At 40.7% G+C, this 136,089-nt stretch overlaps 1 long non-coding RNA gene across 1 annotated transcript; it reads right to left on the reverse strand.

Annotated features, from left to right (window-relative positions):
- Positions 1-61,990: 61,990 nt before the first annotated feature.
- LOC145395724 (uncharacterized) lies at positions 61,991-117,510 on the reverse strand. The gene is made up of 3 exons (XR_013896662.1): positions 117,426-117,510; positions 98,454-98,533; positions 61,991-62,755 (listed from the first exon to the last, which is right to left on the reverse strand). It is a non-coding gene; the product is annotated as an uncharacterized LOC145395724 (long non-coding RNA).
- Between the last annotated feature and the right edge of the window lie 18,579 nt (positions 117,511-136,089).

A 136,089-nucleotide genomic window follows, 5' to 3' on the forward strand; every position in this document is an offset into this window, starting at 1 on the left:
GGATACAGAATAGATAGCAGATATTAATCACTGATTATGGTCATAATTAAGAGAAAAGTTTACCCAAGCTAAAGTGTATTATGGTGTTGTTTTTTTTTTATACTGGCATTACTTCTTTGACGTTTTTCCCACTGTTTCTATCTTCAGAGCCCGAGAAGTTTATTACATTTTATTTTTCGTATATTTTTAAAACGGACTGCGGGATCATGTTTGAAATCGCATTCTTATAAATTATAATTGTTCTGGACGCTTTACGTTTGGTTTAAAACACTTTGTATAATATTTATGTAATAATGGCGTCGTTAATAAACTATTTGTCGATCGATCTACCCATTTGACCGGTACAGTAAACAGGCAGGGCTCATCTAAGAGGTCTTGTTACGTCATATAACTGAGTGAGTTGTTGTACAGTAAAATCGTAACAACTTTCCCGTTGGCGTAATGGGTTAATCATCACCCCTCTCGTGATTCACTAGAGTATAAGGTCATATATCTCTGCACTTCTTTAGCTGAACTCCCTCTATATGAGCCATTTTACTGATAAACTGGACATGTACAAGTCTGCTACTGACTGTCCTTGATCAATGGAGGCAACTGATGTTCCTGAGTTAAACATGACATTTTTTTTTTTATGTGTCCGACTCTGGGCAAAGGCTTCAGGGCCTATATCTCGGGGGCAGTGGTCTATCCCAAGGCCCAGTAGTCCTCCTACACCTCCACATGTCACCACTTCGGCGCTAACACCCACAGTCCATATTGAATACATGCTAGGGCTGTCTCATACAGGACTGGTGTATTGGTATTAGCGGGGGTATTTTTACGACATCTCGGCGGGTCATCTGACAGATCAGGAAAGTCTACTTTTTTATGAAATTCAAATCCTTAAGCTGTCCCCTGCCCCAGCCAGAATTCGAATCTGGGTGCATCAGGACTGGAAGCCGCCTCTCTACCGATTCAGCCACCGCCTCCCTAGTCTATCTATTCCAAGACGCTTTAATCTCGTAAGGGGTTGCCATAAACAAATCGCCTCCATGCCGCCCTGTTCCCCGCCATTACATTGCCCTGTTCCCTGCTCACACCCCATCTCTCATACACCTCTCCACTCCATCCCTCCATCTCTTCATTGGCCTCCCCTTCCCTCTCCCCCTCTCCACCTCACTCACATACACTCTCCTAGTCAGTCTCTCGCTCTCCATCCTCTCTCATGTCCAAACCACCTCGGTGTGTTTCTTCTAACAATTTCCTATCACATCCCCATCCACACAACAACGCTCCTTCACTTCCTAATTTGTCAGTCTGTCTTAACTAGTGTTAAGAGTTATTATCCTATTATGTATATTAAAAATACACTGAAAACGTTAGTCGTACAATGCTACCTCAGTTGGTGTGCTTTACCTCATTTTCTGTTTTTCGGTGACTGATAACTAACATAGCACTAGTGAGTAGTCTCTGGAACCACAGATCTCATGGTTCAACATGGAAGGTTGTTCATAATGCAAACCTGACCCTGGTTGTAATCTACTGTAATTCATCTGCCCCTGGTTTAGTATAATCTTCACAAACCAGGTTGTGATGAAACTACATCATCTCTAGTATAACATTGAAAGCTGAAGAATTATTTCCTGTGATGAGAAGAAGGGAAACAGAAAAGACATATGAATAAACAGCATTTACTGTTGTCATTGTTTATGCTCATGTTCAATCCTTACTAAAGCACAATAACTTTGATTTTTTGTCTTACTGAGAAAAAAAAATCACTTTTTTTGGTTAAATTATATATATATATATATATATATATATATATATATATATATATATATATATATATATATATATATATATATATATATATATATATATATATATCTTGGAAGCAGATTTTACGAGAGATGCAAATTATGATCTTTCCAAGATAAGCACCGTGTGAATGAAACCCCAAGCATATTCAAGGATGATGCTTGATTGCACTGGATATTATTACACATTGGTGGGTACTCATGTGGAAGATTCTAACGGGTTGATAGATGTAAAAGATCCACCATTGACATATTCAATCTCCAAACTCATAATATCCATCAATCAATTGATCCACATGGAGAAACTCATGCAGTGCCTCTTGATATTTCTAAATCTTTCGACAGAGTATGGCACCGTTCCCTGCTGTCCAAACTCCCTTGCTATGGACTAATGTCTTTGGTTCCTTTGATTTCTTCATATCATAGTGACAGGAAAATAAGAGTAAAAGTAAATGATGTATATTCCAATTTCCACTCAATTAACGCCAGCGTGCAGCAGCGGTCAGTTCTGGCGCCAACCCTATTCTTGGTTCATATTAATGATCTCTTTATCTGTCACCCACAATCTCATCCACTTATACGCAGATGACTCAACGCTACATAGTTCATTCACACTCAGACACCCATTTACAAAGTCTAATATCTCTACCTCTCAACTCAGTACAGCCATCTCCATACATCAAGACCTATCTACAATCAGTGAATGGGGACAAAACAACCTTGTCTCTTTTAATTCTGGTAAAACTAAATATATATAATTTGTTAATAGACAGATGTTGCCAGATTCGTACATTACCTTCAGTGCTACTAATATTCCCATCTCCAAAAGTATTGAAATTCTTGGTGTCTCACTTAACAATGCCCACAGCTGGACCTCTCATGACAGATCATTGGCTAAAACCGCCTCAAAGGAACTTGGATTATTGTACAGAGTCCATAACTTCTTTGCTGATGAGCAGTTAGCTATAATTTATAAGAGTCATGTGCGCTCTCAGCTTGAATACTGTTCACCCTTGTGGAATGGATGTGGAGAGGTTGCATTAAAACAACTAGACAAAATTCAGTACAAAGCTGTTAATAATATTAACAACCCTGCCATTACAAATAAACTACCTCCCATGCAAGTAAGAAGGAATGTTGCCTCCCTTGCATTATTTTACAGATATTTTTTGGGCAAATGCTCAGACGAAGTTGCACCCATGGTGCCACCTCTCCATGCCTTCCCTCGTGCTACACGGGCATCTGGTAGCGCTCATGACTGGCATGTCACTCAGCCATATTGCAGAATTTCTGCCGATCAGAATTCTTTCATTCCCCGAACTGCATCTCTCTGGAACTCGCTTCCCCAGAGTTGTTTTCCTCCAAATTTCAATGCACAGCTGTTCAAGTCTAACTGGTACTGATATTTTATGAACAGAGATCACCAATAAACTGGTGTACGGATTATATATTTTTATTCATTTGCTTTTCCTTCCTCCGTTCTGTTATTTAAAAAAACATAAAAACAAGAATAATAATTTTACCCCAGTCAGAGATACAAGCCAAGTCAGACATTAGGTGTGCCATAGCCTCATCCCTTGTTTGTTGATGTAACTGCTGAGATGGAAATTGTGGGAACCGAATGGAAAGGTGAAGGGTCGAATCTTCAGCGTACGAGTGGATAAGGTTAGATGTACAGCTTAGAAGATCATTGATTAATAAAAGGAAGAGTTCGTGATAGCACAGAGCCCTGAGGAACACCACTGTTAATAGATCTAGGAGAAAAGCGATGGCCGTCTACAACAGCAGCTATAGAATGACCGGAAAGGAAACTATAGATGAAGGCACAGATAGAAGGATAGAAACAGTAAGAGGGCAGTTTGGAAATTAAAGATTTATGCCAGACTCGATCGAAAGCCTTTGAGATGTCCAGTGCAATGGCAAAGCTTTCGCCAAAGTCCCGAAAGGAGGAAGACGAGGAATCTGAAAGGTAGGTGAGAAGATCGTCAGTGCAGCGTCCCTGACGGAACCAAAACTGGAGATCAGAAAGAAGGTTGTAATAAGAAAGATGCTTTAAAATTTTTCTGTTAAAAATGGACTCAAAAACTTTTGAAACACAGGATGTTAAAGCAATTGGATGATAGTTAGAGGGCTGGGAACGGTCACTCTTCTTTGGAACCGGTTGAATGAGAGCAAACTTCCAGCAAGATGGAAATGTACAAGTTGAAAGACAAAGGCGAAAGGTTACCTAGGCAGGGTGTAAGCGCAGAAGCACAGTTTTTGAGGACAACAGGAGGGACTCCATCAGGTCCATATGCTGTGTTAGTATTGAGGCCAGTGATGGCAGAAAATACATCAGCTGAAGAAATTTTAATGTCAGTCATGAGGAAGTTAGAGGGGGGGAAGTGATGGAGGAACAGCACCGGAATCGTCTAAGGTGGAATTGGAGGAGAAAGTCTGAGCAAAGAGACCTGCTCTATCAGTAGAAGAAATAGCTAGAGCCATCAGAGTAGAAAAGAGGAGGGAAGGTTGATGAGGTAAAGTTGTTAGAAAGGTTTTTGGCAAGGTGCCAGAAAGAGCAGGAAGAATTCGAGTTGGAGAGTTGAGAGCATTTAGTACGGATGAAATTATTTTTAGCAGAGTGAAGAACAGACTTAGCATGATTCTGGGCAAAAACATAAGAAAGATGTGATTCAGGGAAGGGTTGGCTTCGGTACCTTTTATAGGCCCTCTCCTTATTGTGGACAGAATTGGAACAAGTGTGTTTAAACCAAGGCTTTCTTGCATTAGTCAAAGGATATGAGAAAGGAATGTATGCTTCCATACCCGAGAGAATAACCTCCGTAATGTGCAAGGCACTCTCAGATGGCTCCCGGTCATGGAAGCAATAATCATTCCAGGGAAAGTCAAAGAAGTACTGCCTGAGGGCTTCCCAATCCGCAACTCCAAAGTGCCACAGACGACGTTTCTTTGAAGGGTCCACAGGCCGTATTGGAGTGATAGAACTAACAAGGTTATGATCGGAGAAGGCCAATGGAGAGAAAAGATTAACAGTGTAAGGAGAAGGATTAATTGTAAGGAAGAGGCCAAGTATGTTGGAGCTCTCTCCAAGGTGGTCAGGGATATGGGTAGGGTGCTGTACAAGCTGCTCTAGGTCATTTAGGAAAGAAAAGATGAAGGCTTGTTCATCAGTGGATCAGTGAAAGGAGAGGAGAGCCAAAGGTTGTGGTGAACATTGAAATCTCCTAGAAAGGAGATTAAAGAGAAAGGAGAAATGAATAGAATGTGTTCTGTCATAGAAGTAAGACAGTCTAAGAATTTTTGATAGTAGAATTAGGAGATAAGTAAACAGCACAGATGTATTTAGTCAGAGAATGACAGGGGAGCCGAAACCACAGAGTAGAGAATTCAGAAGAATGAAGTTGAGGAACATGAGAGCAAGACAGGTCTTTGCGTACATATACGCAACATCCACCTTTGGCTTTGAAATGAGTATAGAGAAAGTAGTAGGATACAGAGAAGGGTTTGCTGTCAGTTACCTCAGACAGCTGAGTCTCAGTAAGGAAGAGAAGGTGAGGTTTAGAGGAGGAGAGGTGTTGTTCAACAGACAGAAAGTTAGAGGAAAGGCCGTGAATGTTGCAGAAATGAAGAAGGGAGTCAGACAGTGGATCCAGGCAGCTCAAAGAGTCGTCACTGGGAGAGGGGCGGATGGTGGGGGCATTTGTGGTCCCCCCCTGGGGGGAATCAAGTTATTCAATTATATATACAGAATATAATGTTTGGTCTTTGAGAGAAATTATCTCTCAAAGACCAAACATTATATTCTGTATATATAATTGAATAACTTGATCCCCCCCAGGGGGGAACCACAAAGCTTGGACCTTGTTGGAAGGACACAAGTCAAGTCAAGAGAGAGAACAGGGTGACATGGAGGAGATTTGTTTGTGTCCATCCCTTGTGGGTGCTACACTGGCATCTGGTAGTGTTCATGAGTGGAATGTCACACAGCCATATTCCAGAACTTCTGCTTACCAGAATTCTTTTATTTCCCAAACTGCATCTCTCTGGAAGTCGCTTCCCCGGAGTTGTTTCCCCCCAAAAATTTCAACCTACAACTGTTCAAGTCCAGCTGTTACAGATATTTTATGACTGGAGGACACCAGGAATTTGGTATATATATATATATATATATATATTTATATGTATACAGTAGACCCTAATTATCCGCGGAATTTATATCCGCGGATTTAAGTTTCCACGGATCAAACTCATTTTAATAGTGGACTATACACTGTATATTAATTTGAAATTGTTGCTCAATGCACACTTCTTTTGTCGCTACAGTTAGTAGTTGGCATAACCGTTGCCATACCCACAGGCATTCCCGCCACTCTGCCAGTCTTATTGTAAACACCAGTCGTCGTCGCCCTTCTCGTGTTTACAACTCTACTGTACTTTCACTGTGTAAGAGAAAAATGGCTCCCAAGAAACAAGTAAAGGATAAGAGCATTCGTTCTACAGTGAGCCAGAGACAGAGTGTAAGGTGTTATTATTGGCAGAGAAAAGGGTCAGACTAGATTCACAGCTTACCAACAGTGCCTCCACACATCTTGTCACCTCACCATATTGGCACTGTAGGAACTGCACTACAATCATCATCGTCATCATACAGCAATCATCGTCAACTATACAGCAATCATCATCGTCATACAGCAATCGTCATAATTGTACGAAGTTTATGAAGAGAACACACAGTCGTTTGGTGAGTGCTAAAATGTATTTGTAATATTTTAAAGTATGTTTTTATTTTTTCAGGGATGTGCTTAGCTTATGTGGAAATAATATGCCATTTTGTGATCATAACTTGAGTATCCATGAAATTTGCCTTCCGCGGGGGTCTCTGGAAGCTAACCCCCGTGGATAACTAGAGTCTTCTATATATATATATATATATATATATATATATATATATATATATATATATATATATATACTGAGTTTGAACACCCGACTGTCTGTCACACTCAATCTGTCTGTCAACTACCCCCTCAACTTGTTTGTCTCTGACTGCTTGTCAGTCACTAAGCCTGTCTGTCCACTCTCCACTCTGTTTGTCAGCAGAATAGAAGATCTGGAGAGAATGGTAGCACTTAGCTTGCTTATGTCACCTGCCCTCAGGTGAGCGACCACTGGGGGATTTACCCCAGTGGTTCCTGATGGAAACCTCCATTGCTTCATCTATTAACCCCTTAACCGCGGGGCGTCACTTTCATGACGCTTGGGAGCAAGGGCTCATACCGCGGGGTGTCACTTTTGTGATTCTGTGCTATTTTGAATTCACCTGGGCTTTCAAGTGGTGGCTTGTATCATCTATCAGTACTGCCAATGTCCAACATTAGTCAGCACTCCTAATCTTATCTGTACTCCCATCCATTGTTGACAATTTAGCCATTTCCCCCTGTTCTTGACTCCCCTCCCTAACCCCCCTCCATTACCCTATCCTCTCGCCTGCCCGGCCGTGCTACGCTAAGTAAATCTTCCCTGGAATTTTTCACTGATTTCATCCATTGAAATAAGCCCTATGCCCTATTCTTATACCAAATAATATATACAAGAAAGAAATAAGGTAAGTGAGAGTGCCATACACCTGGAATTGGCTAATTATCACCTGACAGCACCTCACGTGCACTCGTTCGCTAATTTTCTCTGTTTATTTCCCCTTGAAATATGCCGTATAATCTATTTTTGTAATAAATATACATATAAGGAGGGAAGGGAGAAGCCTAAGTGATATTTACATTCACCTGGAACTACCTAATTTATAATGTGTTGTCTAGATTTCCTGCCAGTCATTTCACTGCTATATATTAGCTGCTGTCAAGAGGCTAACGTTGGCAGTAATGCATTTCCCTAGGTAGGCCACCACCTCGGCCCACCCTTATCAGTTCACTCTCATCTTCCAATGTGAAGGTACGTCTGTTTGCTCCTGCTAACTTCAGGCACTTTTCACCCTCACGCAAAGGGCCCTGTGACCTTTTCTCCCTACTAAACCTCTTTTGGAAAGAGGTAAAGGGCTGACAATTGATAAAAGAGTGACTACGATCTTTCTATTGAGTAAAACAGTGCAAGTGGAATTGTAAATAATGTGTAAACACCAAGTGAAAGTAATGAATGTAAATATACGTGAACAGTGGAAAATAGTTTTATAAGTTACTTCAAGGGACAGTGCATAACACAGTGTAAATAAAATAGAAATGTAAATAACGTAAATAATTTAGAGAACGTAAATAGAAATGTAAATGAGTAGTATTATAAGAATACGAGTATATACCCTAGGAGTAATGAAAGTGAAAGTTTCACTCTAGCATATATGAATACTATGAGTTATGAGAGTGAAGGTGAAAGTGACATTCACTCTCAATGCTATTATACAGGACGAGAAAGTGAATGCTACGTGTTTTACTGAGAGAAATTGAATCCCTACAGTGACAATAAACTAATACTACTGAAGGAAACTTATGGATAAAGACTGTAGATATATATAAGTGTTATATAGTATTAGAAATAAAAAGTGTGAGGGGTTTTATGAATAATAAATGAGAGAATACCAACAGCGAACTAGCGCAAGTGGGAAGGTCATACGCGCTCGTAATTTTCATTGCTTTCACAGTGTTTTTTTTTTGGAGTATGGATCCCAAACTACTTGATAATCATAGAGTACTGTTTATAGTGTTAATATCTGGCTGTGGTAATCATATTACGGGTTGTCGGTAAGTGTAAAGTGGAGACTTCGTTACCCAACTTCAGAGGTCTCCACAAGTCCTACGGTAATCGACGAAGGCTCAACAAATATCCCAGGAGAAAGCTGAAGGAATGTGCCATAAGCATATTCAATTTTACTATTCTAGGGCTAATAACTGATTTTTGGCAAATATTTTTTGAGAGTCTGTTGGAGCCCGAATAACCCCGCGGGACATGCAAAACATTGGGAAACATGCCCGTTGTGTAAGGGTTAAGAGCTCCTAGACTCCCCTGAGGAAGAGCAGCCTCTTCACTCCCTCGTGGGAGCTGGTAAGACATGATAACGTGACCTGGGGTAAATGGAGGTGAGATTTACTTTACCAGACTTGTCTGGCTTCTGTTTTCACTTAGTGGAAATGTAAGAAGCAAATTTAGGATCGGAAAAATCAGCGAAATAAGAGAGTTGGGTCTCACAGAAGGACACAACTGCTGACAGGACACAACTGCTGATGCATAGGAGACATTAGGCTTGAGAGTATCATGAAGTTCTCACACTTCTTCCTTGCATCAAAATCTGCTCTCCGTTGCCTTCACTGTGCAGACCTCCTTGTCCTCCGTCCACTTCTAGTAGCCCCTCAAGGAAATGGAGTGAGCACCCTTGCAGTGAAAGCAACATTGTGTCTAAGATGTACAGTTGTGTACATCATGACCAACGGCTGCATTCTTCCTGGACACTGAGTTTGTCAGCCCGACACGACTTTTCATTATGCCCATGAAGTTGGCATTTGGAGTAGCAAATTGGGTTGGGGATATAGGGCCTGATGTTAACCCTCTTGCGCACCATATGTTTCCAGTTTTGGTTCCCCACACAGAACCAAAACCCCACTCAGGCTGCCTCCGCTTGCACAGAAAGAAAAAAAAATTCTGTGGCCAAATTTACCCTCAGAAAATGAATATATATTGTTATAAATCACATCCCATCATCTTCGCTGATGATTATACTATCAGATAAGAAAAAAAAACATAAAACAAATAAATAAATGTACAGAAATGAAGTAAGAATAAACCTTATTTAGGTGAAAACTAGCTTTTGATAACTTACCAACACCACTTTGAAAATTTGTTCCCGTGATGCGCAGTTGCAGAGGACATGTCTATATGCAGAATTTCAGAATCTTTCAAATGAGTCCGGTTTTGAGTTGATACGTCCAATAGTTTTCAGGTAAATCGAAAAAAAACTACGAAAATAGTAGTAATTTCGTACGTTATTTGTGACACTGTAACAAACATATATGTAAATTCTATCCAATTTAGTAGCCTAAATTTTAAGGAAGCCCTTGATATAATTCACAGTGTTATAACCCTCATTGTCGCTGAGACAATGCATTTTGAAAAGTTATGATGGGTTGCGCGCGGTGACAGCTCGTACACTCCAGCCCGTAGGCTATGTTCGTCTTTCGGATCTTTTCCCTAAATAACTATTTGCACACATAGGTTACATTGCTTCACAAAAGTATGCATAAGAAATCATCAGCTTGACCATGCTTTCTTCAGATTTTTGGTGCGACCTATACTTTACGAGTAAAATGACAGAAAAGCAATGAAATGCACCACATTTTCCCTATAAGAAGTATATGGTAAACAAACGATTTATACCTTACAATACAAAAATATAATAACTAGACAAATAAGCTGGTTACTCACGTCCTCTAGCAGTGTTGTAGTGTTTCTTGAGAGGAGATGGAGTTGCAGAGAGGAGAACAGGTACGATCACAGCCTGTGTGTGTGTGTGTATGTGGTGTATATGTGTGTGTGTGTGTGTGTGTTCTTACCTAATTGTTCTTACCTAATTGTATCTTAACAGGAATGAGTCAAGCTCGTACTGTCCCGTGTCTTAAACCATATTTATCGTACATATCCTTAAATTTGTGAATTGTTTTGGTACACACAGTTTCATTCGGTAGTGCATTCCATTGATCAATTGCTCTGTTTGGGAAACTGAATTTCCTTACGTCTTTATCACCTCTCTTCTTATGCAGTTTTTTGCAGTGTCCTCTTGCTGATGCTTCTCCATATGTTAAGTAATCATTTATGTCTATTTTCTCCTTCCCTGATATGCACTTATATAGCATTATCATGACACCTCTTTTCCTTCTTTCCTGTAGTGTTGGTAGATTCAGTTTATTTAGTCTTTCTTCGTAGCTTTGGTCCCTTAAGCTTGGTATCCATCTTGTAGTGGCCTTTTGAACTTTTTCAATCTTGTCTATGTGTTTTTTGAGATGAGGACTCCAGATTACCGATACATATTCCAGGGTTGGTCTAATGAATGATGTTATTATTCTCCTTAGCATGTCTTCATTTATGTATGTGAATGCTATTCTCATATTTGCAAGCAGTGTATACATGTTCCGTACCTTCTCGCTGATGTGGTCAGCCGGAGATAGTCTGTTATTGATAATCACACCTAGGTCCTTCTCTATTTCTGATGTGTATAGGGTTTTATTTCCTAACTTATAATCCCAATCAGGTCTTTTTCCACTTTTACCAAACTTGATTACATGACACTTGTCCACATTGAATTCCATTTGCCATGTATTACTCCATTCATGAAGTTTATTTAATTCGTCTTGTAGCTCTTTACAAGAGTCTGTGTTAGTCCTTTGTATTTTTGCATCATCTGCAAACATATTCAGATAGCTCTCATTTCCAGTGTTACTGTTTATATCATTTATATACACAAAAAACATGATTGGTGCCAGCACTGAACCCTGTGGTACTCCACTAGTCACTTCTTTCCATGATGAGTAGTTTCCTCTTAGTACTGTTCTCATTTCTCTTTTTATGAGAAAATCTTGCATCCAACAAAACAGTTTGCCTCGAATTCCTCCTTGATGGTACAGTTTCCATAAAAGTCTTTGGTGTGGTACTGTGTCAAAAGCTTTCTTGAAATCTAAATAGATACTGTCCACCCATCCTTCTCTTTCCTGTATTGTGTTTGTTACTCTGTCATAGTAGCTCAACAGATTAGTAACACATGACTTTCCTTTTCTGAAACCAAACTGTCTTTCTGTAATCATACTGTGTTCTTCTAGATGATTTACCCAAGCTTTTCTAATAAGCTTTTCTAATACCTTGCTTACAACTGGTCAGGGATACTGGTCGGTAGTTGAGTGGATTTTGTCTATTTCCTTTCTTGAATAAGGGGGCAATATTTGCTTTTTTCCAAATATCAGGTAGTTTACCTTGATTCAAGGATTTCTTGAAAATTAAAAATAATGGTTTACTTAACTCCTTTGCACATTCTCGTAGTACCCAACATGAAATTTCATCAGGACCACTTGCTTTTCCTCTGTCTAATTTACTTAACTCCTCCTGTATTACTTTTTCTGCTATGTGTATATCTGGTAGTATGTGTGGACATGCATGTTCCACATAGTCCCTCTCAAAATTTTTTTCTTCTGTAAAAACTAATTGGAAATTCTTATTTAGTGCTTCACAAATATCTTTCTCTTGTGTATAAGTGATTCCCTCGTCCGTAATGGATTGTATTATATCTTTTACTTTGGTTTTGCTTCTGATATAGCTGTAAAACAACTTTGGTTGATCACTACTTTTATTTATTATATCCTCCTCAAAATGTTTTTGGGCTTCCCTCCTTATTCTTGTATAATCGTTTCTTGCCTGTTTGTAATTATTATATGCCCTTTCACTATTGTGTCTTCTGTATTTATTCCACAACAAATCTCTTCTTTCTTTTGACCTTTTACATTCTGTATTGAACCATTTCTGTATTTTCTTATCTGCTTCTTTGTGCTGTGGGATGTACTTCTGGACTCCTATTTCATAAAATTCACAGAATTTTTTATATACAGCATTTAAATCTTGTCCTCTAAGCTCATTTTCCCAATCAACTTCTAAGAAATACTTCTTTAGCTCTTGATAATTTCCCTTTTTATAGTTTAGGCTCTTTTTGTAACTTTCATTGCTGTTAACTATGTCATATGCTATCCTGAAGTTGTAATTTAGTACTGCATGATCGCTTTTGCCGAGTGGAGGGAGATATATTAAACTGTCATTATCATTTTATTGCCTAGTAAATATTAGATCTAGCACTGAAGGTACATCTATCTATCTATCTATCTATTGCCAGACGCCTCAATCCCGTTTGGGGTGGCCACAAACAAGTCGCCTCCAAGTCGCCCTATCCCCCGCCATTTCACTGCCCTGCTCCCAACTCACACCTCCCTCTCTCATATACCTCTCCACCCCATCCCTCTATCTCATCCTCGGCCTCCCCCTCCCTCTTCCCCCCTCCACCTCACTCACATACACTCTCTTCGTCAGTCTTTCACCCTCCATCCTCTCCACATGGCCAAACCACCTCAGTGTGTTCCTCATAACGCTTCCTATCACATCCACATCCACACCACAACGCTCCTTTATATCCTGACTCGTACATCGAGTCCTCTTTTTCTTGTGGTTTCCCTCGCATGTTGCGTTAGGAAAAACTCTTGCACGAGATCCGGGAGCTTTTGGTCCCAACAGCTTTCTTGGCTAATTATATCTAGAGTATTCCTATTTATATTTGTATTAAAATCTCCAGTTAGTATAATTCTTTCCGATTTCTCTTCCATTTTATGTAGTAATGATCTTAAACTCTGAATTGTACTCTCTGCCAGGTCCTCATATTCGTCTCTTTCCCATGTGTTTGATCTGGGTGGCATGTACAAATTGGCTACAATTACTTTCCCTTCAGATGTGTTGATCTCTACTGCAATCATTTCTACTTGTAATGATATATCTAGTTTTATTTCATTGACTTTAAGATTTTTCTTAGTTAATATTATAATTCCTCCTCCTTTTTTTAAATTTCTCTCTCTTCTCCATATATTGTATTCCTCTAAGTTTAGTATGTCATTGGATATCCTTGGTGTTAATTTTGTTTCAGTTAGGCATATTATTTGTGGTTCATTTTCTCTGACATAATCATTCATCTCTAGTAATTTAGATACCATTCCATCCACATTTGAGTACATCAACTTTATCATCTTGTTTATATACTTGTCATGACGTGGTTTTACTATCTTCCTCCTTTTTATTCCATCCTGTTTGTGTACCACTTTCATACCTGCAATCATATTACTTTGTAAAAAAATTTCTTCTTCTCCTCTTCTGATCTTCCCTCATTTTTTTATTTTGCTTCCTCCCTTTTCTCTTTCAGTAATTCCAGTTCTTCTTGTGGTAGGCATCTTTTTATCCATACATTTTTGAACTCCTCTTTTTCCATAAGATTCTTTGCATTTTTTAGTATCTCCTCCACAGTGTTTACACTCTGGAAAGTCACCTTTTGAGGTCTTGTCCTGCTTTTCTCGTATTTCCCTAACCTTTTGTGTTCCTCTATGTCTTTACTACAGATTTCCTCTGATACTTCTTTCAGTAAGCTCATTACATTTGCCATCTCCTTTTTGTCTCTTGTGATCTTGTTTTTTACTTCTTCCTCTTCTATACCAGTGATTACTATAGATTTGTTTATATCTACTGAATTTCTGACTAACTTTGGATTGTTTTGGATTATTCTTTTCACCTCCTGTTTAATGCTTTTTTCCTCCACCCTTGTTTCTAAGTCTTTCTTTACTTTCACCATTTCAGCATACGTGGTTTCCACATCACTTTTGTAGCTTTGCACAGCTTCATTCACCTGTGTTATCTTCTCCTCAATATCACTGCTCTGGTCTATAAGACTGCTTACTTGCCTAATTGTCTCTGTGTCATTTTTGAACTCTTCCATAACACTCTCGTGATTGACTACTGTACTTGCCATTTCACTCATTTTCTTCCTAAGTGTACTCAATTCCACTGTTAGTTCACTGATGGTTGTGTCTTTCTTGTTGGCCTCCCTTCCTAGTTTTTCTATTTCTTCCTTTTGCAAGTGCATCTGCTTCTTTATTTCATCAATTTCATTTTTGAAAGCCATTTCTAGTTTGTGTACACGTTCAACCAGTTTATTGTGAGTCTCTACTTCAACCAGTTCTTGGTAGAAATCATCGTTTTGCTTTCTACCTTTATCCCTTTTCTTTCCCAAATTTGCTTTACTGAAGTATGTATCCATTTTGCAATACTAAAAGTACAGAGTATGTACTTACATTCCCCGTGCTGCTGTAAACAAACCTCAGCTGACTGAGATCATTCTTTCGTCTTGGTTCTCTTTTCTGTTTGAACAAGTCTTGTTTAACCTTCTTCTTCTTATTTTTTTCTTTTAATAATGAAAAATCATTTAGTTTAACCTGGTACAGAGCTTGACTCATACAGAGATACTAATTTAGGTAATGCCACTGGCCATGTTGGTTCGGTATGGAGCGCCGATGTCGCACATCTGCCTCCTTTGACTGCCTCTGCGTGTGTGTGTGTGTGTGTGTGTGTGTGTGTGTGTGTTTGCAATGTGATTTACTGCTGTATGCTTTCATCAGTATGATACTGATGAAACTACAGTCCTGTGCAAAGCAGCACATTGGAAACGGGACATACAGTACATAGCTGGTGTTCCTCCTCCTTTTGTGCAAATAGAATTACACTTGGTTTCCATACGTCCACAGTCTCCACGACCAGGTATCTGAAGTATGACTTCAATATGTATTACATAGAGGTTAGGGTGATGCGAACACCACATTTTTATGCAGAATGAGGCTTTAACCCGTCACGTCCTGAGGTTTTCCGCACCTCCGACATCCCCCAGTCCCGAGGTATTTTTGAAAAAATTTTTTTTGGATAAAACCTTCGCTTTTGGTGAGAAACATCGAAAATTCATAGAGAAATCACTCACCTGAGGTTTAAAGTACCCAATCCAGGTAGGAGTTCCTCCTTACCTGACTGGGTTTTCCAACATGCTGGCACCAAAGAAAACGAGTTCTATGGGAGGGTAACTATTTTATCCACTCATAAACGGTATTTATTTATTTACTTGGTACGAATGTATATGTAGTATGAGAGTATATTGGTTTTCAAGCAGTAATAAAGGCATTATAAGCATTGTTTCACTCACTAACTAATCACCATACCTGACTTTTTTTGCCACATTACCTGATCATTATTTCTGGCTGTTTCTTCTTCTAATGCTATGTAAACATTGTCCTCCACATTGTCATCGATTGGGGAATCACTCTGGCCCTGAATATCTTTACTAGCCAGGTCACTGGTAACAGGTCCTTTGCCAAGACAATGGCATGAGGGGGGGAGGGGGGAGGTTATGCGGTGTAAGGCATTGTCCCTGCTTGGCATCTTGTAGAAGAGGAAGGTGTCCCGTGTATACATACGAAAAATCACGCGCGAAAATTGAAAATTGTGCAAATTAGGGACCTTGCAATTGCACGACGTACTGGTACGTCGCTGGGACTGGCAAATGCAAATCGTTGCAACGTATCCATACGTCAACGGGATGGGGCGGATTAAAAGCTGTTTCCAGGAATTAAATGAGATGAGTCACCAACAAGTTTCATACAGCTGGATTAAGTTATTTTACAGTTTGGTGACTAAAACATCGTGATTCATAAAGCTGGGTCTGTACAAAGTGTGTAATGGAGACCTGAGTAATGCAAATGAGTAACAATGTGCTACATTGATCTGGCTGAGTAACAAGATGGACCATACAGGCTAGTTTTTTTTTTTTGTGTGTGCGAGGAAGAAGGAACCAAAGGCCATGAGCCCGCAGTAACAGTTCCCTCCAAGAGAAAAACAAAATACAATAGAGAGCCAAAATCAAGATCCGATCATTTTGAGATGCCTGGACACACTGCGTCTGAAAGACTGGAGATCATAGGCAGCAGGAAATACAGACAGAGGGAGACAGTTCCAGAGCTGACCTGTTGTATAAATGAAAGACTGGGAGTAACGGTTAACTCTTGCATTAGAGAGTTGGACAGAAAAGGGATGAGAGTTTGCTGCCAGACGGGTGCTAGCGCCCGTCGTAGAGGTGGAGGAATGCACGTAGACAGTTCAGAGGAGCAGTGACCATTAAAGTAGCGATAGAAAAGAGATAAAGATGCAACAGTGCGGCGAAGAGACAGAGGTTGAAGTGAGTCAGTAAGAGGAGGAGAGTTAATGCGACGAATAGCCTTTGACTCCACCCTATTGAGAAGAGCTGTATGTGGGGAGCCTCCCCACACATGAGAGTTGTACTCCACACAGGGGCGGATAAAACCCCTGTATAGAGTCAACAATTGTGCAGGGGTAAAGAAAGAGCGGAGTCGACTTAGCACACCCAATCTCTTGGAAGCAGATTTTATAAGAGATGTAATATGATCTTTCCAAGATAAGTCCCAAGTAAATGAAACCCAAGCATGTTCAAGGATGATGCAGGATTAAGCTGAATATTATTAAACATTAGCGGGTATACCTGTGGAAGATTTTGTTGGGTTGATAGGTGTAAGAACTGAGTCTTAGATGCATTAAAGACGACCATATTATTTTTACCCCAGTCAGAGATACGAGCCAAGTCAGACATTAGGTGTGCCATAGCCTCATCCCTTGTTTGTTGAAGTAACTGTTGAGATGGGCGTTGTGGGAACCGAATGGAAAGGTGAAGGGTGGAGTCATCAGCGTATGAGTGGATAGGGTTAGATGTACAGCTTAGAAGGTCATTGATGAATAAAAGGAAGAGAGTTGGTGATAGGACAGAGCCCTGAGGAACACCAATGTTGATAGATCTAGGAGAAGAACGATGGCCGTCTACAACAGCGGCTATAGAACGACCAGAAAGGAAGCTAGCGATGAAGGCACAGAAAGAAGGATAGAAACCGTAGGAGGGCAGTTTGGAAATTAAAGATTTATGCCAGACTCGATCGAAAGCCTTTGACATGTCAAGTGCAATGGCAAAGCTTTCGCCAAAGTCCCGAAAGGAGGATGACCAGGAGTCTGAAAGGTAGGTGAGAAGATCGCCAGTGGAGCGTCCCTGACGGAACCCATACTGACGATCGGAAAGAAGGTTGTGATAGGAAAGATGCCTTAAAATTTTTCTATTAAGAATTGACTCGAAAACTTTTGAAATACAGGACGTTAAAGCAATTGGACGATAGTTGGAGGGTTGGGAGTGGTCACCCTTCTTTGGGACTGGCTGAATGAGAGCAAACTTCCAGCAAGAAGGAAAGGTACAAGTTGACAGACAAAGGCGAAAGAGTTTGCCTAGGCAGGGTGTAAGCACAGAAGCACAGTTCTTGAGGACAACAAGAGGGACTCCATCAGGCCCATATGCTTTGTTAGTACTGAGGCCAGTGATGGCAGAAAATACATCCAATGAAGAAATTTTAATGTCAGCCATGAGGAAGTCAGAGGGGGGAAGTGATGGAGGAACAGCACCGGAATCGTCTAAGGTGGAATTGGAGGAGAAAGTCTGTGCGAAGAGATCTGCTTTATCAGTAGAAGAAATAGCTACAGAACCATCAGAGTAGAAAAGAGGAGGGAAGGATGATGAGGTAAAGTTGTTAGAAAGATTTTTGGCAAGGTGCCAGAAGGAGCGGGAAGAATTCGAGTTGGAGAGTTGAGAGCATTTAGAATGGATGAAATTATTTTTAGTAGAGCGAAGAACAGACAGCACGATTCCGGGCAGAAACGTAAAGATGATGTGATTCAGGGGTGGGTTGGCTCCGGTACCTTTTGTAGGCCTTCTCCTTGTTGCGGACAGCATTAGAACAAGCGTGATTAAACCAAGGCTTTCTTGCATTAGTCAAAGGATATGAGAAAGGAATGTATGCTTCCATGCCCGAGAGAATAACCTCCGTAATGCGCAAGGCACATTCAGATGGCTCACGGCCATGGAAGCAATAATCATTCCATGGAAAATCAAAGAAGTACTGCCTGAGGGCCTCCCAGTCCGCGGCTCCAAAATGCCACAGGTGACGTTTCCCTGGAGGGTCCACAGGCCGTACCGGAGTGATAGGACAGGTTAAGGTAATAAGGTTGTGATCGGAGGAGCCCAACGGAGAGAAAAGATTAACAGAGTAAGTAGAAGGATTAGTTGTGAGGAAGAGGTCAAGTATGTTGGAGCTCTCTCCAAGGCGGTCAGGGATACGGGTAGGGTGCTGTACAAGCTGCTCTAGGTCATTAAGGATAGAAAAGATGTAGGCTTGTTCACCAAGTGGATCCGTGAAAGGAGAGGAGAGCCAAAGGTGGTGGTGAACATTGAAATCTCCAAGAATGGAGATTTCAGAGAAAGGAGAAATGGACAGAATGTGTTCTATTGTAGAAGTAAGATAGTCGAAGAATTTTTGATAGTCAGTAGAATTAGGGGATAAGTAAACAGCACAGATATATTTAGTCAGGGAATGACAGGAAAGCCGAAGCCAGAGTGTGGAGAATTCAGAAGAATCAAGTTCAGGAACACGAGAGCAAGATAAGTCGTTGCGTATGTATACACAACAGCCACCTTTGGCTTTGAAATGAGTATAGAGAAAGTAGGAGGATACAGAAAAGGGTTTGCTGTCAGTTGCCTCAGACAGCTGAGTCTCCGTTAGAAAAAGAAGGTGAGGTTTCGAGGAGGAGAGGTGGTGCTCAACAGAGCGAAAGTTAGAGGAAAGGCCGCAAATGTTGCAGAAATGAAGAAGAAGAGAGTCAGACAGTGGTTCCAGGCACCTCGAGTCGTCACCGGGAGAGGGGCGGACGGTGGGGGCATTTATGGTCCCACCCCTCTGGGGACTCCGAGGCTAGATTAAAAGACGCCATTTTTGTTGAATTTAGAATAGGAAGTGTAGTGTGTACTGTGCATGTAGTTTGGTGTAGATAGTTAGAGAAATTTGTACTGGAGAGCATGCTGGCCTACTCTCTGTGTAACTGAGACACTGAAAATGTTCAGCAAAGGGGGATGGTCAGGAACTAGTCCTGAGGGCTGATGAAACGGGAACTCCAGCACTCCCTGTCATCAGCTTTCCATCCACCTCGGGAGTACTGCCCTGCTCGACTGGTGCTACAGTCTACTCCTCACCAGCATACTGTATAATACAGAGATGAGTCAGTATTAGGCAGATCCGAATCACTTGATTGAAAATAAATTTTGTAGCATACAGTTGGGTCAGTAACAGATTGTTGGAAATAATTGGACAAACAGCAGAATATTAAAAAGATATGGGTGATGAGCAGTGTGCTATGGAGAGATGGATATAAGTTTATCAGAGAGTTAGGTTAGTAACAGCGATTCAACAAAGGTGGGTCAGTATCAGTATGTCAGTAAAGGTGGATCAGTAATTGTTACACAGAGCATGATACCTGACAGCCTAAAATAAAGCTTTATCATTAACAGAGTTTAACACAGACTCTGTTCATTGTGTTAGAATGTGATACACAGATTCTTTAGAAGTAGTGTATTACACAGATGTGGGTCAGGATCAGAGAGTGTTATACATAGGTAGTTTAGTAAGACTATGTTACATAGAGCTGGGTCAGTAAGACAGTTTGGTACACAGAGATGAGTCACTGACACTGTTGCCGAGAGGCTGGTCATTAACACAGTGTGTTTCACAGAGGTGGATGAAGCCGGGGGGCAGCTTCTACATCATCGACGAGAACACTTACCACGATGACGAGCCCCCTGGTCAGTACTTTTCTTTATCCAAAGTGTAACCTCGGCTATGTGGTTAGTACTGTGTAATAATGTCAACAGTTTTTCAAAGTGTTCTAACTCTGAACACAGCATACACAGTTTGTCCCATTCACAGAAATTCAAGTGCATAAGCATTTGATTGCCACCAGTGGAGTATTCGGATATCCTGGTTGTTGGCCTCACAGACGAGGACGTAGAGAGGCAGGAAAAGGAGGCGCTGATGGGGAAACAGAAGTGATTATCGACTGGATTGGTACTGGCTCCTGAGAGACACCAGATTCTTCTAGTTTGAACTGTACTGTTGTATAAAGAAGGAACATCATTTTAACGTAAAGAATGGACATCATCTGCGTGCCATAAGTAACTGGAAACGAAGGGTCTATTCTATCTATCTATTGCCAGACGCCTCAATCACGTTCGGGGTGGCCACAAACAAATCTCCTCCACGTCGCCCTGTCCCCCGCCATTTCACTGCCCCGCTCCCAACTCACACCCCCCTCTCTCATATACATCTCTACCCCATCCCTCCATCTCATCCGCGGCCTCCCCCTCCCTCTTCTCCCCTTCACGTCACTCACATACACTCTCTTCATCAGTCTTTCACCCTCCATCCTCTCCACATGGCCAAACCACCTCAGTGTATTCCTCCTAACTCTTCCTATCACATCCACATCCACACCACAATGCTCCTTTATATACAAATTTGCAAGCCTGTCTCTCCATGTGACCCCACAGGGTCCTTTTAAATAACTCATTTCCAATTCTCTCACTCTTGACTTGTGTCCTTCCAACAACGTCCAAGGTTCACTTCCATACGTTAGAGTTGATATCACAATACTGTCATGTAGTAACTTTTTCACTTCCATGCTCACTTCCTTGCTCACTTCCTTGCTTCTTATCACTGCTTTCAAGGAACCAGCAACCTTTCTTCCCTGCTGTATCCTTTCAAGCACGTCACCCTCCACACCTCCATCCTTACTCATCACACTACCGAAGTACTTAAACATACTCACATTTTCCAATTCTTCACCAACCAACCTCGCTGTACATTCACTGACTTCACCTCTCTCAAAGACCATCACTTTACTCTTCCCTACATTCACCTTTAGATTCCGTTTCTTACACACTCTCCCAAACTCATCCACCAAGCCTTGCAGCTCTCCTTCGTCTTCACTCAACAACACAGTATCATCTGCAAACAGCAGTACAGGGAGTTTCCAAACACTATCCTCTCTCACCAGGGCCACTCCAACATCCACTACCCTACCTTGTATTTCTTTTATTACCCCATCCATGTACAGATTGAACAACCATAGAGACATGACACATAACTGTTTCAACCCAACCTTCAAAGAGAAAAATTCACTCAATTCACCATCCACACGCACTGCAGCCTTAGCACCATCATACATACTCTTCACAGAATTCAACAACTTCCCATGTACTCCATATATTCTTAATACTTTCCACAATCCTTGTCTATCCACCGTGTCATATGTTTTCTCCAAATCCATGAAAGCCGCATACAACTTTTTTCCCTACTCCAGAAACTTTTCCACTAAAGATCTAAGAATGAATATCTGATCTACACAACCTCTTCCCTTCCTAAAGCCTCCCTGTTCTTCTTCAGCTAATTCCTCTGTTCTTTCTCTAACTCTGTCAATAAGTATCCTACCATACACTTTTCCTATTATAGTAAGAAGACAGATGCCTCTATGATTACCACACACTTCTTTTTCCCCTTTTCCTTTGTACAAGGGAATAATTGTACCTGACTTTCAATCCTCAGGGACTCTACCTTCCTCCCAGGCCATTCTGCACATTTTCCACATCCATTCTACTATTATCTCTCCCCTATACTTCATCATTTCACCACACACTCCATCAATTCCTGGGGCTTTCCCCAATTTAACTTTCTTCATTGTTTCCACAACTTCTATCCTACTGATTTCTTCCTGTCTTGTCACCTCCCTCCTCCTCGCAGCCATTTCCCCAGCCAGTTATATTCGCATTTCTTCCATCCTTTATTTTCAACAATTCCTTAAAGTGTTCTCTCCATCTGCTCACTTTTTCTCCCTTCTCCACTAGTCATCTACCATTTTTATCTTTCACTCCCCTGCTAACTTCACTTCCACCCTGTCTTACTCTTTTCACCTCTTTCCAGAACATTTTCTTACAGTCTCTCCACTTTACACTCAAGTTCCTTCCAAAATCATCATCTGCTCTCTTCTCATTCTCTCTTACTAACCTTTTCACCTCTCTCTTTCTTTCTACATATAACTCTCTCTTCCCCCTCTCAACTTCTTCCACGCCCCTATTTCTCACCCATTCATTGTATGCTTTCTTCTTTTGTGCCACAGCCTACCTCACCTCTTCATTCCACCACGCTGTTCCTTTCACACCCTTCCGTCTTCTCTTCATCCTACACATGACATCACATGCTGCACATATTTCTTCTGTAAATATCCTGCACACACCTTCCACGTCCCCCATCTGCTCCAATTTATATTTGCCCAATCATTCCACCACTTCTCTCTTATACTCTGCCTTTTTCTCATCCTCTTGTAACCTTTCCACTCTCCTTACAAATACTCCTTCTTCCAGTCCTTCCCTTCTACTATTTCTCCATCCTAATTGGACCTTGACTTTGGCCACCACCAAGTAGTGATTAGAAAGTCCACTCCCCCAACCTCTATAAGCTCTTGCATCTATTACACATCTTCGCATCCTTTCATCCACACACACATAATCAATCATTGCCTTCCTTTCGTTCAGTTCACCACCCACCTTTCTCATCACTCGCCATGTATACCTGTGGATCATTTTGTGCCTGAAGAGGGTATTGGCTATCATCAACCCTCTCGCAGCACAAATGTCCACTAACACACTGCCATTCTCATCTATCTCAGCAGGCACAACCCATTCACCAACTATTCCATCCACCTTCATATTCCCTACTTTACCATTCATATCACCGATCAAAACCACTCTCTCAATCCTTCCAAACTTTTCCATGCACACTTCCACATTTGTCCAGAACACTTCTCTTACTCTGCTTGCACGATCTTGAATTGGCACATACACACACACAATCGCCCACATTTGTATTCCAACTTTCAATCTTCCCCACACAATCCTTGACCCAATTGATCCATACTCTCTTATGCTCTTCTTCCATCTTTTACTCACAACTATACATACTCCTTCTTTTGCCCTCTCATTCTCACCTACTCCTGCACATATACCCCATCCATACTCCCATTCTCTCACACTCTCACCTCCCCATTTCGTTTCAGTTATTCCGCATACATCAACTTTCGCACCCTCAAGTACCTTGACAATCTATCTCTCTTTCACCTCATCATTCGCTCCCCTTACATTCCACATTCCAATTACCATGTCCTTTGTCCGGTCCTTGGTCATCATCTTTTGATCAGTCCTTGTCCGAGGCTTATTGTTTGTCTTTTTAGTTAGTTGTTTTCCGGGAAGGGGCACTAACCCTCTGCCAACCCTTTTAGTCACCTTTTACGACAACCAGGGATACTGGGGGAGTATTCTTGAAAACACCCCCTACCCCCAGAGGTAAACAAAGTGTAATTCTAATTATTCCAAATTTTGACTTCCTCAGTGTGAATGAGTCATTCTGCAAATTCCGTGGCTAATAATGAAGAATATATTAATTTTAACCCGCCCCATCCCGACCACTTTTCCACCACTGACTCGTAAATACCCTGAATCTGCACAAAGTTTGTAGAGAATTCTTTCTGAATTACTTAATGGCACATATACTTATTAAATTTCAGCACTGCATTAACAATATTTCTAATTATATGATCCATTTTATACCAGTAATAGATAGACCCCTGAGTAGCATACGTATAGCCACCAATGGATTTATTTGATATATATCCATATTTATGCTAGTCATTGACTAATCTGTGAGTAGGATACCCATAGGCACCAATGGATGTATTTAGCTTACTCAGTATATGATTCATGGAATTGTATTATTTCCCCCCTCTGTTAACTGCTCAGTGTATAACAGCTTGGACTTTAATAATTTACCATTACTATATTAAATCTGTTATGTATAATAGCTTATGATTTTTTTTTTTTCACTTTATTAGCTAATCAGGTCATGTGCAGGTAAGGGGATGGGTTTATTATGATGTGGCAGGGGTAAACCAGCTCTGCTGTCGGGCCTTGCTGCGGATGTCACTGTTTGCATTGCGCAATTGACCCTCGTGGGGTTTGGTGTAGTGAGGATCTGTCCCTTCTCCCCTTTGGGGCTAAGATGCGAATGAATGTGTTTGAATGGATGAGTAAGTGGGGAGTGTGTCGTCCTGTCTGGGCTACCTCACTTTCCTTGGGGGAAGCAGCCTAGGTTAGATAGATAGATCTCTACTTCTTGCAGAAGGTGTGTGGCACGACCCACCACCTCCTTTTGTTTATATGCATTTTCTTTAATATTATAATAAACATATTCAGTTTGTATATTAGCCTGTAGACTGGAGATACTGAAATATTTTTAATTTCGAAGGTTAAACAAAAGTGAGAACAAACCTTCTGTAATTTGCAAACGATTTTCGAGTAAAGATCTAGTGAAACCTACGTTTTTCATTTGTGTAGCCGTGTAATATATTTCATTACTCTAATAAAGATGCGGATTCACACTTTCTTTTATTGACCCTAAAAATAATGGTCAAATAGCCTAATGCTTCACATATTAAGGCTCTGACATGGCTGCTTGCATCAGCCTTGGTAACGTAATGACGCCTCACCAAGCTGCTTGACCTCTAGCAGCCTGACTGTTCCGTCCCTTAACCCCAAGGTCACATTAATTATCCTCGTCCAAGTATTTCTCGATCTACCTCTAGCAGCTCTACTATCATTGTTCCAAACTTTCACCCTCTGCACTCATTTGTCTTCTTCCAACCTCTTCCCATGCCCAAAACACCTCAATCTTTACCTTCTCATCACAACAATAATGCATTTAAGTCCCATCCTTCCCCTCAACTCTTCATTCGCAGTCCTACCCCGGCCCTCCCAGGCTTGTCATTCAAGGATGCACTACACACCATTCTCATAATTTTCATCTCTGTACGTTTCAGACCAATATCTTCCTTCTTTACTGCCCGAATCTCACCACCTCAGCATTAAATTCCTAACACATGCTGCATACAAGGAACGCATAACACGATGGAAGAGCCCTCTCAGTGTCAAGAGGGGCAACAAGTCCCTAAACTTCTTTCTACCATTTCTTGCCCTTGATGCTGGGGTAGCTCCAATCGTGCCTCCAGCACATATCATATCCTTCATATAACAAATCTCCTGCATACACTCAGGATACTCTTGAGTAAAATTAGTCTCCCCACCTCTCTCATTTTCATACCGCACACTCCACATCAGCAGTATTTCACAGCCTGCCTCTAGTAATGTTACATCTCTTATGCACCACTTATCATGAACACTGCACAATGTGGATTTATATCCACATTCTAGTGGGAAACTGAGCTTAAATTTACTCCTTCTGCTTTGACAGCACCACCACCTGTACAAGATAACATAACTTTTGTTTTATCCATGCTAACTTTCGAACGTTTGTGCCCCATTCCTTTCTCCACCTCTTGAATCTCATCTATCATTCTCTCACTCTCCGTGATCAGCACCTAGTCCTCAGCATACAACACTTATCAAAGGAATCCAGTTTTGTAGTCATGAGCGAGAGAGAGCTTCGTGCACCACGATAAACAATAAGCGGCTTGAAACTGACCACTAATGCACATCAATATTCATGGAAAACTTATCACTCATACCACACTTCTCTCAGCACTCTCGTTCACTGCCTTAACCACTCTAACTGAAAAGCTTTTGAAAACTTCTCACTTCACCACCTCCCTGTGCACTTTTTCAAGAGCATTTTGCAAATCAACAAAAACAAAGTACAACTCCCTCTTCCTTTCTATCAAAATTTTTCCTGAAGGTATTAGACAATGAATATTGCATCACTGGCCCCTATGTCTGACATAAACCCCAACTGCATTTCATGAATATTCACTATTTCCCTTATTATACCTTGAAGGACACTCTTCACTATCTTCATTATCAGGTTCAAATACTTTATCTTCCCATATTTTCCTCATCCCAGGGCATCATCTTCTTTTATATAATTGTTCACTCATGGTCTTCACGCAGTCATCTGCAACAGCACACTCCTGTCTAGTAAGTTTAACCATTTTTTTGTTTATGTTGATTTTTACGCTATTTCTGATCAATGTCAATGCATAGGTTCCGAATATGCTATTTGTTTTTGTGTAAATCTAGAGTTACAGGATTTATGCAACAACATATGAATCATACAAGAACAGGAACTGCAACTTGTTACCATTTCGAGAATGTTGACATTTGAGAATGTCAAAGAATTTACGTATTTCCGGGTGTAAATTAATTATGTAAGTTTTGAAAGCATTTTGGATGTCGACCAGTGATTGCTGAAGGCCTCCAGAGATACAAGAGTGAGTTTAGTAACTGCTTTGATAAATTACCCTGTATAACAAAGAATTTGTTTATTTGATTTTTTTGGTCTTGTTATACTCAGTTTTCCATGCTGATTCCAGTGGTGTATGTTTTGTTTGTTGATCTTTAGGTTTTTGCCGACAATTGACAATAGCTTGTTTCCAGTCATGTTGCCGCAGGCCAGTGTAATGCCCGGCATAACGCTTACCACGTCACACACACACACACACACACACACACACACACACACACACACACACACACACACACACCATCTATGTTCATGCATATTTTCTTATGCAAGAAGGAAGGAACCAAACGCCAGGAGGCCAAAAACAGTTCCAAGAAAAGAAAAAAAATACAAAAGAGCCAAATTCAAGATCTCTTCATTTCGATGCTTGAACACACTGCGTTTGAAAGACTGGAGATCATGAGAAGTAGGAAATACTGACAGTGGGAGATAGTTCCTGAAGTGACCTGTTGCATAAATGAAGGACTGGGAGTAATGGTCTTGCATTAGAGAGTTGAACAGAAAAGGGATGAGAGTTCGTTCTAGACAGATGCTACGCGCCCGTCGTAGAAGTGGAGGAATGCAAGCAGACAGTTCAGAGGAGCAGTGACCATTAAAGGAAAGATAGAAATAAGATAAAGATACAACAGTGCAATGAAGAGACAGAGGTTGAAGGGAGCTAGTAAGCGGTGGAGAGTTAATGAGACAAAAAGTTGTAGTCTACACAGGGGCGAATAAAACCTGTGTATAAAGTCAACAACTGTGCAGGGGTGAAGAAGGTATGGAGTCGGCTTAGCACACCCAATCTCTTGGAAGCAGATTTTTCGAGATGCAATATGATTTTTCCAAGACAGTCAGGAGCCTTCCCACATATGAAAGTTGTAGTCTACACAGGGGTGAATAAAACCCTTGTATAAAGTCAACAACTGTGCAGGGGTAAAGAAGATACGGAGTCGGCTTAGCATACCCAATCTCTTGGAAGCAGATATTACAAGAGATGCAATATGACTTTTCCAAGATAAGTCCCGAGTGAATGAAACCTCAAGCATGTTCATGGATGATGCAGGATTCAGCTGGATATTATGGAACATTAGTGGGTACTCGTGTGGAAGATTGTGTCGGATAGATAGGTGTAAAAACTTAGTCTTTGATGCAATTAAAACAACAAGATTATTTTTATCCCAGTAAGAAATACGAGCCCTATCAGACATTAGGTGTGCCACAGCCTCATCCCTTGTTTGTTGAAGTAACTGCAGACATGATTGTTGTGGGAACCGAACGGAAAGGTGAGGGGTCAAATCATCAGCGTACGAGTGGGTAAAGTAAGTATCAGCCAGAGAAATATCATCTGGCACCCAATTAGTAAGGATATTATCGCTATCAGAACGGAATTTTGCCATCATTTTTTTTTTATGAGTCATACTCTGGGCATAGGCTTCACAGCCTGCTATCAAGGCCCAGCAGTTCTCTCACGTACCATTCACCTGTACATGTCACATGCCGTCATGGCTCTAGTTACAGCACAGGCAGGACACAGTGAAAGGCATTCTACCTCCAGTGCTTTTATCCTCTCCTCGCATATGGGACTTTCTGATACACAGAGAACTGCACTCACTTGTTCTACTAAGTTGTTACCCAAAAGGAAAAGGACCCATTTTAGGGAAACTTTTAACGATAACCACACATACTTGACCTGAAGTTAATTCTAACTGAAGCTCCACTTCAGCCAAGGGACCAGACACATAATAAAGTACTCCCTATAATAAAATACATTCATCAGGCTCAGCAACATTTATTATCCTCTTCAGCCTAAGAGACTGTGAAGCACCTATCTCAGGGAATTGTGACTTTCTTAGTATTTTCATCGTCAATTATTGCTAGTCTTTTAGAAATGAAACTAGCAAACAGGGTTTCTTTGGTGGAGTCACTTTGCTTACTGTTTGAGGAAGGCTCCTAAGTAAATTAAGATTATTATTACTGAGAAGTTTCACTCATAAGACCTGAGTTGTCGGCTTAAGCTCAAATTTAGCAAGATTATCTGCTGCATATTGTCGAGGATCAGTTTGCAAACATGCTCTAACATCACCAAAATTCGTCAACATCATGATAGATAATTACATAATAAGGTTCAGGCCAAAATCATTAGGCTAGCCTGGCAGAGGTCGCCGATTTAATTCTGCCAGGACTGTGCAAGGAGATTTCTGGCTTTGATAGCCAAACCAAGAGCAATTATACTTAAACAAATATACATTACTTTACTTAGAAAACCTCTGTACAACATCAAACAGATTCATTTTCATAATAAAAGGTGCACCGTAGGACACTCTAACTTGATCAGAATCACTTACAAACCTACTCTGGTAAAATCCATCGACATTTCAGCTAAATGGGAACAATTATATTACTAGGCAGCTGTGTACAGGTTAATCACACAATATTACAAAAACTGATGACTTGATGTCTTGGAATACATCTTACACTAAATCATTAACTAAGAGAAGGATTTAGAGGGGGCTGGAATCGAAAGTCAGGGGCTCTCCAGCATCAAGCCACTGTTCATCTATCCCAGTAGCCATGCCTCTTTTCTTTCACTGACCTATCAGAGTAGCAGCATTGTTTCCAATAGTCCTTAAAGAGGGTGGTACCATCAGGTTTTTCAGCTGGAATTGGCTACTGCATTTTAGATAGGCGGTGCAAATCACTTGGGTTCGGCTCCACCTGCTTTCTCTCTCTGTAATTCGACATAAGTTGATCCTTATTATTCCTGTTATGCCGTGTTCCAAACCGGGTTGCAGTTGAGTCATTTGTGAAGGTAACTTGACTATGTCTTCACATGGTAACTTCAGCTGGCCAAACCCCAGACTAGTAGCCTTGCAGTGGCCAGTAACAAACAAAGCATAAGGGAAGTTTTAAACTTAATAAACATTGTCTTCCTTAATGACCCTCGAGGAGTCGGTAGGCATAAATACTAAGTCTTCTTTCCGATTTGATGACGTCGTTTTCTGTTTGCATTATTTATAAGAGCAAATGTATCAACCTTGACTTAGAAGTGGCACCAGGTTCATCTGAAATATGAGCCCAGTGGACTGCAGGCTTAAGATTATGTTTTCCTGCAACTAACCTTCTTCTTTTCAGGGGATGGGGAGGGAGCCGAGAGACGTTGATATAACTGGACAGTGCAGCAGCTCAGTTATACTGATGCCCCTACATGAAGGCCTCCCTCTCCCACTCCTTTGGTTACCTTAAAGAGACCATTCAACTCGGGAAGTTGGACACGGCCCTGACTAACTTGTCCAGTAGAAGGTTCTAAATTGATTGTAATCGTATGGCAGGTGTAAGACCAATAAAATACGAGCATATATAGGGTATATTGGGGGGTGGGCATAAAGTTGGGAAAAAATACGTGAAGTAATTCTAAGTAAAACATAGGTTATACTATGCTTTTGCAACTTCCCGCCTGACAAAGCACATACCCCCCACCTCCTTGCATACCTAACCAAGCACATAACGGCCCTCTCCCCCAAATCTTTTCTTTTAAAGGTGGGCATAAGGAGAACGTCTTGAGAACACACATGGGCCCATCAGATTCTTTGTGTGTGAGCTGCATTGAAATCTATGGAAAAATTAATTTTGTTACTTTTTCATTATTTAAGGCAGTCAGTTATCAAGCCTGAAGGTCAGACTCGTCAGAGGTTCTAGTCCTGACTCCTGGCCCTGCTACCTCTTCTGACGTGGAGTAGGAAACTTGGTTATTTTCTTGCACATTTTGGAACACATAAGCACCTTGTCAGCACAGTTCAAACAGGTTACAGGGGAAATATTTATTGTATTTTTACTCTTTCCAGGACTGTCAGAATGCTTGACTAATGTCTGGCCCAAAAAATATAAACTTTTGGCATAGAAAATGGTATAAGAACAATCAAATATCCGTACCAGGAAATTAGGGAAAAAAACATTAAAAAACAAAAAAAATATATAATTTTTTTTTTGTAAAAAAACATGAACTATTTTTTTTTTTTCATCACTAACAAGAACTATGCCAAAAATCCCTTTCAGCATTTCCCCAAAATTTTTCCAGGGGGACAAAGTGCCCCCCCTGCCCCCCCAGTGGCTACATGTATGAATTTATGTACTACAAGTCTGTAAGTCATTTGTATATTTGCCATACTATTCAATTTCATGTTTTATAATTTTTATTATCAATAGTACTTTCTTTACAGGCCATTCATATCTACCTGTCTATTGTCAGACGCCATAATCCCATAAGGGTTGGCCATTTGACTTTGATTTAGTTGTTTTACGGGGAGGGACACTAATCCATCACCAACCCACTTATTGACACGTAGGGAGAACGTATAGTTTGGTTATATGGTTACCCCCTAGCATTGTAAATGGTTTCTTGGCTTACAGGAAACCATTGGCTTGTCACTCAACGTAAAGACACCTGTAAAAGAAAGATAAGCAATAAGAAGTGACAAGAAACATGGGAGAAATAGGGAGCGAGGAAGGCAGGCAGAGAAAAAGAATGATAAAAGCTAAGTAAGAAGTAGGCTGCACTACATCAAGTGAGTGGATGATGGTCACCACCACCTACCAAATTATATACTACAAGTCTTTAAGTCACTGCTGTGTTTGCCACACTATTCAGTTTTGTTATGTTTTGAAATTCATGTTATCATGCCCCATTTCGTGTTAACCTATTTTCCATAAGTCTGTAAGCCACTTTTGTTTTATTTGGCGTACTGTTCCAATACATGTTATGTTCTGTGTTATATTTTTATTTCGCGATTTACAGCAAACTATTATCCCATGTATAGTTATGTGTCTATATGACTTGACCACAACCCTGTTATCCATATCAATGCTTATTACATTCAGTAATGAACAGTTTCAAATTAATCTGAGATAGGCAGGATAATATACCTGAACCTTGACCCTACTTTATTGAAACCACCCTTATGTAAGCCACCACTGCTGAATGTACGATTGGAAGGAGACATAGATTCAGGAGAAAGAAATGGATGTCAGAGGAAACGTGGGATATAATAAAAAAGAGAGGTGAGGCTAAATTGAGGAGTGAGATGCAATGCGTTGATGAACAAGAGATTGAATTAGCAAGAGCTGCGTACTGGAGTTTGAATTCAGAAGTAAGAAGGTTAGCTAGGAGAGATAAAAGAAGATGTGTGGATGAAAAGGTTGCAGAGACTGAAATCTTAATAAACAAAAATGATGGACAGAGTCAAAGAATAGCATATGAATCGATTAGAGAACTGAGTGGTAATGCAGGTAAACGCAAGGAAATACCAGTTAGAGACATGGAAGGAAATTTATTGACCAAAGATGGAGATATTAAAAATAGATGGAAAGAGCATTTTGAGACAGTTCTTAATAGACCAATACCACCAGAAGAGGATATACCGTCTGCTCAGGAAGATTTAAATATAGAAACAGGAGAGTTGAGGCTTCCAGAAGTGGAGAAAGCATTAAAACATTTAAAGAATAATAAGGCACCAGGGGAGGATGGTTTATTTCCGGAAATGTTTAAAGTGGAGGGGGATAGATTAATAATGATCTTGACCAAGCTATTCAATAAGATATGGGTGACGGGGTTACTACCATCAGTTTGGAAGAATGGTGTAATTGTTAAAGTTCCGAAGAAGGGAGACCTGAGTGAATGTGGTAATTGGAGGGGAATCTCTTTGTCACCGATAGCTTTGAAAGTTTTCAGTAGAGTGTTGTTAAATAGGTTGGAGCCGGTGGTTGAGGGTATTCTGAGGGATGAACAGGCTGGTTTTAGAAAGGGACGTGGTTGCAATGATCATATCTTTATAGTTAGGCATTTGATGCAGCAAGTTAATGAAATGAGAGTACCGTTAAGTCTTTGTTTTGTTGATTTTGAAAAGGCTTTTGATAGTGTTTCGAGAGAGACTATGGGGAAGATCATGAGACATTATGGAATACCAGAGGAGTTTGTGAGGGTCATTATGAACATGCATGAGGATACATTTTGTAAAGTGATGGTTGATGGTTGTTTGAGTGATTCGTTTGAAGTCAAGTCCGGAGTCATTCAAGGTGGTGTTCTATCGCCTTTACTATTTATATTGGTCATTGATTACATTATGAAACGCATTGGAACAGAAACCGGTGCAGGTATACTTTGGGGAGAGAACAGGAAACTTTTGGATTTAGATTATGCAGATGATATAGTTTTGATTTGTGATGGGCCAGAAGAGATGCAGAGAGTGTTGGACTGTTTGGTGGGTGAAGGTCGCAAGGTGGGTTTGGTTATTAATTGTGGAAAAACTGAAATAATCAATATGAATATGGAAAATGCGCAGGAATGTGTAATTGGAGGTATGGTTGTAAAGCAAGTTGATAGGTTTAAATATTTAGGTATTTATTTAGCCAAGGATGGTTCTTTGAACTTTGAATTCGAGGAAAGGTTAAAGAAGGCTAATCAGGCAATGGGAATGCTTAAAAATATTTGGAATAATAACAATTTTTCTGTGCATACAAAAATCAAACTTTATAAGGTAATGGTTAGGAGTATCTTAATTTATGGACACGAGTCTTGGTACAGCACAGTGACTATGGAGAATAAATTCTTGGTGTTTGAAAATAAAGCACTTAGAAGAATATTAGGAGTTAAGTGGTGGGAAAGGATACCAAATAGTAGAATTAGAGAAATAACGGGAGTGCAGCCGGTCGATGAATATGTTAGATTCTCACGATGGAAGTGGCTAGGACATGTGTATAGGAGACAGGGAATAGTACGAGGTACACCAGGGTGGGTGGCACTTGGTAGGAGAGGTAGAGGAAGGCCAAAAGAGACGTGGATGAGGACAATGAGACGGGAAGCTGGAGATGAGTGTTGGGGAGATCTTGAGGAGTTAGCACAAGATAGGATGTGGTGGTGTGAGTTCATCGAGGCCCTATGCATCCCCGAGGGTGCCACAGGAAATGATTGATTGATTGATTGTTATCCCATCCATATGTATGTGTGCCTGTATGACTTGAACATAACTCTTTCATCCATATCCATGTCTTCCGTACTATACAATGTCAAAGGAATGCCAGGAATGCAGGAAATCTGAAACTTAACCCCGCTAAAGTGACAACACCGATATATCACCCACAATATTTGAATATTAGGCTTCCTTGACCTCATCCGACCACAGATGGTTAGTCATCTTCTATAATCACATCTCATGAGTATGGAAATAGATTTATTAGACAAAGGAAATAGGAGCAATTCACTCTGCACACTTGATTTCCGGCAGCCCCGCCTTCGTCCCTTTATCCCTTACCCTCACCTGAGCGAGCCCCGTCTTTGTCTCCTGTCTCCCACCGGTGTTCTCTCTCTCTCTCTCTCTCTCTCTCTCTCTCTCTCTCTCTCTTCATCAGTACACCCCTTTTTTCACACTATGATTTGTTTCCATAATCATATCCACGAATTCTTCTTGTGTGTGTGTGTGTGTGTGTGTGTGTCAGAGCATGGGCGTCTTGCATGAGGGGTGTGGTGTAGCCAGTGGGCTTTTTTCTTGTTTTTCACAGTACACGTGAGGTTTTTCATCAGCACTCCCCTTTTTCCCCCACTGGTTTGTGTTTGCACCGACTTACTTTAGAGGCTGATCAGGACACACACACACACACACACACACACACACACACACACACACACACACACACACACACACACACACGGGGAAAGTGTACATACTCTGTAAGTACATACTCTGTTCTTTTAGTATTGCAAAATGAATACATAATTTAGTAAAGCAAATTTGGAAAAGAAAAGGGATAAAAATAAAAAGCAAAATGATGATTTCTACCAAGAACTGGTTGAAGTGGAGGCTCACGATAGACTGGTTGAACGTGTACACAAACTAGAAATGGCTTTCAAAAATGAAATTGTTGAAACAAAGAGGCAAATGCACTTGCAAAAGGAAGAAATAGAAAAACTAGGAAGGGAGGCCAATAAGAAAGACACAACCATCAGTGAACTAACAGTGGAACTGAGTACGCTTAGGAAGAAAGTGAGTGAAATGGCAAGTACAGTAGTCAATCACGAGAGTGTTATGGAAGAGTTCAAAAATGACACAGAGACAATTAGGCAAGCAAGCAGTCTTATTGACCAGAGCAGTGATATTGAGGAGAAGATAACACAGGTGAATGAAGCTGTGCAAAGCTACAAAAATGATGTAGAAACCACGTATGCTGAAATGGTGAAAGTAAAGAAAGACTTAGAAACAAGGGTGGAGAAAAAAAGCATTAAAAAGGAAGTGAAAAGAATAATCCAAAACAATCCAAACTTAGTCAGAGATTCAGTAGATATCAACAAATCTATAGTAATCACTGGTATAGAAGAGGAAGAAGTAAAAACCAAGATCACAAGAGACAAAAAGGAGATGGCAAATGTAATGAGCTTACTGAAAGAAGTATCAAAGGAAATCTGTAGTAAAGACATAGAGGAACACAACAGGTTAGGGAAATACGAGAAAAGCAAGACAAGACCTCTAAAGGTGACTTTCCAGAGTGTAAACACTGTGGAAGAGATACTAAAAAATGCAAAGAATCTTATGGAAAAAGAGGAGTTCAAAAATGTATGGATAAAAAGATGCCTAACACAAGAGGAACTGGAATTACTGAAAAAGAAAAGGGAGGAAGCAAAAACAAAAAATGAGGGAAGATCAGAAGAGGAGAAGAAGAATTTTTTTTTTTACAAAGTAATAGGATTGCAGGTACGAAAGTGGTACACAAACAGGATGGAAGAAAAAGGAGGAAGGTAGTAGAACCATGTCATGACAAGTATATAAACAAGATGATAAAGTTGATGTACTCAAATGTGGATGGAATGGTATCTAAATTACTAGAGATGAATGATTATGTCAGAGAAAATGAACCACAAATAATATGCCTAACTGAAATAAAATTAACACCAAGGATATCCAATGACATACTAAACTTAGAGGAATACAATATATAGAGAAGAGACAGAAATTAAAAAAAAAAGAAGGAATTATAATATTAACTAAGAAAAATCTAAAAGTCAATGAAATAAAATTAGATATACCATCACAAGTAGAACTGATTGCAGTAGAGATCAACACATCTGAAGGTAAAGTAATTGTAGCCAATTTGTACATACCACCCAGATCAAACACATGGGAAAGAGACGAATATGAGGACCTGGCAGAGAGTACAATTCAGAGTATAAGATCATTATTACATAAAATGGAAGAGAAATCGGAAAGAATCATACTAACTGGGGATTTCAATACAAATATAAATTGGAATACTCTAGATATAATTAGCCAAGAAAGCTGTTGGGACCAAAAGCTCCTGGATCTTGTGCAAGAGTTTTTCCTAACGCAACATGTGAGGGAAACCACCAGAAAAAGAGGACTTGATGTACCTTCAGTGCTAGATCTAATATTTACTAGGCAAGACAATGTTATTGACAGTTTAATATATTACCCTCCACTCGGCAAAAGCGATCAAGCAGTACTAAATTATAACTTCAGGATAGCATATGACATAGTAAACAGCAATGACAGTTACAAAAAGAGCCTAAACTATAAAAAGGGAAATTATCAAGACCTAAAGAAGTATTTCTTAGAAGTTGATTGGGAAAATGAGCTTAGAGGACAAGATTTAAATGCTGTATATAAAAAATTCTGTGAATTTTATGAAATAGGAGTCCAGAAGTACATCCCACAGCACAAAGAAGCAGATAAGAAAATACAGAAATGGTTCAATACAGAATGTAAAAAATCAAAAGAAAGAAGAGATTTGTTGTGGAATAGATACAGAAGACACAATAGTGAAAGGGCGTATAATAATTACAAACAGGCAAGAAACGACTATACAAGAATAAGGAGGGAAGCACAAAAACAGTTTGAGGAGGATATAATAAATAAAAGTAGTGATCAACCAAAGCTGTTTTACAGCTATATCAGAAGCAAAACCAAAGTAAAAGATATAATACAATTCATTACGGACGAGGGACTCACTTATACACAAGAGAAAGATATTTGTGAAGCACTAAATAAGAATTTCCAATTAGTTTTTACAGAAGAAAAAAATTTTGAGAGGGACTATGTGGAACACGCATGTCCACACATACTACCAGATATACAAACAGCAGAAAAAGTAATACAGGAGGAATTAAGTAGATTAGACAGAGGAAAAGCAAGTGGTCCTGATGAAATTTCATGTTGGGTATTACGAGAATGTGCAAAGGAGATAAGTAAACCATTATTTTTAATTTTCAAGAAATCCTTGAGTCAAGGTAAACTACCTGATATTTGGAAAAAAGCAAATATTGCCCCCTTATTCAAGAAAGGAAATAGACAAAATCCACTCAACTACCGACCAGTCTCACTGACCAGTGTTGTAAGCAAGGTATTAGAAAGGCTTATAAGAAAAGCTTGGGTAAATCATCTAGAAGAACACAGTATGATAACAGAAGACAGTTTGGTTTCAGAAAAGGAAAATCATGTGTTACTAACCTGTTGAGCTACTATGACAGAGTAACAAACAGAATACAGGAAAGGGAAGGATGGGTGGACAGGATCTATTTAGATTTCAAGAAAGCTTTTGACACAGTACCACACCAAAGACTTTTATGGAAACTGTACCATCAAGGAGGAATTCGAGGCAAACTGTTTTGTTGGATGCAAGACTTTCTCATAAAAAGAGAAATGAGAACAATACTAAGAGGAAACTACTCATCATGGAAAGAAGTGACTAGTGGAGTACCACAGGGTTCAGTGCTGGCACCAATCATGTTTTTTGTGTATATAAATGATATAAACAGTAACACTGGAAATGAGAGCTATCTGAATATGTTTGCAGATGATGCAAAAATACAAAGGACTAACACAGACTCTTGTAAAGAGCTACAAGACGAATTAAATAAACTTCATGAATGGAGTAATACATGGCAAATGGAATTCAATGTGGACAAGTGTCATGTAATCAAGTTTGGTAAAAGTGGAAAAAGACCTGATTGGGATTATAAGTTAGGAAATAAAACCCTATACACATCAGAAAGAGAGAAAGACCTAGGTGTGATTATCAATAACAGACTATCTCTGGCTGACCACATCAGCGAGAAGGTACGGAAAATGTATACACTGCTTGCAAGTATGAGAATAGCATTCACATACATAAATGAAGACATGCTATGAAGGATAATAACATCATTCATTAGACCAACCCTGGAATATGCATCAGTAGTCTGGAGTCCTCATCTCAAAAAGCATATAGACAAGATTGAAAAAGTTCAAAGGGCCGCTACAAGATGGATACCAAGCTTAAGGGACCTAAGCTACGAAGAAAGACTAAATAAACTGAATCTACCAACACTACAGGAGAGAAGGAAAAGAGGTGACATGATAATGCTATATAAGTGCATATCAGGGAAGGAGAAAATAGACATAAATGATTACTTAACATATGGAGAAGCATCAGCAAGAGGACACTGCAATTTCTTCTTATCTTAGTGACAGGAAAATAAGAGTAAAAGTAGATGATGTATATTCGAATTTCCACTCAATTAACGCCGGCGTGCCGCAGGGATCAGTTCTGGCGCCAACCCTATTTCTGGTTCATATTAATGATCTCTTATCTGTCACTCACAATCCCATTCACTCATATGCAGATGACTCAACACTACATAGTTCATTCACACTCAGACATCCATTTACAAAGTCTAATATCTCTACCTCTCAACTCAATACAGCCATCTCCATAAATGAAGATCTATCTACAATCAGTGAATGGGGACAAAACAACCTTGTCTCTTTTAATGCTAGTAAAACTAAATATATACAGTTTACCAATAGACAGATATTGCCAGACTCGTACATTACCTTCAGTGCTACTAATATTCCCATCTCCAAAAGTATTGAAGTTCTTGGTGTCTCACTTAACAGTGCCCTCAGCTGGACCTCTCATGTCAGATCACTTGCTAAAACCGCCTCAAAGAAACTTGGATTATTGTACAGAGTCCGTAACTTCTTCGCCGATGAGCAGTTAGCTATAATTTATAAGAGTCATGTGCGCTCTCAGCTTGAATATTGCTCACCCTTGTGGAATGGTTGTGGAGAGGTTGCATTAAGGCAACTAGACAAAATTCAGAATAAAGCTGTTAGAATCATTAACAACCCTGCCATTACATATAAACTACCTCCCTGCAAGTAAGAAGGAATGTTGCCTCCCTTGCATTATTTTACAGATATTTTTTTGGCAAATGCTCAGACGAAGTTGCGTCCATGGTGCCACCTCTCCATGCCTTCCCTCGTGCTACACGGGCATCTGGTAGCGCTCATGACTGGAATGTCACTCAACCATATTGCAGAACTTCTGCCTATCAGAATTCTTTCATTCCCCGAACTGCATCTCTCTGGAACTCGCTTCCCCAGAGTTGTTTTCCTCCAAATTTCAACCTACAACTCTTCAAGTCTAACTGTTACAGATATTTTATGAACAGAGGACACCAGTAATCTGGTGTATGGATTATTTTTTTTTCTCCATTTGTCTTTCCTTCCTCCGTTCTGTTATTAAAAAAAAAAAAAAAAAAAAAAAAAAGGTGATAAAGACGTAAGGAAATTCAGTTTCCCAAACAGAGCAATTGATCAATGGAATGCACTACCGAATGAAATAGTGTGTGCCAAAACAATTCACAAATTTAAGGATATGTACGATAAATATGGTTTAAGACACGGGACAGTACGAGCTTGACTCATTCCTGTAAAGATACGATTAGGTAAGAACAATTAGGTAAGGTAAGAACACACACACACACAAACACACACGACAAATTCTTAGTGTCACTAACTAGCTAATTGTGAACATACCAGGGCATTTTAGCGAGCTATTATCAGGTGTACAGGTATGTCGATGTGTCGGTGTGACTTGACCATCACCCTATCACTCATATCCATGTCATATCCATATCGACATATTGTTCTTATATTCCACGGTACACATCAGCCACGTACTTTATCAGTACACCCATTTCCCGATGTGGTTTACATTTGTATCGGTGTATTCAGTTTATTTTAGAGTCCGCTCTGATGCTCTATTTTCTCTCACACTCAGTAAATGTAGGATGCATTATGGCACCAACTTCTCTAACTTCTGTTCACAACTTCGCCATTACCATGGCGTTTTAGAAAAAATAAATGTTTACCAGAAGATACACAGATATATGGCAAATACACTGATATATATTTCATGTTCTTTTGCGAGAGCAGAGTTTTGGGGAGATGGCCACACAGCCAAAGGGTCCCTTTCAACTAAATACCGCAGCCAACGGGTTAAAAGTGAATATAATGTTGGAGCGGCTTTGGATGTGTGTGTAGTCCGTGAACCAACTGCAATCGGCCCACACAAGCTGAGTGGGTGCAAACATACTTTATAGTAATCCGCCCACACAAGCTGAGTGCAAACATACTTTTTAGTATGTGACACTGGCTCAACCACAGCACCCATTATGTCGGCCAAAGCAGTACGTGGCCGGGTGAACACTCGCAAAGTTTATTACCCTGGCGGAGCGCAAACCCTGGTTCTCCCATGTACGAAAACGCACACTGTACCACTGTACCACAGAGGCTACACACACACACACACACACACACACACACACACACACACTCAGCCATATTGCAGAACTTTTGCCAATCAGAATTCTTTCATTCCTCGAACTGCATCTCTCTGGAACTTCCTTCCCCAGTCGTTTTCCTCCAAATTTCAACCCACAACTGTTCAAGTCTAACTGTTACAGATATATTATGAATTGAGGATATCAGTAATCTGATGTATGGATTATTTTTTTTTACTCATTTGTTTTTCCTTCCTCCGTTCTGTTATTTATAACAAATATATATATATATATATATATATATATATATATATATATATATATATATATATATATATATATATATATATATATATATATATATACCGGTATATATTTCTTCCTAATTTCATTTATGCATACATTTAAATAATTATATACATTTATATACATTTTCTTATGCAAGGAGGAAAGATTCAAAAGCTTGAAACCTGCAAGATTGTTGCCTCCAAGAAAAACAAAAAACAAGATAAGAGACTCAAATGCCTGGACACACTACGTTTGAAAGACTGGTGATCCTAGGCAGTAAGAAATGCAAAAGAACGAAGACAGTGCCAGACTTGACATGTTGCATACATGAAGGCCTGGAAGTAACGGTTAGCTCTTGCACTAGAATGTTCAACAGAAAAGGGATGAGAGTTTGTTGCTAGACGGGTGCTACGTGCCCACAGTAGTGGTGAGGGAATGCTAGCAGATAGTTCAGAGGAGCAATGACCATTGAAGTAACGATAGAATAGAGATAAAGATAAATCAGTGCAGCAAAGAGACAGAGGTTGAAGGGAGCCAGTAAGGGGGAGAGTTAATGAGACTAAAAATCTTTGCCAACAGCATATTGAGAAGAGTCCCATGTGGAGAACTAATCCCCAAATGAGATTTATAATCTTCACAGGGGCAATTAAAATCCAAGTATAAAGTCAATAAATGTGCAGGGGTAAAGATGGCACAGAGCCGGCCTAGTACACCCAGTCTCTTGGAAGCAGATTCTGGAAGAGGTAATATGATTTGTTCAAGACAAATCCCGAGAGAATGAAACCCCAAGTATGTTAAAAGATGATTTAGGATCGAGCTGGGTATGGTTAAAAAAAACTAAAGAATACTTCTACGAAATATTTTGATGAGTTGAAAGATTAAGAACTGAGTTTTTGAACCATTTAAAACAATGAGAGTACTTTTACTCCAATTGAGATTTGAGCAAAGTCACATATTAGGTGTGCCATAACCTCATCCCATGTTTGTTGAAGTGATTGTGGAGATGCATGCTGGGAGAAGTGAGTGGAAAGGTGAAGGGTGGAGTCTTCAGTGTATGAGTGGATAGAATTTGATGTAAAGCTTAGGAGGTCACTGATGAATGGAAGGAAGAGAGTTTGTGATAAGACAGAGCCCTGAGGAACGAAGAGAGTTTGTGATAGGGCAGAGCCCTGAGGAACACCATTATTAATACTGTACCTCTAGGAGAAGAATGGTGGCCGTCTACACCAGTGGCTATAGAACGACCAGAAAAGAAGCTAGAGACGAAGACGCACATAGAAGGAGAGGAACAGTAAGAGAAAAGTTTGGAAATCAAAGGTTTATACCAGACTCAATCGAAAATCTTTGATATGTCAAGTGCAATGGCAAAGCTTTCGCCAAAGTCCCGAAAGGAGGATGACCAGGAGTCTGAAAGGTAGGTGAGAAGATCGCCAATGGAGCTTCCCTGGTGGTACCCATACTGACAATTGGAATGAAGGTTGTGACAGGAAAGGTGCTTTGAAAGTTTTTTATTCAGAATAGATGCAAAAACTTTTGAAGTACAGGATGTTGAGGCCACTGGGCTATAGTTAGAATGCTGTTAATGGTCACCCTCTTTTGGACAGGTCGAATGAGAGCAAGCTTCCAGCAAAAAGGAAAGGTACAAGTTGAGAAACAAAGGTGAAAGAGTTTACCTGGGTAGGGTGTAAGCTCAAAGCACAGTCCTTGAGGACAATTGAAGGATCCCATCAGGCCGATATGCCTTGTTACCTCGCCTCGCCCGGACTGAGTCAGGCGAATTTTTTTTTTTCTCTTTGTTTCCTTGATTGTTAGCAATATTATGGAAAAGCGGCTGAATGAAATTACATGAAATTTCCAGAATATGTGGGCACTGGTGTGTGATTAGTGAACTCCTTGTGGTGTAGGTGGCTGAATATATGTTGATGATCTTTTAGTTTCTGTCTCTACATCTAGATTATCTCTGGTGATAGAGAGGAAGTTGCAGCTGGCTCTTAATAGAATTTCTGTGTGGGCTAAGTTTCGTGGTTTCTGTTTTTCTTTAACAAAGACAGTGACTATGCATTTTTGTCGTCTTTGTGCAGTTCACCCAGGCCCTGACTTGTATTTCTATCGTTGGAGAATATCCTGGATGGAATAGATTCAGTTTCTGGGTCTAACTTGGGTTCCTCATATTCGTTCTGTCAAGGCAGCTTTGAGTCTCTCTGAGGGTTTTGGCTCATACCACTTGGAGTGCAGACCGTCATACTGCACCCTCCTCCTCTTGCATAGGTCCCTTATCCTCCCCAAGCTTGAATATGGGTGCGAGATCTACTGTGCAACAGATGCCTGTCTTCGGAAGTAAGATTCAGTGCATCCTGCTGGTGTACATCTGGTAACTGGGGCATTCAGGTCATCCCCGTTTTCAAGTTTGTTGGTGGACGCTGATGTCCTCCCTTTGGATTTATGTCGCCAGTTGTTGATGATGAGACGCCTTCCTGACTCAGTTCCTTGTGCCACGGTCTCCCAGGATTCCTGAGTTTCTGTTTATGACACTCGTCCTTGTTTCCCGAAGCCCATTGGTTACAGGGTCCAGTCACTTATGTTAGCCCTCTCTGTCCAAGACTGACAGATTGTCTACATTGGATCCCGAGAGTGGGTTTTTGGCTACTCCCTCGCTTGACATTTTGTAAGTCTTCTGTTGGTAAAAAGAGCTCACTTCCCTCTCAGGTGTCCCTCCCTCTCCTTTTAGAACATTCCTCAACCACTGAGGGCTCTGTCCCTGTCTATACTGACGGATTTAAGACTGTTACTGGAGTAGGCTTTGGTGTCGTCTTCTCATTCTTCGGTTAGGGCTGTAGTCTTCCTGGTTTTGCTTCAGTATATACGGCGGAACTGACTGCGATTTTTTATGCTCTCCATATCATTTTTTTCTCTACCCCAATCTGTTTTTTCTAAATTTTGGTGACTCCCACAGTCCTCTATCTGCACTCGAGTCTTCTGATTTATCCAACCATTGGTTTTATCAATTTTAGAGTGGCTTTTTCTTCTTGCCCATCGTGCGAGCTTCTGTTAGGTTCGTATGCATGTTGGTGTGGAGGGCAATGAGAGGACGGATACATTAGCTAAAGCTGCATCTTCTCGGCGACCCCCTACCAACTACCTGTTTCCCGCTTGCAATATCACTTTCCTTGAAGTATGCGATTGGAACTTACTGGCAAGGACAATGGGATGCCGTTGTTCATAATGAATCTAAATTTTTTTAGATAATGGTTGTGCTGAGGATCCTCCCCTCAATGCCTCGGCAATTGGGTGTCTCTTGCCCGGCTTTGCATTGGGCTCTCATGGCTTACACATGAGTTCTTGATGTGTGGTGGGACTTAGCCATATTGTGATGGTTGCTTTGCTCCCCTTACTGTCCGTCACTTGCTGGTCGAGTGTCCAAGTTTGGGGACCCAACAACAGGGAGTCTTCCATACGTTCAGGGGGGTGGATGGTGCCTAAAGTCTTTCCTCGATGCTTGAAGAAGCCTGCGGCGATTTCGCTGATGTTTTTAGTTTCCTTCAGGAGGGGGCTTCCTAACACTTTTATGGGTAATTGGTATCACTGTACTGCAATGAAAGAAAAAAAAAACAAAATAGCATTTTTAGGGGTAATTTCATGTGTAGGTCTCAAAAATCACATTCGTTTTACTGTATGACTCACCAATTTCACATAATCATGTTGGTAAGGGTTATTCATTGTAACAGTTTCAAAGCACTGAATAGGATAGGCTTTTTTTTTTTCGTAACAGAGGGAGGAAAAATAAATTAATAACAAAAAATAATCCATACATTATTTTACTGGTGTCCTCCATTCAAAAATAGACCGTAACAGTTGGATCTGAACAACTGTAGGTTGAAGTTTGGGAGGAAACAACTCTGGGGAAGCGAGTTCCAAAGAGATGCAGTTTGAGGAATAAAAGATTTTTGATAGGCGGAGGTTCTGGAATATAGCAGTGTGACATTCCAGTCATGAGCACTACTCGTACCAGTTGCCATGTAGCACAGGGGAAGACATAGAGAGGTGGCACAATGGATGCAACTTCGTCAGAGCATTTACCACAAAAATATGTGTAAAATAATGCAAGGGAGACAACATTCTTTCTTACCTCTAGGGAAGGTAATTTAACTGTAACAGCTGGGTTAATAATAATTTTAACAACTTTATTCTGAATTCTGTTTAGTTGTTTTAGCACAACCTCTCTGCATCCATTCCACAAGGGTGAGCAGCATTCCAGCTGAGAGCGAACTGCTCGTCTGTGAAGAAGCTACGAACTCTATACAAGTCCACGTAAGAAGTATCATTTCATATTCTTATTTGTGTATATGCTACTTTATGTAAATTTGCAAGTCAATTGAAATATTCTATATTATATTTCTCTCTCTTTGCAGGTGTTATTAATTGTACTGAAGCAACTATGCTCAGTAATGTAAAAATTCTCCAGACAGTTTTTGTTATATTTGTGGTTTGTTGATGCTGAAACATTGTAAAAGACGACTGATTTGTCACGTGAAGAAAGTATATCAACTGTATTTTGGTTGCAATGTATGCGATCAAGACAAGCGATGGGCTTCTCATATATGCTGTATCGTGTGTGCTGGTTTACTGTCAGCATGAGTCAGCGACACTGGTCCTGGTCTCAAATTTGAAGTGCCGATAGTTTGGAGGGAGCCAATGGACCATTCAATGGACAGCTACTTCCGTATAACAGATATCACAGGGATGATGATTTCCTCCCTTCAACCTCTCTATCAGTTACAGTTCACAGAAAGGACATATGTTGATAAATTAAAGCATATCAGTCTAATTCAAAATCTATGTTCTAATGAGCATGCCTGTCTTTTTCTTCTACAGGTCGTAACCGGAAGGGTAAAAAGGCTATTGTTTACCCAGGTCTTCAGTCTGCCATTCGTCCTGTTGGACATTCCAGTGATATACCTGTCCCTCAGCCTCCATCCGGAATATCAGGCGATGACACGGACAGCTCAGATGAACCTGAATCACAAGAAGACTCGTATGAGCCAAAACCAGAGTCTTAAAAAAAAAAAAAAAATCTCATCACACGGTTTTAACTATATGACCTGGTTCGTGATCTCTCCATCACTAAACAGCAGAATGAACTACTAGCCTCTCGACTGCAAGAATGGAATTTGTTGGATGAAGATACCTGTATTACATCATTCAGAAAGCGTTCAACAGATCCTGCAACAATACTACCCAATGGAAAATAATAACTGTTTTTGCAATGATATTAGGGGACTTTTGATGCCCTTGGATTGAATTATGAACCCAGTCACTGGAGGTTATTTACTGATGGATCTCCCTACAGCATTAAAGCTGTTCTGCTACACATATACACCATGCCTTCTATTCCAGTTACACGCTCAGTTACTTTAAGAGAGACATATGAAACTCTGTCTTTCATTCTAGACTACATGGAATACATTGAGCATGAATTGCTTGTTTGTGCAGATTTGAAAGTTTGCAAATTTTAAGTACATGTGTTTTCTATTTAAGTGGGACAGTCGAGCAAGATCAGAACACTGCACCCGGTTGGAATGGCCATCACGAGATTCACTGGCACAAGGATCCCACACAGTTATTAATGAACGACTAGTGAAGGAGGAGAAGACCATTTTGCCACCACATCACATAGAACTGGGTTTAATGAAACAGTCTGTCAAAGCGCTGAAGCATGATAAACCTGCATTCCTGTACCTTGAGGAGAAATTTCCCAAAACAAGTGATGCAAAGATCAAAGAAGGCATATTTTTCGGCCCTCAAATTCGTCAGCTCTTATTTTTGACAATGATTTTCAAGCAATGATGGATGAAACTCAGTTAGCATCTTGGTGTGCATTTAAGGGTGTGTGTTGTAGTCTTCTGGGAAAGCTCAGAATCATCATGATGGTTTAGCAGATGAACTGATCAGGAGTTTCCAACCTCTAGGTTGTAACTTGTCATTGCAACTACATTTTCTGCATTCACATCTTTCCTTCTTCCCAGAGAATGTCGGGGCTTTCAGTGATGAACATAGAGGTTCCATCAAGACATAGCAGGAATGGACAGTAGGCGCAAAGGTAAACGGAACCCAGCCATGTTAACCTATTTCTGGTGAATCTGATGTGTGCACAACCAGAGGTATCGCACAGACGAAAAAGAAAATACTAAGTACACTAATTTATCCCAAATTGACTGTCCAGTGTTTATTAGGATTAGCTATTTGAAATTATACAGTCTTCAGATCAATTCCAAGTGAAAAAGAAAATTATGAATGCTCTATTTACTTCTATCTATCTATCTATAGCCCGACGCCCTAATCCCGCAAAGGGTGGCCGCAGACAAAACGCCTCCAAGTCACTCTGTCACCCACCATTTGACTCCCCTCCCCCCAACTCACCCCCCCCTCCCTCACATACCTCTCAACTCCATCCCTCCACCTCATCCTCGGTCTACCCCTCCCTCTCCCTCCCTCCACCTCACCTACATACACCCTCTTAGTCAGTCTTTCATTCTCCATCCTCTCCACATGTCCAAACCACCTCAGTGTATTTCTCCTAATCTTTTCAACCACATCCACATCCACCCCACAACGTTCCTTCACTTCTTCATTCGTCAACCTGTCCCTCCATGTCACTCCACATGCTCCTCTCAAGTAACTCATTTCCACTGCTCTCACTCTTGACTTGTTCCCCTCTTGCAAGGTCCACGCCTCGCTTCCATACGTCAGGGTAGGGATCACAATACCATCATGCAGTGACTTCTTAACTTCCATACTCACCTCCCTATTTCTCATCACTGCTTTCAGTGTGCCAACAGCCTTCCTTCCCTGCTGTACCCTTTCACGTACTTCATCCCCCAAAGTTCCATCCTTACTCATCACACTACCCAAGTACTTGAATGCACTCACATTCTCCATATCCTCACCATCCAACCTCACTGCACACTCTGTGACTTCATTCCTCTCAAACACCATAACTTTACTTTTTGTTTACATTAACTTTCAGCTTCCTCCTCCTACACACTGTCCCAAATTCATTCACCAAACCTTGCAACTCCCATTCATCTTCACTCAACAATACTGTATCATCAGCAAACAGCAACACCGGAAGCTTCCAAATCTCACCCTCATTCATTAGGGCCACCCCCACATCCACTGCCCTACCTTGTACCTCCTTTACGACCCCATCCATATATATATTAAACAGCCATGGAGACATTACACACCCCTGTTTCAGTCCCACATTGAGATCAAAGAACTCACTCAGCTCACCATCCACTCGCACCGTAGCCCTAGCTCCCTCGTACATACTCTTCACAGCACTCAACAATTTCCCCTCCACTCCATATATTCTTAATACCTTCCACATACCTTTCCTATCTATTCTGTCATAAGCTTTCTCCAAGTCCATGAAGGCAGCGTACACTTTCCTTCCCTTCTCTTCTCTATTTACTTACCTCGTAATATTTCAATATTTTTTGCCAAGAAGGTTTATAAAGCCATTCTACAGAACACAGACGTGCTAGAGTTATATGGGTGTCAGATTCAGATTGAATTGACAATTAAAAAGATAAAAAATATTAATTTGATTTTTTTCCTTTTTTACCCCAAAACTTTTTATACAGTGTTCTGAATCAACTACACTATCATCAGTTTAAGTATTTCATGTCTACGAAACAATATTAACTTTGTTTTGATCGTCTTTTACCTTTAGTCCAGTGGCATATGACCTTGGCATTTGCCCTGCCAGATTTTTATTATATTTGATAATCCTTATCATCATTTTGGCAAGGTGCCAGGAGCAGCTGGAAGAATTTGAGCTGGAGAGTTCAGAGCATTTAGTATGAATGAAATAATTTCTAGCTGAACGATGAATAGACTTAACCCCTCCTTGGCCACCGGCGTCGAATGATGTTGTTTAGCCGATAAGTGGCCACCAGCGTCGTTTGAGTGCGGCCTATAAAAAAATGCAAAAATCTTTGGAAAGTGAACGAACGTTCTGAACGTCTTCACACTGACCTACACTACTCTCATACACCTTATCAAACAGTTCAGAGCCTGCTGCTGTGATGAGTGGATTTTCGATTTTTTCGCTCCTGGCCATGCCAAAACAAGCACAATTACACCCATTATCTCAACCCAGGCAGAACATATCATCTTTGTCCTCTGTTGCAAAACACACACAACCACCTGTTTACTATTATGAAGTAATACAGGCACATACAAAAAAGACATGATAAGTGAAAAGTACATTTTTGTCCTGGTATCTTTACCTATTTGCTTAGGTTTGCTGTATTGGTTTGGATCATTTGATGCAGTGCAACTTGTAGAAAACTGTGAAAACCTTCGGGAAGTGAACGAAAATCTGGGACATGAGACTAACCTTGACTTCACCCTCTCACATATCATCTGTCAGTTCACCACCAGCTGTCGTGACGAGGGGATGTAGGCCTACGATTTTTTCGCTCGTGGCCATGGCTAAAAACACATAGTTACACCCATTATCTCGACCCAGACAGAAAATACAATCTTATTCCTCCCTTGCAAAACACACACAACCACCCTGTTTACGAGACAGCAATTTATGTTGCGAAAATAAGAAGGTAAAATGAGAAAGATGAACATGTTACTACGGAAAAAATACGTTTTCCCCCGTCTGTAAACGTATTTATTTCTGCTTGGTATCTGTATTCTTAGTAATTAGACTTATTCTTAGGTCTGAAGCTGCATTATGATTCTATTTATAGCCATGCTCGTGGTGTGGGAGCTCGAAGTTGCGACTCAACTTCCGTATTGCTAATCGGATCTGACCTTCCACTTTATTCTCCTGTGGCAAAATCTAACCTTGGAGGACGTGCAGTTTTCTCATTTAGGACCGAAAATTCAACTCTTTCGCTCCCTTTTCCAAGCATGAGCACAACGATAACCTAAAAAATAACTCGAAACTACCATAAACATATTTTATATCAAAAAGGTGAAAAAGTATTCATAACATTTTTTTTTTTTTTCCAGTCATTCCTAACAGATTATGTACTGAAATCATTCGATATCATCATATCTCATAATATACATAAACATTTCAGCACCATTCGTATTGTTATGGGAGGTAAAAAAAAATAACAACACCTGCTCAGTTGCGTTGCAGCAGCGTCCCTGGGCGGCGATATCGGTTGCCGATATTTCTGCAACTTCCGCGCTCCATTGCCAGCCACAAAATGCGTCTAGGAAGCTGGGATTTGCAGTGTTAGGTGCATCAGAACTTTCTCTTCAATATGGCAAGAAAAAAATATCAATTTTCGAAATTTCTGCCCTGAATCGTGTTAACCCCTCCGTGGCCTTCGGCCACGGAGGGGTTAACACGATTCAGGACAGAAACATGAAAGAGATGAGACTCGGGAGGGGGGGGGAGGGGTGCCTCTGGTACTTGTTGTAGGCCTTGTCCTTGTTGTGGACAGAAATAGAACAAGCGTGAGTAAACCCCGTTTTCTTTTCTTTCTTTTTTTTTTTTGCATTAATCATAGGATATGCTGTCATGCACGAGAGAATAGCCTCCATAATCCGCAAGCCACTCTCAGTGGGCTCTCGGCAATGGAAGTAATAATCATTCCAAGGAAAATCAAATTAGTACCACCTAAAGACATCCCAATCAACAGCTCCAAAGTGCCATATCCACCACTTCATAGGAGGGTCCACAGACCTTACTGGAGTGATTGGACAAGTAAAGGTGATAAAGCTGGGATCAGAGGAGCCCCACGGGGAGAAAAGATTATCAAGCAGAAAATTAGTTGTAAGGATGAGTTCAAGTATGTTTTAACGTTCTCCAAGGCGGTCAGAGATACAGGTAGGGTACCGTATAAGCTGCCCAAGGTCATTAAAAATAAAAAAGATGTAGGTTTCTTCATCAGGTGGATCAGTGAAAGGAGGGGAAAGCCAAAGGTAGTGATGAGCATTGAAATTACCTATAATGTAGGTTTCAGAGACAGAAATATATCAATAGCATGTGTTGCATCTTAGATGTATGATAGTCGAAGAATATCTCATAGTAGATTTAAGGGATAAGTTAGCACATATCTATTTAGTCAGAGCATGACATGACAGCCGAAGCCAGAGAGTTGAAAACTCAGAAGATCCAAGTCCTGGAACAGGAGAGCAAGATATGTTGTTGCATACACATAAAGAACAACCACTCTTAACTCTGATAGGAGTATAGAGAAAGTAGGAGGATACAGAGAAGGATTTGCTAATACAGACATGGTGTCCTATAGATATGTACAATATGATAAAAATTGTAATCGGCAAAAAAATAATAATAATAATAATTGCAGAGGAGGCGTTTTGAGATCTCCAAATGGACAAGAAATGTCGTCCCAGGAAGCTCACTGACACCTCCTTCTTTGGGACTTATTCTACATACCATACACTGGTGTTCACTTGTTTGTTATTCATAGCCTTCTACTATGCACAGAGTTGCTTAGATAAAATAAAAGGTAATAATAAGGAGTTTATCCAGATATAAACAGTTAGGCTAACGAGTACAAAGGAGGGTGAACCTGTTGGTCCTGCCCATGCTGTTTGCCAAAGGGTAGGCAATAACTGAGTCAATAAAACAAAAGACGCTACCAGCGAACTATATACAAAATAAAATGGTCTCATAAGGAATATAAAGGAAACCAATTCTGTTGGCCCTTCCCATGATGTTCTTTTAATGGTTAGACGAAAACTAAGGCAACAAAACAAGAGATATTAGTAATGAGCTATATAAAGAAATAAACTTATAGAGTAAGGAATACAACGGAAAACATACCTGTTGATCCTGTAGAAGCTGTTCGTTATACGGTCGGCGAGAAGTAAGGCATGCATTCTACAAGTCGATGACAAGGACGGCAAATCTGGTAGGCTCCCCACACGCATCAGCTCCCAACTCGAAGCCAAAAGGAAAAAAGATACCATGGAAATTTCGTAGGATAAGATGAACAACAAAATTATGCCACACTGTTTTAACCTATACAGGTAGGCAACATCAAATTAACGTTATAACCTATACAGAAAGGTAATGTCAAATTAACATTATAAGGTGTACAGGAAGATAACATCAAATTAACATTATAACCAGTGCAGAAATGTTAGGTCAGATTAACATTACAAATTGTACAGGAAGGTAACATCTGATGAACACTATAACCTATGCTGAAAGGTACCATAACATCAAATCGGCACTGGATATGCAGCAGTGTTGTTCTGCAAAGTGTTACCACATTTTTTCTCTGCCTAATATTTTACGCCCTTCCTACTAACACTGAACTATTTTTTATTAGTTTTTCCATGGACATAGATTTTGTACCCCATTCCTTGAGGTCCAGTAGTCCTCCCACGTGCCATATAACTTCTCCTCGGTGATATTGAATCTCTATTATTCCCCTTCTACAAAAAATGTAACTGCCTTCTGTTTGCCAAAACATAAATAATTCAGATCAGAACAACGTTTAGAATACTTTTCATAACCCTTCTCATAGGACGACGTCTTGTTATACAGTAGTTTAATTATTCCATCTCTAGACGATTGTATTCAGCTTAGGAAGGACCTGATAGTGAAGGAGCTGATAAAGCTGCACCTAAACCCACATTTAAAGAGTCTGTCCTCAAGCTGAATGAACTCGCCATAAGGCAGCGAGTAAAACTGAAAAATAAATAAATGAATAAATAAATAAACAAATAAACAAAATTATAACGTCCTGGGAATGATGAGTTTAACCCCTTCATTTTAGTGGCTCATACTTTATGAGTGCTACAGTACCTCCAGATCTGTATTTATACATATGTCTATATGCCTATGTATCTATCAATCTGTCAGTCTGTCTATCTGTTGTTTGATGCTTTAATCCCCTATGGAGTAGCCATAAACAGATCTCCTCCTCGTCGCCCTGTCCTCTGCCATTTGGCTGTCCTACCTTCAAATCATACCCCCCTTGCCTCATATATCTCTCCCCACTCCATCCCTCCATCCCATCCTTAGTCTCCCTCTCCCCCACCACCTCACACATATACACTATTCATCAGATGACACTGGCAAAATTTGGGAAAAATAGCAAAGATAGTAATATGTTCTTTTCACTGACTTTCCATTATGAAAGATCTCTGCAAAACTAAATAAAATCGTCCAATGGTGTAACAAATTAAATAATACGTTCAAGTATTGTGGAGCAAAACGCCCTCACTGGACTGACGTAACTTTTCCTGTATTCTTGTTATTTACAGACTATTTCATTCAGCTTACCTGAGACTTTACAACAGCAGGGGTTAGGTGCAGCATTCACTAACCTCATTCATATGAGAGATCTTCCCTAAGGTGAATAAAATCGTCTAGAAATAGCAAAAGTAACGTCGGTAAATTATCATGGCAATGAAGTGGAGATTAGGCAGTGAAATATGTCAGGGATTCACCTTGCCCGTTCGTGCGAGGATATTTGGGTGCGGGAACCGGGTGTTGGCTTAATATAAACAAACAGACAGGCCTGATGGAGCCTGTATTGGTTCCATCTGAGGGTGGTTGGCGTTTCATGCTTAAGTAATGCCGCTTAGGGACTAGTGAGGCTGGCCACCGTTGCCTTGATTATCGGGAGTTGGTGGTTTTTTTTTTTTTTTTTTTTTTTTTCTTTTTTTTTAATGCGAGGAAGAGGGAACCAAAGGCATGAGCCCGCAGTAACAGTTCCCTCCAAGAGAAAAACAAAATACAATAGAGAGCCAAATTCAAGATCCGATCATTTTGAGATGCCTGGACACACTACGTTTGAAAGACTGGAGATCATAGGCAGAAGGAAATACAGACAGAGGGAGACAGTTCCAGAGCTGACCTGTTGCATAAATGAAAGACTGGGAGTAACGGTTAACTCTTGCATTAGAGAGTTGGACAGAAAAGGGATGAGAGTTTGCTGCCAGACGGGTGCTACGTGCCCGTCGTAGAGGTGGAGGAATGCAAGCAGACAGTTCAGAGGAGCAGTGACCATTAAAGAAGCGATAGAAAAGAGATAAAGATGCAACAGTGCGGCGAAGAGACAGAGGTTGAAGGGAGTCAGTAAGAGGAGGAGAGTTAATGAGACGAAAAGCCTTTGACTCCACCCTATTGAGAAGAGCTGTATGTGGGGAGCCTCCCCACACATGAGAGTTGTACTCCACACAGGGGCGGATAAAACCCCTGTATAGAGTCAACAATTGTGCAGGGGTAAAGAAAGAGCGGAGTCGGCTTAGCACACCCAATCTCTTGGAAGCAGATTTTACAAGAGATGTAATATGATCTTTCCAAGATAAGTCCCGAGTAAATGAAACCCCAAGCATGTTCAAGGATGATGCAGGATTAATCTGAATATTATTAAACATTAGTGGGTATACCTGAGGAAGATTTTGTCGGGTTGATAGGTGTAAGAACTGAGTCTTAGATGCATTAAAGACAACCATATTATTTTTACCCCAGTCAGAGATATGAGCCAAGTCAGACATTAGGTGTGCCATAGCCTCATCCCTTGTTTCTTGAAGTAACTGTTGAGATGGGCGTTGTGGGAACTGAATGGAAAGGTGAAGGGTGGAGTCATCAGCGTATGAGTGGATAGGGTTAGATGTACAGCTTAGAAGATCATTGATGAATAAAAGGAAGAGAGTTGGTGATAGGACAGAGCCCTGAGGAACACCACTGTTGATAGATCTAGGAAAAGAACGATGGCCGTCTACGACAGCAGCTATAGAACGACCAGAAAGGAAGCTAGCGATGAAGGCACAGATAGAAGGATAGAAACCGTAGGAGGGCAGTTTGGAAATTAAAGATTTATGCCAGACTCGATCGAAAGCCTTTGAGATGTCAAGTGCAATGACAAAGCTTTCGCCAAAGTCCCGAAAGGAGGATGACCAGGAGTCTGAAAGGTAGGTGAGAAGATCGCCAGTGGAGCGTCCCTGACGGAACCCATACTGACGATCGGAAGGAAGGTTGTGATAGGAAAGATGCCTTAAAATTTTTCTATTAAGAATTGACTCGAAAACTTTTGAAATACAGGACGTTAAAGCAATTGGACGATAGTTGGAGGGTTGGGAGTGGTCACCCTTCTTTGGGACTGGCTGAATGAGAGCAAACTTCCAGCAAGAAGGAAAGGTACAAGTTGACATACAAAGGCGAAATAGTTTGCCTAGGCAGGGTGTAAGCACAGAAGCATAGTTTTTGAGAACAACAGGAGGGACCCCATCAGGCCTATATGCCTTGTTAGTACTGAGGCCAGTAATGGCAGAAAATACATCAACTGAAGAAATTTTAATGTCAGCCATGAGGAAGTCAGAGGGGGGAAGTGATGGAGGAACAGCACCGGAATCGTCTAAGGTGGTGGGGGAGGAGAAAGTCTGTGCGAAGAGATCTGCTTTATCAGTAGAAGAAATAGCTACAGAACCATCAGAGTAGAAAAGAGGAGGGAAGGATGATGAGGTAAAGTTGTTAGAAAGATTTTTGGCAAGGTGCCAGAAGGAGCGGGAAGAATTCGAGTTGGAGAGTTGAGAGCATTTAGTATGGATGAAATTATTTTTAGCAGAGCGAAGAACAGACTTAGCACGATTCCGGGCAGAAACGTAAAGATGATGTGATTCAGGGGTGGGTTGGCTCCGGTACCTTTTGTAGGCCTTCTCCTTGTTGCGGACAGCATTAGAACAAGCGTGATTAAACCAAGGCTTTCTTGCGATAGTCAAAGGATAAGAGAAAGGAATGTATGCTTCCATGCCCGAGAGAATAACCTCTGTAATGCGCAAGGCACACTCAGATGGCTCCCGGCCATGGAAGCAATAATCATTCCAGGGAAAATCAAAGAAGTACTGCCTGAGGGCCTCCCAGTCCGCGGCTCCAAAATGCCAGAGACGACGTTTCCCTGGAGGGTCCGCAGGCCGTACTGGAGCGATAGGACAGGTTAAGGTAATAAGGTTGTGATCGGAGGAGCCCAACGGAGAGAAAAGATTAACAGAGTAAGCAGAAGGATTAGTTGTGAGGAAGAGGTCAAGTATGTTGGAGCTCTCTCCAAGGCGGTCAGGGATACGGGTAGGGTGCTGTACAAGCTGCTCTAGGTCATTAAGGATAGAAAAGATGTAGGCTTGTTCACCAGGTAGATCCGTGAAAGGAGAGGAGAGCCAAAGGTGGTGGTGAACATTGAAATCTCCAAGAATGGAGATTTCAGAGAAAGGAGAAATGGACAGAATGTGTTCCATCGTAGAAGTAAGATAGTCGAAGAATTTTTGATAGTCAGTAGAATTAGGGGATAAGTAAACAGCACAGATATATTTAGTCAGAGAATGACAGGAAAGCCGAAGCCAGAGTGTGGAGAATTCAGAAGAATCAAGTTCAGGAACACGAGAGCAAGATAAGTCGTTGCGTATGTATACACAACAGCCACCTTTGGCTTTGAAATGAGTATAGAGAAAGTAGGAGGATACAGAAAAGGGTTTTCTGTCAGTTGCCTCAGACAGCTGAGTCTCCTTTAGAAAAAGAAGGTGAGGTTTAGAGGAGGAGAGGTGGTGCTCAACAGAGCGAAAGTTAGATGAAAGGCCGCGAATGTTGCAGAAATGAAGAAGAAGAGAGTCAGACAGTGGTTCCAGGCACCTCGAGTCGTCACCGGGAGAGGGGCAGATGGCGGGGGCATTTATGGCCCCCCCCCCTGGGGACTCCGAGGCTGGGTGAATTGATGCCATTTTGGTGAATTTTGAATAGGAAGTGTAGTGTGTACTGTGCATGTAGTTTGGTGAAGATAGATAGAGAAATTTGTACTGGAGAGCATGGTGGCCTACTCTCTGTGTAACTGAGACACTGAAAAAGTTCAGCAAGGGGGATGGTCAGGAACTAGTCCTGAGGGCTGATGAAACGGGAGCTCCAGCACTCCCTGTCATCAGCTTTCCATCCACCTCGGGAGTACTGCCCTGCTCGACTGGTGCTACAGTCTACTCCTTGCTCCATGCTCCTACACTATTGTTTATTTGGGGGAAAGTGGGATTGGAGTTGTTTTTATATAAACATAAATAATTAAATATATAAATAACTGACCAATTTTTTTTTTTAATTCTTGCTGAAATCATAAAATTTTGTTCCTTCGCTTCTGTTTTTTTTTTCTTTTCTGTAGGGAGGTCAATTGCATTGCAGGCTTGTATGAAGGCTATATCTAACCCTTCCACCCCGAAAAATGCATCATAAATTAAGCAAAATTGCTTTGAGTAAAAACAATTGAAAGGAAAAAAGAAAAAAGTGAGAAAAAAGCTATGGTACTGAAGGTGTTAACCACTTCAGAAAAATATTTTCGAACTTGAGGGATTGGACAAAAGCCTTTATTAATTCTCTTACTACATGAGGGTCTCTCGTGAGATGAAAATCGTCTAGAAGTAACGAGAATATAAGGGAAAAAGTACTTGATGCGGGTTATATGCGAACTGAGCTCTTCGTTACTGAAAATCGTTTAGCGAATGACTGACTAACAGCCTGGTTCCTAGAGAGGCTGACACAATTATCAAAAGGCATGATGGTGTAGTAAGGGTTAAGTAGGCATCGAGGGTTGCACTGTTGTTGTCTGCACAGTCTACACATTACTCTGTATTTGTCCTTGTATGCCAGAGTTAGTCCTTGAACACTATTATTAAGATCACATTCTGTGGAATCCTTACTGATATTGTCGATATTATTATTATTATTATTATTATAATTATTTATTTATTTTTGGGGTAGGGGGAAGGAGATCTAGAAGGCTGGCATTTCAAGACCTATCGAGTTAGAGACTTGAAATTTTCGGTTATGATGTATCTTAGTTGCAGGCTTCTTTTAGCACGAAAACTGTACAAAATTTTTTTCTTATCAGTAGCGCTCTCGATGTATTTATTTTTTTTTTCAGTTTTGGCACTCTTGAGTAGCAAAAACTACTCATTTCATTGCTTTGCAAATATTCCATTATGAAGTCTTCAACATACACTAGTGCACCTGGGTATTGATACTAAGATCCAACAAATATTTTTTGAGATATTGAGGGAAATCAAACTGGCCGCCTCATGCCTGACATTAATAAATCGGAAATCATTTGGCCGAATCTGACCGTACTCGGTGGAAATGTAGTGTGTCATGAGTGAACATGATCTGCACAGTATGAATGACCTTGAACTTGATCTCATGGTCAGAGGTCAAAGTCAGTAATAAATTTGAGCCATACCAAAAGTCCTTTAATATTAGGTCTATAATGATAAGAGAAGTATTTTCATCTGGAATGTGGAGTTCTTTGAATACTACATCAGCATTACCAGAATTCTAGTTATTATTAGTATCATTATTATCGTTATTATTATTATTATTATTATTATTATTATTATTATTATTATTACTACTACTACTACTACTACCACCACTACTACTACTACCACTACTACTACTACTGCTACTACTACTACTACTACTACTACTACTACTACTACTAAACCTTCCCACATCTCAGTGCAAAGATTTCTTGTTTTTGTCAATATTTTTATTCTTTCCACTTTTAAAGTAAATGGCCATTACTTGGAGGCTCTTTAACTTTTAGCCTTCAAATTTCGTCAGGTTAATCATCCACTGGGGTCTTCTTCTGGTGAAATATGTTGGCAATTCTTCAACCGAATCGCCGCATATTGCTCAGAATATAAAGAAAATGGATTCCGGGATGTTAGCTTCAGCTCACAAGATTAAATTTTACTGCAATATAGCCTTAAAGCGGCTGCATTGTCCAAAAAGGTAAGTTTCCAATCAGGTGATTATTTTCTGAGATCGCCTGGGTCAAATATCATGACATTTCTGAATATTCACTTAATCTTCCATGAAGGATTAAAGCTAGAGCCACCGAACTTGGTGGACCTTTAGACTGTGATGACCTGAGGCGACATGCACAAGGTCAGTGACCTTGACTACAGGGTCACTTTATAACTCAGCCTCTAGTAGGCAATGGCTGTTGGTATTTTTTCTTTATCAAAATTGTCCTTGGACAGATTTGTGTGGTCCTAGTTACTACTACTACTACTACTACTACTACTACTATTATTATTATTATCATTATTATTATTATTATTAGCTATCCATCCATCTATCATCCAATCCTACGTTGCCCCATGAGGAGCGTAGGAGCCCGGGGCTAGGCAGTTGGTCCTGACATTTAAGATGAGAGTGACCAGCCTCACTCATCCCTGAGTGGCATTACGTGAGCAATAAGCCCCAGCCATCCCTTGGATATAAACCTTCACCGGCTCAATCCGATTGGAGCACGATAATTACCCACTAAACCACCATGCGCCAAAATTTGGTTATATGGTTACCACTCAGCGTAGTAAATGGTTTCCTGGTGTACAGGAAACCATTTGGCTTGTCACTCAGTGTAGAGTCAACCACGGGCAGAAGGAAGAGGAAAGAATGAAGGAATGAAAGAGAGAAGAGGGAGTGCAAAGTCACCCGCAGGCAGAAAGACGAGGAAAGAATGAAGGAAAGAAAGACAGAAGAAGGTGGAAGGAAAGAAGGATGGAGGAGAGGACAGGGCAGACACCCGAGAGCAGCACTACACTGAGTGGATGGTGAGCGCCCCTACCTACCATAAATTATTATTATTATTATTGTTATTATTATTATTATTTACACAAATCAGGTCGAGAGCTGTAAATAAGCATAAGGAGATACATGTATTACTGAAGTGGTTAATCAAAGTAAGACCTAACCTGTTCAGTTGGAAAAGCGTCTGCTTAACTGAATATAGTAGTGGGGATATTGCAAGGGCAATATAACAGTAGTCAGCGTATTCAAAAGGTTAAGAGGCAAAGGCAGCTGGTAAGGCCTACATGATGTGGCTCTGTCTTTTGAGCATGGAGGTAGGTGTGTTATGTGTTGCAAAATTAAACCCTTCATTATGATCACGTATTTTCTACACGGCGTTTCTTCCAACCTGACAAAGTTCCCTAACCTGTTTTAGCTCAGTTGATCGCTAAGTGTAGCCAGAATGGAGGATTGATTTGGCTGGTAACCAAGGAGACTCATTCCTACCTCATAACTAGGACTAAGTAAATAACTTGGAACTATGACTTAGCATTCAAGTAGTTGGAGTGGCCCAGTTCCGACAGATGAAAATAAACCCATGATAATGCATCCTACGTTTTTTTTTTTTTCCTTTTGGCTTTATAGAAACTTTTCGCCTTGAAGGGGTCAGTAACGAGTTCCACTGTGCTCTATCAATTAACTTGGCCTAAAATTGTCAGCTGTCCATCCTGAATGTTGAGCCATAAAAAGAAACTAACACAGAAATATGCCAGTCACGAAGAAGTGCTGAGGAAGGGATGTAAATAATAATATTACTGTGTTTACCTGGTACTTGGCTGAGGAAAACAACCTAGAAAAGTACATGAAAAAAATGATAATAATAAAAGAGAGACAACGCCCGGATAAACGGGATGAAGTTGGCCAATTATGAGCTTGGGACTACTATAGGAATTTGAAAATATATGCAATGGTAATTTTCGTAGTATCAGCATAAGTCGCATATAAATAAAAGAATACCTTTGAATAGCTTTGACACACGATCAAGTAGTAGCTGAGCAATGTTATGTTTCAGTTTAGTCGTAAATAAGTAAGATGATAAGAAATTTTAAAAACATGGTGAAGAGGTGAACGGTCCTCGATACTGTACTTTCCTTATGTGCGGCCAAGTTGAAGCATACAGTTATTCAACAGGTGTTTGATATTATGTTAGAGGTTTTTCACATGGTATTTCTACCATTTTAAACGCGATTTGTGTTAATGCAACCAAAATTACAAGTGCAGATCATTCAAATTTTCTTGTAGCAGAAAACTTGCAAGTGACCATGTCCTCTTCGACCATGAAAGTCTCCATTAAGCTCCTCCTACCCAAGAAAAAGGCACCAAGATCAGTATTAGAAAGACGTCCTGCTGTGGCATTATAATAATATATTCCTTAACGGTGGATAATGAAACAATATATGAATGAATGAGGATATAATACTGAAAAACTTCATAATATGCCATACTGGGTACTGGTCACTACATGAAAGATCCGTAACCATAAAACACTGTAATATCTTCCTTATTTACCTTGTAACCTGATCTTCAAGGATACTTACCGGAACTTCAAATATTATATAATCTAATGCTTTTCCAATCTTTTCATGTTCTAAAAAATTTCCTTATAATCGAGTATTCCGAGAAATATTATATGTTTAGGTTCTTACATATATCCTGACTACATAATATTTCATTACAAACTGTTTTTAATAAAGTTCCAAAGCTTATCTTCTTGCATGTCTTCTAGGTTGTTACCTGTATCCTTAGAATAAAATCTTTCAATAAACATTCTAGTTGCTGAATGTATCAGCACAACATAATATTCCTACATTCCCTGAAGTTTATATGTATACTGTATATCATAGTAACCAAATACTACAGTACATCTTGATTTTAAATATATGTAGTCTTCTATGTTCAGGAGTGTATTATGACGCCTTTCTATTTGGTAGAATTTCCTGGTTCTTGATTATACTGTATAGTATATTGAACCCTAATTTTGTGGGCACTGCTGGTTCTTGAATGATTCACAGGTAACTAATATTCCAATACAGTACTTGCTTTTGTTTTTTGAATATATTCCTCTACAGTAATATAATATTACAGCATATCTTCAAACATGTTGAATATAATCTTAAAACTAGGCCTTCTAAAACATCATTATTGTTTAAAATATTCTTATGTCTTGAAACTATTGCATATTTATATTGCTGAATAATGAATATATCTTTAGACACTAATATTCTAGCATATCATGTAGGTTGGTAGCCATAAGCTCATGCGCTAATATTCTGGTTAGCTCTCGGCCCTGAATATATCTTAATAACAAATTTTACTATAACAACTTGGTTTTCAGATATAACGTATTTTTATAAACAAATCTCTCGTGCAGACTCATCATTCTAGTTCCTGAATATCTCTTTGTAATTTAAAGATCCACTATATCTTCATTGTTCTCTCAGCTCTTCAGAAGAAACTCCTGAACACCAAATCTCCCAGCCCCCCTATCATCTGCAAAAAGGGTCCCATTTTTTAACTTTCACCAAGGTAAAAATTTTGTTTACAGATTTTAATGCTTGAATTTACACACCAGCAAATGTGTGTTTCACTCTCGTATGACGTACGGTTACCGCAATATCGATCGTAAAAAGAATGTCAAAAATAATTGTTACACCTCGTGAATAGAAAGAGAGAAAAAATTGCACTTAAGTAAATTTTGGTCCGATGGATTTGAAGAACCTGATTACACACACCAGAAAAGGTATATTTCACTCCCAAATGTTTAATGGTTACTGCACAATTGACAGTCAAAAAAAAAAAAAAAGTCACTCCTCACTGTGAGCAAGGATGTGATGTCCTTCAGAAATAACGGGGAATAGGGAGGCAGAGGGAATGTGGGGGGCATCAAGAGGGGGGAAAGGAAGGGAATATATCTGCCACACACACCCAATATCGTCTAGACGGGGTATGGTGGGTAGTTTGGATGGGAGGGGACACAGAAAGCAGGATCCAATGAGGTAAAGGGAGATGGAGAGATGGCCTGGGGAGGGAGGTATCCCCACACCCAGGGAGGGGGCCGGATCATGCCTCCCATCACATGATCTCGTAGTTCCCACTGACCAGGTCCCATATACGTCATAAAAGAGGAAGTGCTACTACTGCCAGTTTTTGGTAGCCTCTGTACCATCGACAGCCATAGGAATTCATGCGATATTTTCCGTAAATATCGCTCAACAGCCATAGGTCTTTTGGGCAGATGTGCAGAAACTTAGGTGCTGAAGAGGGATGCCTTCGCGTGGTGACATCGATATGAGCGGGTGATGGAGCTGGCCAGCTATGCAGATATCCCTGACTGTCCTTCCTAACCCCACAAGGAGGATGGTGGAACGTGGAAGAAGGGTAATTTTGGCATGCAGTCTGCCGAGTTCATGTTGAAATGAGCATGAGATTGCAACTACCACTACGACTACTGCTGCGACTAGTACTACTACTACTACAACCAAAACAAATGGAGTTTCATTGAATGTAGGAGCTGAGATGGAGGTTGTATTGGTTGTGGTTGTTGGTGTTCCTGGGTTGGCATCTGTGGGAGGCACTGGCACTAAGGCTGGTCCAGGTCGAGACAGGCCTCAAGCTGTTGGCGGGGAATACACACATTTACAATCATTTTATCTCTTGGTTCTTGGAGTGGAGAACACACATTTGTTATTATTTTAAATCTTTGATCTTGGTGTAGAGAACAGACATATACAATTATTATTTCTTTTGGATCATTGTGTGGAGAACAAACATTTAGTTATTTTAACTCTTTGGTGTGGTGTGGAGAACAGACATTAAAAATAATTTTAAGTCTCTGGTCACTGTGTAGAGTACAGATATATACAATCATTTTTAAATCTGTTATTGTCATGTTTCCCTTAAGTGGACAAGCTCTCTTAAGATAATTGTAATATAGTGAAATTTTCTTGTTTCTCTTCCTCTACTAGAATATTAATCAACGTAGTTATTATTTCTTTCCAAGTAATACAATTTGTGGTAGGTAGGGCTGTCCACCATCCACTCACTCGATATAGTGCTGCTTTGAAGTGGATCTGCTGTGAATGACTAGCCAAATGGTTTCCTGTAAGTCAGGAAGCCACTTATTCCATTGGATCGTAACCATAAATGCACATAACGTCTTGTAGATTAGAGAACTAAGGGGGGGACTGATGGAGTTTATTGCTCATATAATGCCCATAGTGGGACAGGTCATCCTCGCCTTACATATCGGGACATAAGCCAAGCCCCGGACAACTACACTCCTGATGGAACAAGAAAGGGTTGGGAGATGGATGGATGATATATACACTGAATGTCTCGGGATTTTAAGCAATAATTTCAAGGGTGATTCTAGGGTTGACTTGAGTAAAAAATGCTATATCAGCATAAGTCCCATTCTCCACCATTACGGAGGTACATGTACTAATCACCTTAGGCTGAATTATGAAGCTAACCATTTTTGTCTATAATATTATTATTAATAATTGTAACTACGCAATTGCTGAGAACTGATCCTATGTTGACATAGCATTAATAACTCAGATTCAGCATTAGAATCACCTCCTGAATATGCTTCACCAAGTACAAGGAAGTACAGTGACACACACACACACACACACACACACACACACACACACACACACACACACACACACACACACACACATACTTATATATGGTTGGGGCGCTCGCCATCCACTCACTCGATGTAATGCTGCTCTCGGGTGACTGCCCTTTTCTTCCCTCCATTCATCTTTCCTTCCATCCTCTCCTGTCTTTCTCTCCTTCATTCTTTCCTGGTCCTTCTGCCTACGGGTAACTTTACACCCCCTCTTCTGTCTTTGTTCCCTTCATTCTTTCCTCTTCCTTCTGCCTGTGAGTGACTACACTGGGTGACAAGCCAAATGGTTTTCTGTACACCAGGAAACCATTTACTACGTTAGGTGGCAACCATAAACCAAATTTTGGCACCTGGAGGTTTAGTGGGTAATTACGGCACTCCAATCGGATTGAGCCATTGAGGGTTAATGCAAGGGATGGTTGGCGTTTATTACTCACGTAATGCCACTCAAGGATGAGTGAGGCTGGTCACTCTCATCTTAAATGTCAGGACCAACTTGCCTAGCCCTGGGCTCCTACGCTCCTCATGGAACAACGTAGGATTGAATGATTATATATATATATATATATATATATATATATATATATATATATATATATATATATACAAAAGTCCAACCGCAATGCCTCCTGTGATTACAGACAGTGTGCCACCGAGTAGGCACTGTCTCGGCAAATCAGAAACCGGGACATTAAACAAAATGAAATCCATGAATTTCTCTATGTAGAATGTAAGAAGCTTCAGTGAAGATTACAAACTTGATAACTCGATGACTGAATTTGAACACATTATTTGGGATATTGTAGGTCTGAGTGAGATACACAGAAAATATAAAAAAAATAAGTCAGCTCCAAGACAGCGACCACACATTTTACTACAGAGCAAGGCAAAATGAAAGAGTTAGTGCTGTAGGATTTCAAATTAACAGATATCTTGTAGATAACACTGTTAGATCCATCAGCGTATCTGACAGAGTAGGACAGATTGTAATTAGATAATGCAAAAAATACGCCCTGAAAGTAATACAAGTATATGCACTGACTTCTCAAAGCTCAGATAGAGAAACAGAAATATTTTATAATGACATCTCCCAGATTAAGGGAAAAAAAAAAAAGACCACATATACTCTACTGATGGGAGACTACAATGCAAAAGTTGGGAATTCAGAAAATGGAAAAGCATCTATTGGAAAATTCGGAGTTGAAGAAAGGTATGAAAGAGAAGAAATGGTGATAAATTTTCCCGAAATATATAACATGAGAATAATGAACACACTCTTTCCCAAAAGAACTGAGACAAAACTGACCTGGAGAAGTCCAAATGGAGAAACAAAGAATGAAATCGACTTTTATAACAGATAAGAATATGACGATCATAAATGAAACAGTTATCAACAAAGTAAATATAGGAAGCAAACATAGAATGGTGGGTTGCACAGCCAGATTCAAATTTAGAAGTGAAAGATGATCAAAAAATAAAAAGATATGGCCAGTAAAAGTAAACGAAGACAAAGCAGCCTTGCAGATAAATATATGAACATATTTCTGGCTCAAAGTTAAGCTGAATGTCACTTTGATTAGGTGAATGATAGACTAACAAAAGTGCTAAGAGAATAAATGGAGGTAGTAGGGAAAGTTAATGCGATGAAAGCCAACAAGAATGAATAAAAAGTACACTCTTGCTTATAAAATGAAGAAAGGAGATGAAGTGAAAACAGAGATGAAATAGAAAGAGTGGAATTATTATTATTATTATTATTTTTAATAACAGAACAGAGGAAGGAAAAACAAATGAATAAAAAAAATAATCCATACACCAGATTACTGGTGTCCTCTGTTCATAAAATATCTGTAACAGTTAGACTTGAACAGCTGTGGGTTGAAGTTTGGAGGAAAACAACTCTGGGGAGGTGAGTTCCAGAGAGATGCAGTTCGGGGAATGAAAGAATTCTGATAGGCAGACGTTCTGCAATATGGCTGAATGATATTCCAGTCATGAGCGCTACAAGATACCCGTGTAGCACGAGGGAAGGCATGGAGAGGTGACACCATGGACGCAACTTCGTGAGGATTTGCCATAAAAATATCTGTAAAATAATGCAAGGGAGGCAACATTCCTTCTTACTTGCAGGTGAGGTAATTTATTTGTAATGGCAGGGTTGTTAATAATTCTAACAGCTTTGTTCTGATTTTTGTCTAGTTGTTTTAATGCAACCTCGCCACATCCATTAAACAAGGGTGAGCAATATTCAAGCTGAGAGAGCACATGACTCTTAAAAATTATAGCTAACTGCTCGCAGTGAAGAAGTTACGGACTCTGTACAATAATCCAAGTGTCTTTGAGTCAGTTTTTAGCAAGTGATCTAACATAAGAGGTCCAGCTTAGGGCATTGCTAAGTGAGACACCGAGAATTTCGCTATTTTTGGAGATGGGTATATTAGTAGCACTGAAGATAATGCACGAATCTGGCAATATCTGTCTATTAGTATATTGTATATATTTAGTTTTACTAGCATTAAGTGAGACAAGGTTGTTTTGTCCCCATTTCCTGATCGTAGATAGGTCTTGCTTTATGGAGATGGCTGTACTGAGTTGAGAGGTAGAAATATTAGACTTTGTAAATGGGTGTCTGAGTATGAATGAACTATGTAGTGTTGAGTCATCTGCATATGAATGGATGGGATTGTGGGTGACAGATAAGAGATCATTAATATGAACAAGGAATAGGGTTGGCACCAGAACTGATCCCTGCGGCACGCCGGCGTTGAGTGGAAATTGGAATATACATCATCTACTTATACTGTTATTTTCCTGTCACTAAGATATGAGGAAAACAAAGGAACAAAAGACGTTAGTCCATAGCAAGGGAGTTTGGACAGCTTATCAACATGAGACAGAAAGAAGAAAAAAAGGAAGAGAAAATGGATCAGATCAAGGAAACCATCAAAAAAGGAAAAAAAATCTGAAACAGGTCCGAAGTAAAATGGCAATAGGAAAACAACAAATTATATATCTGAAAGAAAAATGGTCAAGTCGTTAAATGCAGAGGTAGGATGGTGAAGAGGATTGAAGAATTTTACAAAGACTTGTATGCATCAAAAACAATAGTACTAATAGCTGACTTTTCAGTGGACATAAGTAAAATACCTGAGATAACACCAGACGAAGTCAACATTTCTCTTAAATGTATGAAAAGGAGGAAGGCTCCATCCGAAGATAGAATTATAGTATATTTAATACAGGATGCAGGAGTAGAAGTACAAAACAGGCTCGCCCACTTGCTTACTGAGTATATAAAACAGAAGAAAATTCCCAAACCATGGTGTAATGGAATAGTTATTTTGCCTCACAAAAAAAGGCGACTCAAAAGCTCTTGGTAACTATCGTCCAATTTGCTCATCATCAGCTATTTACAAACTCTTCACTAATGTCCTTACGAACAGAATGACAACAAATTTGGATGAAAACCAACCCCATGAACAAGTAGGCTCCAAAGCATGTATTACACTACTGATCATCTGCCTACAATGAGTCAGCTAACTGAGAAAACTACAGAATATAATAAACCAATGTGCTTACATATTGTTCTCTCCGACAAGGAGAGTATGTTTTCACCCCAGTTTGTTTGTTTGTCTGTTTGTCTGTTGGCAGGATTACTCGAAAACCAAGCAATTTTTACCAAATTTGATGGGTAGATGGCTCACGTCCCAGGAAATAATCGATTAACTTTTGGGATCGATCTGGATCATATTACATATATCGCCCTTGTTGGAGAGATACGCTAGACTGAATGCCCCTCTAGTTGATTATTGCAAGGTTTTTGGCTCAGTGGAGCACATTGCATTTAAAAGTTCATTGTGAGAACATGAAGTTCTGTAAATGAGAAAATTGTAAAACTGCTCGAAAACATATATAAAGAGGGAACTGCTGGAGTTAAATTACACAAAGACTTGGAAAAAATTAAGTTTGAGAAGGACGTGCATCAGGGATATGCAGTTTCACCAAAATTATTTACAGCATGCTAAGAACGTATTTTGAGAAAGCTAGACTGGGAGAACAAAGAACTAAACATAGACGAAGTAAAGCTAAGCCATTTAAGATTTGCAGATGACACTGTCCTAATTTCAGAAACATTAGAGGCATTAACAAAGAAAGTTAAATGACCTGAACAGAAAACGTCTCAAAGAAGGGTTAACAATGAATCACAGTAAAAGTAATGTTTAATCCAAATACATCATTGACCTGAATAGAAAACATCTCAAAGCAGGGTTAAAGATGAACCACAGTAAAACTAATGTTTAATCGAAATACATCATTTAATCTAAATACAATGAAGATCGTCATCAAAATAAGGGAAGGAATCTTTGAAGAAGTCGAGGAGTACAATTTCTTCAGAAAAATACCAAAACTACCGAAAGACCACGATAGTGAAATAAAGAGCAGCATTACAGTTTGATGGAAAGCTTTCAGTAAACATTCAGACATCATGAAAAGTAGCTTGCAAATACTGTATGTATGAAACGAAAAGTATATAAAGAATGTATATTTCAGCTATGTTGTACGGTTGTGAGACCTGGAAACTAACAAAACTGATTGAAGAATAACTAATCCATTCTCAGTGAGCAAAGGAAAGGTCAATGTTGGATATATCTTTAAGAGACGGGAAAAGATCAACTTGTCTGAAAGAGCAGAGTAAAGTGAAACATACTATAGAAGTTATAAAGGAACAGAAATCGAGTTGGTCAGGTCATATAACAAGAATAAAGGACAGCCGATGGAATAAAAGGCTGATTGACTGGACTCCAAGAGATTGTAAGAGTAGCAGAAAAAAGGCAGACAAGAAGTGAAGAGATGATATGAAGAAGTTTGCAGGCAAAACGTGGCAGAGACTGGCTTAGTCAAGGAATTCATTGAGAAATAATTGGGAGAAGCCTTTTTTCAGCAGTGGACTTGCAATGGCTGATAATATATATATATAGATAGATAGATAGATAGATAGATAGATAGATATAGATAGATAGATAGATAGACAGATAGATAGATATACGAGGTGCTACCTAAAAATTCCAGTAATTTGAACAAAGGGAACCAACCGTTTGCAGTTTTGCCTTTTGTTGCTAGGAGTCAGCAGCACCCCTTGTGCATCAGTGTGGCCCCAGTCGTGTCTGCGAGCGGACGTGTTGCTGAACCACACATACTATTGTAATGTGGTGGTTAGGTGGTTAGGCGGTTTTGCAATGGCGGACCTCACGGAGCAAAGAACCTGCACCAAGTTCTGCTTCAAGATCAACAAGTCCATATCCCCTCTGGCCCTATTTCTCACAGAACCACAAATCTCACCCTTTACTAAAACATCCCCATTTTGTTTACCTGGTGACCATCTCTTGACAAACTTCCATAACAAAGGTGGCACCAGTTGTTATATCAAATTTCAATATGCAGTAGACACCATTTTAAGCTTCACTTCATCTAGTTTTGATTACTCACTCTATAAACTAAATTGTCAAAATAATACCAAATATATCTGTGTAGTCTATCACTCCTCCAAGGCTTCTTCGGAACCCAGTGTATTTGATTCCATTTCCACACAGTTGAGTAACCTTAACGTTGCCTTTAGTATGGAAATTACCATTCTGGGGAATTTTAACATACATAATGTTGAATGGTTATTGCATCATGCCATGACTGACGATGCTGGTCTAGAGTGCGAGCTGTTTGCAGAATCGTTTAATCTCACCCAGCTGGTAAAGTAGCCAACCAGAATACCAGATAATCCTGACCATAATGCCCATCTCTTAGATCTATTCCTGACAAATAATCCTGATCAATACAGGATAGAGGTATTGTCTCACCCTGGATCCTCTGACCACAGTCTCATCAATGCCTCATTAGTTAACCCCCCAAAACCTCCTTGTTCTCAACCTGTCAAGGTGACCTCATGGCACTTTGATTGGGCAAACTGGGATGGATTTAGAAATTACCTTGCTGACATTCCATGGCAGTCTTTCTTCTCTAGTGATGCCAATTCTATCCAGTCCCACATTTGCGACTTAATACTAGCTGGTATGGATTTATTCATACCAAGTCAACAGTTCACTAAAAGATCGAACTCTCCAAAATGGTTTGATAGCACCTGTGCCAGAGTAACAGCCCAAAAGTCATTAGGATATAACTCTTATTTAAAATGAAAAAATCTGAATCACTCTCTCAATATAAAATTGCTAGAAACCATGCAAAAGGTGTAATAGATCTCGCTATTTCAAACTTTCTTCAAAATCAAGCATCAGAACTAATTAACAACCCTAATGACAATAGAATATTCTGTTCAACTCTCAATTTTTTTCAACAATAACTTTAACAAGTCATCATCGTTTCCCCCACTATAATCTTCAGATGGCAACATTACAAATGACCTGCATAGGAAAGCAGATATCTTTGCCAGAACATTTGCCAGAAATTCTACCATAGAGGAAGCCAGCCAGAACATCCCAATACTAGAACTTGACTCTCCCGAAACTGTTCCGCTTAAAATACGGACAAGATATGTTAAATCCATCCTAGACAATTTACCTACCAACAAAGTTCCAGACCCAGATGGAATTCCTCCAATTGTTTTGAAAAAGTGTTGCCCAGATCTTGCCTCTGTTCTTGCTAAATATTCAGACTATGCATACGTACTTCTTCATTCCTAATTCATGGAAAAAAGCCAAGATCCACCCAATACCTATGAAAGGAAGTTCCTCTGACCCCTCTGATTACAGACCAGTAGCTGTCACATCTTCCCTTGGTAAGGTATTTGAAATTATAATTAATAAGCACATAGTCAAACGTCTTGAATCCAACAACCAGTAGTGATAGACAATATGGTTTTCGCCACGAAAGATCCACCATTGACATAGTCTCTTGACTCATACCATCTATCAATCAATTGACCTACATGGAGAATCTCATGCAGTAGCCCTTGATATTTCTAAGGTTTTTGACAGAGTATGGTATCGTTTCCTATTGTCCAAACTCCTTGCTATGGACTAAAAATCATTTGTTCCTTTGATTTCCTCATATCTCGCTGACAGATAAGAGTAAATGTTGGTGATGTACAGTATATTCCAATTTCGACTAAATTGACGCCGGCGTGCTGCAAGGATCAGTTCTGGCGCCAACCCTGTTCCTGGTACATATTAATGATCTCTTATCTGTCACCCACAATCCCATCCATTCACATGCAGATGACTCAACTCTTTATAGTTCATTGACACTCAGACACCCACTTACAAAGTCTGATGTCTCTAATTCTCAACTCAGTACAGCCACCTCCATAAATCAAGATTTATCTACGATCAGTGAATGGGGACAAAACAACCTTGGCCAATCTTCCAAACTGAACACTTATGGTTTCTGTCCTTCTACCTGTGCCTTCATCTCTGGCTTTCTTTCTGGTTGCTCTACAGATGCGGTTGTAGACGGCCACCATTCTTCTACAGCTGTCAGCAGTGGTCCTATCACCAACTCTCTGTCCTATCACCAACTTTCTTCCTTCAATTCTTGAATAACCTTCTGAGTTGTAAATTTAGCCTCTTCCACTCATATGCTGCTCACTCTACCCTTCACCTTTTGCTTATTGCATCGTCCACCTCAGCAATTACTCCAACAGACAAGGGATGAGGCTGTGGCACACCCAATGTCTGACTTGGCTTATATTTCTGGCTGGGGAAAAAGTAATCTTGTTCTTAATACATTTTTTGATCATCTAAAATTCTAAATCATCTGCAGGAGTATCCTTTAAAATTTAACAATATGCACATCAATCCTGCATCATCTTTAAACATACCTGGTGTTTCATTCTCCCAGGATTTATGTTGGAAAGACCATATTACCTCTCTTGTAAATTCTGCTCTGAAGAGATTATCGTGCTATGCCGACTCCACACGTAATTACTCTTTCACAATTGTTGACTTTTTACACGGGTTTTATTCGCCCCTATGTTGCGTACAACTCTCTTGTGTGGGGAGGGTCCCGACCTACAGCTTTTTCCAACAAGGTGGCGTCAAAGACTTATCGTTTCATTAACTCTCCTCCTCTTACTGAATCCCTTCTATTTCTGTCTCGTCACTACTCCGTTGCATCTTTATGCACCTCTTAACTTACTGATACATTCTTCCACCAATATGACAGGTGTGTAGCAGCCGTCTGGCAATGAACTAGCATCGCTTTACTGTCCACTGTCCAGCTTTCTAATGCATGAGTTCACTTTTTCTCCCAGTCACTCATGTATGCAACAAGTCAAATCGAACTGTCTTCCTCATTCTGTATTTCCTACTGAGTATAAACTCCATTCTTTCAAACGCAATGTGTCGAGGCATCTCGAAATGAATGAATCTTGAATTTGGCTCTCTATTATCTTGCTTTTGTTTTTTATTGAGGGAACAGTCATATGGACTCGTGGCCTTTGGTTACTTCGTCTTTGCATTAAAAAAATTCACTGTTTATTATGTTTTTGAGTAGTTTTACAATGTCTGTGATAATTTTTTGTTTATGGAATGTATTTATGATTATTCTTTGCTCCACTGAAATGAAAGCCTTTTCGTATTCATCTATACCCAAGCACAGCGGTATATTATATTCTGTAATTTTCACAAATCGCTGAATTATTGTGTGTAAATGATGAGCAGTCGTATAACCGCATCGGAATCGTGCCAGCTCACGAGGTTAGTTGGCTTCCAAATTTGCCGATATTCGGTCTGTCAGGACTTTAATGAAGAATTTGTAAATAAGTGACAAAAAACTATTAAGTCTAATAGATCCTAAGATATTTTGAGTCGCCTGCCTTGTATACCAAAATAACTATTGCATTACGCCTTGCATTGGGAATTTTCATTTTCTCTATACACTGGGTAACTAAGTGAGCTAGACTGTGTTAACTTTCTACTCCTGCATCGAGATGTAAACGGGCTTCTATTTCATCTTCTCCTGGTGCCCTCCCTCTTTTCATAGCTTTAAATGTTTTACTAGGTCTAATTTTACCTCTGGTATTTCAGTTATATAATCTAGATAGTTACGTGCAGTATCTTTAGCCTACTATTTTCTTTAGTGCATACAGTTTTTTTTTTTTGCAAAATTCATCTGCTCTCATCACCGTCTTCTCTCGTCACTGGTGACTCCAAAATCATTCTCTTTCTGGAATGTAATTTGTTGCATTCCCAGGGTCAGTTTGTTTCTGACATGTTTCAGACTGTATCTTCTTTTGATGGTTTCGTTGACCTGATCCATGATCCTCTCTTGTTTTCTTCTCTTTCTCATGCTGATAATCTTATTTAACCCCTATCCGCTGGGTAACGTTATACATGTCACAATCGGGCTGCTACTGGGCCGTCGGGTAGTGACTATACAGTAAGTGTCTTCCCGCCACCGTTTGAACTGGCCGCCATTTCATCTCGCCACCAAAGGGTAGAGAGGGAGTCCCTCTATACCAGACAGGCAAGAGTCAGATGTACAATACTTTCTTCAGGTTCGTCTTTGTCTGATTCCATCTGCACCACATGTGGCCAATTGCATTATCCACCCCTGCCAAGCCTCTTTCCAAGGACACTGAAAAAGGGCTCAGCATAGTGCCAGAGAGCATTCCTTGGATGCAACAGAGTCTAATTTTTCCAGTAGTGGAGTAAGTTGTCACGTTGAGACCAAAGCCATAGTGGGCCCCACCCACAGATGCATGAACACGTCCTGCTCTCAAGCTGCTCCTGCTGCAAAAAAATTGTTCTATTCCCCACATCATTACTCATAAATGCAAAGACCTAGAGACCTGGAGATGCTTTCATTCGCAAGACGAAGAGATGCTGAGTAAAGTGTTTTTTAATCCTTTCCCCTAAGTGCTACAGTTTCCGAAATATTAAGGTTTAAAAACAAACAGTTTTCTGTTGTTTCTGAAAAATTACCCGTAGTGAGGTTATGACTTTGTTAAATATTGCCTGGCAATTGCGGGTTAATTTTGTTCTTCCCATTTCATCTTTCTTTGTGTTTAGTTTCATCTCCATTCTTCTTTTCAAGAGTTCGGGGGTCATTTTTTAATGCTTCTTAGCTTTGGTTATAAAAGCTTTCTCTACAACCTTCGCTGATGCCCCCATTTAACTCATAAAGTCACACTCGGCATAACTTAGATCATTCCTAACTGAAAGGCTACTTTGTTTTTTCTAACTTTTATTGGGCATAATTTTAATTTTTAATCACCCTCTTTCCACCACTTCTGACTTTGAATCTGGTGGCAAAACCCATTATTCCTTGGTCACATCCTATATTTATTTCTTTGATAGAAGCAGCATTAGTGATTATGTTGTTTTTAATGCTATAATGGAGTCAGCCTCATCCTTTGTTTCTCCATTTGGGCTTTTTGAGGTTCATTATCTCCCTGTTCTTTTGTGAAAGAATGTGATCAGTATTCTCATGTTATACATTGCAGCCAAGTTTACAATTTAACCTCTGAAAATCCTCTCTCCTACTCCGAATTTTCTCATACATGCTGCTTCATTTTTCAGTTTTGTAACTCTTGCATTGAAATCTCCCATACATACAGCATATATATATATATATATATTTTCTTCCATAATCTGTGAGATGTCGTCATAGATTGTTTCTGTTTCTAGACCTAAACTTTGAGAGGTGAGTGCAAATGGCTGTTTTACTTTCGGGGCATATCATTTGTATAGTCCACTTACAACCCATGCTATTCTGTCAGAGATACTGCTGAATTTAACAATGTACTCTGCAAAATTTATATTAATTAGAAGTCCTACACCAGTAAGTCGTGCATTCCGTCCTCCTCTGCAGTAAAATAAGTGGTTTCTGTCTTGGTGCTGAATTATTTTTTTTCTTTTCTGTGGATTTCGCTCAGGCCTATTATATTCTACCTAATATTTTCAAATTCAGTCATTAAGGTATCAAGTTTGAAATCTTCTGTTTCACTCCTTGCATTGTACCTGTATATTTTGCATGAATTTCATTGTATTTATTGTCCTGGTCTCTATTTTGCTGAGACAGCCTACACACCGTTAAACACAAGAGGCAATGTGGTCAGTCTGTAAAATTATTACCAGTAGAATTCATGTTTGGTTTGGGTACTGTGGCATTTATCTTACCACCAGGCCACATAGTGTCTGGTGACATGCATTTTTTTTTTTCCGCCACCTTATCCAGTATATTCAATGGAGTCCTATATATCAGTTGAGGGAATCATGAACTAAGCCGTCTAAGATGATACTGCATATACCTATGAGATGTTCCTTTATCTGCCACGTCAGGTAGCAGAGGATTTATGTCTCTGGAAAATTATATATATATATATATATATATATATATATATATATATATATATATATATATATATATAAAATTATATGAATACAGTAATCCCTCATTTTTCTGGATGTGTAGGACCCAGACGTGTTCATTGTCTAGATACTGGACCTTCGCTCTGTTAAACTATTTTCCGAATTTACTTCTTAATATCTGGACCTAAAAGTCCCTTAGAACTTCGGCCGGCAAACCAACATGTTCAAACATTCGGTATTGTGGCTCGGCCCTAGCCGTGTGCAGGAAATAGGCCGCAACCCACAACCTAAGCTAAAATGTTCATCCACCCTCGTACTGAATGGTCAAAGTAGTGCACTGGTCCGATCACTCCCTGTGAATCTCTAGCACCCTAGTAATACTGACTGTCACCCAGAAACAGTGTCAAAACTTCCCATACACATCCCCACCGAATGTCCAAAGTTGTGCAGCCACCAGGATAAGTCTTTCCAACTACTGCTGTGCGTGTAACACAGACCACAGGCCATGAGTACATTTTTGCTTACAGTGCCTGTCCACCTTTACTGAATGTCCAAAGTCGCCCAGGCACCGGGTGTTGTGTTCCCCAACAGCCACTGTGCATATAACACAGACTACAAGCCACAAGTAAATGTTTGGTAAAGGCACCCGTCTGCCTCTACAACTGAACGGCGGGAGTCCCCAAGCCTCCGGGATAAGTGCAATACCCCCCACCACGCTCGCCTGTCCACTTCCCTACCGAATGGTCAGAGTCTTCTGACAGGCCACATTAATCATATACTGCCTGAGGCAGTGATGTAGCGGTCATCCACTGTTGTTGTCACGTGCGATAATCATTGCCTGGGCAAATGGAAGTGAATGTTGTATGCGGATGTTTGCCTAGTTTTGTTTCATCTGTGCTCAGAGGCAAGAGTAGGGTGCAGTTTGGCACTTCTATACTGCTTGCCTGCCCACAGGCCCACACCTCAGTTCCTGCCTTTGTCTCCACTGTGAGTGGTCATGCTTTTTTTTTTTTAAAGCAAGGAAGAAGGAACCAAAAGCCAGAAGCCCACAAAACAGTTCCTTCCAAGAAAAAATAAAAAACAATACGAAAGAGAACCAATTTCTAGAATCGTTAATTTCAAGATGCCTGGACATTAGAGAGTTGGATAGAAAGGGGATGAGAATTTGTTGCTAGACTGGTGCTACGCACCCATCATACAGGTGGAGGGATGCAAGCAGACAGTTCAGGGGAGCGGTGACCATGGAAGTAGCGATAGAAAAGAGATAAAGAGGCAGTGGTGTTGAGAAGAGACAGAGGTTGAAGGGAGCCTGTAAGAGGAGGAGAGGTAATGAGATGAAAAGCCTTTGACTCCACCCTATTGAGAAGAGCTGTAGGTGGGGAGCCTCCCCACACATAAGAGTTGTACTTCACTCAGGGGCAAATAAAACCCGTGTATAAAGTCAACAACTGTGCAGGGGTAAAGAAGGAATGGAGTCGGCTTAGCACACATAATCTCTTGGAAGCAGATTTTACAAGAGATGTAATATGATCTTTCCAAGATAAATATCGAGTGAATGAAACCCTAGCCATGTTCAAGGATGATGCAGGATTGAGCTGGATATTATTAAACATTAGTGGGTACTCCTGTGGAAGATTTTGTCAGGTTGATAGGTGTAAAAACTGAGTTTTTGATGCATTGAAAACAAGATTATTTTTACCCCAGACAGAGATACGAGCCAACTCAGACATTAGGAGTGCCATTGCGTCATCCCCTTATTTTTCTGAAGTAACTGCTGGGATGGACGTTGCGGGAACAGAATGGAAAGGTGAAGGGTGGAATCATCAGCGTATGAGTGGATAGGGTTAGATGTATAGCTTACAAGATCATTGATGAATAAAAGGAAGAGAGTTGTTGACAGGACAGAGCCTTGAGGAACACCACTGTTGATAGATCTAGGAGAACTATGGCCATCCAGAAAGGAAGCTGCAGATGAAGGCAGAGATAGAAGGATAGAAACCGTAAGAGGGCAGTTTGGAAATTAAAGATGTATGGCAGACTCGATTGAAAGCCTTTGATATGTCAAATGCAATGGCAAAGCTTTCGCCAAAGTCCCGAAAGGAGGATGACCAGGAGTCTGAAAGGTAGTTGAGAAGATCGCCAGTGGAGCGTCCCGGACGGAACTCATACTGGTGATCAGAAAGAGGGTTGTGATAAGAAGGATGCTTTAAAATTTATCTGTTAAAAATAGACTAAAAAACTTTCGAAACACAGGATATTAAAGCAATTGGACGATAGTTGGAGGGTTGGAAATTGTCATCCTTCTTTGGGACTGGCTGAATGAGACCAAACTTCCAGCAAGAAGGAAAGGTTGAAAGACAAAGGCAAAAGACTTTACCTAGGCAGGGTGTAGGCACAGAAGCACAGTTCTTGAGGACAAAAGGAGGGACTCCATCAGGCCCATATGCCTTGTTTGTATTGAGGCCAGTGATGGCAGAAAATACATCAGCTGAAGAAATTTTAATGTCAGGCATGATGAAGTCTGAGGGGGGAAGTAATGGAGGAACAACACCAGAATCGTCTAAGATGGAATTGGAGGAGAAAGTCTAAGCAAAGAGATCTGCTTTATCAATAGAAGAAATAGCTACAGAGCCATCAGAGTAAAAAAGGGGAGGGAAGGATGATGAGGTAAAGTTGTTAGAAAGGTTTTTGGCAAGGTGCCAGAAGGAGCGGGAAGAATTCGAGTTGGGGAGTTGAGAGCATTTAGTATATATGAAATTATTTTTAGCAGACAGAAGAACATACTTTACACAATTCTGGGCAGAAACATAAGAAAAATGTGATTCAGGGGTGGGTTGGCTCTGGTACCTTTTCTTGGCCCTCTCCTTGTTGCAGAGAGCATTAGAACAAATGTGATTAAACCAAGACTTTCTTGCCGTAGTCAAAGGATATGAGAAAAGAATGAATGCTTCCATGCCCGAGAGAATAACCTCTGTAATGTGCAAGGCACGCTCAGATCCGTCCCGGCCATGGAAGCAATTGTCATTCCAGGGAAAACCAAAGAAATACTGCCTGAAGGCCTCCCAATCTGCAGCTCCAAAGTGCCACTGTCGACGTTTCTTTGGAGGGTCCACATGCCTCACTAGAGCAATAGGACAGGTTAAGGTAATAAGGTTTTGATTGGCGGAGCCCAACAGAGAGAAAAAATTAACAGTTTATGCAGATGGATTAGTTGTAAGGATGAGGTTGTATGTTGGAGCTCTTTCCAAGTTGGTCAGGGATAAGGGTATGATGCTGTACAAGTTCCTCTAGGTCATAAAGGATCGAAGAGATTTAGGCTTGTTCACCAGGTGGATTAGTGAAAGGAGAGGAGAGCCAAAGGTGGCGATGAACATTGAAATTTCCTAGAATGGAGATATGGGAGAAAGGAGAAATGGATAGAATGTGTTCCATCATAAAAGTAAAATAGTCGAAGAATTTTTTTTAGTCAGTAGAACAGCTTGCAATCTTTGCTGTGAATGCGGTTGTTTTTGTGGTGGTCCTCTACCTTCTTCAGGTTATGGTCCTCCTCTGTTGTATTCTTGTGTATGTGATGATGGCCCCGCCACTACGTGAGAAGCCAAACAGGACAGTTTTGACTCTGGAGAGGAAGCGTGAGATAATGAGCAAGATTGATGTAGGCTGGACCACAGGACGCATACTGCGGGAATATGATCGAGCCTGTTCAACATTGTTTGATATCAAGAAGTCACAGATCAAGCTTTCACAGTATGGAAAGGACTTCGGTGAAAGCACATGTAAGGGGAGAGGAAGGTCATGGCCCAGGCCTGTCCTACCGTACTCCACTGGTAAACATTGGTTTCACCAGTAATGCACTATTGGTGAGCTTCTGCGTGGGACCAAGGTGAAGGCTACAGCTGAGAAGTTTGCACACCTGCATAATCTGCACAACTTCAGGGCTTCCAAAGGATGGCTCTTTCACATCAATCTTCACCATGGACTTACAGGCTATAAGGCACATGGCAAGGCCTTCGACATGGCAGCAGAGGAGGTAGACCCATTTCACCAGAAAGTGCAGCATCTGATAATGGACGAGGGCCTTGCCCTTGGCCAAGTCTATAATGCTGACGAAACTGGTCTGTTCTATTGCTCATTGTCCACCAACACGCTGGCAAAGGAGGAGAAGACTGCCTCATTTCAAGTTACCCAAAAATTGTATCTCTGTTTTGTGCTGTGCTAATGCTATTGGGATGCACTGCCTCAAACCTGTTACTGTTGGGCGTGCAAAACAACACATTGTCTCCCTGGGTTAATGGATTGCCTGCCTGTTGCGTGGTACCATTCTGTGAAGGCCTGGTTTACTGCTAAGATCTTCAGAGATTGGCTTCACAGACCTTTCATCAAGGAGGTCATCTGTTATCAAACAGTGGTCCTTGGTATAGTTTACATCAAGGTGAAGGCACTCCTGCCCCTGGGCAAAGGCCCTGTGCATCCACTTGAGAAGGATTTGGTTGCTGATGATGGGTGCATTAGGTACAGTCGTCAAACTTTCCACCTGGGCCACCTAGCTGCGAGAGGTGGGTAACGGGTGCTGGCAACTGTGTATCTGTTTGTTCGTTTGTACATGCTCGACGAAAGTTCGGATCATCAACTCTCGTCTTCCGTAGTGAACCTCAGTTAGAGTTCATCGCAATATTCAGTCAACAATTTTTAGCTGATAGGATTTCAAAGGAACTTCTTGAAAGCATTGGATAATGCGAGTATTGGAAACAATAAGTAAAATAATCTAAAAGACCGCATCTTTACATATATTCCATATTTATATACGTATTCTTTTTCATTATCTCATGGTAAACCCATAGCAAAAAATTGTCTACTGAATGATTTGGGGAAGAACCGTCGTATGACCGGCCCTTATGGTAGATAAATAAATACTGGTGTCTGTTCGTTTTGCATTTTGCCAGTCCTGGCCCGGTCGCAATTAAACATACTGAAATACCATTCTTGATCCGAGACATGATTAGATAAGTTAGGTCATTAACTGTTACAGGATTACTCATTGGGCGGATATTAATTTAAACTAAGTAGGAGAGATAGGAACTGTAGATGTTGGAGGTTGAAACTTGTTCATTGAGGCAGAATACTACCTCGAGTCAGCCAGTCATAAGTCGACGGGCGCTAAAGCTCCTAGGTTCGTGGGATAAAAAAAAAAAAAAAAGTGTTCCAGCCTGTAATGTTAATTTCATGTTCGTTATGTTGCATTTACCAATCACATAAGTAATATCACAGGCAATGGGGATATAAATCTGATATAAATATCCCAACAATTCATGAATGAACAGCAAATGTGCTTAATATGACTGAAAGCTTTAGCATACTGTGATGGAGAGGTGGTGTCTTCATCTTGCTGTAATGTGAGATAATGTTGCTCGGTGAAGAATCAATGAGCATGTAAATGTGTGACCTCACACATAAGCGGCACCGCTCACAATCAGTTTTCATTGTAATGTGTAATTTAGTCATTTGTTAGATGAATGAACTATAATGGAGTACTTTAATGACCATAGTCATATGAAATATGATACGGTAAGTCATTATCATACCTGATATAATAGCTACTGTACATTCCACAACACTATGCATAAACTCTTTGCCTGTTGAGATGACAGTATTTTAGCCTCCTACCTCTTTGTGTTGCACGATAGAACACATAAAAACACTTGAAGTACTGCCAGCAAGGATTTAACCCCTTAACCGCGGGCTTGTTTTGCTTTTTCTTGCGGCTCCCATGGGCATATTCGCGATCCGACAGACTCTCTAAAAATATTTGCCAAAAATCAGTTATTAGTCCTAGAAACTTAAATTATATGTGCTTATGGCACATACCTTCAGCTTTCTCCTGGGGTGTTTGTTGAGCCTTCGTTGAGTACCATAGGACTTGTGGAGACCTCTGAAGTTGGGTAACGAAGTCTCCACTTTACACTTCCCGACAACCCGTAATATGATTACCACAGCCAGATATTATCACTAGAAACACTATTCTATGATTCCCAAATAGTTTGGAATCCAAACTCCAAAAAAAAAAAAACCACTGTGAAAGCAATGAAAATTACGAGGGCATATGACTTTCCCACTTCCGATCGTTCGCCGCTGGTGTTTTGTCATTTATTATTCAAAAAAACACTCACAGTTTATATTTCTATTACTATATAACACTTATATATATCTACAGTCTTTATCCATAAGTGTCCTTCAGTAACAGTAGTTTATTGTCACTGTAAGCATTCAATTTCTCTTTCAGTAAAATACGTAGCATTCACTTTCTCGTCCTGTATACTAGCATTGAGAGTGAATGTCACTTTCACCTTCACTCTCATAACTCAGTATTCATACATGCTAGATTGAAACTTTCACTTTCATTACTCCTAGTATATATATATACTCATATTCTTATAATACTACTCATTTACATTTCTATTTATGTTCTCTATAGTATTTACATTATTTACATTTCTATTTAATTTACACTGTTTTATGCACTGTCACATGAAGTAACTTATAAAACTATTTTCCACTGTTCACTTATATTTACGTTCATTGCTTTCACTTGCTGTTTACACATTATTTACAAGTTCACTTGCACTGTTTTAGTCACCAGAAAGATCGTAGTCACTCTCTATCAATTGTCAGCCCTTTACCTCTTTCCACATAAGGTTTAGTAGGGGGTAAAGGTCACAGGGCCCTTTGCATCGGGCTAAAAAGCAGCGGAAGTTAGCAGGAGCGAATCCGATGTACTTTCATCTTGAAAGATGACAGTTAACTGATAGTGGTGGGCCGGGGTGGCCTGCCTAGGGAGAATGCATTACTGCCAACGTCAGCCTCTTGAGAGCTGCTAATATATAGCTGTGAAATGATTGACAGGAAATCTAGACAATACATTATAAATTATGTAGTTCCAGGTGAATGTAAATATCACTTAGGCTTCTCCCTTCCCTCCTTATATATATTTTTATTACGAGAATAGATTATACGGCATATTTCAAGGGGAAATAAACAGCAAAAATTAGTGAGCGAGTGCACATGAGGTGTTGTCAGGTGATAATTAGCCAATTCCAGGTGTATGGCACTCTCACTTACCTTATTTCTTTCTTGTATATATTATTTGGTATAAGAATAGGGCATAGGGCTTATTTCAATGGATGAAATCAGTGGAAAATTCCAGGGAAGATTTACTTGGTGTGGAATACAGTGTGGTGGCCTGCAATAATTAGGTAGTTCCAGGTGAATGTAAATATCACTTAGGCTTCTCCCTTCCTTTGTTATATATATTTTTATTACAAGAATAGAATATACTGCATATTTCAAGGGGAAATAAACCAAAAATCAGCGAACGAGTGCACGTGAGGTGTTGTCAGGTGATAATAAGCCAATTCCAGGTGTATGGCACTCTCACTTACTTTATTTCTTTTTGGTATATATTATTTGGTATAAGAATAGGGCATAGGCCTTATTTCAATGGATGAAATCAGTGGAAAATTCCAGGGAAGATTTACTTAGTGTAGCATGGCCGGGCAGGCAAGATGAGAGGGTAATGGAGGAGAGGTAGGGAGGGGAGTCAAGAACGGGGAGAAATGGCTAAATTGTCAACAATGGATGGGAGTACAGATGAGATTAGGAGTGCTGACTAGTGTTGGACATTGTCAGTACTGATAGATGATACAAGCCACCACTTGAAAGCCCGGGCGAATTCAAAATAACACAGAATCGCAAAAGTGATGCCCCGCGGTATGATCCCTTGCTCCCAAGCATCATGAAAGTGACGCCCCGCGGTTAAGGGGTTAAGCAACCGTTAACAGTGTCTGAACATCATCCTAATGTTTATTGGTCAGTGTCATTCATGATGTGAATATGGCAGGTAATCTTACTTGTAACTGGACGTACATGTTAGGTAAATGCATTCCTCTTAAACCTATATTGATAATGGTATTAAATGATATCCCTGTTATGTGGAATTACTGATATAAGGAGAGAGTAAGAGAGAGAAAGGCTTGGAGCGATTCCAGTATATAGTGCATTAACATGTTATGGTTTGTGTAAAAATAACATAGAAATTATAATGTTAAGTACTGTTAAGAATGCAAATATTTAGCAGAATGCTAACGGATCTCAAAATCTAGTTCGGCAATTATTATCACTGACAGTATGAAAAACGTAACGCCCCCACCCCCACCCTCCGGTGCCTGCCCTGGCCTTCACTATGCCAAGCTCCCCCTTTAAGCAGCTCTCCCACTGGCTCGACCAGTTACAGCAAAGCGTCTCATTGAATTGTTGCATGCCAAAGATTGCATGGACCAAGACCAAATAAGCGCAGTATGATATATATTATTGTATTATGTATAATAGTATATATATATATATATATATATATATATATATATTACCTTATAAAATTAATATAGAAATATTCATTTGGCCTTGGTCAGCGCGACATGCGACACACAATTTTCCGTGCGACCAGTCTCATGCAACTGGCTGAGCCGATGAGAGAGCCGCCTTATTCCTGAGACATTTTTCTCCCCACCCAACTCCATACCCAGCCATCTATGGGGTGAACTGTGACTCTGACGGAGGTTCACTGCAGACAAAGAGTTGATGATTCGAACTTTCGTCGACCATGTACACATGAGCAAACACATACACTGTTGCCAGCACCCGTTATCCACCTCTCACGGCTAGGTGGCCAGGTGGAAAGTTTGGCAACTGTACATACCTCTGCCACCTAATACAACTGCTCTGATTCAACTAGTGGACCAAGAGTGCTGAAGTACATCAAGCACCCTCACTGTGACAGGGAGTTGGCGCCACTGAACCTGGCAATGAAGCTGTGAGCAGTCAGGGACGTTGCCATCCTTCTGCAGAATCGTTGGTCCTATCATCAGACCAGGATCAATTTTCTTCAAACCTGCCACCCCCACAAGTGCCAGCCCATTCTCACCACAACCACCTCATTTCCTGACATCACCATCGGACCCGCAACCCAACGCATTGACAGCCGCTGAGTCTCCGTTTGATGAAAGGTTCTGAGATGGGTAGGCCAACATCACCACATGGCATGTCGCCATGCATCACTTAGGTCCAACAGGTAGAGGAGGAGGAGGAGTTTTTTTACTCTTGCTAAACATGAAAGTTAGCCAATTGACCACATGGGACAACTGTACACCTGCTGGAGATGTGCAGGTTAAGAAGTTTGTCATGCACTGGATGATACGTACCCGAATCGATTTTTTTTTTTTGTGGCCGCGAACTTTAGTTTTTTCGTTGTTTTCTTGGTGTTTAAAATTATTTTGGATATTCCCATGGGTGTTCTGATGTCAAAATATGGCAGATTGACCTGCAAACAGTGTCAATATTAGGAGGGGTACTGCAAGTACACTAGTATATAGATAGTGTGTATTTAATATATATATGGATGGGGTCGTAAAGGAGGTACAAGGTAGGGCAGTGGATGTGGGGGTGGCCCTAATGAATGAGGGTGAGATTTGGAAGCTTCCGGTGTTGCTGTTTGCTGATGATACAGTATTGTTGAGTGAAGATGAATGGGAGTTGCAAGGTTTGGTGAATGAATTTGGGACAGTGTGTAGGAGGAGGAAGCTGAAAGTTAATGTAAACAAAAGTAAAGTTATGGTGTTTGAGAGGAATGAAGTCACAGAGTGTGCAGTGAGGTTGGATGGTGAGGATATGGAGAATGTGAGTGCATTCAAGTACTTGGGTAGTGTGATGAGTAAGGATGGAACTTTGGGGGATGAAGTACGTGAAAGGGTACAGCAGGGAAGGAAGGTTGTTGGCACACTGAAAGCAGTGATGAGAAATAGGGAGGTGAGTATGGAAGTTAAGAAGTCACTGCATGATGGTATTGTGATCCCTACCCTGACGTATGGAAGCGAGGCGTGGACCTTGCAAGAGGGGAACAAGTCAAGAGTGAGAGCAGTGGAAATGAGTTACTTGAGAGGAGCATGTGGAGTGACATGGAGGGACAGGTTGACGAATGAAGAAGTGAAGGAACGTTGTGGGGTAGATGTGGATGTGGTTGAAAAGATTAGGAGAAATACACTGAGGTGGTTTGGACATGTGGAGAGGATGGAGAATGAAACACTGACTAAGAGGGTGTATGTAGGTGAGGTGGAGGGGGGGAGAGGGAGGGGTAGACCGAGGATGAGGTGGAGGGATGGAGTTGAGAGGTATATGAGGGAGAGGGGGTGAGTTGGGGGGAGGGGAGTCAAATGGTGGGTGACAGAGTGACTTGGAGGCGTTTTGTCTGCGGCCACCCTTTGCGGGATTAGGGCGTCGGGCTATAGATAGATAGATAGATAGTGTATTTTTTTAGTTTTTTTTTTTTCATGGTTTTCTTGGTGTTTGAAATTATTTTCGATTTTCCTATGGATGTTTTAATGTGTACCCATACTATGTTGTACCCATACTATGTACACCTAAAACCTATGTATATATGTATATGTGACCAGTACCATTGATGAAATCAGCACACTTCTCTAAACTGCTGACTTAAGCTAAGGTTCCCATGCCCGTTGCTCGCTGTGAGTCAATATGGGGCTAGAACTTCTATATCTGTGCTCTGTTAGAAGTCTAGTCGGCTCAGGAGGCGATGTAATGGTGAACGAGAACGTAGTCTCTTTGCGCTATGATTTAGAGCCACTGGCCGACGTAGCCATAGCCCTTCCGCACTTCGCACGCCAATTGGACAAGATCAGGGCCCAACTGTCAACCATCGTGGGGAAACACAATCCTAATCAACCTTGGTACCCATTGTATCTCCCACTTTCTTGGCAATTGACTTACATCTATGATAGGTTCTCTCAACTAAATAACACGTTCTCCAGTCAGACACCAGTAGGTCGTTCACGCGTAAAACGAGGTCTCTTTGACTTGGGAGGTGAAATTCTTAGTGGCTTATTTGGCGTAGCTACAGCTCGTGACCTTTCAGACTTCAAATCCGACCTAGCTCACTTGGCCAAGGCCCTAGAATCTCAGAGTAGAGTCATTAAAGTCCAACACACTACGTTGCAAAAAATTACAGCCCACCTCAGTGAAGTCACTTACACTCTGAACAACTTCACAGACATTCTCAGACAACAGATTTCTAGGATTAATATTGTTTCTCAGCTCGTCTATCTAAAACTTCACCTGGGCAATCTCCAACTCTCTACTGACTCTCTCCTCTCTCAAGTTTCAACCTTGGTTCGTATTCTAGTTTATGCTGTTGATGGACGTGTCACTGTGGACTTAGTACCTATTTCTGCTCTTCGCTCTGTATTGAAATGGGCTCACTCTACCTTCGACTTGTCTACACTACTTTCTTTTTCCTCTATAGAATTCTACTATCCAGTTCTTGAGGCAACCCTTCTTCCAAACTATGTCATGGTTCATGTTCCTCTTCGCTCTGCCATCACCTTTAACCTCTTCCAACTTATTCCCTTTCCTTTCAGGATTAATAACTCCCTAGTACAAGCCACTGTTCTCTCGGAATATTTCCTCCTATCCCATGATCACCTTTCCATTGCCTTTATCTCCTCAACAGATCTCACCAAATGTTCTTTCCTTACCCCTACGTCACGCCTTTGTGCAGCTTACCTTCTAACTATTTTCCCTTGTAGCGCCGCGCTCTGCGAGTCTGCCTTAGTTCTCAACCATTCTGTACACTCTGCCTGTTCCTTTGCACCGGCTCCAGAACTTCCAGTCCATCATGCTCATCTCAACCACGTCCAGTACTTCTTTTTCACGGTTCCTGTCTCTGTTACCATCATGTTTCCTGGTTCTTCTATTCTTTCATTGCTTGCTAATGGTCTCTATAAGACACCTGACTCTTGTACTGTCAAATCTGAATCTGTAATCACTTATGCCACTCGTTACCACCAAGCTGTCTGCAGTCACACCTATGACATCTTTCAACTACTCAACATGACTTTCACTCTACCATTTGATAATATCTCTATCACCTCTGCAAACTTGCGCATGCTAACCTTCCTAAATGAAAGTGACTTCATTATGGACCAGTTTTCTATGGCCTTCAGCCGTTCATGGGTACATCCAACAATTGTGTTTCCCCCAGTGGCCATCTCTTTGATAGGTTTCATTTTTATGATCTGTGCAATGCACTGTTGTGTACGGAAAATGGAACGCCGCCTTCAAGAAATCAGAATCGCAACAGGAGTTGTACAGCCTCCCCGGGCTGTAGAAAAAGGCAGTGTTTAATCTCCATCCATGGTAACTAAAAGTGCAGAAGCATCCAATTACAAGAAAATCAGAAAATAAATATAATATGTAAGAAATTTGAACAGAAACGCCTTACATTATATTGAAAAGGTGTAACCAAATAGAAAACGAACAGTTCATGAGTAACAGAAAAATGTAGTGGCAGCCAAAATACTATCCATATTTTCTACTAGTAGCATAACTATATAGAATATTTGTGGAACAATCAATCTAGTGTGAAATTACTGAACCAAACATGGATTCATACGACAAAGACAATAGTAATGTGCATCATATAGTCGGATGGGATTCTTATAAATATAGTAACCTCTACACATATGTGCTCCACAAATGATATATTACCCTTCAGTCTATTCTTTTATTATTGTACCTACGTACTGTGCATTTACATCATATGTCTTTTTTTTTTTTTTTTTTGTGTCCGACTCTGGGCATAGGCTTCACAGCCTGCTATCAAGGCCCAGCAGTCCTCCTACATACCATACACCTCTACATGTCACCTCTTCGGCGCTAACACCCCACGTCCATATTGAATACATGCTAGGGCTGTCTCATACAGGACTGGTGTATTGGTATTAGCTGGGGTATTTTTACGACATGTCGGCGGGTCTTCTGGTAGATCAGTAAAGCCTGATTTAATGAAATTCAAATCCTTAAACTGTTCCCTGCCCCAGCCGGGATTCGAACCTGGGTCCGTTAGGACTGCAGGCCACCTCTCTAGCGATTGAGCCACCGCCTCCCCCATTTGTTATATTATTCCTATGTATTTAAATTTTTTTCTTCTTCTTCTTTCACATGGCCATGTATTGTATATACTATATTCCTGCGCCTTGCTACAATTCCTATGGATTGTTTTTATCAACCAATAATAATTAACCCATTTACTTACATACCTACTAAACACCCCCACACTTTTTTTTTTTTTTTTCACAATTATTGAATTTCCACTGCATTCCTACCTTCATTGTGTCAGGAGACACCAATTCCATTTTTACGGGGGGAGTATTGTACCCATACTATGTTGTACCCATACTATGTACACCTAAAACCTATGTATATATGTATATGTGACCAGTACCATTGATGAAATCAGCACACTGCTCTAAACTGCTGACTTAAGCTACGGTTCCTACGCCGGCTGCTCGCTGTGAGTCAGTATGGGGCTAGACTTCTAACAGAGCACAGATATAGAAGTTCTCTCTGGAATAAACCTCCATTATACGTCACCTCAGATCTTTGGAATAAACCTGAGTGAGGAGCACGGGGCTATTAAAACAATATGGCAGAGTGACCGGAAAACACTGCCAAAATTAGGAAGGGTACTGTATATACAGGAGTTTATAGTGTTACATAGCCTATGATTTCATCATCCTTTGTGTAATTTTAACGCACAGTATGCTGCATGTTTGATCACGAGAGTGTTCTGCCTCAGTTCCCCCCTTCTACCGTTATAGTAGAGTAAGTCGACATCTCTGTTATACTTTGCGGGATTTTCAGCTCTCTGTCCCCATGGCTTCATTTGCGCGTCCCTCTTACAAGTTGTGTCAGGCTCTGCCGGCTCCTATATAATGAGCTCAGTCTCTGCATCATTGCCACTTAAATCTGCTCCTCATTTTGTTCACATCTCTGTCCTCCCCTGTACAGATATTATTATTGTGAGTGCTCAAGAAGTCTCCAACCATCTAGCAGCTGTGTGTAATTTGAGTATAACTGTTATTGCATTTTTTCTTGTACTGTATAGCATAAGTTTAATTTGTAGGCCTAGTGAAGTTTTTGTAATTCATGTAGGGTTCTTTCTGTCAGTCATTTTTGATAATAGTTTGTATCTGTAATTATTTATCTGGCATTCACTGAGTATTATCTGGTATCTCATTTTATCAGGGCTGACTTAGATAAATTTACTCTTGCTAATTTCTGTGTTAATAGAGGCTATTGCAGTTAACCATATATTTAACCTGTTTTTTGCCATTACATTATCCTTATGAGTTCTGAATGTTTTGTTGTTAGTTTAAGCATTAAACTTTAACTTGTAATTTTACCTAACTCTTTTGTTTTGAACCTGGAACTTTACGGGACAGTAGTGATTTTTAGCATTCTCACTGAAAGTGTACGTTATCTTTCTCTGTTCCGTAACATAAATTTGGCGACCTCATATCAGGATATTCAGGATATTATCATAAGGATATTGTTTGATATTTTGTGACTGTGATATATTCATGATGGCTACTATTTCTACACTTGATGAAGCCAAAGATTTTTTGTCAAATGTGCAAACAGTGTGTGATATAGAAAACAGAACAAAGAATGAACTTAAGCTTGTTGCTCAACAATTGGGAATTGTTGTTCGCTCTCATCATTCTAAAGATCAAATTGTTGACATGATTAATGAAAGCTTGTTTAATGTAACTCCTCCAAATGAGCAAACGCAGATTGAATTAGCTAAGTTACAGCTAGCCCTGCAGGAGGCCCGTGCTAAGGAGGCTGAGTTTCACGCACAAGTTGAACTTGCTAGGATTCAGGCAGACCATGAGTATCGCATGAAACAATGTGGAACTGGATCATCTAGCTCTGATGATTTTGATGTGGCTAAAAATGTTAAACTTGTCCCTCCTTTTAATGAATCTGATTTAACAAAGTATTTTCAGTTGTTTGAGAGGGTAGCTACAGGTTTTAATTGGCCTAAGGAGTATTGGCCAGTACTCCTTCAAACTGTTCTCACCGGTAAAGCTCAAGTAAATTATGCATCTTTGCCTCAGGATCAGTCTGATAATTATGATGTAGTAAAGAGCTTGATTCTTAAGGCCTATGAGCTTGTTCCTGAAGCTTATAGAGTAAAATTTAGGACAACTTACAAGCAAGATAAGCAATCCCATGTTGAGTATGCAAAAATCAAAGAAGATCTGTTGGAGCAGTGGTTAAATTCTAAGAATGTGGATTCTGATTTTGGTAAATTTAAGCAGATGATTTTGCTGGAGGATTTCAAAAGGTGTATTAGTAAAGATATAAGCCTATATCTTGATGAGAAAAGAATAGATAATTTGTCTGATGCTGCAGTTTTAGCTGATGAGTATGTTCTCACTCACAAGAGATATTCTAGAGAAAAAGGGAAAGCTGAGAGTAAGTACGTTGCCTCTACTCAGAGTACAGGTAACAGGAAAGAGAATAAGGATGATGTTTCTCAGGAAGTAAATACCAGCTTCACCTCTAGATTTCAGAAAAGTAAATGTACTTATTGTAGTAAGCTTGGTCATACTACGGAGAGATGTTTCAGGAGACAGCGTGATGTGAACAAAAAGGAGTCTTTAAATATTCAGTCAATTGGTCTAGTGTCCACTCTTGAGAGTTCCCAGAATTCTTTAACTGAGTTAACTGAACCTGCTTTGAGGGGTAACTGAAATTCTCATGATGGAGCTCCTCTTTTGAGCAGTAACGTGGGTGACACTCTCAAGAGTTCATGTGCTAATTTCCTGTCTGATGGTTTTGTCAGTCCTCTGGACAGCAATGACAGGAAATCAGTTAAAATATATCGTGATACAGGTGCTTGCCAATCCCTTATGCTGACCAGTGTTCTAGGCTCTAATTTTAATTCCTCTGATGAAACTGTAATCTTACAAGGTGTAGGGAATAATTACTTCTCTGTTCCTCTGTGCAGAGTGAATTTAGAGTCTGGTTTTGTTAATGGTTCTGTTATGGTTGGGTTGGTTGAGACACTCCCAATGTCAGGCGTAACTTTCTTACTTGGAAATGATATTGGTGGAAGTCAAGTGTGTCCAGCTCCTCAGTTGTCTAGTGAGCCAGTGGCTGCGTCCCAGGATTGTGATGTCCCTGATGTGTTCCCTGCATGTGCTGTCACTAGGGCTAAGTCTAAAGTTACTGGTGATTTAGAGGATAATGATGATGATGATGTTATCCTAGCTGACACTTTTCTTGCTAATTTGGACCACTCACCAGATGAGGCAGTACCCCGTAGTGTTGATAATTTGTCTCGTCAAGAGTTGGTTGAGTTGCAGGTTGCTGACCCTGAGTTGAAAGGTCTAGCTAACTCTGCTTACAGTGAAGAAGAGTCAGCCGGTGCTTCTACTTGTTATTATGTAAAGTCAGGAGTACTTATGAGGAAGTGGAGACCCCCAACAGCATCAGCCGACTGTGAATGGGAGGTTGTACATCAAGTTGTCATACCTCGTGTTTGTAGGCAGGATATCATTCGAGTGGCTCATGATACCAGTTTGGCAGGACACCTTGGAGCGAGGAAGACTGTGGCACGCATTTTGAAACACTTCTACTGGCCAGGTATCTTCAGGGTATTGTAAGTCTTGTCACACCTGTCAAGTTGGGGGGAAGTGTAATCAGACCGAAAAGGTTGCACCTCTAGTTCCCATTCCTCCTTTTGAGGCACCTTTCACCCGTGTGTTGGTGGATATTGTGGGCCCTCTTCCTAAGACTTCTTCAGGATTTTCTTATGTGTTGACCATGATTGACATGGCTACTCGTTATCCTGAAGCCATTCCACTTAGAAACATCTCAGCAAAGAACGTGGTTAAGGAAATGCTGGGGTTCTTCACAAAGTTTGGTCTGCCTAAGGAGGTACAGTCAGACCGGGGGAGTAATTTCATGTCAAACGTTTTCAAGCAGTCTCTGAAAGAGTTGGGCATCACCCACATCACGTCTTCAGCTTACCATCCCCAGACCCAAGGAGCGTTGGAGAGATATCATCAAACACTCAAATCGATGCTCAAGAAATACTGTTTGGAACATCAGAAAGACTGGGATAAAGGTCTTCCATTCGTTGTGTTTGCTGCAAGAGAATCTCCAAATGAATCACTGGGCTTCTCACCTTTTGAACTACTGTTTGGCCATGAAGTAAGAGGACCCCTTAAGTTACTCAAGGAATGCTGGCTGTCGGAGGAAGATGACGTCAACCTGCTGGAGTATGTGATGAAGTTCAAAGAACGGCTGTCCACTGCTTTACAGCTGGCGAGAGAGAATTTAGGAGCTGCTCAGGAGAAGATGAAGACTTGGTATGATAAGAAGTCCAGGTTACGCCACTTTCAGCCAGGAGATCAGGTTTTGATTCTGCTACCAGTTCATGGGCAACCTCTTCAAGCCAAGTTTAGTGGCCCTTATTTCGTGGAGAAGAAACTCAGTGATGTCAGCTATGTCATCGCCACACCAGATCGTAGAAAGAGCAAGCAACTATGTCACATCAACATGCTAAAGTTATATCACAGGCGGGACGAAAATAATCCAGTCTGCACTGTAGCTGCTCCACCCGAGTCTGCAAGTGAAGCTCTCCCATGCAGTATGAGCCTGAGTGATAGTTTGGGGAAGAATCCTGATATCATGAATGATCTCCAGACTAAGCTTTCTCATCTACCTCCCAAGGAAAGGCAGGAGTTTTCGGCATTACTGCAGGAGTACCTGCAAGTGTTCCGTGCCACTCCAGGAAGAACCACTGTGTTGATGCATGATGTCGATGTTGGAGACGCAAAGCCAATTAAATTGCTTCCTTACCGTGTGAACCCAGTGAAAGTTCCTCTCATCCAGAAGGAGCTTGGCTACCTGTTGGACCACAAGATGATTGAGCCCTGTCAGAGCGAGTGGAGTTCTCCTGTCACTCTAGTCCCTAAGCCAGGTGGGTCACAGCGGCTTTGCATCGACTACAGACGTGTTAATCAGATAACTAAAACAGACACTTACCCTCTCCCTCGTGTGGAAGATTGCATAGACAAGATCGGAAAGGCTAGGTACATAAGTAAGTTTGATTTGTTAAAGGGATACTGGCAAGTACCTATGACTGAATGTGCTAGGGAGATCTCATGTTCTGTAACATTAGGAAAGACATTTGCATGTTCTGTAATGCCATGTACAGATTGTTTTAGAGTAATAAGAAATTTCCTTTGTAAATTTCTTTTTTCTTTGTGGGGAGGTGTTACATAGCCTATGATTTCATCATCCTTTGTGTAATTTTAACGCACAGTATGCTGCATGTTTGATCACGAGAGTGTTCTGCCTCAGTTCCCCCCTTCTACCGTTATAGTAGAGTAAGTCGACATCTCTGTTATACTTTGCGGGATTTTCAGCTCTCTGTCCCCATGGCTTCATTTGCGCGTCCCTCTTACAAGTTGTGTCAGGCTCTGCCGGCTCCTATATAATGAGCTCAGTCTCTGCATCATTGCCACTTAGATCTGCTCCTCATTTTGTTCACATCTCTGTCCTCCCCTGTACAGATATTATTATTGTGAGTGCTCAAGAAGTCTCCAACCATCTAGCAGCTGTGTGTAATTTGAGTATAACTGTTATTGCATTTTTTCTTGTACTGTATAGCATAAGTTTAATTTGTAGGCCTAGTGAAGTTTTTGTAATTCATGTAGGGTTCTTTCTGTCAGTCATTTTTGATAATAGTTTGTATCTGTAATTATTTATCTGGCATTCACTGAGTATTATCTGGTATCTCATTTTATCAGGGCTGACTTAGATAAATTTACTCTTGCTAATTTCGTGTTAATAGAGGCTATTGCAGTTAACCATATATTTAACCTGTTTTTTGCCATTACATTATCCTTATGAGTTCTGAATGTTTTGTTGTTAGTTTAAGCATTAAACTTTAACTTGTAATTTTACCTAACTCTTTTGTTTTGAACCTGGAACTTTACGGGACAGTAGTGATTTTTAGCATTCTCACTGAAAGTGTACGTTATCTTTCTCTGTTCCGTAACAATAGGTAGAATGTTTTTTGGTTTTCATTAAAAAAAAAAATGGTTTTTCTGGTCTAAAAAATTACTTTCGATATTCATATGTGTGTTTCGATGTCTAAATATACCTGAATGACCGGAAAACACTGCCAAAGTAAATAGAGGTACAGTACTAATGGGTTAGGTATAGGTTGGAGGTTGGAGGTTGGATATTGGTAGGGTCTGGGTATAGTAGGGGAGATGCCGTATTGTTCATTATCTGGACATTGCCACTACTCGGATATGCCTTTGGCACCCTTACATTGGATAATTGAGGGACTACTATATATATATATAAGTACGGGGTGCTACCCAAAAGTTCCAGTAATTTGAATATTGTAGGAAAATGTTTTACCTTACCTCCTAGTTCTCACTGTCGCCTGCAAAGCAGTCCCCTTGGGCATGTATTCAGTGGTCCCAGCATTTTTTCCATGAGTCCATGCGTCCCTGGAAGGCTTCAGGCGTGATGGTCTTGAGCACCTCCTGCAATTCTGTCTGGATCTCCTCAATCGAGTCAAGTCAACGACCATTCAGTCGTAATTTCAGCTTAGGAAACAGGAAAAAGATGCAGGGGGCAGGGCAGGCCAATAGGATGGGTGGGGAATGACTACCACGTTAGTGGCAGCCAGGAACTGCCAGACAACAATTGATGTGTGGGCAGGGGCATTGTTGTGAAGCAGGAGCCAGTCCATGTTCTTCTACTGTTCTGGGCGATTGCGGCGGATGTTCTCCCTCAGATGCTGCAAAACTTCACAGTTAAACTTTTCGCTGACAGATTGACCGGGTGGGACGAATTCCCTGTGAACATTCCTTTGGATATCGAAGAAAACAATCAACATTGACTCGACATTGCTGTGCCATTGCAAAACCGCCAAACCACCTACACACTACATTACAATAGTAAGCATAGCTCAACAACAAGTTCGCTCACAGACACAGCCGGGGCACACTGATGCATGAGGGGTGCTGCTGACTCCTCTTAGCGGCAAAAGGCAAAACTGCAAATGGTTGGCTCCCCCTGTTCAAATTACTGGAACTTGTGGGTAGCACTCGTGTGTGTGTGTGTGTGTGTGTGTGTGTGTATATATATATATATATATATATATATAAGAGGTCCCATCCAGGAGGGGCTCAGGAACGGGAAGTTTTCTTTCGGTTTGTCTGTTTGTGTCTGTGTATCCGTCTGTCTTTCTATCTGTCTGTCTGTTAACTTGACACAAAAACTACTAGTGCGATTTTGACTAAATTACAGGGATGATGGGCTATGACCTGATCACTTGATTAAATTTTAGGCCTAACAGAGCCAAGGTCTAGGTTGTAGGGCCAGATAATGTAAAAAGAAAAAAATGGGATGGGTAAAAATCGTTTTTCGCCATAACTCCTTTTATTTTATCATATCAACGTGAAACGAAAACCTAACGGTGCATCTTTCAAATTTGCATCCCATAACATGCCTCAATACTTCATGGGGGTCATCCCCAAGTTAGCGGTATGGGGTCAGTGTCAGGTTGGTCGGGCCTAAAATTTCAAATGGGCATAAAATCGTCAATTTTCACCCGATTTACTCCAAATTTATATGTGACATCATTGACTAGATATCCTAACAGGGACGGGTTTGCTGTGCCTTTGCACCGCTTCTTGTTTCTGTATCTTTTTATGCAACAAGCCACCAAATTAATCACAAAAAATTTGTTGAGTTCTCTTGACTGTGCTAGAGGATCATAAATTTACCCACGTATAATCTTACACTATAATTCATTATGCCTCTACCCAACTATGGTGGAGGAGGCATTACGTGATTGGTCTGTCTGTGTATGCATGCATGGGTGCATGCATGTGTAAATCGTCTGTAACTCTTTTCTGGATGTGATATCTTCAGAACTCTTTGACGGATTCCCACCAAACTTTTGTCATTGATGCAGTGTGAGGAGAGAATGAACTGATTAAGTCAACTAGGTCAAAGGGTCAAAGATCAAGGTCATATGGATTTAACTTAGTTTATCATTGTGAGCACGATATCTCGTGAACCTCTTAACGAATTTCGACCAAACTTTTCTCAGTGATACATTATGAAGGGATGATGAAATGACTACTGTAGGTCTGCAAGGTTAAGGGATCAAAGGCCAAGGTCATATGGGTTTGGGTGCAGTATCTCCTGAACCCCTTAATGGATTCTGACCAAACGTTTATCAGTGATGCATTATGAAGGGACGATTAACTGAACAGGTAAACAAGATTACGTGATCAAAGATCAAGGTCATATGGGTGTGGGCAAGATATATCCTGAATCCTTTGACAGATTTCTACGAAACTTTTTTCACTGATACACTATGAAGGGGTGATGATCTGATTAAGCCAGCAGGATCAAGGGGTCAAAGGTCATGGTCATATGGAGTCAACTTCGTTTATCTTGAGCCTCACTTAAACCCACAATGAAACCTGTAATGGAGGTTGTATGGTGAGTCCGTACCAAAGGCATGGCAGAGGCACATTGGGTAACACCTTGTGTCGACAGCGGGCCCTGTATTTCTAAGATTAAAATACTCATAAACTGTGTTAGAGTTATAATTAGACGACTCTGGATTTGTGACTACTGTGAAATAGATTCGTGATGGTACACAGTCACATATCTTCCAGTGTTTATAATTAATGAAAGAACTTTAATCAATTAAACTGCACTCCACTAAATACTGTTTATTAACTTATAACGTGGATTTTGTAATGCGATCTGTATCATATTTAGGAAAAAAAAAATCCTAATTATTTCAACGATTGTTTTGCGATTTTAACCTTGAGTAGGATAAGATGTGTGTGTGCGTGTGGAGTGTGTGTGTGTGTGTGTGTGTGTGTGTGTGTGTGTGTGTGTACTGTAATTCACCGGGTCGGTCAGGATCACTTGATGGTCGTGATCGTCAGCTTTTACCCTCCTGGAAGGGAGTTGAGAGCTCATATAGTCCGATCTAAGGGCAAGGCTGTGACCTTCACACACGCACACACCCGTCCCCTTGCTCAAGGGGGACAGTAACCACCCACTTCGTCGGTGAAACTTTTCGCAACCTGAGCGAGGCGCGAACTCCCGTCCACCAGTTGGCAAGCGAGAACGTTACCACTGCACCAGCGAGCGGTGTGTGTGTGTGTGTGTGTGTGTGTGTGTGTGTGTGTGTGTGTGTGTGTGTGAAGGTGACAATGATCTTTCTGAAGCAACAATTTCATAAGTGCATATTAACGGTATCCTTTACTACTCCTACAAACCTTCTTATTGAATCTATACTCTTACATTGACTTTCATAGCTTGGACGATGCTGAAAATGTTTAGCATAATAACATTTCATAGTTTTATAACTCTGGTTCTGCGTGACACTTACTTCTGGCATAATAACATTGTACAACTGGAAATTTTTCCTTTGTCGCACCCCAATCCGTCAGTTATTTCAATGTGTTCTATGGCATTATATCCCTGAATAAGTGGGTTTTCTCTACGGCATTTACGTCCCAGTTGAGTCTTTATGGGGGTTTCTATACCGCCCCGTAAGTAATTTCTCCGATCAAGACACACGACCTTAAGCCTGTGATATTTCCAATCGCAACGGTGTCAAGGCAGCTGAAGATGCCTAAACTACACCTTCTCCCTAAGGTAAGCTGCTTTTAGTTGAATTTTTCGTATTTTCAATTTTTATCTTTAAAATAAAGATTTTTTAACTTGATTTCATTAATTATGAAACTTAATCTTGTTGCAAATGACTCTTACCCCCACATGAAGTTAGATAAGGAATAAAATCCAAGTTGATCAAAGTATATTAAAATCCCACCCGATTTTAACTTAACCTTCCATAAACAAGCTAAACCTAACCTTGTTTTAATTGGGGGGCAAAGTCCCCCCAGACACACCGAGAATCATTATTCATTCCAAACTTAACCTAAAAAGCCACTGAAATCTTGAAAAGCAGGTTACCTTAGGGAGAAGGTGTGGTTTAGGCCTCCTTAGCTGCCTTGGCACCATTGGGAATGGGAGCTATCCCAGGCTGAAGATTGCTCATCAAGATTGGAGAAATTACTTACGGGACAATATTGAAACCCCACATAAGACACACTTACGAAGTAAATTTTTAGGGAAGACCTCCCTTATCTGGGGATGTAATGTCATACAGTAGGGCACACTGAAATAACGGACGGAGGTGGGTCCAACCAAGGAAAGCTAAACTTCACAATCTCATATCTCTGGCTTTGCATGGCATTTACCGCGGACATAAACAATTATTATTTCACAGTCTTTTAACTCTGGCTATACGTAACACTTACCCCAAGCAAAATAACATTCATCGTTTTTTAACTGTGACTCTGCATGGCACTCACCTCAGGCATTGTTGTGGCACATTCTTCAATGAATGAGATGCAGTTTTCCTCGCAGGTCTGGGCGGTGTCAAGCATACAGTCTGCAAAGTAGAAGAGTGATAGACTTTGTTTTAACATTCAGGTTCTTCTGAGTCTCAGTAAAAGCGTCTGATGCTACGTGCAAGATAATACTAAAGTTGTCCCGACCATGAGAGGGTTAGTGGTGATAGTGATAATATTCTCAGTGTTGTCTGATTTATTAACAGCTGAATAAAAGGATCTGGTGTTAAGTAAAACACCAGAGCTATCCCGTCCTTGAGAGTTAATGGCATCAGCACTGCTCCAACACCCATATGACTCACCTTCGGCTGAATAAAATGGTCTGGCTTTAGCTGGAATACAATACTAGAGTTGTCCGAACCGTGAGAAGATATGTTGTCCAATATTTATGTTATCTCTCTTAATCCCTCATTTCTCTTCGTTGCAAAACTCCACCAGACAAGCCAGAAGAAGGATCAACAAGACACATTATGATATTTCTAGGATGATAATCGCAAGCAGCTACGGTTAGTGTGAAACATGATGGTTGCACAGGAATGGGTGACAATATTTGGAAGATGGTGTGAAGTTCGTTACAGGTTGTGTATCGTCTGCACCTGTTCATATACTCCTTATGAATTCAGCTTCTTTCAAGCTGAGGCGGTGGCTGAATCGGTAGAGAGGCGGCCTGCAGTCCTAATGGACCCAGGATCGAATCCCGGCTGGGGCAGGGAACAGTTTAAGGATTTGAATTTCATAAAAAGCAGACTTTCCTGATCTGGCAGATGCCCCGCCGACATGTAAAAATACCCCCACTAATACCAATACACCAGTCCTGTATGAGACAGCCCTAGCATGTATTCAATATAGATGGTGGGTGTTAGCGCCGAAATGGTGGCATGTGGAGATGTAGGACTACTGGGCCTTGGGATAGGCCACTGTCCCCGAGAAACAGGCCATGAAGCCTTTGCCCAGAGTCGGACACATAAAAAAAAAAAAAAAGCTATGTATCACTTAGCTACTTGTGCCTCTTGTGCCCCATGCTTCTAATAAACTGAGTGCGAGCAGGCTGGAGTGATCTCCCTCCTCTCCCCCCCCACTTTTTTTTTGGGGGGGGTTATCGACCTTCAAGCCAGAGGCTCAGGTCATTAAGGCAATTATATATATATATATATATATATATATATATATATATATATATATATATATATATATATATATATATATTGTTACATAGCCTATGATTTCATCATCCTTTGTGTAATTCTAACGTACAGTATGCTGCATGTTTGATCACGAGCGTGTTCTACCTCACTCTCCCCCTCCTCCCTTATAGTAAAGTCGTTCTTTCTGTTGTTCAGAGCAGGAGTGTCAACTCTTTGTCCCCTCTGGCTTCATTTGCGCGTCCTTCTTACAAGTTGTATCAAGCTCTGCCGGCACCTGTATAATGAGCTCAGTCTCTACATTACTTGCCACTTAGATCTACTCCTCATTTTGCTCACATCTCTGTCCTCCCCTGTACAGTTCTTATTATTGTGAGTGCTCAGGAAGTCTCCAACCATCTAGCAGCTATGTAATTTGAGTATAAGTGTTATTACATTTTGTTCTTGTACTGTATAGCATAAGGTGTTGATTTGTAGGCCTAGTAAAGTTTTTGTAATTCATATTGTCAGCCAGTGGTAATAATATTTTGTATCTGTAATAATATATCTCGCATTCATTGAGTATTATCTGGTTTTCTCATTTTATCAGGGCTGACTTAGGTAAATTTACTCTTGCTAATTTCGTGTTAATAGAGGCTATTGCGGTTAACCATATATTTAACCTGTTTTTTGCCATTACATTATCCTTATGAGTCCTGAATGTTTTGTTGTTAGTTTGAGCATTAAACTTTAACTTGTAATTTTACCTAACTCTTTTGTTTTGAACCTGGAACTTTACGGGACAGTAGTGATTTTTTAAGTATTCTCACTTAAAGTGTACATTATCTTTCTCTGTTCCGTAACATAAATTTGGCGACCTCTTATCAGGATATTCAGGATATTATTATAAGGATATTGCTTGATATTTTGTGACTGTTACTTATTCATGATGTCTACTATTTCTACGCTTGATGAAGCCAAAGATTTTTTGTCAAATGTGCAAACAGTGTGTGATGTAGAAAACAGAACAAAGAATGAACTTAAGCTTGTTGCTCAACAATTGGGAATTGCTGTTTGCTCTCATCATTCTAAAGATCAAATTGTTGACATGATTAATGAAAGTTTGTTTAATGTAAATCCTCCAAATGAGCAAACGCAGATTGAATTAGCTAAGTTACAGCTAGCCCTACAGGAGGCTCGTGCTAAGGAGGCTGAATTTCAGGCAAATGCTCGTATTCAGGAGGCACAGGTACAGGCTCAGGCACAAATTGAACTTGCTAGGATTCAGGCAGACCATAAGTATCGCATGAAACAAGGTGGAACTGGATCATCTAGCTCTGATGATTTTGATGTGGCTAAAAATGTTAAACTTGTCCCTCCTTTTAATGAATCTGATTTAACAAAGTATTTTCAGTTGTTTGAGAGGGTAGCTACAGGTTTTAATCGGCCCAAAAAGTATTGGCCAGTACTTCTTCAAACTGTTCTCACCGGTAAAGCTCAAGTAACTTATGCATCTTTGCCTCAGGATCAATCTGATAATTATGATGTAGTTAAGAGCTTGATTCTTAAGGCCTATGAGCTTGTTCCTGAAGCCTATAGAGTAAAATTTAGGACAACTTATAAGCAAGATAAGCAATCCCATGTTGAGTATGCAAAAATCAAAGAAGATCTGTTAGAGCAGTGGTTAAATTCTAAGAATGTGGATTCTGATTTTGACAAATTTAAGCAGATGATTTTGCTGAAGGACTTCAAAAGGTGTATTAATAATGATGTAAGCCTATATCTTGATGAGAAAAGAATAGATAATTTGTCTGATGCTGCAGTTTTAGCTGATGAATATGTTCTCACTCACAAGAGATATTCTAAAGAAAAAAGGAAAGCTGAGAGTAAGTACGTTGCCTCTACTCAGAGTACAGGTAACAGGAAAGAGAATAAAGATGATGTTTCTCAGGAAGTAAATACCAGCTTCACCTCTAGGTTTCAGAAAAGTAAATGTACTTATTGTGGTAAGCTTGGTCATACTACAGAGAAATGTTTCAGGAGACAGCGTGATGTGAACAAAAAGGAGTCTTTAAATATTCAGTCAATTGGTCTAGTGTCCACCCTTGAGAGTTCCCAGAATTCTTTAACTGAGTTAACTGAACCTGCTTTGAGGGGTAAATTAAATTCTCATGATGAAGCTCCTCTTTTGAGCAGTAACGTGGGTGACACTCTCAAGAGTTCATGTGCTAATTTCCTGTCAGATGGTTTTGTCAGTCCTCTGGACAGTAATGACAGGAAATCAGTTAAAATATATCGTGATACAGGTGCTTGCCAATCCCTTATGCTGACCAGTGTTCTAGGCTCTAATGTTAATTCCTCTGATGAAACTGTAATCTTACAAGGTGTAATGAATAATTACTTCTCTGTCCCTCTGTGCAGAGTGAATTTAGAGTCTGGTTTTGTTAATGGTTCCGTTATGGTTGGGTTGGTTGAGACACTCCCAATGTCAGGTGTAACTTTCTTACTTGGAAATGATATTGGTCGAAGTCAAGTGTGTCCAGCGCCTCAGTTGTCTAGTGAGCCAGTGGCTGCGACCCTGGATTGTGATGTCCCTGATGTGTTCTCTGCATGTGCTGTCACTAGGGCTAAGTCTAAATTTACTGGTGACTTAGAGGATAATGATGATGATGATGTTATCCTAGCTGACACTTTTCTTGCTAACTTGGACCACTCACCAGATGAGGCAGTACCCCGTAGTGTTGATAATTTGTCTCGTCAAGAGTTGGTTGAATTGCAGGTTGCTGACCCTGAGTTGAAAGGTCTAGCTAACTCTGCTTGCAGTGAGGAAGAGTCAGCCGGTGCTTCTACTTGTTATTATATAAAGTCAGGAGTACTTATGAGAAAGTGGAGACCCCCAACAGCATCAGCCGACTGTGAATGGGAGGTTGTACATCAAGTTGTCATCCCTCGTGTTTGTAGGCATGATATCAATAGAGTGGCTCATGATTCCAGTTTGGCAGGACACCTTGGAGTGAGGAAGACTGTGGCATGCATTTTGAAACACTTTTACTGGCCAGGTATCTTCAGGGATGTTTCCTGGTATTGTAAGTCTTGTCACACCTGTCAAGTTGTGGGGAAGTGTAATCAGACCGAAAAGGTTGCACCTCTAGTTCCCATTCCTCCTTTTGAGGCGCCATTCACCCGTGTGTTGGTGGATATTGTTGGCCCTCTTCCTAAGACTTCTTCAGGATTTTCTTATGTGTTGACCCTGATTGATATGGCTACTCGTTATCCTGAAGCCATTCCACTTAGAAATATCTCAGCAAAGAACGTGGTTAAGGAAATGCTAGGGTTCTTCACAAAGTTTGGTCTACCCAAGGAGGTACAGTCAGACCGGGGAAGTAATTTCATGTCAAATGTTTTCAAGCAGTCTCTGAAAGAGTTGGGCATCTCCCAGATCACGTCTTCAGCTTACCATCCCCAGACCAAAGGAGCGTTGGAGAGATATCATCAAACACTCAAATCGATGCTCAAGAAATACTGTTTGGAACATCAGAAAGACTGGGATAAAGGTCTTCCATTCGTTGTATTTGCTGCAAGAGAATCTCCAAATGAATCACTGGGCTTCTCACCTTTTGAACTACTGTTTGGCCATGAAGTAAGAGGACCCCTTAAGTTACTCAAGGAATGCTGGCTGTCGGAGGAAGATGATGTCAACCTGCTGGAGTATGTGATGAAGTTCAAAGAACGGCTGTCCACTGCTTTACAGCTGGCGAGAGAGAATTTAGGAGCTGCTCAGGAGAAGATGAAGACTTGGTATGATAAGAAGTCCAGGTTACGCCACTTTCAGTCAGGAGATCAGGTTTTGATTCTGCTACCGGTGCATGGGCAACCTCTTCAAGCCAAGTTTAGTGGTCCTTATTTCGTGGAGAAGAAACTCAGTGATGTCAACTATGTCATCGCCACACCAGATTGTAGAAAGAACAAGCAACTTTGTCACATCAACATGCTAAAGTTATATCACAGGCGGGACGAAAATAATCCAGTCTGCACTGTAGCTGTTCCACCCGAGTCTGCAAGTGAAGGTTTCCCATGCAGCATGAGCCTGAGTGATAGTTTGGGGAAGAATTCTGATATCATGAATGATCTCCAGACTAAACTTTCTCATCAAGCTCCCGAGGAAAGGCAGGAGTTTTCGGCATTACTGCAGGAGTACCCGCAAGTGCTCCGTGCCACTCCAGGAAGAACCACTGTGTTGATGCATGATGTCGATGTCGGAGATGCAAAGCCAATTAAACTGCCTCCTTACCGTGTGAACCCAGTGAAAGTTCCTCTCATCCAGAAGGAGCTTGGCTACCTGTTGGACCACAACATGATTGAGCCCTGTCAGAGCGAGTCGAGTTCTCCTATCACTCGAGTCCCTAAGCCAGGTGGGTCACAGCGGCTTTGCATTGACTACAGATGTGTTAATCAGATAACCAAAACAGACACTTACCCTCTCCCTCGCGTGAAAGATTGCACAGACAAGATCGGAAAGGCTAGGTACATAAGTAAGTTTGATTTGTTAAAGGGATACTGGCAAGTACCTATGACTGAACGTGCTAGGGAGATCTCATGTTTTGTAACACTAGGAAAGACTTTTGCATGTTCTGTAATGCCATATGGTATGAAGAATGCACCAGCCACATTTCAGAAGCTCATGAATGTTGTAACAGAGGGTTTGGCAGGGTGTGTTGTTTATATTGATGATGTATTAATCTTCAGTGACAACTGGAAAGATCACCTATGCCATGTCAGTAAATTTCTTGAGCGTTTGGTTCAGGCTAATCTTGTAGCTAATTTATCAAAGTGTGAGTTTGGTCAAGCTAAAGTTCAGTACCTTGGGTATGTAATTGTTGATGGACTTGTTGCACCACCAGGAGCTAAGGTTCAGGTTATAAGTGATCTTCCCAGACCTAAAAGTAGGAAAGAGCTACAAAGATTTTTGGGAATGGTAGGTTATTACAGGAGATTTGTTCTTAACTTTTCAATTCTTGTATCACCACTTACAGACATACTGAAAAAGGGAGTTAAATTTGTCTGGACCAATAGCTGTGAATCCTCTTTCAGCAAACTTAAAGCTATCCTATTAAGTCAGCCAGTGCTCGCTACTCCAAATTTTGCTAAGCCTTTTAAGATGGCTGTTGACGCAAGTGATACAGGAGCTGGGGCTGTTTTGCTGGAAGAGGATGATCAGGGTATTGAACACCCTGTATCTTATTACAGTAAGAAGTTCACTCCACCTCAAAAGAACTACTCAACTATTGAGAAAGAGCTTTTGGCTTTGATTTTGGGTTTACAGCATTTTTCATTTTATTTGTGTTCTGGTTTTGACCCCATAGTTATTTATACCGATCATAACCCACTGAAATTCCTTAGTAAGTTTAAAGATAAAAATCAGAGATTGACAAGATGGAGTCTACTTCTTCAGGAGTATTCATTAGATATACAACATGTCAAGGGGAAAGAAAATGTTATTGCAGATTGCTTATCTAGACTTTAGACAGATTGTTTTAGAGTAATAAGAAATTTCCTTTGTAAATTTCTTTTTCTTTGTGGGGAGGTGTTACATAGCCTATGATTTCGTCATCCTTTGTGTAATTCTAACGTACAGTATGCTGCATGTTTGATCACGAGCGTGTTCTACCTCACTCCCCCCCTCCTCCCTTATAGTAGAGTAAGTCGTTCTTTCTGTTGTTCAGAGCAGGAGTGTCAACTCTTTGTCCCCTCTGGCTTCATTTGCGCGTCCTTCTTACAAGTTGTATCAAGCTCTGCCGGCCCCTATATAATGAGCTCAGTCTCTACATTAATTGCCACTTAGATCTACTCCTCATTTTGCTCACATCTCTGTCCTCCCCTGTACAGTTATTATTGTGAGCGCTCAGGAAGTCTCCAACCATCTAGCAGCTGTGTAATTTGAGCATAAGTGTTATTACATTTTGTTCTTGTACTGTATAGCATAAGGTGTTGATTCGTAGGCCTAGTAAAGTTTTTGTAATTCATATTGTCAGCCAGTGGTAATAATATTTTGTATCTGTAATAATATATTTTGCATTCACTGAGTATTATCTGGTTTTCTCATTTTATCAGGGCTGACTTAGATAAATTTACACTTGCTAATTTCGTGTTAATAGAGGCTATTGCGGTTAACCGTATATTTAACCTGTTGTTTGCCATTACATTATCCTTATGAGTCCTGAATGTTTTGTTGTTAGTTTGAGCATTAAACTTTAACTTGTAATTTTACCTAATTCTTTTGTTTTGAACCTGGAACTTTACGGGACAGTAGTGATTTTTTTTACTATTCTCACTTAAAGTGTACATTATCTTTCTCTGTTCCGTAACAATATATATATATATATATATATATATATATATATATATATATATATATATATATATATACACACACACGCATTCATACAGATAAATAAACACATATTTTTAAATTAATATTTATAGTTTTTTTTAATCAATGATTTTGAGAGAAAAATACTCCTAATTCATGAACCTATAATTAATAAACCTCCCACACCAATAGCTACCCTACACCTTAGCCTAAAATTACAAGTAGCTAAGCGTACCTAAAACATTAATACTAATAAGGAGAGTACTGTACCTCTACCAAGAGAATACCACGGACTGGAAATAGGTATTGCCTTGCTACATTACACATAAGCACCACCACCTGCTGACTGTCAGTCGAAGCACATAAACTAATATTGGGGACATAAATATATGAGATCGAGATCGAGAGAGAGAGAGAGTAGATTGAGCTACAATGAATGCTACATCACCTGCTAAGGCCTGCAACCCGTTGAGGGGGGCAAACAGCAGACCACAGTCGCTGGTAGCCCTGACGAATCAGGAGGACTGTGGTTTGGTGTAATGTGGGGGGTGAGGAACGGCTTCTTCAAGCGCCAGGATACTGGTGTTGATGTTTTCATGCACCACCAGGCCGTCATTAATCCTAATCCATGGCACCTCCAATGATCCCTTGAGGATGGTGGAGTTTAGTCTTTTCGGGACTCCTAAGGGTCCTGAGGCTAGGGACATTACTGTGTCGGGAGGTGTTGGCATGCAGGATTCTGCCCATTCACAGTGATGACTTGCAGCCCGTGGACGCCAGGCCAGGGGTCATGGAAGTCCTCTTGAGATAAGCACCATTGCGGAAATGTGCATTGCGATGGTGGAGGCTTTTTGTGGGGGTGGTAAGGGGGCTTTGCGTGTTCTCCCCAGGATCTTTTAGGAGAGTGGGCTGCCTCATCTTGTCATCCCTGAGTGCTTCCCCCACGATGTACGTTCTGCCCCTCGTCGCCGAGAACATTGGGCCCAGTAGCTGCAACCTACCGACCACCGCACAACACAGAAGAGGATACGGTTCGAGGTTTCCCTCAATAGGACGACTTCCCAATCGATCACTGGCCCAGCTCTGGACATGGCCACAATCAAGATTGCTGCCGATGTGCACCAACCGCCATCAGTGACCAAGGAGGGGTGGGACTATTCTGATTCCTCCTCCAAGGCTGAGGATGCGTTGACCGGCTCCTAGGCTGTGGAGGGGGTTGATGAGTCCTCCCCTCCTCAGGTAGAGAAGGGCAGCCTATCTCGCCCTCCTACCATGAAAACTACAGATCGGCTAGATGTGACCATCTACTGTCACCTCCTGACACTCGACCCCCACACCTGGTCATACCAACTTCTAGCTACGACTTTCTCCACCTTCTACGATCTGCTCTGGGCAGCGAACCTGAGTGAGGGGATTCCACACATTTTGATTGTCAGGGGGGAGGGGTTCTATCTAGCCAATCTACGAGCATTTAATATTATGCTACCTCCACGCCTGGTCTCCAAGCTGACTGTCTTGTGCCCAACGAGTAAGTTGCTGCTGTGTGTTTAGCTTTTAGTAATCTTTGTCCAAATACCCCTCATTGTGGGCGATTTCCACAAAGCCATAATTTATATATATATATATATATATATATATATATATATATATATATATATATCATCATCATTATCCGGACCTCCTTTCCAACCCAAGGGCAGGGTGAGGAGTAGCAATGTCCAGACAGCACAAACTTACCTAATCCAAATAGGCCACGCTTCCATTCACTCATCATTCAACCCCCTGGAATCCTGGCTCTACTGGATATGCCAAAAAACATTCACCACATTCTGCAGCTTCACACAAACATATCCGATTGAGTCAATCCGGATGCTGCCATGCTCACAAGGGGTGCCAAAATCCCTGATCATGCACTTCTCCTCACAACATTCATCCAGCCAGCTCGATCTCTTGTCAGTTCCCTAGCCTCACTGACTTCCAAACCTCTCATCCTCAAACTCTCATCCACCATATCTCTCCACTTTCTCCTTGGCCTACCTCACCTCCTTCCTCCATCAAATTCTCTTAGGTATACCTTTTTCACCACTCTTTTGTTATCCATTCTTTCCACATGACCATATAATCTCAGGACACTCTCTTCGATTCTGGTGTCCACCGACTTCCCCACTCCACACCTTTCGCGAATCACACTATTTAGTATCCTATCCACCCTCTGTACTCCATATATATTCCTCAACAGTCCCATCTACACTGCTCTTACTAATGACTTTTCATTTTCATGCTACACCAGTCTCACATCCATATGTTAGAGTTGGCACTAACACTCCCTCATGTAAGCCTCGTGCAGCTGTAACACTCAAGCCTTCATTGCACCAGCTACTTTTCTTCCTTGTGTCACTCTACGTTCAACTTCTTCTGCACATTTTCCTTTCTTTTCTATCACTGTACCCAAGTATTTGAACTCTCACACCAATTCCAGTCTCTTTTCATTCACTGTGACATCACACTGGGAGTCACCGTCTCTCTCAATAACCATCACTTTACTCCTGTCGACATTTACTCTCAAGGCACGATGCAAACAGATATCAGCAAAACTCTTCACTAGTCTACCAAGTTCCTGTCCGGTACTTGCAAGCAGTACTGTATCATCAGCATACAACATATTTGAGATATTCCATCCATCACCATTCATTACCAACGGCATCCCTCTCTCCATTACTCGTGTTTTCACTTCTCTCATCACTCCATCCATATACTGTATACATTGAACAACCATGGGGACATTACACTACCTTGTCGCACACCCACACCAATCGTGAACCATTCATTTAGATGCCCATTAACCCTTACACAAGTTTCACTACCATGATAAAAACTCTTGACAGCACCTAGCAGCTTGCCATCTACACCACACATGCTCAAAAATTTCCACAATCTCTCTCTGTCTACTTTGTTGTATGCTTTTTTTCAGATCCATGAATGCCATAAATACCTTATGGTCCTTCTCACAAGCCTTCTCTGCTATCTGTCTCACTGCAAATACTTGATCCACACATCCTCTGCTACTCCTAAAGCCACCCTGTTCACCAGTCACTAGGACTTCTGATATCTCTCTTACTTTCTCTATAGTAATTCTTCCATATACCCTCCCTACCACACTCAATAAACTTAAGCCATGATAATTCTTGCACTCACTTCGCTCACCTATATTTTTGTAGAGGGGTACAATCACAGCCTTTTTCCACTATGTAGGCATAGTTTCACTCATCCATGCCTTCTTACATGTCTCCAACATGCACTTCATTCCACTCTGTCCACTACATTTAAGCATCTCTGCATACACCACATCAACCCCAGCTGCTTTCCCATTTTCAGCCGTTTCACAGCGCTCTTCACCTGTGCGAGTGTCACGTCTCTTGGCACTGCATTCCTTCTCTGCACACCCCCAAAATCAATCATGTTTACAGCCGCTCTGCTATCTCTATTCCCATTCATCAGGCTTTCAAAATATTCTTTCCATCTGGTCCTTACTTCGTCTCCATGGGTTAGTAACTTACCACCTGCTTCCGTCACAGTATCACATTTCTTTCCGCTTTCACTTCTACAGTTCCGCACGTCTTTCCAGAATAACTTCCTATTTTCAGAGTAGGTCACATTCATTTTTCTTCCCAGATCATCATTTACCTCCTTCTTTTTCCTGTTCACTGGTCTCTTTACGTGCTTCTTGCTCTAAATATACTCAGTTCTTATTTCACTCAACCCCTATCCTGTAACCACTTTAGCCACTTCTTCCTCTTTTCCTTCACAGCTCTCTTGACTTCCTCATCCCACCATGCTGTACCCTTCTTTTTTGTTGATTCTCTTGCCACACCACACACATCTGTAGCATTCCTAACTAAGCAATCCCTATATGCATTCCACAAGCTTTCCACATCCAATTCTTCTTCTCACCTACCTTTCAGACTCCTGGTCATCCTCCTTTCGGGACTTTGGCGAAAGCTTTGCCATTGCACTTGACATCTCAAAGGCTTTCGATCGAATCTGGCATAAATCTTTAATTTCCAAACTGCCCTCTTACGGTTTCTGTCCTTCTATCTGTGCCTTCATCTCTAGCTTCCTTTCTGGTCGTTCTATAGCCGCTGTTGTAGACGGCTATCGTTCTTCTCCTAGATCTATTAACAGTGGCGTTCCTCAGGGCTCTGTCCTATCACCAACTCTCTTTCTTTTATTCATCAATGACCTTCTAAGCTGTACATCTAACCCTATCCACTCATACGCTGATGACTCCACCCTTCACCTTTCCATTCGATTCCCACAACGTCCATCTCAGCAGTTACTTCAACAGGCAAGGGATGAGGCTATGGAACACCTAATGTCTGACTTGGCTCGTATCTCTGACTGGGGTAAAAATAATCTGGTTGTTTTTAATGCATCAAAGACTCAGTTTTTTCACCTATCAACCCGACAAAATCTTCCACAGGTATACACACTAATGTTTAATAATATTCAGATTAATCCTGCATCATCCTTGAACATGCTTGGGGTTTCATTTACTCGGGACTTATCTTGGAAAGATCATATTATATCTCTTGTAAAATCTGCTTCCAAACGATTGGGTGTGCTAAGCCGACTCTGCTCTTTCTTTACCCTTGCACAATTGTTGACTCTATACAGGAGTTTTATCCGCCCCTGTGTGGAGTACAACTCTCATGTACGGGGGGGCTCCCCACATACGGCTCTTCTCAATGGGGTGGAGTCAAAGGCTTTTCGTCTCGTTTACTCTCCCCCTCCTACTGACTCCTTTCAACATCTGTCTCTTAGCCGCAGTGTTGCATCTTTATCTCTTTTCTATCGCTGCTTCAATGGTCACTGTTCCTCTGAACTGTCTGCATGCATTCCTCCACTTCTACGACGGGCGTGTAGCACCCGTCTAGCAGCAAACTCTCACCCCTTTTCTGTCCAACTTTCTAATACAAGAGTCAACCGTTACTCCCAGTCCTTCATTTATGCAACAGGTCAACTCTGGAACTGTCTCCCTTTGTCTGTATTTCCTGCTTGCTATGATCTCCGGTCTTTCAAACGCAGTGTGTACAGGCATCTCGAAATGAATGGATCTTGAATTTGGCTCTCTCTTATATTTTGTTTTTCTCTTGGAGGGAACAGTATTGCGGGCTCATTGCCTTTGGTTCCTTCTTCCTCACATAAAAAAAAAAAAATATAAAAAAAATAAAAATTCATTCCAGTTCGCTGAATCTAACTCGTCCTCTCTCTCTCTATTTTTGTGTGTCCGACTCTGGGCAAAGGCTTCATGGCCTATTTCTCGGGGGCAGTTACCTATCCCAAGGCCCAGTAATCCTCCTACATCTCCACATGCCACCATTTCGGTGCTAACACCCACCATCCATATTGAATACATGCTAAGGCTGTCTCATACAGGACTGGTGTATTGGTATTAGCGGAGGGTATTTATATGACTTGTCGGCGGGTCATCTGGTAGATCATGAAAATCTGCTTTTCATTAAATTCACATCCTTAAACTGTTCCCTGCCCCAGCCGGGATTGGATCCTGGGTCCATTAGGACCACAGGCCGCCTCCCTACCGATTCAGCCACCAGAGGAGTCAGAAACTACTCCTTATACGTCAGCTGTCGACCCTAGTTAAGAGAACTTACGAAAAAGGATAGAAAGCATTTACATATAAACAAAAAGTGAGACACTTCGCCCGACAGAACACTACCAACCAGAAATACCCCAAACTTCTCTATGGAACACTTTCATTTATCATCTGGGCATTGTCAGGCGAGGCACATGGTTTAATATAGGGGACATCAGTGTAAAAAGCAGAACTGTTAGACGCAGGAACTATTCCAAATACGTCAACTGTCAATGCTATTTAATTTATACAATATATACCAATATACAGTGATTAAAAATCCTAACCAAACAATAAAGAAAGTCTCATCATTCTGATCAATCTGGTCTCCCTAAAGAAAACTACCAATTTACTAGTCATAAATACATCCCCATCACCCAGGATGGAGGAAAGGGTGAAGAGAACGCCTTTTGCACTTCAGTAGTTTGTAACTGAAAAACGTTCAGAAATAAATCACCGATAGCGCAGGATGATATAAACGATAGATAACACCGCACTGCAGATGTCACAGTGTGGTGGAGATGGTGTCAGTATATGGCAACTTATAGGTGAGGTGTGTACAGTTTATCCTCAGCCTCGCTAACACTTATTTCAAGCGACTGGGTCGTTTGGCAGAATTCCAGTCGCCCTGGTATGGCTTACAAGTTGGATTATTAAGCCTGGTCCACCTACCTTGCCAAAGAAGACATATTTTATTTTATTTTCGAGGGAGAGACTGGACTGTAAATTACGAGGGACGTTCCAAGTCTCCTCGAGTTCTGCAGCCGATTTTGCAAGTAAGTCAGCCTGCACATTGCCATAAATACGACAATGACCAGTGACTCACTTTAGTTTGAAGGACTTGTTGAACGAATGCAGTGTATTACAGATGCGGCCCTGGATCTCATTAGAGTCAGTAATGAAAGAAGCAATTGCATGAAGGGCTGACTTGGTACAGTATGATCTCTGCCCTGCAGCTGTTTACATACTCTAAATTGGTTCATCACCTCTTTTCAAGCTGTATATCACTTAGCTTTTTGTGTCTCATCTTCCCCGTGCATCTAATACACTGAGTGTGCGTAGGGTGGCGTGATGTCTGCCTGAATGGCTAAAGCTGTGGTTGGGCTAAGCCACTGGTTATCAAACTGGGAACTATGGCATGATGCAGGCCATGGCAAGATGTTAGGGGACCCATAACGGGCTAGTATAAGTAGCAAATCAGTGTGTCTGTGAAATCGCAATTAACATCCACTTGCCATTTTCCACAACATATATATGTGAATCTGTTTTTTCTTCCCTTCTGCACATAAAATGTAAAATCCAATACCGATTGGATGTGGCCCCAGATATGAAATGTGCATTGTCAGTGGCTCAACCTCGAATCAGTCAACTTACTGAAAGCAAACAGTGTCATCCATCCCATCGATATGTAACAAATATGCATTCTGACTGAGAGTTGTAAGCATTAAAATAAATGGAGAGGACCAAAACACTTTTTTTTTTTTCATAATCATTTGTGAGGGGCCTGAGACAAAATTGAAGGGGGGATGTTAAGATCCTCACAAGTGTGGAATGAAATGAAAAGTTTGAGAAACACAGGGCCAAACGATGGAAGTAATACACAAAGTACTTTGGCTAAAGAAGCCTGTGAAATGAGCAAAGTGACCAATTGTGTACCAAAGCATCATCAAGCTGAATTTCAGAATGAGGCACATTAGGATGGAAATGTGGATATCACAAAGGTGTCTGGTCTTATATACAAAAATAACAGAATGACACTCAGTTGGATAGAAATGTGGATATCACAAACTGGTCTGGTATTATTAGCAAAAATTCCAGAATAAAGCACAGCAGGATAAAGCTGTTTCGTTGCTCAGCTAATTACAAATAGATCGACTTCAGTGCACAGTTTTAATAGTTATGTTTTACCGCAAAGTCAATATTTAGCTCACTGAATTCAGGTGACTGTTTTTCAAAACTCTCCCAACCTTGAAATAAATTTATTATACTTAGGAAAGGCCTCTCGTCCTGAATGTCTGCACTGATGCTGTTTCTAACCCCTGCAATGTAAAGAGTCCATCCTGAGCTGACTAAAATAGTCAGGAGTTGGTCAAAATAGAATGAAAAAAGACGTCCAGTGACTGAATGGGAAAAATATAGATAAGAAAAACATATCTGAATCTGAAAATATTTTGAAAATATATTTGCAAATAATTGAAGGTAAGAAAGCTAAACTGACAAAACAATTCTATCTGCAAAAAAAAAAAAAAAAAAAAAAAAATGCATTTTCATACTTTACTATGTTGTTACTGTACCATGTTCCTCTGGCCATAGATGATTCTCGTTCATAGAATATGTCAAAGAAGAAAGTGAAAAACATGCCTTGAGTGTAAAGCTAATGGAGTGAATCCACAAGGCTGAATCTCTAAACTCCGATGACGTATTTTCACTAGGTAAATTACAAATTAGTATTTTTAAAATGGAGAATAGGGATCGCTAAAGACAGTAAACAAACATGGAAGGATCGCTGGAGAGCATGCAAAACCAGCAAGGATTCAAGTAATGTTGACAATGTAAACGCACAATATTCCTTTTGACTGTGGTTTTAACAGATTGTAAAGAGTCAAAAGGGATTTGTGCGTTTACATTGTCAACGTTAATTGAATCCCTGCTGGTTTTGCATTCTCTCCAGCGATCCTTCCTTGTTTGTTTACTATTTTTAGCGTTCCCAATTCCCCATTTTTAAAATACAATTTTTTTTACTTACCTAGTTTGCTTACTTATTTTATAATCCGTTTATGAATTAAACAATCAAAATTCTTGCGTTTCAGTTACCAATAAAGCTTTTATGTTATAGCACTAAACATTTGGCATTTTCTACTAATTTTCATTGTTGTGGTGCTGTGACGTGGCACACAATGATTGTTGGTTGTTATTTCAAATTCTGGTCTTCATTTTGTTTACTATAGTTGTGAGGCCTCTTCGAGTGGACATTGATTGTTTCAGAATCTTACATTTTGCAAAATGATAAAACAAAAATGATTTTTAAGAAGTCGCATTGGGCAAAATCTGGAATGCCATACATTCAAACTGACTACAAGACAAAATCAAAACCCGCTGTTGTGTGCCTTGCACAACTATTTTGCATAATAGTGGGTATTTTTTGTTTTTTTTTGGTCAAATTGAACATGCAACATCACTATATTAGATACCGTAATAATTGATGTAAGGAACGCTTCTTTTGCCTCCCCCATGTTCTCTTCGTCCCTTTTCTCTGTCTCTTCCCTGACCCCCTCCTCCATCTCTTCCTCTTCCCCCTCCTCTGTGCCCCCCTTCAGTTGATTCGTGAGATGGTTACTGTCACGATGAATTCCAATAACGTTGAAAAAACTGATCCAAGTTTGGTGTTAGTCTGCTTTAAGGAATGGTCACGATATCACAACGTAATCACTTCCAGTTAGAATGCAAAGCACAAACCCGAGCTTTTCAGTTGTCTCACTTGACGTCTACACACAAGCCTGCTGGGACTTCAGGGATGAACAAAAAAATAAAAATAAAGCCTTGAGTCAAAAATTAATGTAATTGTGTAAAAGCGCACCGGTGAGTGTTAAATATGCAAAGACCCTTTCCCATAATTATGCTTCTTTGCCCGTGAAAGTAATCTACTAGCTAGGGTTTTTCACTTAGTAATAACGTTGTACAATATAAAATTTAATATAGTAACGCTGCTTGTGATGCACTATTGATACTTGACGGAAATTCCGTACTTGAATGGCTTCTCACGTGATTGAAATGGCGTAGAGAAATCTATGTATCCGGAAGGTGGCTGATCATCTTTCCATTAGGTGTTTTAAAATAGGTCTTGTACACGTGCAGTGACCCATTAAGTACGACTGGCTAGTTTTTATCCAGAAACACCAAACAGATTTTCTTGTAGTCCTGTGAAATAATAATATGATTAATAATAATATGAAGAAACTGGGAAATTTTGAATGTACGGAACTTTCTTATAACACTTTTTTTCCACATTATCAATGCTTGGCTGACCTAAACTATTGAAAAGGAACCCTCTGGATGTTGTTTCAAGAATAGTTTTGCTTTCTAAGTTGGATTTTAAGTGACTGTTCTATTAGGGTTTTCAGCAGATTCCTGGGCGATGTCTATTATGAACCACTGCCATGGTTCATGATATATTCTTGATACTTTCACACGATGTACTCAGTTTAGGAGAGGCTTTTCGAACAGGACAGAATTAGATGTAGCGTTCATTGACCCTTTTGGTACAAGAGGGATCCATATTTTTATGTGTTCAGCTCTGGGCATAGGTTTAAAAGCCCATTTCCTAAGTCCCGGCAGTCCTCTTACGTCTCATGCATCACTGCCTGTCACCGCATCAGCGCTAACACTCACCGTCCATATTTAGTACATACTAGGGCTGTCTCAGACATATCTGCTGAACTAGTATTAACGGGGATGTTTTCCTGACATGTCGGCGAATTTTATGGTAGGATAGTAAAGTATGATTTAACGAAATTCGGATCCGTAAACTGTTCCCAGCCTCAGCCGGGACTAGAACTCTCGTCCGTTGGGGCAGCAGACCCTCCTCTACCGACTCGGCCACCACCTCCCCTCAGGAATAAAATTAGATACGTCATGGAACCGCAAGGCTGAACCGCGTGCATGCTGGGAGAAATAACAGGGTTCTTACACTAGCGAAAGTAAAGGTGGTTCCACTCTTACGGCAATGCCATTCCTATACTCCTTTTACTCTAACCTGGCCTAAAATTACCACTCATCCATCTTGAATATTGAGTTATGTTATACTAATGCTAGAAACTGGAAAGTCATAAAGAAGTGCTGTGAAATGAATGCAGAACCATAATATTGCCTTTTCCTACCTCTGAGCTACCTGAAAGGGGCTTAAAAATAAATTTAAAGTTAAAATAGCATTATAAACATTGCTACTTGGGTAATATTGGTCTCCTCTGTTCCAATTGCCCTTCCATCTATAGGCAATGATAGAATGATGGATGGCATGAGATGCGGGAAGAGGAGAATTGAGAAAGATGATGAGAGGAAGCAAAATCAATAGGGAAGGAGCAATGGACATAACCTGCAATATCAATACTTCATTATATATCAATAGGGAAGGAGCAATGGACATAACCTGCAATATCAATACTTCATTATATATCAATAGGGAAGGAGCAATGGACATAACCTGCAATATCAATACTTCATTATAAATCAATAGGGAAGGAGCAATGGACATAACCTGCAATATCAATACTTCATTATAAATCAATAGGGAAGGAGCAATGGACATAACCTGCAATATCAATACTTCATTATAAATCAATAGGGAAGGAGCAATGGACATAACCTGCAATATCAATACTTCATTATATATCAATAGGGAAGGAGCAATGGACATAACCTGCAATATCAATACTTCATTATAAATCAATAGGGAAGGAGCAATGGACATAACCTGCAATATCAATACTTCATTATAAATCAATAGGGAAAGAGCAATGGACATAACCTGCAATATCAATACTTTATTATACTCGGTCCACTTTGTCTTAGCTTTAACTTACCATCTCCTAACCATTAATGTCGAGCTGTAAAGATAAATTAACACTAGAATATGGTGCTTGTCACAAAGAGGTGTTGTGGATAATGTGTTAGGTCTCGGCACTGTCATATCCTGCCATTCAGCTGCGTTAAGTATGCTATAATTATAAGGAAAATCTGCAGGCAGTTACGTTGGGTAAAGTACAATGTATCGAAGGGTGCGACTGTCTTACCTCTCAGTGCAGTATTGTTTGTGAAGTATAGTGCAGTCAGGTCCATGACACATATCTCACATTCCCGCGTCTCGCATATATTTGCTGTAACAAGAAAATGTATTATTTAATATTACTTAATACGTACTGTTTTCATCTGGCGGAACTAAGCAACTCTCGTACAGATAACTTAGAGTCGTGGTTACATTAAGTGTTATGAGTATTAGTTATGAGGCTGGTGTGGGTTTCTTAGTTTTTGTCAATTCAGCCCTCCATTCCAACTATGTTTGGTCACAGATTGAATTAAATGGGTCAATGATCTTGTAAGGCCAGAATGAACGTGTTGTGGTCAGCTTACGAATAATAAGTTACTCAAGCGAAAAATATAAATTATTTGTTAAATACATCATTGTTATATCCCCGTCCCACACTGCCACAGGCTCCAACAGAAGTAGTACAGTATAGGTAGGACGTTGCCCAATGAGTTGTTCTTCCTAGAGGCAACCTTTCAGTGTGCAACAAGACCAGCTGAGGCGTTGTAAATAAGCACTGGGTTCTTCAATTCACTGCCTTTATTTTCCAAATAATTACACTTAATGCTTTCCTACTTCACTATTTTCAAAAGCACCAAACATACACAAACTGTAATAACACATCACTGTTTGCTAACAAGACTTCACTGCTTTCACAAGTACCGAAAATATACAAACTGCACTGCACTGCACTGACACTGAACTATACTCAACCAGAACTGAAACTGAATGAGCCTGCTCTAGTCTCTTCCCCATCCATATATAAGCTTCCTATATTCTAGAGTGTTCTACACTTCTCCACAGTTCTTGTGTATTCTCGACAGAGCAACGGGTACGACAGTTACCGACTCGGAGACATCCAAAACATGCCAGAGTTTTCTTACATTGCCTAGAACTTTAAATTATTTAGCAAACAAACTTAAACTACATAATTTAACAAAACAACCATGTAAATAAAACATTACTGAGAAAAAAGAACATAAAAATTAATGTACAACTTGCAAATTATCTACAAGTACACTCACAAACAGCAGGCTAACTAGCAACTATGACTTGCAACAAAACTACGAGAAACAGTAAGCAGCTTCTAGAAAATCCTGCTTCTCCCCCCTCCCCTCCCTAGTTCTTTTGTCGTCCCAACAAAACTACACAATGGATACAAACAATCTTTGATTCAAAGTAAACAATTAATTACACACAGAATAATCCTTCAACTTATTAGGTCTTCTCCTATGCCACTTCTGATGACATCCCTGTTCCTCCACAGTCACTCCTGGAAGGTCTTGGTCCCCTTCCTGATGCATTTCTTCCCTGAGGAAACTGTCTCCATCTTCTTGTACTTCAGCTAATTGGTCCTTCTCAACATCTTCAGCTATGGGTAAGCATAATTCCTCAGAGACTTCCCAGCTACTCTGTCCTGGCCCATGGTACTGCCACAGACGATTCTCGTGTACCACATTTGGGCGAGATTTTCTCCCTACCTGAAACCAGTACATTATGTCTGACAGGCGACCTAACACAGTGAAAGGCCCGTCCCATTGGTTTTGCAGCGTCAGTGACTGTCCCTTCTTATGCTGACAATTGTATATCGAAACTTGGTCACCATCCTTCAAGCTCACCTCTTTTGCCTTGGCATTATACTTCCACTTCATCACCTCTCCTGAAAACTTAAGGGCTCCTCACACTACGTGATATACCTCAGCCAGCCTTTCCTGTACATGATTCGCAGAGCTGCAGGTGTCTGTAGGCACCTCCTCACCAGGAGATCTTCCCATTAACAAGTCAATGGGTAAGCGTAACTCATGGCCCAACATCAGTTTTGCATGTGTGTAGCCAGTAGATTCATGGGATACAGACCGATATGCCATTTGCAGCGCAGGTAATTTCTGGTCCCATTCTGTTTGTCCCTCTACACAGTACTTGGCCAGTTCTTGTTGCAGGGTCCAGTTGAATTTCTCCACCATCCCATCTGACTGTGGTCTTAGTGGGGTCATCCTGGTCTTTTTGATTCCCAGTAACTTGCAGCACTCACGAAACACAGCAGACTCGAATTTTCTACCCTGGTCTGAATGTAGCTCTTGTGGCATCACAAAATAATAGAAGTGGTCAACCAACAACTGAGCAACAGTTGCCGCCTCATGGTCAGGGATGGCATAGGCTTTTGGCCACTTTGTGAAGTAGCTCATGGCGACACATATATATCAGTTTCCTCTTTCAGTGAGAGGCAGAGGTCCACCAGTGTTCCCAGTTACTCATTTCATCGATGCACCCACTTGGAACAGCTGGAGAGGGGTATAACCACATTTCATGGGTCACTTCATGGCACAAGATACATCACAGGCCCAACACCACTCTTCAACATCCTGACCCATTCCAGTCCAGTAGAACCTCTGTCGTAGCCGACTTAAGAGTTTCCTTCACTCCTGGTTGCCCATTAGTGATCTGGTTATTCACTCAAGATCCCAGACCTCAGTTTCATTAGAACCACCAGTTGCCAGTTCTTGCTGAGGCCATCGGGTGACTCCCACTGACGCTCCAGTAGTTCATTCTTCAGACGATGAAGGTCCCACTGACTCCAGTAGCTCTTGGTCACAGGGCTGAATCTAGAAATCTCTTTTCAAGATGGTTGCACTGTACTCTGCTGCAGCCACTCTACCGCTGCTTGTAAATCTGCATCCTCCATCTGCATCCTATTCAGGACTTCTACTTCTGACGCTGGCCCTGTCACTGTGGTACGGGTGCATTTCTTCCAATGATCTTTTTTACTACACTGCCGGTACTCTGGGTCACAAGGCTGATGACTCAGGCTGTCAGCATTGCCATGTATCCTCCCAAGACTGTGCTGCAATTCACAATTGTGCTGGTCCAGCATCCCGAGCCAGCATGCCAGTTGTCCTGGATTTTTTAACGTCTTCTGCCACTTGAGTGCCGCATGGCCTGTCCTGATGATGAAGTAGGACCCATACAAGTAGAGATGGAAGAAATCAAGGCTCTTCATCACTGCAGTGAGCTCCTTATGGGTCACACAGTAGTTCCACTCTGGTGGGCTGAGCTTCTTGCTGTAATATGCCACCACATTATGCCTTCTCATTCTTCTTGTGTGACAGGACTCCACCAATACCATCGTCTCGTGTCACAGTCCAAGATAAATGGCGGACTCTGATCAGGGTACGGCAGTACTGAAGAGCTTACCAAATATTGCTTGAGTTTGTCGAAGGCTTTCTGAGTCATTGCAGTCCACATAAACTTCTGCCTCTTTCCCAGCTGTTTGTGCAAAGGTGCAGCTATTGTTGCAAAGTCCTTGACAAAATGCTGATAGTAAGTTCACTAGCCCAGGAAATTTCGTATCTAGTTCACACAAGTTGGAACTGGCAAGTTTTTTACAGCTGCCACCTTCTCTGGATCAATACAGATGCTGCCCTCGCCTACAATGTGTCCCAGATACTTCACTTCCTTCTGGAACAAGTGGCACTTCTTGGGGCTCAGCTTGAGGTGCAGTGCTCGGATCCTGTTGAACACCTCTGACAACCTCTCCAATTCCTGGTCGAAAGTCCGTCCGTACACAATTACATCGTCCAGATGGATGAGGGCCGTCTGACAGTGCAGGTGTTCCAGTACGCAATCCATTAGATGGTCAAAAGTAGCTGGGGTATTGCATAGGCCTAAAGGCATTACCCTAAACTGCATAAACCCAGCCCGTATGAAAAGGCTGTTTTGTACTTGTACGTCTCTGCAACCTTGACCTGATGATATCCTGCCTTCATGTCTAGGATGGAGAACCACTTGACACCTGACAGAGTATCCTAGGTGTAATCAGTTCTTGGCAACTGGTATGCGTCCTTCACTGTCACATCATTCAGGGCTCGATAGTCTACACAGCACCTTACTGAGTCATCCTTTTCCCTTACCAGAATCACTGCTGATACCCAAGGACTGCTGGACTTTTCAATCACTCCTTGACTTTGGAAATTCTCCATCACCTTCTCCCTTTCTTGCTGTTGGGCTGGCGCCATCCTCCATGCTGGTTGTTTAATCAGGTCGTGATGCCTGGTGTCTATATTATGCTCCACCAGATCAGTGCAACCCAGGTCTAGGTCTCTGCTGGAGAAGACATTAGCAAACTTCGTCAGCAGCTGCCTCAACTTCAGCATTTGTGAGCCATCCAGGCATTGGCAACTCCTTGAAAATAGGTCTTGTAAGTGGTCTGGCAGATACTCATCTTCTTTGACAACACTTCTCTTACAGGCCATCCTCTGATGCCATTCAGGGACAACCGCTTGGCACAGTCCCAGATTTTCTTCCTCCTTGATCTTCTGTGGCTCACGGAAGAAATTGGCCACCACAACCAGCACTTCACCTGCACCTGTTTCCACCAAAGTTTTCCCCACCATCACTCGGCCTTTGTCTTGCACTGTATATCAGGCTCTGCTTCCTCAGGACAGCTGTCAAAAGAGCCACTCACCTTACACTGAAGCGGTAGTTCTGACCTTGGAGGTATGACTATGATGTGGAGTGCCCTCACCTCACCACCAGAACTGTTATGTCTTACTGCAGTGACAGGAACCAACATTCCTCGGACTTTCAGCTTCATGAAACAGAAGTCAGCTCACATCCAACGGACACAAGATAGTCCAGACCAAGAAGGCAAGGATCCTCCATCTCGGCTACATAGCCTGGAAGCATGGCCTCTTGCCCAGCCACTTTAATCAGGACGTCCAGGGTTCCCCTCAGTTCAGCACGGTGCCCAGTTATGCCACCCAGTTGTTCTGATGACTCAGACAGATATTGATGATGTAACACATAAGGCCTCACAAAGTCTGCTCTGAGGCCAAAGCAATCACCAGGGAACGCTTCTTTCTGTCTATTCTTCCGTCTATTCGCACACTGTCGATTGCGGTTCTTTTGCATTTTCTCGGCGGTGGGGCTACTTGGAAAAAAACAGCTGGTGGTTGCCCCATAACACCAGCCTCCACTAGTTTTCCACTTTTTTCTGGTCTTCTCCAGCCTTTTTCTTATCCTCCTTTTTCTTCGTCGGACACTCAGAACTGGTGTCCCACCTTACTGCATATCCAACATACTTTTTTACACTTGTAGATTTCTTTGCACTACTCTGTTCTTGCACCTTTTTCCATTTGTAACAATCGTCCTTTCTGTGTCCTGGCTTCCTCCAGAACCAGCAACCTCCTCTGGTCTTCCGTTCCCTCTTCCACTTGTAGCAGTCCTCTGCTTTTTACAGCACCAGCAACTCCCTTCAAAATTTTCCGCTTCTCGTACCTGCCCCTAAAGCCTTGAATCATGCACTACGACTGGCCTGAAAAGTGGATGTACTGGACCTGACATAGGACTCAAATTCTAGTCCCGTGGCTAGTGCTTCTTACGTGCTTCTGGGGTGTGCCTGCGTCACTTGCACTTCCAACTCTGCATAATCAAGAATAGCCAACAGGTTAGGTGCTGCCCCAGGGTACACCTTGCATGCCATACTCTCCAGGTCATGAGCCAGCTGCTAGAGGGATTCGCCTCGAGCCCGTACACGTCTCCGGAATCATGCTCTGTAAATCCTCTCTCTCTCTCTCTCTCTCTCTATACATTTCGAGATGCCTGGAAACACTGCGTTTGAAAGGCTGGAGATCATAGGAAGTAGGAAATACAGACAGAGGGAGACAGCTCCAGAGTTGACCTGTTGCATAAATGAAGGACTGAGGGTAACGGTTAACGCTTGCATTAGAGAGCTGGACAGCAAAGAGATGAGAGTTTGTTTCTCTCTCTCTCTCTGCATTCTTTGTATGTTTGTTTTTATGTTCGTTTGCCCTTCAGTCACGCCCAAACCAAGGGCCAGAGACCCCCAGACCCATATGCATTCTGAATCAGGGTGACCCAAGGATGGTATTAGGGGAGTCAAAATTCAGATCTGGGTAATTTAAGGTCACCGGTAGAGTATTCGCCTTAAGGCCTGGGCAACGCCGGGTACCCCTGTGGCCCAATTTTGGGTATGGAAACTCACGTGGCCTCCATTTCTGCCATAGGCTATGTGAGGTTGACCTCTGAGGTCATCTGAGGTCTCTGGTAATTCACGCTAGAACAACTGGACCCAGCAGCCCAATATTTGACATGAAGACTTACATTACCTGCAGTTCGGACATAGGTTATGTGAGGTTGATCTCCGAGGTCATTTGAGGTCACCAGTCGAGGGTCTTATGAGGTCACTGTTAAAACATGCTCGAACGACTTGACCCAGCAATCCAGTTTTTGTCAAGGAGACTCACATGACCACTAGTTCAGACATAATCTATGTGAGGTTTGACTTCCGAGGTCATTTGAGGTCACTGGTAATAATAAACAAGTGCACACAATTACTGTGCATTTGTCTGCGAAGGCTGAAATAGAAAGTTCCAGGACCACTTACAGTCCCTCTTCCAAAGCATATCAGGTACATGGTCTTTCTGGAGTAGAAAGAAAGATTGAACCAGAACCAACAGGATTAGAGTGTTCGCCTGTTTTGCCCGGCAACGTTGGTTACCCTTGCTAGTATATATATAAATATATATATATATATATATATATATATATATATATATATATATATATATATATATATATATATATATATATATATATATATATATGTATATATATATATATATATATATATATATATATATATATATATATATATATATATATATATATATATATATTTATATATTTATATTTTATATTTTTTTTTTTTATGTGACCGACTCTGGGCATAGGCTTCACAGCCTGCTTTCAAGGCCCAGTAGTCCTCCTACGTACCGCACACCTCTACATGTCACCACTTCGGCGCTAACACCCACCGTCCATATTGAATACATGCTAGGGCTGTCTCATACAGGACTGGTGTATTGGTATTAGCGGGGGTATTTTTACGACATGTCTATCTCTGTCTATCTGTCTATCTATCTATCTATCTGCCTATCTATCTATATCAGTCTATCTGTCTATCAATACAAACAGATGGATAGATAGATAGATAAACAGATAGATGGATAAGTACACAGATACATTTTGACATATGTCGAGAGACATAGATATTCAGACAGATAACATCATCATCAGCCATTACAAGATCATGGCTGAACAAAGGCCTCCCTCAACCTTCTCCACTACTTCGCTGACTGAGCCAGTCTCTGGCAGGTTTTGCCTGCACACTTCTCTGTCTTATCTCGTCACCTTCTGTCCGTCCTTTTTCTGCTACGCTCGCAGTCTCTTGGAGTCCATCCAGTCACCGTATTGCTCCATCTATTATCCCTTATTCTTGCCCATGACCTGCCCACCTCCATTCTGTTATTTTGACTTCAGTAATGTCTTTGGCTTTGGTTGGCTCTCTCGCCCAAGGTGATCTCTTCATGTTGCCCAAAGATGTTTCCACCATTCACCTTTTTATTGCTCTTTGAGAAAGGATTAATTGTTTTTTACTGACTTTGGCACTTTCCAGGCCTTACAACCATACGTCATAACTGAAATTATACATTCGTAATGTCATTCTTGTTCCGTCCTTACTGGCAAACTGTTTCATGATGTCTCTGTGTTTACCGAAAACTTTCCATGCACTTGTAATGCGTCATTATCTTTTCATCATCTTTCATTAGTTTTAGTATTTGCCCCAAATAATTGTACTCCTTAACTTCTTCGTGAGTTTCAGTACTTAATTTGATAACGCTTTAATCTTTGGCCCTACATTCTGACTTTCTCTGTTTATATCACTTAACATTACTTGCAATGTACTCGTATCTGCTGTTTCTGAGATTATGACAATGTAATTTGCAAATCTTAAGTGGCTTAGGTATTCTTCATCTATGTTTACTCCTTTGTTCTTCCATTCTAACTTTCTGAAAATGCTTTCCAGGCACGCTAATAATTTTGGTGAAACTGTATCTCTCTGGTGCACACCTATGTTAGTCTTATTTTTTGAGTGGTTATGTAATTTACTGAAGCAGTTCTCTCTTTGTATTTTGTTTCCAGGAACTTTTACAATGTTGTCATTTACTCCTTCCAACAATGAATTTACAAATCATTTGTGCTACACTGAACCGACGGTCTTCTCGTACTCAACAAAACCTAAGCAAAGAGGTTTACTACATTCTGTAGTTTTCTCATTTACCAAATTCATTATTTATCAATAGTCAGTAATAGAATACTCATTTCGGAATCCTGGCTTCTCACGAGGTTATTTGTTTTTTCTCCCAAATTTGATGTTATTCTGTTCGTAAAGACTTTTGTGAACAGTTTGTAAATAGGTGATAATAAGCTAATATGTCGATAGTTGCTAAGATAGTTTGAGTTCCCTTTCTTGTAAGGCAACGTAACTTGCATTTCACCATTTGGGGGGAATTTTCTTCTTTTTACACTGAGTAAACAACTAAGCGCGCCGATTTTGTGCTTCTGCTCCTGCATCCGACGTTTAAAAATCTGCTGCTGTTCCATCTTCTCCTGGGGCCTTCCCTCTTTTCATACTTTTAAGAGACATGTTTACTTCGTCTGGTGTTAACTCTGGTATTTCCACTTGTGTCAACTGATAAATTATCTATTGGTACCATCGTCTTTGATGCATACAATTCTTTGTAAAATTCGTCGTCTCATTTTCACCATCTTCTCCTTGTATTAAATAACTTTGCCACTTCTGTCGTTTAGTGATATAATTTTTTGCTTTCCTAGTGCAATTTTGCTTTGAACCTGTTTCAGAATTTTTCTGTTTTTGATGGTTTCTTTGATCTGATCCATGTTTTTTTTTTCCCCTTTGCCTCTTGTTCATAAGCTTATTTAATTCTGCTGTTTCTGTTTCATCTTTTTTTTTTTTTTAGTTTCACCTCCTTTCTTCTTTTCATTAGCTTGAGGGTATTTTTTTTTTTTTTTAATGCGAGGAAGAAGGAACCAAAGGCCACGAACCTGCAGTTATTGTACCTTCCAAGAGAGAGAGAGAGAAAAAAAAAGAGACCCAAATTCAAGTTCCGATCATTTTGAGATGCCTGGACACACTGCGTTTGAAAGAATGGAGATCACAGGAAGCAGGAAATACAGACAGAGGGAGAGAGTTCCAGAGCACATAAATGAAGGACTGGGAATAACGGTTAACTCTTGCATTAGAGAATTGGACAGAAAAGGGATGAGAGTTTGCTGCTAGATGGGTGCTACGCACCCGTCGTAAAGGTGGAGGAATGCATGCAGACGGTTCAGAGGAGCAGTGACCATTGAAGTAGCGATAGAAAAGCGATAAAGATGCAACAGTGCGGCGTAGAGGCAGAGGTTGAAGGGAGTCAGTAAGAGGAGGAGAGTTAATGAGACGAAAAGCCTTTGACTCCACCCTATTGAGAAGAGCTGTAGGTGGAGAGCCTCTTGACACATGAGAGATGTACTCCACACAGGGGCGGATAAAACCCGTATATATAGTCAACAGTTGTGCAGGGGTACAGAAGGAATGGAGTCGGTTTAGCACACCCAATCTCTTGGAAGCAGATATTACAAGAGATGTCATATGATCTATCCAAAATAAGTCCTGAGTAAATGAAATCCCAAGCATGTTCAAGGATGATGCGGGATTAAGCTGAATATTATTAAACATTCGTGGGTATACCTGTGGAAGATTTTGTCGGGTTGATAGATGTAAGAACTGAGTCTCTGATGCATTAAAAACAGATTATTTTTACCCCAGTCAGAGATACGAGCCTAGTCAGACATTAGGTGTGCCATAGTCTCATCCCTTGTTTGTTGAAGTAACTGCTGAGATGGGCGTTGCGGGAATCGATTGGAAAGGGGAAGAGTGAAGTCATCAGCGTATGAGTGGATAGGGTTAGATGTATAGTTTAGAAGGTCATTGATGAATAAAAGGAAGAGAGTTGGTGATAGGAAAGAGCCATGAGGAACACCACTTTTGATAGATCTAGGAGAAGAACGATGGCCTTCTGCAACAGCGGCTATAGAACGACCAGAAAGAAAGCTAGCGATGAAGGCACAGATAGAAGGATACAAACCGTAAGAGTACAGTTTAGAAATTAAAGATTTATGCCAGACTCGATCGAAAGCCTTTGAGAGTTCAAGTGAAATAGCAAAGCTTTCTCCAAAGTCCCGAAAGGAGGCTGACCAGGGGTCTGAAAAGTAAGTGAGATCATTAGAGGAGCATTCCTGACGGAACCCATACTGACGATCAGAAAGAAGGTTGTGATAGGACAGATGATTTAAAATTTTTATGTTAAGAATTGACTCGAAAACTTTTGATATACAGGATGTTAAAGAAACTGGACGATAGTTAGAGGATTGGAAATGGTCACCCTTCTTTGGGACTGGCTGAATGAGAGCAAACTTCCAGCAAGAAGGAAAGGTACAAGTTGAAAGACAAAATGTAGTGCCATAATTTTAAGTATTAGTGTTAGTATAAGCTAGTATTGTAAGTGTAATCATAAGTTTAAGTATTATATGTATAGCTCATAACTTAACCGTTAAGGTCAACATTTAATTCTAGTCTTTGTTTATATTATAATCTGAACATGATGATTCTGCTATTGATAATGCTAAGTCGAGTTTTGATGTTAATATGACTAGTGTTTATGCATAGTGAACCAGCCGATTTCAACAAAGACGTATAACCTCAGAAATTTTAGCATAGATTAAAAATCACTCATATCTTCCTTTATATTCTAATCTAGAGATTTACCTGCCGAAGTTAACTGATTTCTCCTTTTGAACTATGCTGTGATGATTAAGAGTTGACTGAAGTAAGAATATTGAAGATCGTCATTTGTGAAGGGCGAAATTCATGTTGAGTCGCGGTTACAGTCACGTAGGCATTTGTAACCGACATGGGTAATAAAACTGTTCGAATTCTTAATTGATTTGGCTTCATTATGATGAAAGTTCCTATACGCTTATTACAAAAATTTCAACATCGTAAGTCATTTTTCTAGGTATGTTGAGTGCAAAAGTATCTCTCGTAATCCTTGAAGATCTAGTAGACTCAGTAGTATTAAAAAGTAATCAGTTAAAGTTTTAGCCAATTCCCGAATGCGAGAAGCTGCGCCAAGCAATTTAGATCATCACTCCATTTCCATCGTTGCAGGCTATTGCCCAAGCTCTCACCCCCCCCCCCTTTTTCTCTCCCTCGTGTATTAAGTCATCATATATGTTTGTGAGTTAAATTAGCGATATTTTCCCCTGATTCATCTTCTGCTGAGTAATGAGATCATTGTTCCTTTTCATCGTTGCAGACAAGAGCTATGGAGGGCCATTGCTCGTATCCCATGGGATTCGAGCATTCTAGCCACGGCCTAACCTCTTACACACGAAATCACCCCCTCCCCCCTCCATTTTTCCTTTTGATTATGGTCCATGTGATTACTGGGCCTTCTGATTATTGTATCTAGTCTATATAAGATTCTTCATTTATCATGTATTTAGTCTTAGAGAATATTCTTTGGTGATAATCCTTAAGTGCCCTCCCGATGAGTCCGTCAGATACCACGGGACTATATCCATATATTGTATTAGTATTCTTGAAATATCAATCTAACATGTAAATATACATATTTCTGGAGTTTTACTGTATATCCTCATTATTGAATATTATTTTGGTCGTGAAGATTCATATTTCTGAAAAGTGTAACAGTATTCCTTGAATATTCAGTTTGAGAAGATTCATATTTCTGTTGATGTAGATCCCATAATACTATATTTTGTTTGTATCATCTCCAGTTTGAAGAGTAATCTGTGTCTCAGTTCTTAATATTTAGTAAATCTTAGGTTAAGTCATTTTGAATTTGAATTTTGCTATCCTCCAAGGAGTGGTACAGACGAGGTTGAGTGGCCCGCAAGGTGTGCTAATATCTAACTACTCACGCCCTGTCTAATAAGATGATGCTACCTCATTTCTCATAAAGCCATATATTCTCAAATAAGATCATTCTACCCTATTTCTCTATAATCTCTAAAATTCTCGACGTTACACTGGAGGTATCTAAATTCTGTTCATTACACTGGTGACTTATCCTCAGCATTCATATTGGTGGTATATCAAAATTTTCGTAATTATTTTGGTTGACAGCGTGTTCAGCAAAAATGTCATGACACTGGTGGGAGCGGTGGGATAAGGTATTATTGTGGGAAAAGATATTGTTGTGATACAAGATATTGTGTGATAGAATCCCTCAGTAACAGTATACTGGAGGCCCACTTAATCTTGCAATATTTCTAAAACTGGTAATTCTTAAAGCTCCTGGAGAAACAGCAAAATTATACTTCACCGAAAATAGAATGAATACTGAGATGGAGACACAACTTATGTATTTTGCGTCTTTTGTCTAGTGGAAGGAATGAGGTGGAAGATGAGTCGTTGATGGAACTTAGGGGTCAAATGTTAAGAAGAACGAGTGTAGCTCAGTGGACCATGATAGCCGATTCGGTAGGTTCTTCCCCCTCAAATCAAAACAATCCACACACCTCATGCCATCGTGTAGTGGAAGTGTTGATGAACGGAGGTGTGTACGTGGTAGAGGATGTGTTCACAGGGAAGAGGATGCAGGGAGCCGCGGAACAGGTGAAGCCACGTTGCAGAGAAGAGTGGCCCTTGGAACCCCTGGAGGGGGTCTTCGAGCCTGATCCGGTGGATGAATAGTTGGTGCCCCCTTGAGAGATGCCCTCCCCAGAGACTTAATGAGAAGTGTTGAGTGTTAAGCAGGTTATGGCAGTATTAAGTAAAGAGATGGATAAGGAAATGTGTGCGGGTCGGACTGTCTGACTATTGACTGTGAATTCATAAGAGTTTGGGTTATGGGCACAGCCAAGTCCAGTGGAAATATCAGATTGCTTTAATTCGAGGGCCAGTGCACACCTACCTCTCAACTTACAGTCAGCACGGTCTCGGGTGAAACAGTGACTTCAGGACCTGACAGGCACTCGTCAGTTACTAGGTGGAGAGCTGGAAGCGTAAGGACGAATGGATAGTTGTATGAATGGGAACTGCCCCCAGGACAGTCCTGGCAACAAGAATACTGGTCTGTCCAGGTGAGACGACCATGTTGCCACCCAGGCAGGAGGTTGGCTGGGGCACATCTATCCACTGAATTTCGAGTGTTTATCGTGACAGAGAAGTGACTCCCTGGGCTACATGATTTTACTTGTGGACTGACAGGTACCACTTACTGGAGTCATGTTCACAGTCAAATTTGGTAAGTCTGTCCCACCCACACACACGTCCCTAGGAAATGTAGATGAATGATTTGAATGTTGACTTCCGATGTCAATTTCTTTTTTTCCAGAGGAAGGACCCGTGTAGTGCCATAATTTTAAGTATTAGTGAAGGTTAGTACTAGTATTGTAAGTGTAATCTTAAGTTTAAGTATTATAAGTATAGCTCATAATTTAACCGTTAAGTTCTACATTTAAGTCTAATCTTAGTTGATATTCATAATCTGAACATGATTCTGCTATTGATAATGCTAAGTCGAGTTTTGATGTGAATATGACTAGTGTTTATGCATAGTGAACCAGCCAATTTCAACAAAGACATATAACCGCAGAACTTTTAGCATAGATTAAAAATTGCAAATATCTTCCTTTATATTCTAATCTAGAGATTTGCCTGCCGAAGTTAATTGATTTCCCCTTTTGAACTATGCAGTGATGATTAAAAGTTAACTGAAGTAAGAATATTGAAGATTGTCATTTGTGAAGGGCGAAATTCATGTTGAATCGGGATTACAGTCACGTAGGCATTTGTAACCGACATGCGTGATGAAACTGTTCGAATTCTTAATTGATTTGGCTTCATTATGATTAAAGTTACTATACGCTTATTACAAAAATTTCAAAATCGTGAGTCATTTTACTACGTATATTGAGTGCAAACGTCTCTCTCGTATTCCTTGAAGATTTAGTAGAGTCATTAGTATTACAAAGTAATCTAATAACGTTTTAGCCAATTCCCGAATACTGTCTTCATGCTTATAAAAGGCGAGAAGTTGTACCAAACAATTCAGAGCATCATTCCTTTTCATCATTGCAGATTAGTGCCTGAGCTCCCACCCCCTCCCCCCTGGTTTTCTCTCCCTCGTGTATTGAGTCATCATATATGTTCGTGGGTTAAATTAGTGAAATTTCCCCTCATCCTTCTTGTGCTGAATAATGAGATCATCACTCCTTTTCATCGTTGCAGACGAGAGCTATGGAGGGCCACGGGTCGCATCCCAAGGGATTTGAGCGTTGTAGCCATGGCCTATCCGGTAACACACTAAATCACCCCCTCTCCCCTTTTAGTTCATGGAATCAAAGTGATAACGGCAGTCCATTTGTCCATTTGATTAAAGTCCATGTGATTACTGGTCCTTTTGATTATTGTGTCTATTTTATATAAGATTCTTCATTTATCGTGTATTTAGTCTTAGAGAATGTTCTTTGGTGATAATCTTTAAGTTCCTTCACGATGAGTCCGTCAGGGACCACGGGACTATATCCATAAATTCGTGGAGATTCACATTTCTGAATAGTGTAACAATATTCCTTGAATATTCAGTTTGAGAAGATTCATATTTCTGTTGCTGTAGATCCTCATTATATTTTGTATGGTATCATCCCCAGTTTGAAGAGTAATTTGTGTCTCAGTTCTTAATATTTAGTAAACCTTAGGTTAAGTCATATCGAGTTTTGAAATTTTGCCGTGCTCCAAGGAGTGGTTCAGACGAGGTTGAGTGGCCCACAAGTGTGCTAATGTCTAACTACTCACGCCCTCTCTAATAAGATCACACTACCACATTTCCCATAAATTCTCAAATAAGTTCGCGCGACCTCATTTCTCATGAAGTCATATATTCACAGATAAGATCACGCTACTCTATTTCCCTATAGTCTCTAAAATTTTCGTTATTACACTGGTGAGCAGCGGTAGCCATAAAAATTTTCGGTGATACAATAGGCGAAAGAGCTTGCCTAGGCAGGGTGTAAGCACAGAAGTACAGTTCTTGAGAACAACAGGAGGGACTCCATCATGCCCATATGCCTTATTAGTATTGAGGCCTTTGATGGCAGAAAATACATCAGCTGAAGAAATTTTAATGCCAGCCATGAGGAAGTCAGAGGCAGGAAGTGATGGAGGAACAGCACCGGAATCGTCTAAGGTGGAATTGGAGGAGAAAGTCTGAGCAAAGAGATCTGCTTCATCAGTAAAAGAAATAGCTACAGAGCCATCAGAGTAGAAAAGAGGGGGGAAGGATGATGAGGTTAAGTTGTTACGAAAGGTTTTTGGCAAGATGGCAGAAGGAGTGGGAAGAATTCGAGTTGGAAAGTTGAGAGCATTTGGAACGGATGAAATTATTATTAGGAGAGCAAAGAATAGACTTAGCACAATTCCAGGCAGAAACGTATAAAATATGTGATTAAGGGGGGGGGTTGGCCCCGGTATCTTTTATAGGCCTTTCCTTGCTGCAGACAGCATTAGAACAACATGATTAAACCAAGGCTTTCTTGCATTAGTCAAAGGATATGAGAAAGGAATGTATGCTTCCATGCTCGAGAGAATAACATCCGTAATGTGCAAGGCATACCCAAATAGCTCCTGGGCATGGAAGCAATTATCATTCCACGGAAAATAAAAGACGTACTGCCTGAAGGCCTCTCAATCCGCAACTCCTAAGTGCCACAGACGACGTTTGTTTGGAGGGTCCACAGGCCATTCTGGAGCGATAGGACGGGTTAAGGTGATAAGGTTGTGATCAGAGGAGCCCAACAGAGAGAAAAGATTAACAGTGTAAGCAGAAGGATTAGTTGTAAGGAAGAGGTCAAGTATGCTGGAGCTCTCTCCAAGGAGTTCAGGGATATGGGCAGGGTGCTGTACAAGCTGCTCTAGGTCATTAAGGATAGAAAGGTGTAGGCCTGTTCAGCAGGTGGATCAGTGAAAGGAGAGGAGAGCCAAAGGTGGTGGTGAACATTGAAATCTCCTAGAATGGAGATTTCAGAGAAAGAAGAAATGGATAGAATGTGTTCCATATCGTAGAAGTAAGATAGTCAAAGAATTTTTGATAGTCAGTAGAATTAGGAGATAAGTAAACAGCACAGATATATTTAGTCAGAGAATGACAGGAAAGCTGAAGCCAGAATGTAGAGATTTCAGAAGAATCGAGTTCAGAAACATGAGAGTAAGATAAGTCGTTGCGTATATATACACAAGAGCCACCTATGGCTTTTAAATGAGTATAGAGAAGTAGGAGGATACAGAAAAGGGTTTGGTGTCAGTTGCCTCAGACAGCCGAGTCTCAGTTAAGAAAAGAGGGTGAGGTTTAGAGGAAGCAAGGTGATGCTCAACAGAGCGAAAGTTGGAGGAAAGACCACGAATGTTGCAGAAATGAAGAAGAAGTCAGACAGTGGTTCCAGGCAACCTCGAGTCATCACCAAGGAGAGGGGCGGAAGATGGGGGCATTTATGGTCCTCCCCCCGGGGACTCCGAGGCTATGTATTTTGTCATCATGATTACTATTTTGAATTTTGGAAAAAGGAAGTTTAGTGTGTACTGTGCACGTAGTTTTGTGTTGATAGAGAAACTTGTATTGGAGAGCATGCTGGCCTACTGTCTGTGTTACTGAGACACTAAAAAAGTTTAGCACAGGTGGATGGTCGGGAACTAGTCCTGAGGCCTGATGAAACGGGAGCTCCAGCTCTCCCTGTCATCAGCTTTTTATCCACCTTGGGAGTACTGCCCTGCTCGAGTGGTGCTAGCAGTCTACTCCTGTTTGTTAGCATTGGTTGTATAAGTCTTCTCTGCTACCTTCTTTGATTCCCATAACACTCCTGTTAGTCTAGTATTCAGTTATTCAATGTGACACTTATCATAGAGCCTGAAATTTGTTATTTTTTTTTTAATGAAAGGCATCTATGTTTTGGCTTACTATTATTGGGCGTATCTTTTTCTTTATAATCGGCTTCTTTCTTCCATTCCGGAAATTGAATCTGACTGTGCAACCTACCATTCTACGGTCACTTCCTCTATTTACTTTGTTGATAACTCTGACATTCGTGATCGTGTTGTTCTTATCCACTACGATGAGGTCAGTTTCGTTCTTTGTTTGTCCATTTAACAGGCTTCCTCCAGGTCCATTTTCTTCCTCTTCTTTTATGGAGGAATGTATTCATTATTCTCATGTTAGACAATGCAGCAAAATTTACCGCCATTTGACTTTTTCATCATTCCTCTCTCCTACTCCAAATTTTCTCATGTATGCATCTCCTTTTTTCCATTTTCCAACGTCGGTCTCGAAGTTTCCCGTCAGTACAGTATATCGGGTCTTTTCTTCTTCCATAGTCTGGGAGATTTCGTCATACAAAAGGCCCTTGATTCTTCATCTGTGCTTTTGATGGCCGAGATACATACGAGTATACTTCTATTATTTTCAGAGTACATTTTGCTTCGTACATTTCGCTTAGTTTAATTCCAATCCGTGCTATTATGTCAGTCTCATCACTGATTTTAACAATATTCTCAGCATGAGTTCTGTTAGAAGTGCTACACTAGTAACTCCTTCATTCTGCCTTCCTCTGTAGTAAAATAAGTTGTTGCTGTCTTGGAGCGGAATTAAATTTTCTTTTCTTTGGTTCTCTCTCGACCTACAATATGCCAACCAAGGTTTTACAGCTCTGTCCTTTGGGTTTCTTGATTGTAATATTATGCGAGGCTTCTTATACTGACTGTGTGGATTTTCATGTATTTCTGTTTGGTTTATTGCCTGGGCTTTGATTTGCCGAGACAGTGCCTACTTACTTTCGGTGGTATACTGCTCACAGTGAGATGTAATTCTTGTAACACCTAATGCAGTATAATGGGTGGAGCCCCATATATCTATAGGGGGTGCCGTGGTCTGCGCCGTCTAAGACTGAACCTTGTATATCTATGAGGCATTACCCAAAGCCACCCAGGGGATGCGCCTTAAGTATCAACTGAGTCCTGCCCCTGATATATATATATATATATATATATATATATATATATATATATATATATATATATATATATATATATATAACACTGAACATATGTCTGTCGGAATACACGGCTGTGAATATGTTCTCAGTAATAAGCCTGCAATAATAATTTAAACAGTATAATTTCTAGATATGTTTGGCATTGAAGATAAACATTCTGTTCTAAAGTAACATGATAAATGAAAGCACATGAATTAAATAATTTCCATGATGATGATGAAGTATGAGTAGAAGGATCTGTGAGTCAGTGATTCAGTATCAGTGCAGAAATGAGATAGGGTGTGTGGTGTCCCTATAACTGTTCAACTTATACATGGATGGGGTTTATCGCTTTCATGGAAAACTAGTGCTAAGAAGAGGCAGGAAAGAACTAGATGGCTACAAGTGGCAGATAGAGTGTTCCAGATCTGATGTTCACAGAAGAAAATGTATCACTTACTACACTTGTGGATAGAGTGTTCCAGATCTACGTTCACAGAAAAGAATGTGCTCCTTTGCTACACTTGTGGAGTTAGAGTGTTCCAGATCTGATGTTCACAGAAAAGAATGTGTTACTTGCTAAGCACTTGTGGATAGAGTGTTCCAGATCTGATGTTCACAGAAAAAAATGTGTTACCTGCTAACAGCAGCGTCATTGCAGTTTGGCTCAGAGATTTTTTATT

The sequence above is a fragment of the Coenobita brevimanus genome, chromosome 33 (genome assembly GCF_032717465.1).
Source record: "Coenobita brevimanus isolate Jiangsu-jjx chromosome 33, ASM3271746v2, whole genome shotgun sequence".
NCBI lineage: Eukaryota > Metazoa > Arthropoda > Malacostraca > Decapoda > Coenobitidae > Coenobita > Coenobita brevimanus.